Source organism: Taudactylus pleione, unplaced genomic scaffold, assembly GCF_031769625.1.
Source record: "Taudactylus pleione unplaced genomic scaffold, aTauple2 ptg000026l, whole genome shotgun sequence".
Lineage (NCBI taxonomy): Eukaryota > Metazoa > Chordata > Amphibia > Anura > Myobatrachidae > Taudactylus > Taudactylus pleione.
In genome coordinates, this window is record NW_028284428.1 from 24,117,208 (window position 1) to 24,261,386 (window position 144,179).

General features: G+C 45.9%; 1 protein-coding gene and 2 pseudogenes across 2 annotated transcripts; 2 read left to right on the forward strand and 1 right to left on the reverse strand.

Moving 5' to 3' along the window:
* Positions 1–9,443: 9,443 nt before the first annotated feature.
* Positions 9,444–77,175, reverse strand: LOC148539269 (arylsulfatase H-like). Of its 2 annotated transcripts, XM_088451530.1 has the most exons (10): positions 76,931–77,175; positions 72,381–72,530; positions 70,831–70,952; positions 68,966–69,088; positions 57,568–57,991; positions 30,320–30,456; positions 21,014–21,148; positions 15,891–16,053; positions 12,769–12,890; positions 9,444–9,966 (listed from the first exon to the last, which is right to left on the reverse strand). In XM_088451530.1, exons 2-10 carry the CDS (start codon positions 72,521–72,523, stop codon positions 9,596–9,598), a joined length of 1,740 nt encoding a protein of 579 aa, XP_088307656.1. In that variant the 5' UTR covers positions 72,524–72,530; positions 76,931–77,175; the 3' UTR covers positions 9,444–9,595. The 2 variants fall into 2 exon arrangements, with proteins under 2 accessions (XP_088307656.1, XP_088307657.1); XM_088451531.1 differs by lacking the exons at positions 70,831–70,952; positions 76,931–77,175 and having other exon boundaries at positions 72,381–72,468.
* Positions 77,176–110,277: 33,102 nt separating this feature from the next.
* LOC148539270 (5S ribosomal RNA) lies at positions 110,278–110,396 on the forward strand (annotated as a pseudogene).
* Positions 110,397–110,779: 383 nt separating this feature from the next.
* On the forward strand, positions 110,780–110,898 carry LOC148539271 (5S ribosomal RNA; annotated as a pseudogene).
* Positions 110,899–144,179: the final 33,281 nt, after the last annotated feature.

The window sequence follows — 144,179 nt, forward strand, 5'->3', positions numbered from 1 at the left end:
TTAAAAGATCCAATTAGGGCATGGCTCATAGGGCCGTAGCTAGGGTAGTGCGGCCGGTGCCATCGCACAGGGCACCACAGGGCAGGGGGCGCTGTTTGGGTCTGTCAAATTTCTGTTTATTATCATTCTTGCTTGTAGCTTCCTCTTATTTCATCCCCAGCATCTCCTGGCCTCTCCTATCTCTTCCCTGGCCCTTCCCCATGAAGCCATGGCCCTTTTTTGGGTGCATTATGTCCCTTTGAAAAATGAGGGGGCGCCAATGCTCTTTCTGGCACAGGACACCAAAAAGTCTAGTTACGGCTTTGATGGCTCATATGGCCTGATTCAGAGTTGTACATAAACCCCATGATTTGCATACAACTCCGATGTTTGATGTTTGATAATCTGTGCATGATCAGTACGTGCATGCACAGAACTCCTTCTGTGAGCTCGCTCACAGTGCCAGGATGCCGCAGCCTGATTGACAGACTGCGGCCTCTTTGGGGCATAGCAGAGGGCAGCCTCAGGCAGTGTCCCAGAAAATGGGGGCACTTTGGCAGCATTTTCTGGGCGTGCTAAAGCCAGTGGCTGCGTCCTTGCATGCGGCTTTATTGATTTCAGCTGAGTGAAGGTTACTCTGATTGATGACTGATGTTTACACAGAGTGATCCTGAGTCTTTGGACGCAGCTGTGGATCACAGAAGCTGGCAGGAGGCGACTATTTACACAAGACGCCCCATGCAACATTACCATATTTTAGCACAGTAGCTGCGTACAAATACGCAGCTATTGTAGGACTATGTCCATCTCTGAATCAAGCTCCTAGTTCTTATGGATAACGGCTATTTGGGTACATGCTAACAGTATGAGGATGGTGACAAGTGAGGTAGTTAGAAGGTAAATCTCATTTACCAATATATTGTTATAGATTTTTGTCTATTATTATTATTATTCCTTTATTTATATGGTGCCACAAGGGTTACGCAGAGCCTCACAAAGTACATTAACAAATGAGCAAACTCGTAAAACAACGACTTACATTACAAGACAATACAGAGTAAGAACATCATTTATAAACATTGCTGCAGAGATCATAACACTCAAAAAAGCAGCAGGGCGTCACTACCAAGTGTTAAGTGCCCTTGGGAGTTTTGAGTAGATGATCATATGAGTGAGAGAAGGGAAAGCACATAAGGGAAGAGGGCCCTGCTCCTGAGAGCTTACATTCTATAGGGGGGGGTCTATAGACTAACAATAAATTAAAATGTAGCTGTACTGATAAAAAAAAAAAATGTATTGGATCATATGACAATATTGTTTTCTGTAACATAAAATGCCCAATACATATTTAACATTTTTATATGGAGAAGATTTTCTTAAATGATGTTTCTTATTTAACAGCTACATTGTCCCCTTCTGATTGGCTATGGTTACCACTGCATCTAAACTCTCACTGACCAGGGAATACAGGAGGTGCACCCATCACCGGATGTGGAGGTAGCATTTTATGGCTAGAACAAATATACAGTACAATAGCACAGTCTATCCATTCACTAATAAACATCCCTGTGAGAGTGAACTGATGAGCAGCAGCATGCAGGGCCGGTTCTAGACATTGTGGAGCTCAGGGCAAAAGTTCCCAGTTGCGCCCCCCCCACAAAAAAAAAGAAATAACTTTTTTTAGATGGCGTTCCTCTGCGCGTGCTGCAAGTGCGAGTGCTTCCAGAAGGGGGCATGTCCTTGTGGAACACCCCCAATTCATCACGCTGTGGGGCGTGCCCAGCACTTACAAAGGTGCTGGGCTTCCCCCAAGCTAATAATTGCCATGTGCGGTAATGCGCCTTACACAGTATGTCTTACACAGTAATGCCCTGTATAACATATTATGCCACATGCAGTGCAGTAATGCCCTGTATAACACATTATGCCACATGCAGTGCAGTAATGCCCTGTATAACACATTATGCCACATGCAGTGCAGTAATGCCCTGTATAACACATTATGCCACATGCAGTAAGCCCTGTATAAGACATTATGCCACACGCAGTAATGCCCTGTATAAGACATTATGCCACACGCAGTAATGCCCTGTATAACACATTATGCCACACGCAGTAATGCCCTGTATAACACATTATGCCACATGCAGTAATGCCCTGTATAAGACATTATGCCACACGCAGTAATGCCCTGTATAACACATTATGCCACACGCAGTAATGCCCTGTATAACACATTATGCCACATGCAGTAATGCCCTGTATAACACATGCCACACGCAGTAATGCCCTGTATAACACATTATGCCACACGCAGTAATGCCCTGTATAACACATTATGCCACACCTAGTAATGCCCTGTATAATACATTGTGCCACACACAGTAATTCCCTTTATAATACATTATCCCCAATTAAAATTACGCCACACAGTAGTCCCTTATTCATGTAATGACACACAGTGGTGCCCCTTTTACACAATGTCCAAATTAGTGCCCCTTATACACAAGGCTCATAGTAGTAGTGCCCCTAATACAATGCCCACAGTAGTAGTGCCCCTAATACAATGCCCACAGCAGTAGTGCCCCTTATACAATGATCACAGCAGTGGTGCCCCTTACACAATGGCCCCGGTAGTAGTGGTGCTCCCCATGCAGTGCCCTCATTAGTAGTGCCCGCAGTGGTAATGCCCCCATTGGTAATGCCCACAGTGTTAATGCCCCCACTGGTAATGTCCCCTATAGTAGTGCCCCCATTGGTAATGCCCCCAATAGTAGTGCCCACAGTAGTAATGCCCCCTATAGTAGTGCCCACAGTTGCAATGCCCACATTAGTAGTGCCCCCAGTAGTAATGCCCCCTATAGTAGTGCCCACAGTAGAAATGCCCCCTTTTGTGTCCAAAGTAGTAATGGCCCCTAAAGTAGTGCCCACAGTTGTAATGCCCCCATTAGTAATGCCCCATATTGTAATGCCCCCAGTAGTAATGCCCACCTATAGTCGTGCCGCCAGTAGTAATGCCCCCTTATAGCCATGCCCCCAGTAGTAATGCCCCATATAGTAATCCCACCTATAGTCATGCCCCCAGTAGTAATGCCCCCTATATTAATCCCCCCTATAGCCATGCCCCCAGTGCTGGAGCTTCTGATACAATTAAAATACAAACACAATACTTACCTTAAGCCCCGCTCCTGCGTCCGCTGCCGTCTGGTCCGACCGCGGCTCCATCATGACGTCCCTCCCATAGTGCTCTCTGCGGGAGCCGGAGCTCAGGAGTGAGCTCCGGCTTTCAGCTGCTGCTGCAGGGAGGGAGCCGGGTGCCCACTGATAACAAATATCAGCGGGCAACTGGCAAATGGAGCCTCCCTGCGGTGGCTAGCGGGTGGGGTTCAGGGACCGGCGCTGTTTTGTTTTTTTTCTTGTTGGATTTTTTCTTTTTTTACCTTCTGGGGACTCAGTGGCGCCTTCTAGGGGCCGGCGCTCCGGGTGACTACCCTGTTAGCCCACCCCTAGAACCGCCACTGGCAGCATGATGAATATTGGTTCAGTCACATGATGTATGTCACTGTTCATTACTGACATGACACATTGTATAATTACATATAAGCTATTCTTTCTTGTAACATCAGTGAGTGTATGTGTAATACCTTTATATTAATCGCAGGCGCTGGGAAGATATTTACCAAGATGGGCAACAAACATAATCCCACGTGTTGATGTGAGAAATTCGATGCTTACATAATGCTTTAATAGGGTAATATTCCATACCCTGAAATACCTGTTTAAGGCCATCAAGGAGCCAAGGGGGAAAAATTATTTCTCTGTTTCATTGTCCTATGCTAAGGTAAATTTGTGAGAATATGTGACGTTTATATTTTGTGTCTTATTTAGTGTTGGATGGAACGCTTGAGGTTTTTTGCATAAGATATGTATTTACATGTGACACAAGCACTGACAGCAATGAGCATGCATACAGTAGGCCAGGTAAATTGCAACATAATTAGACAATGTATAGGTAGATTTTGGGATGTGTGTCTTGTGGATGCTGTAGAGCTGGTACAACCACACATAGTAATGATGAGAACTGTTAGCAGCACTATCCACTGATTGGCTGATTGTGTGTCCACCCCATCATCTGATATAGTAATAGATTCATTAGCATCAGGGCTGTTATATGGAGTTATGGCAATCTGTTTGCCTAAAGGCCCCCATATACCAGGCATCCAATCTCTCGATCTATCGATGTTCCGCGATACAGTTTATGTAAGCATTATGTAAGTAGTAGTGTCTTATACAGACACAAGGTTTATTTCCCGGCTGTGTGAGGAGCACTTCTCCTTGGGAAGTTTTTGGTCCGGATAAAGCAGCACCTTATTTCCCTTGATTCAGTGTTCTAGATACTCGTTAATTGTTCCGAGACAGTTTTACACTATTGTGTGTTTTCCCTATACTTTTTATCTTTTATATATGATATGAGAAATTATATACAAGAATATAGATCGGATGACTGTTGCTGATACTACTAATCCTTCCCTGTGGTGATCCAATTATATTTGTAACCAGAAAAGTATTATACGGGATCAGTGAAAGAAACCCTTATATGCATTTAAAGCTACATTTATATGTAAGCATCTAATTTCTTACATCAACACGTGGGTTATTTCCAGGCTTTGTGGGGAGAACATTTGCTTTGGAAATTCGTGGTCTGGATAAAGAAGCACATAATTCCTCCTTGATCCACAGTAAGGGCTGTTTGTCATCAATTAGATACAATACTAAACTATGGTGTTTTTTATATTTTTATTTTTTATGTAATCCTTGAAACGACTTATGAGAATACACATCAGAGAATTCCTTTCCAGAGAGTAATTATGGATTACACCCTTGTCATGCTTGTATTGCAGAGAGTGATTATTCTTTTATTACATTTGCAGGTCTACAACAAAACTATTCGAGATCTGCTAAGTCTTGCTCTGGATGTTTGACCCTCAGAGAGGATCCCTATGGCAATACAAATATAGAAGGAATTGCTGAAATCTTCCCTATAGTAGTAGTCATGAACAGGTAAATATCATTAGTCATTGCTACCCTTATGCAGTGACCATGCTTCACCACTAGTACTCACTGTCTTTTTAATTATTATTAGTGTTATTATATTTTATTTAAATCACAGCAAGGGTTCTGCAGCACTAAACAAGGAGGATACACATTACATTAACTTATATAAGTACATATAAGTTAAATAATGCAAACAAGTTTGCTGTCTACAAAGAACCCATTATTGTTTGAATTAATAAACAGAGCTCATGATTATATGATCACGGGTGTATATACATAAATTCAATTATGTGACATAAGACAAACAAATATAATACTTTTAGAGAATACTAAAGTATGAATAAAAATAAAAAATTTATAGAGTACTATCACTTTTCAGGCAACTTTCTTTATGTCAATGTATCTCTTTATATCATTATTCAAAAACAGAGCATAGTGAGAAGAGAGACTATAGGTGCACTCAGCATCACTTCTTTTTCCTACATATATTTTTTAGATTATTGTCATTGTGGGGTGGAGAGTCTGATTAGGATTAGGCTGGAGAGTGATCAAATAGTAAGCACGGTCAGATACTCCCAAGACCTTTGATGATGCACAGACTGTAGCATGCACACTCCAGTTATAAAGTAAAATTATGTTAGCGCTGGTGAGGTATTCAATATTTTTTTGTACAACATTTGTTGCGCCTTGTCGTTGGATGCCACAGGGCTGCTGCTTTGGATTGTGTGAATGATATGGCCCTGCCCTTGGTATCTGTTCTTCTTTTTGACCTGCCGAGTGAAGCATTTCATCCATCACCTACTGCTGTGCCAATTATGGAAAAATCAGGATTTTGGAAGAGATCAGTGTCCTAACGCATGGATAAAGAATGGTTGGACGGTGTGATCAGTAGGTACATTGGAATATTTAAGTTTAGGTTGCTAGATGCCTAGACTGATTGAGGATATGGTCTGCAAGTGGATTACAATGAGAGTGGGCTGTGTATTGAGGTCTGAGCAGCTATTTTGCCATTATGGCCAAAGTGCTCCTTGATGTCTTCCCTGGTTGTCTAGTGGCACCCTGTTCTGGCATGCTTGTGAATGGCATTTAGCACAGGAAGAATGCAGTGGAGAGAGTGGTGCTGCTGCTGAGCATTGTGGACTGAGGATGTTCGGCCACTATCCAATGCAAAACTTTTCTCCATTTTGAGAAATGGGGAAAAAATTAGCAAAATCCCTATTTTTGGATAAAAATGTGTGGATTTCTTACAGAACCCTTTGGACAGCCCCCTAATGATACTTTAGCAAAACATTTTTTCGGAAGTTGCGTACTTTGGAGGAAAACGACCGCTGAAATTTTGGCGCAGGCGTTTTTTTACCGGCTTTAAAAAAAGGCCTGCGCCAGCCAGGTTTTATGAAAAATACGGCCGTTGGGAGGCAGAGTGGGAGCGATCCCTGGCAGCTTTCCTGGAAAACGGGTGTGTGTCACCCCTGTTTTTCGGAAAGGATGAGGCCAGGGTCTGCATGGGCCAGTTTTTTGGCCCACGCAGTGATCGGACAGTTTTTTTTGGCAAAATCGGCCTCTGATGGCCGATTTCGCCAACGATCACTGCGAGCAGGCTGTCGGAGAGGTGCGCATGCGCAGTCCTCCAGACATCGGAGATGTGCGCTAACCATCGGGTTAGAGTACATCTCTGAATCAGGCCTTATGGTAGGAACTGCCAGTGCTTAGGATGCTGTTTGAGTTTTTGGCCTTCAAGCTGTAGGATAGTAAATATTGTGATTTAAATCTTAAAACCTAATCTAGTTTATAGTGGTTATCAAACCACACAATAAACTGCAGCTTAGTAAATGAACCCTTGGTCTACTAAATTGCCATTTGTGGTGTCTTGACCAGCTGGGAGGAGCCCTCATGTACGGGTGGAAAGCTATGTGAGATGTCATTGCTCTGTGCCTTATAACATCACCATGCAGATTGGGGTGCCTACAGGGGTGTAGCCAAAACATTGAGGGCCCCATAGCATAATTTTAAAGGGGTCCCCATCCCAACACTTCAAGAGACACCTCCCTCTACATCAGTTGTTCATTTTATGCTCCATAGTAGTGCTCTAGATCATTTTATGAACCAAATTAGTGCCCTGGTTCATTTTATGCTCTATAGTGCCCTTGATCATTTTATACACCAAAGTAATGCCCTGGTTCATTTTATGCATCATAGTAGTGCCCTAGTTAACTTTATTTTATGTCCCATAGTAGTGACTAATTAATGTTATTAGTAATAGTAGTGCCATAGTTAATTATATGCCCCATAGTAGTGCCCAAGTTCACATTACACCCAGTGCCAATTAATTTTATGCCATATAGTAGTGCTGCCACTTCACAATATGCCACGTTGCAGTGCTGCCAGTGTAAATATGTGTATATATACAGTACATAATATATGTACTGTATCTATAGAGTCCCCAAAAACTCCTTTCTTGCCTAGAGCCCTGTGGGGCCTTAATCTGACTCTGCCCCCCAGCTCAATCCACCCCAGCGTGTATATACTACTACATGTGTGTGTACCACTGTGAGTGTTGCCCTATACTGTACACATTCTGCATCATGTACACATTTATTTCTTATTTATTTTATACACTTGCTGTATGGTGCACTTTCTGGCTATGGAGCAATGGGGCAGAGGATATGAGGAGGCAACTGCAACTTCTGCCCAGTTTACCTTCAGCGTAATTATATTCTGATGTCATGCAGGGAGGATGAAGTCCATAGAAAAGTAAGTTGGGAGGCAGCAGTTTTAATAATAAAAAAAAATAATACCTCACACAAAATGGCTGGCAGCAGGCTTTGCACTATTAAAAAAATATAAGTTTTAAAAATAAGAGAAAAGCTTGTAAGATGGTAAACTATCTGTCACAGGCAGTCAGGGCATGTACATGTATGTGGGTACTAGCTGAGTAGGGGAGGGGTGGCATGTGTGCTACAAACTAATGAGGAGGAGGCATGTGGAGTGCAAGATGTTAGGGAAGTTACAGGATGGTACTAGGGCCCTGATTCAGAGCCGCTCGCATCAAGCGTACGCAAATTTTTCAAAGTGATGACATGGGAAGCGATCGCTTGCCAAGGCATAAGCACACCCACTTTGACTGTGCGAGCGAACGCTCTGTGCATGCAGACACCCATAAGCGTATGTTGAGACGCCCACTAGCGCACGTCATCTCCAGGAAGTGTATTAAAACATTGGTACATCGAGCAACATCGGTAGCGAACGCAGCGCTTGTGGTTGCCTTACCCTGCTGCAAGCACTTCAGTGTAAAAAACAGGCATGTGACGTGTACTAGGATGCTGCCTGTTAATTATGCACGTCTTAAAAACGGCGTTGAAACACCGAGGCACACCTGCGTTCGCACCTCCACACCCCCGTTATTAGTGTCCTGCCCCTGTTACCACCCGCAAACTGCCTCTCCTGTCACTCATTTCACTGGGCTGTCTTTGCTGGGCGAGCGAGCAGGCTGCGACCGCACAGAGTAGTTTGCGCACGTGCAGAACGAAGCGTGAGCATGTACATACACAAACCATCTGGCCGCTTGCAAGCGCACAGAGCTAGCAAGCAGGTCTGAATGAGGTCCTAGCTGTCTAGGGATGCAGTTTATATCCCAGCATGTGGGATACCGCAGCTGGAATCTCGACACAAGTCAGAATCTCGATACCGACATCCTGATGGCAAGTAGTGGGGCGAGGGTTATGGGCTAGGCACTAGAGGGGGTAGATTAGGTTTAGGGTGGTGGGAGGGAGGGTTACGGCTAAAATACTTGACAGATATCGGTATCTTAACCCTGGTGGGATGTCAGCATCGGGATTCTGACCACCGGGATCCAGAGCGCCTGCATTCCATACTCAACCAGTGTAGGAAGGGGTCAGAATCCCGAGAAAGTGTGTGTGTCTGTTTGTCCTTTATGCACGGCCAGAGCTTTGTACCTAGCTCAATCAAATCTGGCATGGTGGTGTAGTTTGACCATGATTAGGTTTTTGACGAAGTTTGAAGCTTGTCAGGGCCGTGGAGATCTACATGGTGCCCACCAAGTAGGGGGTGGAGTCTCCGATTTAAAATTTTGGTTTAAGCAAGTTTGTCTTCCAGTTCCTAAAATACCAATGGGGGTTAGGCAGAGCGCCAATGGTAGAGCAGTGAGTCGGAGGATCAACTGTCACACTGCACCTGCACTGACTAACTAATTTCCTCCAAGTGCATATGAATGGATAAAATACATCTTTTTTTCAGGACAAAAACCATGTTAGTAAACAGTGGGGTCCTTTTCAGGATCAATGGAATAAGGTTATAGGCGATGACAATGTAAACAAATAAAGGCTGCAGGTGTAGTTCGGGCAACGCCGGGTATCCCAGCTAGTGTTTAATGATTAAATTGTGTAGTGAAGCTCAAGTAAGAAACAAAATAATCAATGACAGAATGTAGTACACAAGAAAAATACAGTACAGTTTATTTTAATTGTGCTTACAGTGGTTCTCATCACAGATCTGTGCAATTCAAAAAAACACAACCTGCAGTATTTGACATTGTCACACCACATTAATGTTTATTTGTAAGTGAATAATTGGTCCTGTCTTTATTGCACCAACAGAGCGGAAAGGTTCCACAGCATGGTTGTAGCCTAGGATCCCACATATTGTTTAGGCCAAGCAACTGTTGAGGTACAGGATGCAGTGTTGAATTGTGGTGTGCTACGGCCTGCTCTATGGTCTGCAGTACTTCATTATATAGTGCCAAGTCACTGGGAAGTGGATTGTTCTCTGAAGGATCATTGGAGAGATTAAAAAGTAATGGTGGGACGTGGTAGATAACGTTATCACCAGAACATGGACATATCTTTGAACCATAACATGCGCCTGTTCCTGGACTAAACTTTGGAGAAAAGTAATGGACTTTCCATATGGTGTCACCTAATAACAAACAAAACAAAGCACACAGTCAGGGTAATTAGGTCTACTGTTTGTGAAAATACAGAAGTATTGTTCCTTTAAATTTAACATTTCATACAATTAATTTTAGCAAGATAGTTATGCCTTTAAAATATGAAATGCTAAAATCAAAACACCTAACATCCCAGTAATAATTATTAGGATATTATTGATAGAAAATAAAAAAAAACCTAAGTTTTACATTGAAATCAATATGCAGCTCTCAATGTTCCTTGCTGTAACTAGTTTGCAATTGTTGGGTGAGTTTGGAAAAAAAAAGTTTACAATGTTAATAAAATATATCTTGAACATAATCTTTTTGTGCTTTTCAGTAAATTATACATACATAAAAATAGATATACAGTATTGATCTAAGCTTTTGTTGGTCCTCATTTGGAATATGGGTATCCAGTCAGCTAGTTGACATTCACTTTGCTGTTTTAGCCTTGGCTGGAGTTAGCAGACTCCTAAGTGCAGAATCACAAGTGCAATATAGATTTTAGGGAAAATTTCAGCGTTAGACCAGCGTTAAACCGAAGGAAAACAGAAGGAGAGCATTTCATCAAACACAGCTAAACTGCTATCAATACTGCATATGGACACCTATGGAGCATAAAGTGTGAGTTCACTACCTGCTGCCTGCATAACCAGGACATGCAACACTGAACTCCTTGTTTGATCATTGCAAAGACATTATCGCACTTGCTACTATTTGTGCTGCCTCTTTTTTCACTAAACACTAAATTCTTATTTGTACCTATGCAAAGTAACCTATAAGCCTTGCATTTATGGTCTGATTTATCATTGCTTTTGCCTAGCTTCACAACTTTGAACTTTTTTTTTTATTACTCATTTTCAAAACACTTTAAATCACATATATTCCCCTCAATAAAAAAAAAAACCCTACTTTGTTCATCAAGCACACGCATTCACCAACAGTGTTCTTTCACCAGCATTTTTGAAAAACCTTCAACACTGTCGTTCTCACACAAACTATTCTTACCTCATCTACACCGTGACCATGTTTTCTTCACATTCTCACTTTACTCAGAGCCTACCTAATCATTTATTTTGCCCTCTGTTCCCACCTCTATGCTTCCCCCCCCTAGTCTCCTCCCTTTCTCTGTCTGTATTCCTCCCCTCTGCTTCCCTCCTTCTCCTCTCCTGTTACTCCTCTTTCATTCTTTTCTCCCCCACAATGGTCCTACTACCCAACCACTAAGATGAGCACCCACCCTCCTCTCCCTATCACTTCACCACACCTTCATGTAAATCAAACTAATCTCCCTCCCTTTCCTACAAATTCATCCCACCACTCTTGCCTATTGATCACTTCCTTCTACTCCTGCCTACAAGATCTCGCCAGTGCTGCTCCCTACCTCTGGTACTCTCTCCCCCTCCGACTCTCCACCTCTCTACAAATATTCAAACGGGCTCTCAAGACTCACTACTTCAAAGTCTTCCAGCTCTCATCCTAACTTACTGCTTACATGCTTCTTCCTCACTGTCTACCCTATCTATGTCACCCCTGTCTGTCTCCCTCCCCTATAGAATGTAAGCTCTTACGAGCAGGGCCCTCTTCCCTTATGTGCTTTTGCTTCCATCACTCATATGATAATCTACTCAAAACTCTCCACAAGGGAACTTAACACTTGGTAGCTGATGCCCTACTGCTTTTTTGAGTGTTATGATCGCTGTAGCAATGTTTATATACCATGTTCTTATTCTGTATTGTCTTGAACTGTAAGTTGCTGTTTTGCGAGTTTGCTCATTTGTTTGTACTTTGTGAGGCGCTGTAGAACCCTTGTGGCGCCATATAAATAATGGATAATAATAATAATAATAATAATAATTCAAACGGTTGATATTCAGTATGTCGACAGTGATGTTCGGTCGACAACCACTATAGCGACATAATCTTAGGTAGACATGGTTAAAATGTTGACACATTCAGAATGTCAACATTTAACCTGTCGACACCAAAAAAAAAATATGTTGTTGATTTTTAGGATTAGGGTGATTTGCATCTGAAGATGATGTAAACTACCGGGGCCAAACTCCGAAAAAAGCTTTGATTTTTGGACTTTGGTACATAGGGGTAAGATCGTAGTCCCCATTAATAATGGGGACTACAATCTACAGTGCTAATTAGCACTCGGCCGGAGATTTCACTGAAATCTCCAGCATTGTGCCATTAGTACATAGGAACAAAACATAAAAAAACTGCAGTTTCTACATAATTTTATGTAACAAACAGCTTGATACATAGGCCCCTATATCACTCATTCTGTGTTTGAAGTGACTAGATTTACCTCATGGTAAGGTAGCCCATAGTCTGCTAGTCACGAAAATGTGGCGTCCTATTGAGATCTGTCAGATTTAATTTTACTTTGCTCAAACAGTATGACATCTTACACCTGTATCTGCAAATCTGCGGATACAGAACATGTGCCTATATGTTTTACACAACATTTATAATCCGATACTTTGTACTTTAAAATATTATAAAGCTATAAAGTCAGTTATTACCCATTGTAAAAAGAGACGGGATGCATTTAACCTTTTAAATTAGCTAAATAATAGTTTTCAAGATGCCTGCCAAATTGTTTCTACAAACACAATAATATAATACACTGAATACAATTTATTATGTGCTGAAGATTTGGGCCGAATATACAGAACCAAATATATTACAATATGGCTCTAGTCTACATACAGAGCAGCATCCAGACTGAGAATATAGTTCTACTGTATACTACAGTAATTTTAGTTCTCTATACTTACTACTGGTTTGTTGCCATCGCACTGCATGTAAGGAGTCATGACAATAATGAAACATGAATTTGTGCTCAGAGTTAGATACAAGTCCTTGCATGAGAGGCATTAGGTCCTTGCCATCAATTATTCTACAAGAAGAGAGAACAGTCAGTCAGTCAGTCATAACTGTACTAGTGTCAAAGTGGATCTCACTCTACAAGTGGTTCCCAAACTTTTTGGAACCAAGGCGCCCTAGTGTATCAATTATTTTCATGACACCCCTAAGCCAAAAGTTTATGACTGAGAAATTCACAAAACAATGTAGTGAAGTAATACAGTGAAGTAAATTGTGCTGACCTGTCATCCTTAGGCTCAGTTATGTGGTGGTGAACACGTTTGTGATTCTGTTTGTCCACATATTTACATTACATTGATCATAAATAATGTGACTTGGTGCTGGACCACCAACCTGAGGTACAACTGCAAATGACCTGAGGCACCCCAGGGTGCCACGGTGCAGTTTGGGAACCACTGCTCTACAGTACTGCACACATATACTGTAGGGGCACAAAAAAATCAAGTGTACTTACAGTACATGCATGACCACACAAGAAAAACATTCACAATTTATTATTCCACTTATGTATAAATTGTAAAAAAAAAAAAAAAAAAGCCACATAAAATACCATGTACATTGACAATGGTATCAAATGAATCTATTAAGCTTTGTTTTTTGCATAAATATATATTTTTAAAGGGTTGGGTATGAAATACCCGCTGTTGGGATGCAGCTGGTCAGGATACCAACAGAGGCATCCTGACAGCCAGAGTCCCGACACCCATTCTAACAGCCAGATTCCCGTCACCCATAGGAAGTAACGGTAAGTATTTTTCTAACCCCCTACCCTAGCCCTAATCCACCCTCCCCGGTGCCTAACCCTAACCTCCCCCCTTAATGCTTAAGCCTAACCTCCCCGCACCTAAACCTAACACCCCCTCCCCGATGCCTAAACCTAACCAAAAATAGGGCTTTTGTACAACTTTTCACCTACTCAGAAATCCTATACAGTTTTTGCATATGCGAAAACTGCGGCAAATAGGATTTTGCGATAACCATTTTCCCAATAAGTTCTCAGAAATGAAAAATGATCAGGGAAAAAAGCTGTTATCGCGGTTAATTGGATATGGCCCATAGTGTTCGAGGTCTTCAAGGAAGAACTGGTGCAGATCCCAATAAAAATGTATAGGAGTGGGTGAGGAGTTTGGAGTGCAAGCTAGCACTTGCACAAGGCTAGCCATGCCCCCACAATAAGTTGGCCATACCCCCCGCAGAGGTGCAAACTATCATTACAATAAAGATGGGGGCACTTGTGTACATAATTGTCTAGTTTATAGCTCTGGACAGACATAACAAGTGTGTATATCCCACTATAACAGTGGTTCTCAAACTCGGCCCTCAGGACCCCACACAGGTCACGTTTTCCAGGTCACCCAGCAGGTGCACAAGTGTATTCATTACTCACTGACACATTTTAAAAGATCCACCAGTGGAGCAAATTATTTCACTTGTGTTTCTGTGAGGAGACCTGTAAAAGATGCACTGTTTGGGGTCCTAGGGTCGAGTTTGAGAACCTGTGCACTATAGGGTGGAGACGTGGCCTACTTTTTTAGAAATCCAATTGGAAGTTTCATTATTGCAGTAGCCTCGAGATAGCCTTGAAATTAGGTCTACGCAACTGTTAAGAGAGCAGTGCGCACCAGCACTGTCTCCTCTCTCTACTATACATGCTGGATACTAGCACCCAAAGCGTGACCTCTGAACTAATGATGTAATCGCTAGGCTACTTGCTCGTGGTGCACATGGCACCATTTTTACTGTGTATAGTTTCACAGTACTGAGTAGATGCACAATACTTCATTCCTGAGGTGAGACACCTAAATACCGCTGTTAACCCCTGCAATACCGTCGCCCAAAGCAACCGATCAGCTTCTGACGCTAACATTTCAAAGTCTGTGCTAGATAAATGACAGAAGCTGATTGGATGCTTTGAGCAACTTCTCCACAACTTGATATAGCTCTCCCAAGAGGATGTGCATCAAGCCATGAGAGAATGATAATGTGGGGAAAGCAACACATCAGCTTCTAACTCAATTATCTAGCACAGTGTTTCCCAAACTCATTCCTCAGGGAGCACTAACAGTAATTGGTTTGCATTTTTCCTAGTTGGTACACTGGTGTAGTCATTACTGACTGACACAGTTTAAAAAATCCACATGTGGAGCCAATTATTTAATTTGTGATTCTATGAGGAGACCTGGAAAACATGCGCTGTTAATGCTCCCTGAGGAATGAGTTTGAGAAACATTGATCTAGCACATACTTTGAAATGACTGTTAGATCCTGATTGGTTGCTTTGGGCAACCACTCTACTTTGTCTCTCCATGGCTTGATACATCTCCCCTGCAGTGACTGAAAGTGGAAGCTTAGCGGATTTGTGTGTCATACTTAACTTCTTCCTAAAGTTTGGTATTGTACAGTGCTATGACCAGAGGAACTGGGGAGGTGGCAGAATCGGAATAGAAGCCAGGAGGCCGAGTGACACTTGTCTTTTCGGCCATATGAATACTGTATGTGCCTAAAGGTGCGTACAGATTAGACGATATTTTGCAAGATTTGTACGATTTCGACGTATCGGAACAACAAATAGTGTAAAATATGCGCAAATCGCGAGTGTCCACTCAAAAATCACGATGCGTGTCCCCACGGGTCGTAAATATCGCATCTTCAGATCTTGCCTACAGCAGGGAAGATCTGCCAATAACGCTAACAATACTCAGGTCGTTGGTCAGATTGAACAGTTTATGCAAGATATCGTTTGTCTGGGAGTGCAGGGGAGTTCAAAGGAATTAGTTGACGACATCGCGTCTTTTGCGAATCGTCTGGTGTATACGCACCTTTAGTACGTTCTCATCACCCATTAGGAGGCACTCTTCTATTATAGTTTACTGAAGTTAATTGAATTATATGCTGAAGATGCAGTGTATCACCACTCTGTCAATTTATTAGATGCAAACTCACAGGAACAAAGGAATGCTGTGCAAAATATCTGATGCATATTAGTATATTTACCCATTGCAGAAGAACATACCTGTCCTGTGGTAGTAAGCCTCCTCCAAGCTTAGTTACTGTAGTAAATATATCCATGAGACTTGTTGGTTTATCAATAACTGTATTAGCAGGAATAACACCTGGCCAGCGCAGTATTCCTGGCACACGTATTCCACCTTCTAGTCCTCCCATGCCTTTACCACCTAGAGTGTTACCAACAAAGAATATAACTACAAGTACAGACAGTAAGGAAGGGAACGAGCCAGAGGTATAAGCAGTGAAAGTGCTTTTCATTATGTTATTTTTATCAAAGACAGACATCAAAATACTGTAGCTATGGCAAATATAGTATACACAATACATTTATAGGTAAAGGGTTGAATGTTTATAATGATTATGCTTAAAAATGTACTTATCCTTATGAAATAACAGGAACAATATTAGAGAGATTGTGGAGGCACATTGCTGGGGTTAATAAAAATAGCCCTGATATGCTGTACTATATACTATGTAGAACCTTACTTCAAAGGTTTGGACACACAAAGAACACTATCAGTTTGCAATATAGAACTCTCAGCTTTGTTACGATGCATTGCATTTTTGCACGGATTAATTTAAGTTTTTATCCAGTGATTTAGTTGCTTTTATTCCCTTTTATTAGTTTAATTATGTATTTTTAGCTATTTACCCGTTATATCTTTCTACCTATGACAGTTTTAGGTGTATTTTCTTTGTTGCAAGGACTTCTGTTCCCCTGGTCAAAGGGGACTGTTTTATATACCAATAAATTGCTGAATTATTTACATACTTTTGGTCTTCTATCTATATATTCCTTCCTCCATTGTTTGGAATATATAAGAGGTAGTGCCAAAAAAACACTTACCGATTATTTCTGGAGTTTATTTTGGTCCTTTAGGTGAAGGGACCTTAGTGGGTGTAGGCTGCTAGATATAGATATAGAGATAGAGATATATATATCTATCTATCTATCCATCTCTCTATCTCACCCCCAGGAGCGCCGTACCTCAAACCCTCCCAACGTTTAGTGTACGATAACTTAATGGTGACCACTAATAAGCAGAGTTATTTTGCCTTATTTTCAATGCTTTCAGTCCCATGACAGGCTAGGGATTTTGTAACTTAATTTGAAGTCACTCAGACTTGGTAGTGTGTAGAAAAAGATCAGTGATCTGTTAGTGCTTACAAATACATTTCCTTGTGGTATTTCAGCTGTTGTATGAAGTGTTGCCAATTTTATGATGTAATTATAGCATGGAAGTTATTGATGGAAATTATTCAAGGATACACGATCTTCATGGGATGTAGTCAGAATAATGTTGACACCAAAATGTCAACATTGTTATATGTCGACAGGCAACGTGTCAACATTCTCAGTATGTCGACAGGTGAAATGTTGACATTGTCAGAATGTCAATGTTAGGTTAAGGCTACAGGGGGAGGTTAGGGTTAGACACTAGGTTTAGGGATTAGGAGAGAAATACTCGCCCGAATGCCGAAGGATCAGAGGTCTGACCCGGAAGTCACATGACGTCAAAAACCAGAAGTCGCTGGAGCTGTTGTAGCTGTCAAGAGCAGGTAAGTCACTCCTGGGCCACCAGGGAAGATATGTAGATATTCGAGAATGTCAACATTTCATCACTGTCTACATGATGAATGTCAACATATCATACCCAACCTGATCTTCACTTAGTCATAACCAGAGCCGTAACTAGGGTGGTGCGACCTGTGCCATGGCACAGGGGGTGCTGTTTGGGCCTGTCAAGCTTCCTGTTTATCATCATCCTCACTTGTAGCTTCCTCTTCTTTTATCCCCAGCATCTCCTGGCCTCCCCTATCTCTTCCCTGGCCCTTCCTCATGAGGCCATGGCCCTTTTTCAGGTGTGCATCTTATGTCCCTATTTAACAAAGGGGGGGCGCCGATGCTCTCTCTGGCACAGGGCACTAACAGTCTAGTTACGAGCCCGGTCATAGCACCATATAGGAAATAGATATGATATTTTCACCTGTTTGTGTTGGGACAATTACAAACTGTACTGGCCAAAAATGTAAATTGTGGAATTGCTTGTTTTAATATGAATGACATGATATGCATATGGAATAGGGAGTCAGACAGCTGATGTGCCCATCCCTGCCAAACCTTAAATTGTGTAAGTGCTATTAGAAATGTGACCAATATTTAAATTTTAATACTATTTCCTGTCTTTATAAAGTTTACATTTTCTATAAATAAAGATTAGTAACTATCTAATAAGTTGATGTGTTCAATGAACAAGTCTGCCTTGTCTTTAAGCTAATTGTCAGTTATACTGGATACTGCTTGTTCTTTTCTGGCAATTTGTATGTATGTATGTATGTAACTTTGTTTGATACAACAAGTACCATCTTCTCTTCTCTGAGAGCAATCCTGCAACTTTGTTTTTAAGATGTGTTCTTTTCCAAATCCAGACTTGTTATGTCTGTGAATTTTCCAAGTAGTGGTGCCTATTGATCATGTCAGTATCACTGGTTACGCCTGTCTCATCTGTCTTCACTGTAATGAACTAATGGCCCATGTAACAAGTTCAATTCACAGGGGAAGGGGGGCAGTGGGGCGACGTTACAAAACTTGTGTTTAGTATTCTACTGTTAGATTAATCTAGCACTATCAAATTATGTACATTATGTCCTGAGATTGCACATATGATACATGTATATGTGTGTGCATTATCTTTGCCTACACCTTTTTTAGCTAAGCATTGCTGCATTCATCTGTGATTGGGTATAGAAAAGAAAGCAAAACAAAAACCAATTAGCTGCACCGCTATATGTATTGACTAGTAAGGAGGTTTCTGAGTCTAGCATTCCCGCTAGGCTGTTTTAGCGAGGTGCCGCACCCTGCCCAATTTTAAACTGTCAAAATGCGCCATGCTCTTTTGGTTGCACCCCGCCACCCCACTGACCTCCCGTTGACCCTCAGCATGCCCACGGCACTCCACTTCTAGAAAATTTGATTCCTCCCTGCTCCGCCTGTCAAATTGAGCTCAGTTTGCGACTGGATGCAGAGAGCTGGGCTTGCCCCCATTATTTTTTTTAATAAATATATTACCATGTATATTCTGATTCTGAGTTAGACGGATCTCTGTGCACGGATGCAAACAGTGAGTTTCTGCATACACCGCATGTACAGATGCAAATTTATGTCCGTCCTATTCTGGGTTGGAGTCTGTTTCTGAAGAATCTCTGGCACCTAGCATGGGGCTGGTGCAAGTGCCAATACTGATGATGATGATGGTTGCGGCAAGGAAAGGGTCATCTCCTTTCTTTTTTAAATACATAATAATGTGACCCCTCCATTATAAAATATTGACACCCTTTTTTAAAATTTTTTTTAACACAATTAAATATCATCCTGGGATTTAACCTCAGATATCTGCTGTGGTCCCTACATTTCCGACTGCAAAGCAGCCCCTATAGTTTTGTAGGTTTCCATGGGGCTGGTATGCAGTCAAATTTAACAAGCTCCAGAAAGCGATGCATTCTGAAGCTTGAGCCCAGCAGCTAACGCCATGTGAAGATGGTAGTTAGCCTATAGTAGCACAGACACCCATCTAGGAATGCATTGGTCTTCCATCTCTTCCACTGGCAAGAGATGGATACTAAATTTGCTAAAAAATGTACTTCTTCACTTTGCAAATTTAGGCGTAAAAAAATATATCACATCTGCATTAAAAATGCGGATTGTGATAAACATGCCCCTTAGAGTTAACATTTATTATATGGTCAAGACTGCATCATAGCCCCCCTCACTATTTATCAGAACAAGAAATATTACAGAGCTGGCGAGGGTGAGTTGTCCTGAAAAGCCAGGATCTCTATTACAGCTGCTAGTTTTGCTAGAAGAACTATATACCGATTGTTTGTGTAAAACTCAGATGTTTGAAGATCCGTACAGTACTGTACATGTGCATATCTCATTCTGTGAGCTCGCACGTAGTGCCCGGATGTCGCAGCCTGATAGGCTGCGGCCGTTTGGGTGTAGCGTGTGGGTGGTGTCAGGCAGCATCCTAGAAAACGGGGGCATGCCAACCCGGTTTTCTGGGCGTGCTGAAGCCAGTGGCTGCCTCCTTATATGTAGTTTCACTGGCTTCAGCTGTGTGAAAACACCAGCCATCCTGACTGTCACTCAAATGACTGATGTTCACGCAGATGATCCGATGTGGCGTCCTCAGACGCAGCAGCAGACCACAGCAGCAAATCACAGAAGCCGACAGGAGGAGTCTATTTATACAAGACACCTCCTGCAGCATTAGTATATTTTAGCATTGCTGCTACAACTGTGTCCACATACATCTATCCTCTGCGCTACAAGTCGCGCCACACAACGCGGGAGCTCTGTGTGACTTGGTAGCGCCGGGCGTCATTTCATGCAACTTTTTCCCTTATTCGCACAAGCAGCTTCTGCTGATTAAAATGATATGCAGCATGCCTATACTCTGTGTGTGACTGCGGCTGTATCTGCATGCTAAACACTACGTTACAGTGTTACAGACACTGACACGTAGCATTTCACATACAGATACACCCGCGGTCGCATACAGAACATAGGCATGCTGCATATCATTTTAATCAGCAGTAGTTGCTTGTGCTACCTATTCGCATTACTGTGCGAATAAAACGCATTTGAAGGGAAAAAATGCACAAAAGACGCCCAGCACTACAGAGTCACGCCACGGCATGGCGCGACTAGAAGGGCTGTTTAACGCGCAAGGAGGCTAGATGTATGTGGTCACATCTGTACATCGAAAGACACGGTTGCTGTGCTAATAGCATACAACTCTGAATCAGGCCCTCTATTGTAAATGTGTCTGCTCATGAATACAGTAATACAGAAATCTCATAGTGGTGTAGGAATAGAGAAAACTGATTTGTTGCATTCATGCACTATGCTTACATGAGTTTTCACTATTGCCCATATGTTTAGGTAGCCAAAGGGATCACTATAACTTAACTCAAGATTCAAAATTGGGAAATTATATAAATTTCTGACACAAGCCTAAATGCTCATGGCTTACCCAATGGTCTCTAAGTGACATCAGTAAAGTATAGCATACCATATTCAATAAATACTGTATATAGATAGACCACTGGTTGCCATATCCTCACCTCTGTAAATGCCATTGCTGCCTTTCAGGTGAGGACTACCCTCCATGCCTTCCAAATATCCACCATGGTCAGAAGCAAAGTAGGTAAAAGTGTTATTAACTAAACCTTCCTGATCGATGGTGTCCAGGATTTCCCCTGTAATAAAAAATAAAACTGCTTAGAGATCCGCATTTATAGGAGATACTATCAGTGAGTAGCAATTGTGTATTCAGCACCGATAGATATTAATTAGTTTCTTTGGTTAGATTGTCAGAGGTGAGGGCAATTTACACTCATAACTGCAATACATCGTGATCACAATATCACCCATTTACCCTGCATGTAAAAGTAGATGTATTTGCACCCCTTGCAGTGAAACATGATTTGTCCAGGTGCAAAATGAACCTTTAATTTTGCTTTTCTCTCAATTCAGAATCAGCCTCAGTATGTGCAATTTACTTCAAGTGGAATCCTGATGGAAAGAATTTATGCTGAAAAAAGCTATACAATTACACTTTGGACCTGATGCGAAGTTGAATGTATGCCTGTTTGTTTAGTATAACTTACACACACACACATTTACTATGCATGTCAGCAAAACAAGTAGAAAGGATTTGCACACGTGACCCTTGGAACTTGCTTGTGGAGAATAGAGAAAAGTGGGAGGAAGAGGAAGGCTTACACTGGTGGAGTACAGTGTTTATGTAATGGAGAACAGATGCAGACCTGCATGGAGATGCAGATAAACCTGTTAGTAGTGACATCTAATGTAGGTGTCTAAGAGCTGGTGCACATACAGTAACGGCTACTGGAGATAATGGTTGCCATCTATCAAAACAAATATTAATAAAAACTTTGTTTGAGCCTTGGACCTGGCTGTATATATGCATATGTGGGTGTATGTATGCCCAACGTAAACTTGGCAAATGCTACAGGTGCAGGACTGGACACATAGGGCCTGATTCAGAGCCGCTCGCTGCTGGCGAGCGCTCGCTCTGAATCTGGGCGGTTTTGGGGGATTTTTTTGTGCCCAGCCGCTCGCAAAAGTTGTGAGTGACCACCCACAGCTTGTGCGACCATCGGGCTTGCGACGAGACCCTGGAGTAGTGTCTTGGCTCCCGCTAGCCCGAGTGGACTTCCTGCTCTAATAGAGCAGGCAGTCCATTACTGACATCACTAGTGATGTCAGTAACCCCATCTACAAACGTCAGGCGTTCCTAAGGGAATGCCTGCGTTTGTCCGGCCACCCCCCCTACCCGCCCACAAAACGGGGCGAGCTGTCAATCAACATCTACAACCGTTCTGTCTTGTTGCGAGCCATGTAGCGACTGAACTTCAGTCGCTCAGCGGGGCTCGCGCACACCAGACGCGGCGCGTGTGCAGTGGGTAACCATCGAGCCGCTCTGAATCTGTCCCATATTGAGATATATGCACCTCAATCCATGGGTGGAAATACACATTTGTATATGCATTTTATTGAGCATAAATTACATCATATATGCGACCCACTCAGCATTATCCACTTTGGGGCTAATTCACAACTTGGCTGCAATGAACTTGTGCTGTGCGAATGGAACTAAATGCAGATATTTGCCTGTATTCCGATATGTATACATCTATGCAACCACACCTACCCATCCACCTGTACAAATAGCCGTCATCATTATCAGCATGACCTCGCAAATCAGACGGTGTGGGCTACACAGCCTACAACTCTGTATACACAAACTAATATTCCCATCACTAAATTTACCCCTATGTGTGAATGCTCTGTTACCACCCAGATTATAGCAGTCAGTTACAAGTGCGGCAATTCTGCATCAGCCCCTTTGTGCATAAAGAGCCCATTTACAGGAATGAGGCCTAATAATGCCAAATATTGATCGCTGGCCTGCCCACCTGAGGTGCAAAAAAAATAAACAGATTTTCAACAGCATACATGTTAAAGGGAACCTTCGCTTGAAGCATTGCATGCATTTATACCCCTCTACCCTTGTTAATTATGTATAGATTGAAATGTATCTGCAAAACACATGATCCAGCTGTGATTCACTTTGACAAAATATGAGATATGGTAAGAACTTACCTTTGTTATCTCTACGAAGTCCATAGGGTTCCACAGGATACCTTGGGGTATAGGTGTGACGTCAGTCATCGGGCACCATAGAGTTAAGCTTTCAGCCTCCCAGGATGCACTAGGGTCCCCCTCCTATACCCCGCCCCCGAGCCAAGACACCTCAGTTAGTTACCAAGCCATAGGCCGGAGGAGGAGAAGGAAGATCTGGATACACACAAGAACCACACTCTCACCAGAAGGAGACGGGAAAACCGGTGACCAGACCAAAGCCCATCTGCAGCACAGGTGCGACAGGGCGGGAGTCCTGTGGAACCCTATGGACTTCGTAGAAATAGAGATAACAAGGGTAAGTTCTTACCATATCTCATATTTTCTACTTCAGGGTCCATAGGGTATCCACAGGATACCTTGGGGATGTCCCAAAGCAGTATCCTTTAAGGGTGGGGACGCTCCTGTGCTGAAAGGAGAATCCGCCGCCCGAAGGAAGCATCCTGAGAGGCGAAGGTGTCAAACCTGTAATACCTCACGAAGGTATGGACAGAGGACCACGTAGCAGCCTTGCAGATCTGGACTGCAGAGGCACCACGTCGAGCTGCCCACGAAGGACCCACAGACCTAGTGGAATGAGCCTTCACAGAAGGAGGAACCGGCAGGCCTTCATGAAGATAAGCTTCAGAAATAGCCAAACGGATCCAGGCTGCCAAAGTTTGCTTTGAAGCAGGCCAACCCTTTTTACGGAAGCCATAGAGGACAAACAAGGCGTCCGACTTCCTAAACGAAGAAGTGCGGTCAACATAAGTCCTTAAGGCCCGCACAACATCCAAAGCGGCCTCACCCACTGAAAGACCAGGTGAGTTAAAGGCCGGAACAACTATTTCCTCGTTAACATGAAACTGGGAAACAACTTTGGGAAGAAATTCAGGCCGAGTGCGGAGCACTGCCCTGTTCCCATGAAAAATCAAGAAAGGGGGTGTACAAGAAAGAGCCCCTAAATCAGAAACACGTCTGGCCGAAGCTATGGCCAGAAGGAAAACAGTCTTAGCTGTTAGCCATTTAAGATCCACTGAGCCCAGTGGTTCAAACAGCGGTCCCTGGAGAGCCCTCAGGACCAAAGCCAAATCCCAAGGCGCCACAGGTGGAATAAAGGGCGGCTGAATGCGGAGAACACCTTGCATAAAGGTGCGCACATCCGGGATTGTAGCAATCCTACGGTGAAACCAGACAGACAGGGCCGAAACCTGTACTTTCAAAGAAGCAAGGCGAAGCCCATGATCTAGTCCCACTTGTAGGAAGGCGAGTATCCTAGACAGACGAAACTCCCGCGGTGCATAACCTCTCGGTCGACACCACTGGAAGAACGTATGCCACACGCGATGGTATATTCTCGCGGAAGACGGTTTCTGAGCTCGTAACATGGTACGCACAACAGAGCTGGAAAACCCCCTGGACCTCAACATCAAAGACAGCCGAGTCAGGTCCGGGTGAAGACAAGGACCCTGCGACAGAAGGTCCGGTCGTAGCGGCAACCGCAGAGGACTGTCCACGGACAGACCCTGAAGGTCTGAGAACCAGTGCCGTCTGGGCCATGCGGGAGCTATCAAGAGGAGCGTCCCTTCTTCCTGTTTGAATTTCCGGATTACCCGTAGAAGAAGGAAAACCGGAGGAAACAGGTATGCGAACCGGAACGTCCACCGGACGGACAGAGCATCCACCAGAGACGCCTCTTCGTCTCTTGTGCGAGACCCGTACACCGGCAACTTGTTGTTGTGCCGGGACGCCATGAGGTCGATCTCTGGAAGACCCCACCTGTCCACCAGCAGTTGAAAAACGTCCGGGTGCAGGGACCATTCCCCCGGATGAACGTCCTGGCGACTTAGAAAGTCCACCTCCCAATTTAGCACTCCCGGGATGAAAACCGCTGATATGGCCGGAAGATTGCGCTCCGCCCATACCAGGATCTGAGACACCTCTACGAGAGCCTCCCGACTTCGGGTTTCTCCTTGCCTGTTTATGTAGGCCACGGTGGTAGCGTTGTCCGACTGGACCTGCACCGGGCGACCCTGGAGAACCTGATGTGCCTGCTGGAGAGCATTGAAGTTCCAAGATATTTATTGGAAGCTCCGCTTCTGTCGGCGTCCACCTGCCCTGGAAAAAGTGTGGACCCGAAACTGCTCCCCAGCCCCGAAGACTGGCGTCCGTTGTCAACAGGACCCAATTCGGTACCCAGAACGGACGTCCCTTGCTGAGATGGGTCGTCTGCAACCACCAGGCAAGGGACAGGCGAACCTCCGGGGTGAGCACTATCGTCTGGGACTTTAGAGACTGAGGCAGCCCGTTCCACTTGGACAGGATCAGGTGCTGCAGAGGTCTGGAGTGAAACTGGGCATATTCCACCATGTCGAACACCGACACCATGGAGCCCAGTAACCTCATCGCCAAGTGTAGAGACACCCGGCGGCTGTGCAGACAACTGCGCACCCTCGACTGTAAAGCAGAGATCTTTTCCCCGTCACAAAGATCCTTTGCTGTCCCGAGTCCAATAAGGCTCCGAGGTGCAGAATCCGCCGAGACGGGATTAGAGTGGACTTCTGCCAGTTTATTAACCAGCCGTGCCGTTGCAGTAGCGCAATGGTCAGGTCCAAGTGGCATAGAAGGAGCTCTGGAGATCCTGCCACTAATAAAAGGTCGTCCAAGTACGGCAGCCGCAGAGAAGCCGCCATGACCGCCATCACCTTGGTGAACACACGCGGTGCTGTCGCCAGGCCAAAAGGTAACGCCCGAAACTGAAAGTGGTCTCTGCGGATTGCAAACCTGAGGAACTGTTGATTGCGCAAAAGAATAGGGACATGTAGGTAAGCGTCCTGTATGTCCAATGACACCATGTAGTTCCCAGGTTCCAGCGCCAGAATGATGGACCGTAGGGTCTCCATCCGAAACTTCGGCACCCGCAAAGACTTGTTGAGAGCTTTGAGGTTGAGAATCGGACGATACGACCCATTGGGTTTCTGCACCAAAAAAAGATTTGAATAGAAACCCTGGCCCCTCTGGGAGAATGGAACAGGCACTATAACTCCAGCCTGGAGCATAGTGTGCAAGACCTTCCGCAGCTCCGTGGCCTTGTTCCGGTCTGATGGTAGACCCGTGGTGAAGAATCGAGCCGGAAAGAGAGGGCGTACCCGTGGGAGACCACCTCGAGAACCCAAGTGTCTGTCGTGGTAACCGACCAACACCGGGCGAACTGCAGCAGGCGGCCTCCAACTTTGGGATCCCCCAAAGGGAGGCCCAGACCGTCAGGCCGCAGGCTTGTCATCTGGCTTAGGCATGGAGTACCAGACGTCCGGCCCCTGCTTCCGGGGCTAGGCCGATTTCTTGGGACCAGCCTGTCGAGGAAAAGACTGTGGTTTGGGCCTGCCCTGGGCCCTATTAGACCGAAAGGACGATGGTCCTGAACCAGAAGGAGCAGCGGCTGACGGGAGACATGCCGATTTGGCTGCCGCCAGCGTGGCCACAATCTTGTCCAGATCCGGACCGAAGAGAAATTCTCCGTTAAAGGGCAACGCCTCCAAACCCTTTTTGGAATCAGCGTCCGCCTTCCAGGATCGCAACCACAAGGTGCGACGAGCAGCCACCACTGCTGAAGAAATTCGAGACACCAGAGTACTAATGTCTAAGGCCGCCTCGTTGATATAAGTGGCCAAATCACGGAGATTACCAATCAACTCCGCCTGATCGGCCGGACAGTCGGAATCAAAAGACGCCTCTAATGAATCCGCCCAGCGCTCCATCGCTCTGGCAACCCAGCAAATGGCCATAGCCGGCCGCGCTGCCCCCCCCGCAAGGGAATAAGCGGACTTCAGGCAGATCTCCACCTTGCGGTCCGTAGCATCCTTAAGGGAGGACATGGATGGCATCTGCAATGTGGCACTACGGACAAGACGGGTCACGTGAGAATTCACCTGTGGAGGGGATTCCCACTTAGCAAAATAATTATCCGCGAACGGATAAGCCACTGCCAGGCGTCTCTGCGGCTGGTATCGCTTGCCAGGCTGTTTCCACGCCTCCTCTAAATGGTCCACTAACTGACCCGAAAGAGGAAAGACCGTGGCGTCACCCTTCACATCCTTAAAAAAGGCATACTTGGATTTAGCCACTGGGCGAACTTCGTCCTCAATCACCAAGGCTGTGCGGACTGCCCGAATAAGTCCAGGAATATACACCTTGGACCTAGCGTCAGCGTCCTTAGTATGGAGAGGTTCCTGATCGTAAGGATCCAGAATCTCCCCATCATCAGACGTCCCTTCGTCATCCTCATAAGGAGCCGACAGAGACGCCACCGGCCGTTTATGTGGCCGCATCACAGACTCCCCTTGCAACACATCCGACAAGTGCTGTACAGAACTCGTCAGGGAGTTAACCCACGCCGGCTCCTGAGAAACCGGGAGAGGGAAAATAGGGAGACTGCGGGGTACCACCAATTGTCTTGGGAAACCCTGCATGGGTGACGGCACCACTGACTGCTGGGACAAACCCATCTGCGTAAACGCTGGCTGCGGAGCTAACTGGCCCACTAAAGCTGTTAGCGCCTGAGCGAAACAAGCCCAGGGCGGCTCCTGTACCGGTGCTGTAACCGTAAGAGGCCGCGCCATGGACAAACACTGCCGGCAAAGGCCCTCCGCGCTACCCTCCCCCTCCGCTAAAGGTACTTTACACGTAGTACACTGTAGCCGGAGAGGAAAATCACTTTCAGACATGATGGTACCAAGTATGTGACCCCTCTCACCAATTGTATTTTAAAGAGGCGAGAGACCACCCTGCAGCACCGCAAGGGCTTAGCAGAAAGAACAGGGACAGTAATAAAGCTGACAGTCAGAATAGAAGATACAGGCAGCAGCGCTAGCACAGTCACATACAATGCATAAGAAAATCAATTCCTGCACTAACCAGCGCTGATCACTCAACTACGCAGACACAGAGTCTGGTAGGACACAGCGCTGCATACACAGACCTGACCACAGTGGAGGAGAGGTATGCGGGGGGACCCAGACCACGATGCCTCCGTCCAGGCTTCCAGCAGCATTCAGGAAGATGGCCGCCGAGGAGCAGAGAGGAGGCTGGCCTGGGGGAGGAGCGCTGCCACAGGGCCAGTCGGCAGTGTGCAGAGAGGGCTGTGTGCAGCGGGGGAGGCGCCGGCTGTGAGACAGGGAAGGCGCGCTCCCCTGGCATGCATTTAACCCCCGGGACACCACAGCGCTACCGCTCTGCTGCGGTCCGCTGTCCCAGGGGATAGTGGAAGCGCAGGTTACATACCTGGCTCCACGCTGCAGCCAGTCCCCAGGGAGCCCCCTGCCTGGGGACTCTGGACCATGTAACAGCGGGGACCCTACGCGGGACCCCACTGCTTACCTTGCTGTCCCCCTTGATTCCGGCCATGGTCCGGAACATCTGGGGTCACCGCTAGCTGTGACCCCAGATGCTCACCAGCATCCCCGGATCGGTACCGGCGTTCTGGTACCGGCGGGGGTGTAGGGAAGACAGCATGGACGTCAGGACTGACTGTCCATGCTGTACATCCAGATGTGCAGCCACAGCTGCATGCAGGAAAACTTCAGGGGCTCTTCTTAGCCCCCACTCCAACAGGTGCACCCAACTCCGGCTGGGCACCAAACTAAACTGAGGTGCCTTGGCTCGGGGGCGGGGTATAGGAGGGGGACCCTAGTGCATCCTGGGAGGCTGAAAGCTTAACTCTATGGTGCCCGATGACTGACGTCACACCTATACCCCAAGGTATCCTGTGGATACCCTATGGACCCTGAAGTAGAAAATGACAAGGTCCAGTCCCCACAGTACAGCTTGGATATCTCTTTGCCAGTTTAATATATTATGTTAGTGATGGCAAGATGTAATACAGCATAATGGGCTTGAATCACTACGGATCGCTATTGTGATTGCAGCTGCAATTATGCACGCAGGTCCACTGCGAAAATATGCTAATAGGTTTGCCGTTGCAGTACAACATAAGGACCCCCACTTCCCCTTACTCACATACGTAATACTTAGCAAAACAGCGAAACCATCGGTAACATCGAGTACCATCGTAGTCTCATGCAATATTGCACAAGGTCACCACCCCGTCACCACCCCCAAATGGCAAATGGTCACTTCCTGTCAATTACACTGCGATGGGTCTGCGTAGCGTGATCGCAGTGGAGTCTTCGCGCACTGCAATGAATATGCATGCACACTCATTTATTGTTAAAGGGTACTTAGGCCCTGATTCAGACCCACTCGCAGCCGCTGACCACTCGATAGGTCTGTGGGTGTTTTTTTTTTTGTCTCCAGCCGCTTGCAAAGCTGTGGGAGCCCACCCACAGCTTGTGTGAGCGGCCAGAACCATCAGCCTTGTGACGGGCCCATGCATCAGGGTCTACCTGCCGCAAGGCCAAGTGGACTTCTTGCTCTAATAGAGCAGGAAGTCCACTACTGACATCAGTAGTGATGTCAGTTAGCCCACACTACAAACACCAGGCTTTCCTAAGGGAACGCCTGCGATTCGACCAGCCACCCCCCCCTACCCCCCCACAAAACAGGGGTTGTTGCGAGCCCCGTATTGACTGAATTTCAGTCGCTCGGCGGGGCTCGCACATGTGTACACCGGACACGGCTCAATGCGCAGTTCCAAAGCATCGGGCCACTTGCGAGCGGCTCGGAATCGGGGCCTTAGTGTGACACCATTCCCTTGCACTTCCTCCTGCAGTCCCTGTATTACCAGTGCATACACTAACAATTTACAGTCATACCTCCTGATTTGTGTCACACTACACTCTATCAAGGACTATTTCAGGAGTAAATAATGTGGTCTCTGCCGACTCATCAATGATATTCTCACCTCAGGCTATAGGAGGAAGGGCCAGTCATGCAATCACATATACAGTAGGACATTATAGTAGCACACTGGTGGATGAGCAACATAGTGGAAGGATCTACAATATATCAAATGGTTTCTAAGCAGCTGGCAGCTTTAGAGAGCACAGATCATGCTGTAATCACAATCAACACTTGAACCTGCAAAGGGACCATTACTAATAAAAGTAAAATAAGATAGTTAAGTTTAGACAGTGAAAGCAATTGTGTCATTAGTTGCCACAGGAAATATCACAATTGTGCACATTGCACTATTCTATTAAATAAATCCATTTGTTTCCAATGATCTTTGAGGGAGTAGTAATAATATATTATAATATGGAATTTACCAATCATCCAGTCCACTTCCTCTACATTGTCTCCATACAAATCATGCTTGCTCCTTCCTCTAAACGTCTTGGTGGTGTAATGAGGAGTGTGTATATGCAGAAATGATACAAAGAGAAGAAAGGGTCCATCTTTGTTCCTGAAACACAAGTAGGATACAGAGGAATACATATTTGGCCTGATGCATAGCCATACACAATCCGTGGGAAAGGCCAATGTTCATGTAGCGGAGTGATCATTTGCAACTGCGCAAACACTTCTGAAGACCCCTACCCACAGAGTGTACGCGCAAAAGGTGCCGCTGCGATCGATTCAGATGGTATCAGAAAGGTGTTGTAAAAGTGATGGGCGTTCCTGGGCGGTGGCTAGAAATGTATGAAATAATGGGCCGTTCAGTGGGCATATTATGGGAGCGTCAAGGGCGTGTCAATGCAAGTGGCTGCGTTCACAGATGCACAGCTGCAACCATAGAGGCCGTGGTCAGATGGAGAAACTGGACCTGCCATAGGTCTGGTGCAATTTTCAATGGTGCCACCAATGGTGGCGTATAAGGGCGCACCGATTAGTATTACAGCGTGCACGTTGTTAAATGAAACTGGAATATATAATTCTTATTTTCAAGCATTATTCCCACTTTGTAATTTTATACTGACTGATTCATTACGGATCTCAACTGCAACAGCATACGCAGATTGGCCGATGGTGCGTACTGCGCATGCACTGCAGTGCGCATGCGTGAGTTGTCATTGAGATCGCACTGTGAGATACAAAGCCATCGCAGATCAAGGGACGGGATGTCAGCGTTTGGGGGGTGGGGGTGGTGATGGGGGAGTGGTCAGAGAAACGCAGACATGCCTGTCCGCTTGAACGCTGTTGCATGGGCGTGCATAAATTAGCCACTGCAACGGCATATGCAGCTTGAGTACTCATTGATGAGGTTAGCAATTTCTGAGTAAGGTCAGACCTGTTGTAATTGTGTGAGTGGCTGATGTTACTCCATGTTCTCGATGTATACGCAGGACTGAAAGGCATTAAGGATGTGAGATAGCGGTAGTACGACTAGTATTTTGACACAAGACTAACCATGTTGCCTGCTAAGCATTACTACTCTATTATATGTGATAAGTGTTCCATGTGTATTACCAAATGTATCTATACTGATTAAGCATCACTGTATAAGAAATAGATCCTGATTATAGGTTACTCTCCTGGAAAGCCAAACTGAACACATGCTTTATTTGCATACATTTGGTCCTATGTGGTTTAGCATTACCTAATAAGCACTATTTAGATAGCTATTCTTTGATATGCTTAAACCTGGGATATACTGAATACATACTCTATCTGCAATATCTAGTTTCCGGTGATTCTTTTATGATTCACATGATATAATATGGTAGGCTTAGACCTGGGATATACTGAATACATGCCTTATGATTTTCCAATGATTCACAATATAGTATTCTCAAACTTGAGATATACTGATTACATGCTCTATTTGCAACATATGGTTCTACAGTTGTACAAGTGTCACATATCAAATTAAACCGCACAGTCTCCTGGTGAGACAATGAAAAAGTTGCAAGGGACCAGGCGGTTCACTCACACCAGGCATATCGCGCTGCATGGAGTATTGAGGCTAGATGAGAAAGGACACATCTCTATGTGGTTTACCTGTACATTTATTGATGACCCCACACTGCTGATTAACTTCTTATGTATATTTATTGAACAACCTAAACCTTATGGACAATTAGACAGTGTTTAATGCAGATATTTTGGTTTTGATTGTGCTCATTTGATACCTAGCATCATTAATTTATTGCACAATCATTGACCTTGAGTGACCAATTTGCTCATTTTGATATATATTGTTCAGTTTGTGAGCAGGTGTCTTTTCTTTTAATCTGAGTGTCCTTAATCTTCTTATTTCGTTCACATATATTTTTGCTGTATTTCACGTACGTCATTGTCAGATTGCTCTGGCATTTAGAGAATATTTTTTATTATACCAATAGGGCAACCAGCCCAGGTTTATACTGTCAATATCTGAATTAATTGATTTTTCTTAGTGTGAGAACGACTAGGACTTTGCCCTTTCTTCTCTAAGCTTGTCTGTTATAAGTGTACTTTAGGTCAAAACAATTACTTAATAAATTGTGCTGACATAGACCTTGTCATATGCTGTGATGTCATGTGTGCCCTAATTAGAGACACTTGTCACCCCAATGTGTGCTTCTGTGTATCTACTTATCATAATACTGTCAAATACAACAAGGGTTAAACATATATGGAATAAAGTATATTAAGCATTTCATTTATAACAGACCCGAATTATAAAATGTATATTTAACCCATCATAATATTGTCAAATACATCAAGGGTTTAAACATATATTTAAAATATGTAAATCTATTAAGCAATTCATTAAGCACAGGGAGAATATAAAAACTCCACACTACGGCCCTGTGTGGAGTTTATATATTTTCCATGTGCCTGCGTGGGTTTCCTCCCACACTCCAAAAATATACTGGAAGGTTAATTGGCTCCCAACAATTAACCCTAGTGTGTATGTATGTGAGCATGTGCGGTAGGGAATATAGATTGTAAGCTCTCACTGGGTCAGGGACTGATGTGAATGGCAAAATATTCTCTGTAAAGCGCTGCGGAATATGTGTGCGCTATATTAGTAACTGCTTTATAATTTTAATTATTTATTACCAAATACAGCCGCAGTTGCACATAGAACATAGACATGCCGCATATCATTTTAATCAGTAGAAGCTTGTGCATTTTATTCACATCACTGTGCAAATAAGACGCAGGTAAAAAGTCGCACAAAAAGATGCTCGGCGCTACAGAGTTACTCCACGGCATGGCGTGACTAGAAGGGCTGTTTAACGCGCAAGGGGGCTAGATGTATGTGGACACATCTGTCATTTCACTTTAAATTGAACATTTTTTTGTAGCCCGAGAGGTAGAATCATTATTCATTTGTGAAACAGATTATTTATTTCATCATAGTGAGTGGGTGTCCTTTATTTTAAATTGAATGCCCTTTTGGCTTTTCTATTTAGTTATATTTTTTTCACTAATATTTTCTCTTTCTTTCACAAATCTCTTAAATGGTCAGACCACTCTGACATTCAAAGAATACTATTGGTTTTATCTTTTAAGGGTCCATGGTTATACGGAGATCCGTGTTCATACTTAAATTATTGAATTAACTCAGAGTGATAACCCAGCAGGACATTTTGGCCTTTGTATGTCATTAGTGTGATGTAGGTCTAAATGTTTGTAGATAAACTAATAAAAATGTAATGTAATAGACCTCTTAAATGTTTGATGTCTTGTGTGCCCCGCTTTAGAAGTACTTGGCAAACTTGTATGTTCATCTGTCTATTACTGTTTTAGTTCTGGGAGCAACCCGCATCCTTGTGTACTTTTATAACCTTTATAAGGTGGATAACAATTCAATTCATACCAATTGCTAGGGCCACATGCCCCAACTCTCTATAAATTAGATTACTAGTAACATAGCGGGAGCCGGACAGGCGCTGTACATATCTTAGGTGTTGTTATGTGCACCTATAGAGATAGATAGATCGATAGATCGATAGATAGATAGATATCCTATCTATCTAAGAAAAAGGTAACTATGGGGTTGATTCTGAGTTGGGGGCAAAGCAAAAAATTAGAGTTATGGTAAGAATTTACCTTTGTTAAATCTCTTTCTTCGAAGTCCATAGAGTCCACAGGGAGACCTTGGGGTGTAGGTGATGGGAACCAATCTGGGCACCACGCAGTTAAAACTTTCAGCTCCCAGGATGCCTTGGGTCCACTCTCCCTAAACCCCGCCCTCGAGCCAGAGGCACCTCAGTTGGTAATAAGCCAAAGGCCAGAGGAAGATAAGAGCGAAGGAAGGCTGGTACACTCAAGAAACACTCTCACAGAAAAGGAGACTGGAAACTGGTGACCACCAAAATCGCCCAGGTGAGTCAGGGCAGTTGCCCGGTGGACCCTATGGACTTCGAAGAAAGAGAGTTAACAAAGAGTTCTTACCATAACTCATTTTCTTCTTTAGGATCCATAGGCTCCACAGGGAGACCTTGGGGATGTCCCAAAGCAGACCTTTTAAGGGTGGGGATACTCCTGCGCTCTGAGGGGAATCCGGTGCTCAAAGGAAGCATCCTGAGAGGCGAAGGTATCAAATGCATAGAACTTTAGAAAGGTCTGGACAGAAGAAACCACATTTTAAACCCTTATAACTCAAAAACTACATGGGATTTATAAAAAAATGTTTATTGGAGACACACTTTTATAGTATTAAATGAGTGAGGAGTATAAAAGTAAATGTTATTTTAATTGTGCTCACTCCCAAGACTGCAGTGCTGACTACACGTCGCATGTCAAAGGTGCATTGTAGGTCTGCCGGTCATGCATTGCTCTGTAGACCTCTTAATAGAGATCTATTGTTCATATTTCCTTATTTGGAGGTCTGCTATAACTGTGTTCACTTTCCGTGCACACCACTGCACCACAGATGTATTACTGTCCCTCATTACTCATCCTTAAGACATGTTTGCAGGCAATTGTAGAGACAACTGAATACATTGCTCTGTGAACAATGTGGAGCTCACCCCCAAAACAATGATTTTATTGATCATTACTCAGTCTGCATTTCCTGAACTCTTTAATTTAGAATGAGAGAAAGAGAAAGAGAGAAAGAGAGATTATGTTCCCTGTCCACCTGTATCATTGCATGCCCAAGTTAGTGTACTGTTGAGTAGAATCGCTGGCGAGACTGAGCGAGTTTGCTGCTACAATTCCCCTCACATATTGTACTGCACACCTCGTTGTCTTGCGAGAGAGACACGATCTAAGATGGAATTCAATTGTTTTCGCCTGCAACTGGTGGTTCCGGGCGACTGACAGAAGTTTCAATATGTTGATGGACAGGACAGGGATGCTTCTACCGTTGTCCACTGGCCAAGAAAGAAGTGTGGACCGGTCACTGCGCCCCATCCCCACAGACTGGCATCCGTTGTTAGGAGTATCCAGTCCGGGATCCAAAAGGGGCGACCCTTGGTTAGATGAGATGTCTGTAGCCACCAAGAAAGGGACAGACGCACCTCCGGAGAGAGTACCATCGTCTGAGCTCTGATCTGGTGGGGTAATCCGTTCTACCTGGAGAGGATCAACCCTGCAGGGGCCTGGAATGAAACTGAGCACATTCCACCATGTCGAATGTGGACACCATGGATCCCAGAACCTACATCGCCGAGTGGACTGACACCCGGCGACTGCGGAGACATCTGCCTACTCCCAGCTGCACCGTGGAGATATTTTCTGGAGTTAGAAAGATTCTCTGCTGGTGAGAGTCCAGAAGGGCTCCCAAATGCACCATCCTCTGTGAGGGAAGTAGGGAGGACTTTTTCCAATTGATTAACCACCCATGTGCTTGTAGACTAGCAACTGTCAGTTACAGGTGGTAGTGAAGTACTTCTGGAGAACTTGCCAACAAGAGGAGGTCATCCAGGTATGGTAGGAACTGGATACCCTGACTCCGCAAAACTGGAAGCATCGATGCAGTATAGCAAACCGTAGATAACGCTGGTGAGAAAGCATTATGGGAACACATAGGTATGCATCATGAATGCATCCTGAATGTCAAGTGATACCATGTAATCCCCAGGTTTCATAGCCAGTATGATGGATCGTAAGGTTTCCATCCTGAACCTGAGCACCCTGAGGAACTTGTTCAGAGATTTGAGGTTGAGGATAGGCCAATGAGACCCATTCCGTTTCTGAACCAGAAAGATTGTAGAATCGTTGAGATGGCGGAACTGGTACAATTACACCTGCCTGCAGCAAGGACTGTATGGCTTTCTGGATCTGCAAGGCCTTGGTCTTGTCGAAAGGAGGGCCTGTGCAGAAAAATTGGTGGGGAGGCCTTCAAAGGAATGAGAGGGCGTACCCCTGAGAGACCACTTCTCTTACCCAAACATCCTTGGTGGTTTGCCACCAGCACTGGGCAAACTGAAAAAGTTGGCCTCCAACTATGGGGTCCCCCAGGGGGAGGGTCCACCCTGTCAGGCTGCGGGCTTATCCTTCAGTTTGGAGGCCGGGTATCTAGTGCTCCAGGCCTGTTTCTAAGGATTGGCAGTCTTCATGGCAGCGGACTGCCTATGGAAGGACTGTCCTTTTGCTTTTCCTTGGGTACGAAAGGTTTGCAAGAGCAGATGCTGAGGGCAGAAATGCAGATTTGGATTTGGTCAACGTGTCAACAATCTTGTCTAAGTCTGGTCCAAACAAAATCTCCACATTTTAGGGTAAGGCCTCCAGGCCTTACTTAGAATCGGCATCCGCGCTCCAATAACATAGCCACAGGGAACGGCGGAGCAGACACGGCCGCAGCCGAGACCATAGATGTCAGTAGACAAGCATCCAGAGCGGCCTCACCGATATATGCAGCCGCATACCTAATATGGTCGATCAGTGACACCTGAATCTCTGGAACTTCCAAGGAGTCCTCAAGTGTATCAGCCCAACTCTCTATAGCCTTAGCTACCCAGGAGATGGACAGCCGGGCAACAGCTTCTGAAAGAGTATATAGACTTTAGGCAAGTTCCGACCTTCCTATTCGTAGGATCCTTTAAGGAAGAAATGGAAGGCATCGATAACGTTGCACTTTTAATTAACCGTGTAACCTGTGAATCCACCGCAGGGGGTAATTCTTCTTACAATGAACCTCAGGAAATGGGTAACATGAGGTCAAACAATTCTGAGGTTGATACCTCTTACCAGGTGATTGCCAGGCCTTAGCCATGTCATCCACCAGCTGATCTGATAGAGGAAATACTGCCGAAGACCCCTTTATCTGTTTAAACATAGGGTGTTTGGATTTAGGGGCTGGTTCGTCATCTTCTATAACCAATGCGGATCTGACCGCACGCACCAAACAGGAATATTAATCCTTGATTTAGGCTCCGCCTCTTGCTAAGGGGAGTCGGGGTTAGAGGCATTAGCCACCTCTCAGTCATCAGATAACATCTCAGATTCGGACTGCTGTGTGGAATGAGATGACAACACAGGACGCTTATTGGTCTAACAGGCTTCTCACTCTGCAACATTGTCTAAAGAGCAGTAGAGGTTGCTGCCAGACTCTGTACTGAGCTAGGGAAAACATCCACCCATGGCGGAGGTCCACCCTGTGGTAATACCATAGAAGGAATAACCGCCTGCTGTGGTACAGGAGGGGTCTGCATAACCAGTGGCAGTCCCTGTGAGGGAGGGACGAGCTGCTGTGGTACCCCCATGGGGGGAAAAACCAGCCGGGGCCGCCAGGCGGTTCACAATAGAGTGGTGTGTCGACATTACGGCCATGTGGTAGGATGTGTTTGTTGCAGTGGTGAACTTGCAAAAGTCAATAGGGGCGCAGGTCGGACTGTGGAATATAGTGCTGCTTGTTGCAGGAAGTCACTGGACCTGTAGTGGTAAGCGACCGGTGTGCGGTGCTCGGGGGAGTATTTTGGGTGCTGGTTCCCCTGGGCCTTGTGGTGGCTAATGTGCAGTCCGCTGGGCCGACAGAGTGGGAGGGATGAACCGATGGGAGTGCACACACCACAGTGCAGGACCCGGTACTCCCGCACTAAGGTGCAGCACTCCATACACCCATAACACACCCACACCCCCCACCTATATACCTACCTTAGAACCCAACATCAGCCTACCTACAATTCACCCAACATCCCCTTCACACACCCCCCCTATCCACACATCACACTTGAAAACACCACCCGCCAACACGCATGAGTGCAGTTCAACCCCCCTTTCGAATCTCACTATCATTAAGTACCCAGAACTGCAGTACTAGCGACCTTGAGCAGGCATCACACACAACTCATTACCCCCACGACACATAATTACGAGTCCCGAACAACAACACATAAAGGTGAACACACACACACCCATACATGGGTATCTTTAAAATCAGGGACACACGTTTAGATTGGTCTAATTCCTGTAGAAGGTGTTTGGCCCTGAGAGTGGAACTACAGAAAAACAGCAGCACATTCGGTCACACATATCTCCAACTGGAGAAACTGATCACCAGGGAATCCAAAGTCTGGTGGGACACACAAATACTCCAGTGTTACTTTAACAACAATCTCGAGGGGTTTAACAATTCTGGAAACACACACACAGCAAGGACAACCCTAGTTTCATGAGCCAATGGAACAGCATTTTGCAACTCATCAACCTCATCATCACACACCACAACTAGACAACAAAATCCACACACTAGACAACGATCTGGACCCCTATAAAAGCAAGGAGGAATTTAGGAACCTCGTGACACTGACACAAAATAAACTCAACAAATCAGAAGAAGCAATCATTGAAAAAAAGAAAGCCAGAATCATACGGAACAAAACCAGACACCACCAAAGCTCTCAGGAAACAAACAAACAGACACCTACCACAACAACACCACCTCCACCCTCACTACCAAGAACACACAGACCATAAATAACCCACCACATCGCCACCAGGACATACCTGATAACAACTCCCCAGGAACACCCATATACAAAAAACTCTAATTAACCTACCAACAGTACATGTCCAAGATCCACAAAATAAAAAAACCCATCAAACACAAACACCACAACAAAGACAACTACACGGACAACCAGGAACACGACTCAGACGTAAACACATCCTTTAGCATACATGAAATAGAGGACCCATCAGACACTGAACACTACGAAAATTTACCCAGAGAATCACTCAATCAAGGGTGGGTCAACACAGGAACACCTGAACAGACATCCACGCAAAAAGACACCACTCAAAATAAGCCCAACCACCACCCCCACCGTTATGTACACCCATGAACACAGAAGAGCAATGGGCACACCATTTTTTAGACCTGGAGGCAGGCAACTGGGCCTGCCTACAACCACTCGCTACGAACACCCCAAACAGGACAAAAATAAAATTAGACCAATGCAACGAGGATGTAGAGGTGGACAAACCAAAACACAGACTGTGACCAATCCCACATCACCCAATTCTACAGGTATTTTCAACCTCAGCAGCCGCACATTCACACCTCAACAAAGGCCTTAAATTCGCACCACACAACCACCTGAACAAATTTGAAGCATATCTAGATGTAAAACAGATTCATTCGGAAATTGACCCTCAAGAAATATTTTATGTCCAACCCCATCACTAAGGAACTCACCCAAAACCAATAGAAACACACAACACTAAGACCCCCCTCTACCTTCTTCCCTAGTCACCTGAAAGGACATCTCGACATACCTTTGAGCATCTAGTAACAGAAGACACTAACAAACTCAACACCCCGAAAAAACAACACAACCCTAACCTCACCTCAAAAGAAAAAAGTGCACTGAACAACCTCAAATCAGACAAAAACCTCATTAAACCGGCGGACAAAGGCAGGGTATAGTTCTATTAGACAAAACCAACTACATTTCAGAATCACTATGCATCCTTCAGGACAAAGACACATGTGTCGGGTCAGATCTCAGTATCTCATATAAGTTCAGCCAAGCACTCAAACAAATCTTACTAACCGGATTAGATAAAGGGATCCACACTAAACAGGAGTACAACTTCATACACAATCCAAATCCCGTCGTACCAGTCTTTTACTACCTCCCGAATGTACACAAAAACACGACAAACCCACCAGACAGACCCATCATTTTTGGCATCAACTCCATCTCATCAAATTTATCACAATACATCGACCATTACCTCTAACCTTTCATAAAACGACGACGATCACACCTACAAGACACCACACACATACTGAAAATTCTTGAGGACACCACCTGGGGTGATGACCACTAGCTAGTTACCAGCGACATCACATCACTCTACACGATCATTAATCACGAACAGGGACTTGACAGCATCAGACACCATCTAAATCAGGACGACACACTAGACCCAGAATAAACCACATTCATCCTTTAAGGCATAGAATATATACTCACTCACAACTATTTCTGGTTTGACTGGGACTTCCACCTGCAGAGGACCGACCCGCTATGGGGACCAAGTTCGTGCCCGGTTATGACAATCTGTTCATGAGCACATGGGAGGACTCCCACATCTGGACAGGTCATGGCTGGAATGCGAACTTGGTCCTGTGGACTAGGTACATTGATGACGTCCTCTGCATCTGGAGGGGTCCCCAAAACACACTCCGCGACTTCATCCAATACATCAACAATAATGACAAGAACCTCAAGTTCACAACACACTACAGTCAAACATCAGTTAACTTTCTCGATCTGGAAACATACAATCGACAACCATCAGATACACACAAAAACCTTCCAAAAACCCGTAGACGTAAACAGCAGTGGTCATCACCCCACTTGGCTTGACAACATCCCCACAGGACAGTTCAAACGCATCAGACGCAATTGCACAAAACTCACGGATCAGAAACAAGCCAACGCCCTCAAACAACAATTCATAGATAAGGCCTACAAACCAGACACCCTTGAAGCTACAATCAGAGATAGGAAAAGACAGGAAACCACTTTTAGAGTACAAACAACGGACACAAACCACACAGAACCACGTCCAATTCATCACACAATTCAATACCCACGCGGCACATATAAAAACAATAATCAACAAACACTGGCACTTACTACGGGAAGACGAACAACTCACAGACATCCTACCCACCAAACCCAAAGTCATCTATCGCAAAGCCCCAACATCCACAACAAACTTGTTTTCAATCACATCCCACCCCCAAGCCTGACACAAAGCACCTTAGACAACTCCAAACCAACAGGAGGTTTCTTCCACTGTGGCACATATACGAACTGCATAACCCTGAAACACAGAAGCACCACACCATTCTCATCCACTTCCATACCCGCCAGCCCGCCACCTTCCCTCACACACCCAGATTTCTACACACACCCTCAGTTACATAAAATACAACACCACATCGACAGCCACAGACTTTATTAGGCTACGCTGCCTACCCACACAACCCTCCCCGCCCCCTCCGGGGGCAACCTAGGGATACCGCACTTTACATTACCACAAGAGCCAACCCATCACCAGCCTCCCCTTGTCTTCACATGCCCCCGAGCAGACCCCCTCACGCCCATCACACAGCACCCATAACAGAAGCAGCACCTTTACGAGGTACAAAGAACAACAATTGCCCGCACCTCCCTAGCCACCAGCATCACACATCGACATCCTGCCCCCATCACACACCCCTGACCCCCCCACAACCTTTTAACTCACACCATGCATCGTTACACACACTGCACCACACACCCCACTATTATAGATATTCCAGCACACTACAACAAGTGTATTGCACTCCTCCACCCACACACATACAATCAGTCCACACATATTCCCCACATGCCACAGACCACCATCCCCCCTCCACGACACGACCCCAGCCCCATTCCGCCAGACAAAATCCACATTATCAGTCACCACCCACCACGTAGATAACATCAACACTACCAGTCACCACCCACCACGCTCCCGCCCGTCGGTCCTACACCCGGCACCCCACAGACATTTGTTTGGAGCCCTTACTACACCTACACACCCCCACCATATGATGCTTCTACTCACCGTCACCATCCCCTTCCCCCCCACGCCTATCCCGTAGCGCCATCACATGTTTACCCACAACAGAGAATTCCTGATCTGCCCTCACACTATTCGCCACCTTAGCATGCCACGCAACCATGCAAACCAGGCAATCCCCACTCGCCCCCGCATCAGCTTTCGTACGGCACATGACCAGCTGCAGGAACACACGCCCATTTGTGTCCATACCCACCACGCCCCCCATCCCCATTGGCTGCACTCTGTCCCACACACGCACCATAGGTGATCCGTCATGACTCACAACACCACAGATCGTCACCCACCATCTCTCACATGATTGGCCGCACGTCACCTAACAACGAACCCACCCCCGGAAGTTCAGTACATAACACATAACACCTGCACAAACATGGTCTTCCCATAACCTCCTTGAAGAAGGCATACCTTGCCGAAACGCGATCCCCACTCCCCACAACAACCGGCCTGCATCCACCGATGCACCCTCTCTCCACTAGGGACCGCCGTTGTTCACGGCCGCCCCCACCCAGCAGCAGGGCGTACTCTGGCCGACTGCCGTTTACATCCTCCAGTGACCAACCCCACCAGCCTCCCCACGATTGCGTCTCTGCCACGATTGTCCCAGGCAGACCACCCTCCGTTAGGGTGGGCCCTTCGACATTGCAGCTCAGGAGTCGCACTCCCAGCAGTTCCCATCTCCCGCTCTGTCGGCCCAGCGGACTTCACATTAGCCACAAGGCCCAGGGGAACCAGCACCCAGCATACTTCGACGAGCACCGCACACCGGTCGCTTACCACTACAGGTCTGATGACCTCCTGCAACAAGCAGCACTGTATTCCACAGTCCGACCTGCGCTCCTATTGACTTTTGCAAGTTCACCACTGCAACAACCAGCATCCTACCACATGGCCGTAACGTCGACACACCGCTCACTCCAAATCCTACTGGTAGGTAAGTACTCCGAGACATTCTCATCACCACACAGGACGCCGCCTCGGTGCTCCAACCGCACCCATGAACTCTACCACCCACCTCCTGAGACTCCATAGACTGTAGACCATAGGTCCAGCAGGGGATATTGCCAGTCACTGAACCGCACGTCAAGGAGCCCCCTGAAAGGGTCCACCAACCTCCCCACCCAGAGTCTCATCCTTATCCACACCCCCCACATTGCCCGGGAACTCATTGGAGCAGCACTGTGACTTCTCCAATAAAAGATTTCACCCCCACATTCTGCCTGGTTTTTTCATTTTTTTAATTTCATCTCATATTCCGCTCTCCATTTCCCTCCTCCCTGTACTCACAAACCCCACACTGCACTCAGCAACCATACCATAACAGTCAGCACCATAACACCAAGGAAGAGCGCTCCTTACCCCCCCTTTTCCGAATTCGACAACAGTGCAGGATCCGGTACTCCCGCACTAAGGTGCAGCACTCCATACACCCATAACACACCCCCATACCTATATACTTACCTTAGAACCCTACATCAGCCTACCTACTATTCACCCAACATCCCCCCTTCACACACGCCCCCTATCCACACTCCCACACACTACCACCACAGCACACTTGAACACGCCACCCGCCAACACACATGAGCGCAGTTCAACCTCCCTTTTGGTCAACAATAAAGGGAAACATATGCGAAAAAGTCACCCAAGGTGGCTCCTGCATTGATGTCGGGGAGTTCGAGGAAACTGGTGCATTACAACACCTCACAAATCCCGAACCACATCCTCCTCACTGAAAACTGCAGTACATAATCTAAAAGACTGCGGTATGGGTACAGGTATGTGTTCATTGCCTGCGTCAGACATGGCTGCAGGGTAAAATGATGCACGAACTAGTCTGAGCGATCGGGAAGCTCTCGCTCGACCAGCATAGTCAGCCCAGTCGAATGAGTGACAGGAAAGGCCGTGGGTGGTAACAGCGGCAGGCCACTGGAAACGGGGGAGTGGAGGTGCGAACGCAGGCGTGTCTGAGAATCTTAACACTGTGTCAGAGACGTGCATAATTTAAAGGCAGCATCATAGTACACGTCACCTGGTTGTATTTCACACTGAAGTGCTCTCAGTGCTTGTGGCAAGGTATAGTCAACCTCAAGCGCTGCGAGCACATCCAAATGTGCTCGATGTACCAATGTTTTCATGCTCTTCCTGGAGATGACGTGCGCAAGTGGGCATCTTGTGAATGGCTGGTGGGTGTCTGCATACACAAAGTGAACGCACTGCAAGACAGTGGGCATGCTAATGCCTTGCCGTGCGATCACCTGCCTTGCTGGGCGTGCGCTGGATTTGCATACGCTGGGAGCGAGCGGCCGCATCTAGCGAGCGGCTCTGAATCAGGGCCGGAGTACAAAGCAGCCACGAGTATAAATACTAACAGGGAGCAATATACTGTCTTATGCTAAGGTAAGCTGCAGGAACCTGTTGCCTAAATATGGCACAGTGCAGTACACAACAGTATGTGACAGATCTCACAAATATTGCACATACAAAATAAATATATTCAGATATGAACCACCCTAACAACACCTGTATTAGGGCAGAATGAGAGAAAGGGTATAGCCAAAAGCTGACAGAAAGAAAAAAAAAAAAAAAGATACAGATAGATAGCGCTAGCACAAGTCACACATACAATGTAGGAAGACTATGCAAAGCGGCACTAAACTCAACTACACAGACACAGTGTCTGGTAGGAAATAGCGATAATATGAGATATGGTAAGAACTTACCCTTGTTATCTCTATTTCTACGAAGTCCATAGGGTTCCACAGGATACCTTGGGGTATAGGTGTGACGTCAGTCATCGGGCACCATAGAGTTAAGCTTTCAGCCTCCCAGGATGCACTAGGTCCCCCTCCTATACCCCGCCCCCGAGCCAAGGCACCTCAGTTAGTTACCAAGCCATAGGCCGGAGGAGGAGAAGGAAGAGAGAGAACAAAGATATGGACACATACAAGAATCACATTCTCACCAGAGGGAGACGGAAAACCGGTGACCAGAGCAAAGCCCATCTGCAGCACAGGTGCGACAGGGCGGGAGTCCTGTGGAACCCTATGGACTTCGTAGAAATAGAGATAACAAGGGTAAGTTCTTACCATATCTCATATTTTCTACTTCAGGGTCCATAGGGTATCCACAGGATACCTTGGGGATGTCCCAAAGCAGTATCCTTTAAGGGTGGGGACGCTCCTGTGCAGAAAGGAGAATCCGCCGCCCGAAGGAAGCATCCTGAGAGGCGAAGGTGTCAAACCTGTAATACCTCACGAAGGTATGGACAGAGGACCACGTAGCAGCCTTGCAGATCTGGACTGCAGAGGCACCACATCGAGCTGCCCACGAAGGACCCACAGACCTAGTGGAATGAGCCTTCACAGAAGGAGGAACCGGTAGGCCTTCATGAAGATAAGCTTCAAAAATAGCCATACGGATCCAGGCTGCCAAAGTTTGCTTTGAAGCAGGCCAACCCTTTTTACGGAAGCCATAGAGGACAAACAAAGCGTCCGACTTCCTAAACGAAGAAGTGCGGTCAACATAAGTCCTTAAAGCCCGCACAACATCCAAAGAGGCCTCACCCACGGAAAGACCCGGTGAGTTAAAGGCCGGAACAACGATCTCCTCGTTAACATGAAACTGGGAAACAACTTTGGGAAGAAACTCGGGCCGAGTGCGGAGTACTGCCCTGTTCCCATGAAAAACCAAGAAAGGGGGTCTACAAGAAAGAGCCCCTAACTCAGAAACACGTCTGGCCGAAGCAATAGCCAGAAGGAAAACAGTCTTAGCTGTTAGCCATTTAAGATCCACTGATCCCAGTGGTTCAAACGGCGGTCCTTGGAGAGCCCTCAGGACCACAGCCAAATCCCAAGGCGCCACAGGTGGAACAAAGGGCGGCTGAATGCGGACAACACCTTGCATAAAGGTGCGCACATCCGGGATTGTAGCAATCCTACGGTGAAACCAGACAGACAGGGCCGAAACCTGTACCTTCAAAGAAGCAAGGCGAAGCCCATGATCTAGTCCCGCTTGCAGGAAGGCGAGAATCCGAGACAGACGAAACTCCCGCGGTGCATAACCTCTCGGTCGACACCACTGGAAGAACGTATGCCACACGAGATGGTATATCCTCGCGGAAGACGGTTTCCAAGCTCGCAACATGGTACGCACCACAGAGCTGGAAAACCCCCGGGACCTCAGCATGGCCGTCTCAACAGCCACGCCGTCAAAGACAGCCGAGTCAGGTCCGGGTGACGACAAGGACCCTGAGACAGGAGGTCCGGCCATAGCGGCAACCACAGAGGACTGTCCACGGACAGACCCTGAAGGTCTGAGAACCAGTGCCGTCTGGGCCACGCGGGAGCTATCAACAGGAGCGTCCCTCCTTCCTGTTTGAATTTCCGGATTACCCGTGGAAGAAGGGAGACCGGAGGGAACAGGTATGCGAACCGGAACGTCCACCGGACGGACAGAGCATCCACCAGAGACGCCCCTTCGTCTCTTGTGCGAGACCCGAACACCGGCAACTTGTTGTTGTGCCGGGACGCCTTGAGGTCGATCTCTGGAAGACCCCATCTGTCCACCAGTAGTTGAAAGACGTCCGGGTGCAGGGACCATTCCCCCGGATGAACGTCCTGGCGACTTAGAAAGTCCGCCTCCCAATTGAGCACTCCCGGGATGAAGACCGCTGATATGGCCGGAAGTTTGCGCTCCGCCCAAACCAGGATCCGAGACACCTCTACGAGAGCCGCCCGACTTCGGGTTCCTCCTTGCCTGTTTATGTAGGCCACGGTGGTAGCGTTGTCCGACTGGACCTGTACCGGGTGACCCTGGAGAAACCGATGTGCCTGCTGGAGAGCATTGAAGACCGCATGGAGTTACAAGATATTTATTGGAAGCTCCGCTTCTGTCGGCGTCCACCTGCCCTGGAACAGATGTGGACCCGAAACTGCTCCCCAGCCCCGAAGACTGGCATCCGTTGTCAACAGGACCCAATTTGGAACCCAGAACGGACGTCCCTCGCTGAGGTGGGTCGTCTGTAACCACCAAGCAAGGGACAGGCGAACCTCCGGGGTGAACACAATCGTCTGGGACTTCAGAGACTGAGGCAGCCCGTTCCACTTTGACAGGATCAGGTGCTGCAGAGGTCTGGAGTGAAACTGGGCATATTCCACCATGTCGAACACAGACACCATGGAGCCCAGTAACCTCATCGCCGAGTGTAGAGACACCCGGCGGCTGTGCAGACAACTGCGCACCCTTGACTGTAAAGCAGAGATCTTGTCCTCCGTCACGAAGATCTTTTGCTGTCCTGAGTCCAATAAGGCTCCAAGATGCAGAATCCCCCGAGACGGGATTAGAGTGGACTTCTGCCAGTTGATTAGCCAGCCATGCCGTTGCAGCATGGCAATGGTCAGGTCCAAGTGGCGTAACAGGAGCTCTGGAGATCCCGCCACCAATAACAGGTCGTCCAAATACGGCAACATGCGGACTCCCTGCAGCCGCAGAGAAGCCGCCATGACCGCCATCACCTTGGTGAAAACACGTGGTGCTGTCGCCAGGCCAAAAGGTAACGCCCGAAACTGGAAGTGGTCGCTGCGGATTGCAAACCTGAGGAACTGTTGATGGCGCAAAAGAATAGGGACATGCAGGTAAGTGTCCTGTATGTCCAATGACACCATGTAGTCCCCAGGTTCCAGTGCCAGAATGATGGACCATAGGGTCTCCATCCGAAACTTCAGTACCCGCAAAGACTTGTTGAGTGCTTTGAGGTTGAGAATCGGATGATACGACCCATTGGGTTTCTGTACCAAAAAAAGATTTGAATAGAAACCCTGGCCCCTCTGGGAGAATGGAACAGGCACTATAACTCCAGCCTGGAGCATAGTGTGCAATACCTTCCGCAGCTCCGTAGCCTTGTTCCGATTTGATGGTAGACCCGTGGTGAAGAAGCGAGCCGGGGGTCTGTGCCGGAAGGAGAGGGCGTACCCGTGGGAGACCACCTCCAGAACCCAAGTGTCTGTCGTAGTGACCGACCAACACTGGGCGAACTGCAGCAGGCGGCCTCCCACCCTGGGATCCCCCAAAGGGAGGCCCGGACCGTCAGGCCGCAGGCTTGTCATCTGGCTTGGGGGCCGGACGTCTGGTACTCCATGCCTGCTTCCGGGGCTTGACCGATTTCCTAGGGCCAGCCTGACGAGGAAACGACTGTGGTTTGGGCCTGCCCTGGGCCCTAGATGACCGAAAGGACGATGGTCCAGAACTAGAAGGAGCAGCGGCCGAAGGGAGACAAGCCGATTTGGCTGCCGCCAGCGTGGCCACAATCTTATCCAGATCCGGACCGAAGAGAACTTCTCCGGTAAACGGCAACGCTTCCAGACCCTTCTTGGAATCTGCGTCCGCCTTCCAGGATCGCAGCCACAAGGTGCGACGAGCAGCTACCGCTGCTGAAGAAATTCTAGACACCAGAGTACTAATGTCTAGAGCCGCCTCGTTGATGTAGGTGGCCGAATCACGGAGATTGCCAATCAACTCCGCCTGTTCAGCCGGACAGTCGGAATCAAAAGAAGCCTCTAATGAATCCGCCCAGCGCTCCATCGCTCTGGCAACCCAGCAAATGGCCATAGCCGGCCGTGCTGCCCCCCTGCAAGGGAATAAGCGGACTTCAGGCAGATTTCCACCTTGCGGTCCGTAGCATCCTTAAGGGAGGACATGGATGGCATCGGCAATGTGGCACTACGGACAAGACGGGTCACGTGAGAATCCACCTGTGGAGGGGATTCCCACTTAGCAAAATAATTATCCACGAACGGATAAGCCACCGCCAGGCGTCGCTGCGGCTGGTATCTTTTGCCAGGCTGTTTCCACCCCTCCTCTAAATGGTCCACCAACTGACCCGAAAGAGGAAAGACTGTGGCATCGCCCTTCACGTCTTTGAAAAAGGCATACTTAGACTTAGCCGCTGGGGGAACTTCGTCCTCAATCACCAAGGCTGTGCGGACCGCCCGAATAAGTCTAGGAATATATACTTTGGACTTAGCATCAGCGTCCTTAGTATGGAGAGGTTCCTGATCGTAAGGATCCAGAATCTCACCATCATCAGACGTCCCTTCGTCATCCTCATAAGGAGCGGACAGAGACGCCACCGGCCGTTTATGAGGCCGCATCACAGACTCCCCTTGCAACACATCCGACAAGTGCTGTACAGAACTCATCAGGGAGTTAACCCACGCTGGCTCCTGAGAAACCGGGAAAATAGGGAGACTGTGGGGTACCACCAATTGTCGTGGGAGAACTGCATGGGTGACGACACCACAGACTGCTGGGACAAACCCATCGGAGTAAACGCGGGCTGCGGAGCTAACTGGCCCACTAAAGCTGTTAGCGCCTGAGCGAAACAAGCCCAGGGCGGCTCCTGTACCGGTGCTGTAACCGTAAGAGGCCGCGCCATGGACAAACACTGCCGGCAAAGGCCCTCCGCGCTACCCTCCCCCTCCGCTAACGGTACTTTACACGTGGTACACTGTAGCCGGAGGGGAAAATCACTTTCAGACATGATGGCACCACGTATGTGACCCCTCTCACCAATTATATATTAAATAGGCAAGAGACCACCCTGCAGCACCGCACCGCAAGGGCTTAGCAGAAAGAACAGGGACAGTAATAAAGCTGACAGTCTTGAGAAGAAAAGTTACAGGCAGCAGCGCTAGCACAGTCACATACAATGCAAAGAAAATCAATTCCTGCACTAACAGCGCTGATCACTCAACTACACAGACACAGGGCCTGGTAGGACACAGCGCTGCATACACAGACCTGACCACAGCGGAGGAGAGGTATGCGGGGGGACCCAGACCACGATGCTTCCAATGCAGGCTTCCAGCAGCGTTCACCATGCTTCTGAGAAGATGGCCGCCGAGGAGCAGAGAGAAGGCTGGCCTGGGGGAGGAGCGCTGACACAGGGCCAGTCAGCACAGTGCAGAGAGGGCTGTGTGCAGCGGGGGAGGCGCCGGGTGTAAGACAGGGAAGGCGCGCTCCCCTGGCATGCATTTAACCCCTGGGACGCCGCAGCGCTACCGCTCTGCTGCGGTCCGCTGTCCCAGGGGGTAGTGGAAGCGCAGGTTGGTCGCCTGGCTCCACGCTGCAGCCAGTCCCCAGGGAGACCCCTGCCTGGGGACTTAGGACCATGTGATCAGCGGGTACCCACCGCGGGACCCCGCTGCTTACCTCTGTCCCCCTTGAATCCGGCCATGGTCCGGAACATCTGGGGTCACCGCTAGCTGTGACCCCAGATACCCACCAGCATCCCCGGATCAGTACCGGCGTTCTGGTACCGGCGGGGTGTAGGGAAGACAGCATGGACGTCAGGACTGACTGTCCATGCTGTTCATCCAGATGTGCAGCCACAGCTGCATGAAGAAAAAGCTTCAGGGGCTCTTCTAGCCCCCACTCCAACAGGTGCACCCGACTCCGGCTGGGCACCAAACTAAACTGAGGTGCCTTGGCTCGGGGGCGGGGTATAGGAGGGGGACCTAGTGCATCCTGGGAGGCTGAAAGCTTAACTCTTTGGTGCCCTGCGACTGACGTCACACCTATAACCCAAGGTATCCTGTGGATACCCTATGGACCCTGAAGTAGAAACATACTTTATCCAACTAGCACTGGGAGAGGATAACTGTTACCGCGCGTGCTGCTGGGTGTTGTAGTTTGGCGTAGGTTTAGGAGCATATCGCTACAGAGTACTGTACCTCGCTCTAGGACTACAGAGACCATCATGCAATGCGGGTTCACCTTGAGAATGGCTCGCACGGCCCTACTTGCACCTAATAGGACCAAGCCCAGTGTATGCACCCTGCTATTCCCTGTACTATACACATATCAAACACGCAAACTTTTCTCCAGCTGGCTTCCCTATATAAAGACACAAACACACACATATATGGACTACATAAGACTCCACTCAAATACAGACACTCCCTCCAATCCAGCAATTATGCAGTACACATTGCATTCATGCCATACATGAGAATTATCAGACACCACTACACACAATATGCGAGGCTGGTTAAACCCAGAGGAGGAGACATGCTCAGACTTAACAGTTTTGTTGTCTGTCATTATAAGGTACTTACTAAAAAAAACAACACACAGATTCCAGTAGACTATAACTAGCTGCACATTTAAGTTGGTTATGTTTTGTACTAATCAGTGGAGTAACTAGGGTATTTGGAGCCCAGGGCAAGTTAAAAAAAACGGAGCCAACAATAAGTAGGTGTTGGCTCCGCTTAGCCGACAAAGTGGGAGTGGTCACATGCCATAAGGAGCGTGGCCACTGGAAAATGGGGGCGTGGCAACATGACACCACCATTTCTCGTCACTCTGGGAACATTCCTTTCCATTCCATATGCACCTTAATGCCCTAAATAGTACTGCCCCTCTTGCAATGCCCACTGTAGTAGTGCCCCTTATGCAATGTCCCCAGTAGCAGTGTCCCCCAGCAACAATGCCCCTACACAGTGCCTCCAGTAGTGGTCTCCCCTATGCAGTGCCCCAGTAATGGTCCCCCCTATTCAGTGCCCCTTATACAGTGCCCCCAGTAGTCCCCCTATGCAGTGCCCCCAGTAGGGGTCCCCCCTATGCAGTGCCCCCAGTAGGGGTCCCCCCTATGCAGTGCCCCCAGTAGGGGTCCCCCCTATGCAGTGCCCCCAGTAGGGGTCCCCCCTATGCAGTGCCCCCAGTAGGGGTCCCCCCTATGCAGTGCCCCCAGTAGGGGTCCCCCCCATGCAGTCCCCCTTATACAGTGCCCCAGTAGTAGTTCCCCATGTGCAGTGCCCCTTATACAGTGTCCCCAGTAGTGGTCCTCCCTATGCAGTGCCCCCAGTAATGCCTCATATTGTACCCCAGTAGTAAGCCCCTATATAGTGCCCCAAGTAGTAGTCCCCCCTATGCAGTGCCCCTTATGTAGTGCCCACAGTGGTAGTCTCCCCCCCCCCCCCAGCAGTGCTAAAGACACACCCGTAAAATAAAACAACCACTTACCTCAGGGGTTCCCAACCACGGTCATCAAGGCACACTAACAGTCCAGGTTTTAAGGATAGCCATGGTTGAGCACAGGTGACTTAATTAGCACCTTAGGTATTTTGATTTACCCATCTGTGCTTAAGCATGGATATCACTAAAACTAGGACTGTTAGTGTGCCTTGAGGACCGAGGTTGGGAATCACTGACTTACCTGAATCCCCGCTCCTGCACCCACAGCCGTCCGCTCCTCTGTCCTTGTACGTTTTACCATGACTCTTTTCTTCTTCAGGGTCCATAGGGCTCCACAGGGAGACAATGGGGATGTCCCAAAACAGTTGTTGAAGGGCGGCCACGCTCCTGAGCTGAGAGGAGAACCCGGCGCATCCTGAGAGGCAAATGTATCAAAAGGCATAAAACCTAAGAAAAGGTGTGGACAGAAGACCACGTGGCCACTTTGCATAGATGTTTGGCAGACGCGACACGGCAGGCTGCCCACGAGGGCGAATAGAATGAGCAGATATTGTAGCCGGCACAGGAAGGCCAGTCTGCGTGTAAGCCTGTTAGATAGTCATGCAAAGCCATCTGCCCAAAGTCTTTTTGTTAGTTGGCTATCCCTTCTTGTGGAATCCATACAGGATGAAGAGGGAGTCAGATTTCCTGATGGAACTAGTACGGTCCACATAGATCTTCAGAGCATAGACCACATCCAAAGAGGCCTCACTTGCCGAGAGATCTGGGGATTGAAAGGCCGGAACCACAATTTCCTCATTGAGGTGGAACGAGAGACCACCTAGGGAAGGAAGCCAGGGCGTGTTTGAAGAACAGCCCTGTCCGGATGAAAGATTAGAATTGGGGAGCGACAGAAAAGTGCCGCTAAATCCAATACCCTACGGGCAGATGCTATAGCCAGAAGGAACAGTCTTCGCAGTGAGCCATTTGACATCTACTGAATCCAGGGGTTCGAATGGAGGTTCCTGAAGTGCGTGGAGAACCACTGACAAATCCCACGGAGCCACAGGAGGGACAAAGGGAGATTGTATAGGTAGAACACCTTGCAGGAAGGTGTGGACATCCGGTAGAGGAGCAATTTTGCGCTGGAACCAGATGGACAGAGCACTTTCAGAGAGGCTAGGCGGTATCAGAGATCCAATCCAGCTTGAAGAAAGGCATGAATTCTAGAAAACCTAAAATCCTGAGGGTCATAGTTTCTAGTAGTACACCACTGGACATATGTATGCCACACTTTGTGATAAATCCTGGCAGAGGCCGGTTTACACACTCTGAGCATGGTCTGGACCACAGAACTGGAAAATCTTTTAGACGTTAGGAGGGATGTCTCAAGAGCCAGACAGACAGGGTACAGATGTACCCAGCTAGTTTGTTGCTCATAGTGCTCCATTCAGGCCTCCTGTGTCGTGCCATGGAACATTACGTGATGGCTGTGCTGTACCGTGGTATTCTACAACGAAAGATAAGCCATGGCATGTAATACATCGCTTAACTTCTACGTGGCAAGTGCTCCACTGATAAAAGTTGTACTACAGTGGGATGTTGAGAAAAATGCTTTCAGTTCAGTAGAGTTCTTTAAAATAACTGAACTTCAGATGCTCTGTCATTATGTAATGCTTAGTGTGCATCTTCTGGTCAATGCTAGCTACTGCACGGCTGCTTTATTGGGACTCAGTACAGTAATATGCATCTACTGTAGGGTCACTTTTGGGGGCAGGTACTTTGCAGCACAGTAATAGAGATGTGTCCACATATATCTATCCTCCGTGCGCTACAAGTTGCTCCACACAAGGCAAGAGTGCTGTGTAACTCGGTAGCACCGAGCATCTTTTTTGCATCTTTTATGCGCCTTTTTACCCTAAAATGCATCTCATTAGCACAAGCAGCTTCTGCTGATTAAAATGATATGCAGCATGCCTATGCTCTATGAGCCAGTATGGGTGTATCTTCAAGCAAATCACTACGTTAAAGTGTTATAATCGCTATTAGTGTAACGTAATGTTTTGCATGCAGGTACACCCGAACTAGCTCACAGAATATAGGCATGCTGCATATCATTTTAATCAGCAGAAGCTGCTTGTGCTATCAATTTGATTCACTGTATGATTCAGATGCATTTGAAAGTAAAAAGTTGCATAAGAGAGACACTCGCGTTACCGAGTCACGCCATGCCATAACAGAATTCACACACCACCACCAAGTGATTTATTTTTAATCTAGTGATGAAGATTCAAAAGAAGAAAAAAAAATAAAAAATACTCCCCTTCCATGATTCGAACCTCGGACCCCAAGGTGCAAGGCACAGAGGACCTTACCCACTAGCCTACACACTCTAGCCATGTTGAGAACTGCACCTGTCGTGTATGTGATGTGAATTGTGCAAATTAAAGCAGGCAATGTGTACAATGTCAATAGTGAGCTCAGCTTGCGGCAGCATTGAATAGAAGCGAATGATGGAGTGGGTCGTGGTGAGCCATACAATGAGCTCAATGGAGTTGAATAGTAATTGTGTGAGGTGGTGAAGGAACTTGGGTGTCCATACACAGAGAGGAAGGGAGAAGGAAAGTGCAAAGTAGTGTATTTTGAAGTATTGAACCTGACATGATCTGTCTTTATGAAAAACCTGCCCCCTGTTATGTGTACAATACAATGACTACTGTATAGCAGAAATGCCAAGCGGTGGGATGTTGAGAGAAATGTTTTGAGTCTAAGGTCACAGGAGTGCTGTGTGACTCGGTAGCGCTGAGCGTCTTTTATGCGTCTTTTTACCCTAAAATGTCTTATTAGCACAAGCAGCTTCTGTTGATTAAAATGATATGCAGCATGCCTATGTTCTGTGAGCCAGTACGGGTGTATCTGCAAGCAAATCACTACATTTAAGTGTTACAGTTGTTTCCCGTGCAGATACACCCAAACTGACTCACAGAATATAGGCATGCTGCATATCATTTTAAATCGGCAGAAGCAGTTTGCGCTATCAAATTGATTCGCTGTATGATTCAGATGCATTTAAAGGTAAATAGTCGCATAAAAAGACGCTCGCGCTAAAGAGTCATCATGTCTTAGTAAAAGCTGTGTATGCCTTTGACCCCTGTCTGAGCCCTGTATATATATATATTTTTTTTCACAGTACAGGACTCACACACATACGATTATTATTTAATACTTTATTACACATTCTTCTACTGACCTGATTCCATTACCAAAAAGCTATACTATAGTGTACCCAATCACAGCTTCTGTCAGTCAATCATCGGGCGGTGATACAGAAAATGCATTGGAACACTGATGCATGTGCTGTGTAGTTTAGGAAAAGTGGACAAAAGTTGTATTACACGACTTGAATTTTTTCCAGTGCTATGCTACGTTCCGTTAAGAAACATTCTGTGTGGCGCGAGATGCATGGCGCGCTACATGGCTGTATGGAGCAACAAACTAGCTGGGCACATCTGTAGGTCCAGATGCAAACAGGGACCCTGAGACAACAGGTCTGGTCATAGAGGAAGTAGGAGAGGAACGTCTATGGAGAGACTTTGCATATCGGAGTACCAATGGCGTCTGGGCCAAGCTGGAGCTACCAACAGGACCATGCCCCCTTTCTGCTTAAACTGCCGAAGAATTCGAGGCAGAAGGGAGACTGGAGGAAAGAGGTATGCCAAATGAAAGGTCCCCTTCACGGATAATTCATCCATGAAGGCTGCATCGGGGTCCCTGTCCTGGCTCCGTACACTGAAGGCTTGTGGTTGTGTCGTGAGGCCATGAGATCCACGTCCGGTAGACCCAATTTGTCCACCAAGAGTTAAAAGACTTCTGGATTGAGAGACCACTCCCCTGCATGCACATCGTGACGGCTGAGGAAATCCGCCTCCCAATTGAGAATCCCCGAGATGAACACTGCGGAGATGGCGTTTGGCCCATGCGAGACACTTCTGCCATTGCTGACCGACTTAGAGTGCCTCCTTGGTGATCGAGATAGGCCACTGCCTTGGTGTTCTCAGACTGTACTTGTACAAGCTTGCCCTGAAGAATATCCCGACAGAGTGAGGGCTTTGTAAATGGCTGGGAGTTCCAGGACGTTGATTGGTAAGACAGATTCGGCTGGAGTACTGAATGGCCTTCAGGAAGAGCAGGGCTTTGCTTGGGTGTGATGGAGGTCCTGTGCAAAAGAACTGCTAGGGGGCAGTCTAAGGAATGAGAGGGCTTATCCGTGGGAGACCACTTCTCTTACCCAGGCGTCTGAGGTGGTCTGATGCCAGAACTGGGTGAACTGAAGAAGTCGGCCTCCCACCCTGGGTGCCCCCAGGGAGAGGCCCGCCCAGTCAGGCTGAAGGCTTGTCCTTAGATGTGGACGTCTAGTAGCCCAGGCCTGTTTGGTCCTAGGCTTTGAGGCCTTAGTGGATGCCGACTGCAATGGAAAGGACTGACCTTTAGCTTTTCCTTGGAGATTAAAACTTTTTTCAAATTCTGGGCCAAACAGGATCTCCTCAGAATAAGGCAGAGAACTCCAAAGCCTTTTTATAGAGTCAAAATCTGCTTTCCATGAGCGAAGCCAAACCATACGGAGGGCTACCACGGAAGTAGCAGGTGCTTTGGAAGCTAGGAAGCAAGTATTCAAAGTCGCCTCCCTTAAATATAAGGCTGCATCTCTAATGTTAGATAAGTAGGACAGCTGTTCCTTGGAAGCATCAGAGGGAAAACTCTCAATGGCTTTTGCCACCCAGGCCGTAGCCCTGGTAGAAAGAGTAATTGCTCCTGTAAGAGAGTATATAGACTTCAGGCAAGCTTCCATCCTTCTATCCGTAGTCTTCTTTAAAAGGAGGTTGCAGTGTGGATAGGTAAGGTAGCATTCTTAATCAGGTGTGTCACGTAGGAATCCACTGCAGGGGCAACTTCCCATTTAGTGCAATCAGTAAATGGAAGAGGGTAAAAGGAAACAACATTTAGGCAGCTGAAACATTTTACTAGGCATATTCCATGCTTCACACATATGATCAGATAGCTGATTCGAGTGAGGAAAGTAGGTCCCCCCCAAAGCCCCGCCGAGAGTACCTAGCCTAGGGCTGGTGTCGCAGAGGGGTGATGGAGCAGCGGTGTAGACGTCTAGAGGACTGTCTAGCGCTGCTGCACTGTAGTAGCAATGAAAATAAAAGTAAATCATAAAAATAAAGCTTGGGCTGCTTAATAGCAGCCCCACTGTTCTAACGGTGATCCAGCTCCTTCCGGACACCAACGAAACGGAGTTGCCCTCAGGCTGTGGGCGGGGTATAGGTGGAAGGACCCGAGCATCCGGGGACAGGAAAAAGATTTGCTGTTGGTGTCCGGCCCACCAAGTACCACCGACACCCCATTCCTTCCCTGTGGATCCCTAAGAACCCTGAAGAAGAAATATTTTATGAACTAGGATATCATTTATTAAATAAGGATCTGGTGGTAACATTTTTGTATTAAATTTTTCAGCCCTTGTGACTTCTTACGCATTTCATACATAGCTAAATGTTCTACCTGCAATGATCTATTATCCACTAATACTGTGAAACAAAAGTGCATAAATTACCTGTTAATGAATCCTTTTGTCTCTTTAATTATTTGATCAGATTTTGTTTCCAAATCCATTGGTTGCTCAACAATTTCCAAGTTCTTCATCCATATGCAGTCCCAATACATTTTGAATCCAAAGGCTGCATGCCAATACATAAAGAAAACTGTGCCAAATAGGGTGAACACATAAATAATTTTCCAGGGAACGTTGATAAAATGCCATAAGTTGCCAGCTACAAGTGTGAGCAGCGTAATAGCAAAAATCTGTGCATAAAACCATAATGTATTTTTAAATGCCACTTTGAATTCACTTGATCTTGAGAGTTCACAGTCATTTAAAAGTGTGTAAGGGGTGCCATAAAAATAATCAAACCCATGATTTAATGGATGGTGGCAAAAGTCATTGTGCGATTCACAGTTTACGCCAAGGTGCCATTTTCCTATAAAGAAAAAAATATATGCAAAATAAGAGAAAAACATAATAAAAATGATTGTAGTTTATTAAAACATAAATTGCTGCTAAGTATACTGAGGCTATATAAAAAAAATTATGGGATAAAAATGTAACATCTTTTAAAAACTGCACCAAACCTGAACCCACACTGGTTTTCTATGTGGGCATAATTGTCCACCAATGACATTACATGAAGCATATCCACTTTCTGATTGTAGGATATACCTCCGTAAAATGGGGGTAATACTTAAAGCTGCAGGTTTGTGGATATTCTAAAAGTACTCATGGCAAAGACTGTAAAAAGCATCACTACGAAGTCCAACCTACTTTACATTTTAGGGACACCCCATTTATTAGTTGCCATTTTTTCTCTGAAAATACTGTAATAAGTATTTTAAGTATATAATTCAGGGAAATCTTTTTTTGTGTGACATTGTGAAAAAAAGTGATGTACATACTTATGCTAAATATTTTTTACTGTCCCCATTGAAAGACTATGGTTTACGTTAGGGTATAGTGGATGCTGTATGTGTGCAGCCAAAAATTCTCTCTAATTGATAAAAACGACATTTAATGTAAATATATAAATCTAGTTTCTTATGGTGCATACACACGGTACGACTTTCATGAATGATAACGTTCACTTTTTTTTTAGTCACCAACCTGACAATGACCAACGATGCGCGTCCCCGCATGGACTATAAAGATATCTTTCATCGTCCATGCATGCAAGTCAACTTGGACGATATTAGCAACTTTGCCTGTTCAGAGATGTGGCAGGATGACTTCACTGAAATATATCTTTGAAAGAGATCTTTCAAGTCGTTGGTGGTACAGATCGTACCGTGTGTATGCACCAATAGTCCTCCTATTGCTTATTTAGAGGATATCGCAAAACTGTCTCTTAGGGAGGGTATAGTAAGTGAAAGTGGTGCAAGACTGGCATCAACATGGAACTTGTAGAACATAGTGAATATATATATATATATATATATATATAAAAACAGATGACACTATATATCTGTTGTAAAGATATATATATCTTTACAACAGATGCCACTCTGCCAAGGAGCACCAACTGAACAGGCAGAATGTGCACGGAGACTCTTGAAATGGCTGCACAGACTGAGGATACATCGGACTAGTGATGGAACTAATTCACCTAGCAATAGACTACATCAAAGGAATATTGAGATTTCTCTTCATCTGCAGACCTATCATGGACCAATATAAATGTGGGAAATCAATAGTGAAGGGCTTCCTTCAATCACAAATGTGAGACTAACATACTTGTGAAGACAGGCATGATTACTTAGTTGGACAAACAATGAGGATACTAACTCCACTTCCATGGGAGTTCAACCTGGAACTACCTTGAGTAAAAACTGCACATATTGGACTGCCATGAAAACTGAAGCCATCTTCCTTAAAACCATCATGGAAAAATAATCAGACATTCATCTGTAAGTCAGAAAAGATGCCACCAAAATCTTGCCCTCTGGCAGAAATACCAGCTGTGTGTTGAACTGAAGTCTCAGTGATGTCATACACTGAGTAAGAATCAATATTGGCCCCTTGTAACTGACAATCCAACCATGGGATTTCAGCATCTATCTGCACTGTGTCCAGAATATAAGTCTGGGGCGAAGAAGGGGTACTGACCTTTATTAAAATATGAGATTTGGTAAGAACTTACCCTTGTTATCTCTATTTCTACGAAGTCCATAGGGTTCCACAGGATACCTTGGGGTATAGGTGTGACGTCAGTCGCAGGGCACCATAGAGTTAAGCTTTCAGCCTCCCAGGATGCACTAGGTCCCCCTCCTATACCCCGCCCCCGGGCCAAGGCACCTCAGTTAGTTACCAAGCCATAGGCCGGAGGAGGAGAAGGAAGAGAGAGAACAAAGATCTGGACACATACAAGAATCACATTCTCACCAGAGGGAGACGGAAAACCGGTGACCAGAGCAAAGCCCATCTGCAGCACAGGTGCGACAGGGCGGGAGTCCTGTGGAACCCTATGGACTTCGTAGAAATAGAGATAACAAGGGTAAGTTCTTACCATATCTCATATTTTCTACTTCAGGGTCCATAGGGTATCCACAGGATACCTTGGGGATGTCCCAAAGCAGTATCCTTTAAGGGTGGGGACGCTCCTGTGCAGAAAGGAGAATCCGCCGCCCGAAGGAAGCATCCTGAGAGGCGAAGGTGTCAAACCTGTAATACCTCACGAAGGTATGAACAGAAGACCACGTAGCAGCCTTGCAGATCTGAACTGCCGAGGCACCACGTTGAGCTGCCCACGAAGGACCCACAGACCTAGTGGAATGAGCCTTCAGAGAAGGAGGGACCGGTAGGCCTTCATGAAGATAAGCTTCAGAAATAGCCATACGGATCCAGGCTGCCAAAGTTTGCTTTGAAGCAGGCCAACCCTTTTTACGGAAGCCATAGAGGACAAACAAAGCGTCAGACTTCCTAAACGAAGAAGTGCGGTCAACATAAGTCCTTAAGGCCCGCACAACATCCAAAGAGGCCTCACCCACGGAAAGACCCGGTGAGTTAAAGGCCGGAACAACTATTTCCTCGTTAACATGAAACTGGGAAACAACTTTGGGAAGAAACTCGGGCCGAGTGCGGAGCACTGCCCTGTTCCCATAAAAAACCAAGAAAGGGGGTCTACAAGAAAGAGCCCCTAACTCAGAAACACGTCTGGCCGAAGCAATGGCCAGAAGGAAAACAGTCTTAGCTGTTAGCCATTTAAGATCCACTGAGCCCAGTGGTTCAAACGGCGGTCCTTGGAGAGCCCTCAGGACCACAGCCAAATCCCAAGGCGCCACAGGTGGAACAAAGGGCGGCTGAATGCGGAGAACACCCTGCATAAAGGTGCGCACATCCGGGATTGTAGCAATCCTACGGTGAAACCAGACAGATAGGGCCGAAACCTGTACCTTCAAAGAAGCAAGGCGAAGCCCATGATCTAGTCCCGCTTGCAGGAAGGCGAGAATCCGAGACAGACGAAACTCCCGCGGTGCATAACCTCTCGGTCGACACCACTGGAAGAACGTATGCCACACGCGATGGTATATCCTCGCGGAAGACGGTTTCCGAGCTCGTAACATGGTACGCACCACAGAGCTGGAAAACCCCTGGGACCTCAGCATGGCCGTCTCAACAGCCACGCCGTCAAAGACAGCCGAGTCAGGTCCGGGTGAAGGCAAGGACCCTGAGACAGAAGGTCCGGTCGTAGCGGCAACCGCAGAGGAATGTCCACGGACAGACCCTGAAGGTCTGAGAACCAGTGCCGTCTGGGCCACGCGGGAGCTATCAACAGGAGCGTCCCTCCTTCCTGTTTGAATTTCCGGATTACCCGTGGAAGAAGGGAGACCGGAGGGAACAGGTATGCGAACCGGAACGTCCACCGGACGGACAGAGCATCCACCAGAGACGCCCCTTCGTCTCTTGTGCGAGACCCGTACACCGGCAACTTGTTGTTGTGCCGGGACGCCATGAGGTCGATTTCTGGAAGACCCCACCTGTCCACCAGTAGTTGAAAAACGTCCGGGTGCAGGGACCATTCCCCCGGATGAACGTCCTGGCGACTTAGAAAGTCCGCCTCCCAATTTAGCACTCCCGGGATGAAGACTGCTGATATGGCCGGAAGATTGCGCTCCGCCCAAACCAGGATCCGAGAGACCTCTACGAGAGCCGCCCGACTGCGAGTTCCTCCTTGCCTGTTTATGTAGGCCACGGTGGTAGCGTTGTCCGACTGGACCTGCACCGGGCGACCCTGGAGAAACCGCTGTGCCTGCTGGAGAGCATTGAAGACCGCACGGAGTTCCAAGATATTTATTGGAAGCTCCGCTTCTGTCGGCGTCCACCTGCCCTGGAACAAGTGTGGACCCGAAACTGCTCCCCAGCCCCGAAGACTGGCGTCCGTTGTCAACAGGACCCAATTTGGAACCCAGAACGGACGTCCCTTGTTGAGGTGGGTCGTCTGTAACCACCACGCAAGGGACAGGCGAACCTCCTGGGTGAGCACAATCGTCTGGGACTTCAAAGACTGAGTCAGCCCGTTCCACTTGGACAGGATCAGGTGTTGCAGAGGTCTGGAGTGAAACTGGGCGTATTCCACCATGTCGAACACCGACACCATGGAGCCCAGTAACCTCATCGCCGAGTGTAAGGACACCCGGCGGCTGTGCAGGCAACTGCGCACCCTTGACTGTAAAGCAGAGATCTTGTCCTCCGTCACGAAGATCCTTTGCTGTCCCGAGTCCAATAAGGCTCCAAGATGCAGAATCCTCCGAGACGGGATTAGAGTGGACTTCTGCCAGTTGATTAGCCAGCCGTGCCGTTGCAGCAGTGCAATGGTCAGGTCCAAGTGGCGTAACAGGAGCTCTGGAGATCCTGCCACCAATAACAGGTCGTCCAAATACGGCAACATGCGGACTCCCTGCAGCCGCAGAGAAGCCGCCATGACCGCCATCACCTTGGTGAAAACACGTGGTGCTGTTGCCAGGCCAAAAGGTAACGCCCGAAACTGGAAGTGGTCGCTGCGGATTGCAAACCTGAGGAACTGTTGATGGCGCCAAAGAATAGGGACATGCAGGTAAGCGTCCTGTATGTCCAATGACACCAAGTAGTCCCCAGGTTCCAGCGCCAGAATGATGGACCGTAGGGTCTCCATCCGAAACTTCGGGACCCGCAAAGACTTGTTGAGTGCTTTGAGGTTGAGAATCGGACGATATGACCCATTGGGTTTCTGTACCAAAAATAGATTTGAATAGAAACCCTGGCCCCTCTGGGAGAATGGAACCGCCACTATAACTCCAGCCTGGAGCATAGTGTGCAATACCTTCCGCAGCTCCGTAGCCTTGTTCCGGTCTGATGGGAGACCCGTGGTGAAGAAGCGAGCCGGGGGTCTGTGCCGGAAGGAGAGGGCGTATCCGTGGGAAACCACCTCCAGAACCCAAGTGTCTGTCGTAGTGGTCGACCAACACTGGGCGAACTGTAGCAGGCGGCCTCCCACCCTGGGATCCCCCAAAGGGAGGCCCGGACCGTCAGGCCGCAGGCTTGTCATCTGGCTTGGGGGCCGGACGTCTGGTACTCCATGCCTGCTTCCGGGGCTTGACCGATTTCTTAGGGCCAGCCTGTCGAGGAAACGACTGTGGTTTGGGCCTGCCCTGGGCCCTAGATGACCGAAAGGACGATGGTCCCGAACCAGAAGGAGCAGCGGCCGACGGGAGACAAGCAGATTTGGCTGCCGCCAGCGTGGCCACAATCTTATCCAGATCCGGACCGAAGAGAACTTCTCCGGTAAACGGCAACGCTTCCAGACCTTTCTTGGAATCTGCGTCCGCCTTCCAGGATCGCAGCCACAAGGTGCGACGAGCAGCTACCGCTGCTGAAGAAATTCTAGACACCAGAGTACTAATGTCTAGAGCCGCCTCGTTGATGTAGGTGGCCGAATCACGGAGATTGCCAATCAACTCCGCCTGTTCGGCCGGACAGTCGGATTCAAAAGAAGCCTCTAATGAATCCGCCCAGCGCTCCATCGCTCTGGCAACCCAGCAAATGGCCATAGCCGGCCGTGCTGCCCCCCCTGCAAGGGAATAAGCGGACTTCAGGCAGATTTCTACCTTGCGGTCCGTAGCATCCTTAAGGGAGGACATGGATGGCATCGGCAATGTGGCACTACGGACAAGACGGGTCACGTGAGAATCCACCTGTGGAGGGGATTCCCACTTAGCAAAATAATTATCCGCGAACGGATAAGCCACCGCCAGGCGTCTCTGCGGCTGGTATCTTTTGCCAGGTTGTTTCCACGCCTCCTCTAAATGGTCCACCAACTGACCCGAAAGAGGAAAGACTGTGGCATCGCCCTTCACATCTTTGAAAAAGGCATACTTAGATTTAGCCGCTGGGGGAACTTCGTCCTCAATCACCAAGGCTGTGCGGACCGCCCGAATAAGTCTAGGAATATATACTTTGGACTTAGCATCAGCGTCCTTAGTATGGAGAGGTTCCCGATCGTAAGGATCAAGAATCTCCCCATCATCAGACGTCCCTTCGTCATCCTCATAAGGAGCGGACAGAGACGCCACCGGCCTTTTATGAGGCCGCATCACAGACTCCCCTTGCAACACATCCGACAAGTGCTGTACAGAACTCGTCAGGGAGTTAACCCACGCTGGCTCCTGAGAACCCGGGAGCGGGGAAATAGGGAGACTGTGGGGTACCACCAATTGTCGTGGGAACCCCTGCATGGGTGACGACACCACAGACTGCTGGGACAAACCCCTCGGAGTAAACGCGGGCTGCGGAGCTAACTGGCCCACTAAAGCTGTTAACGCCTGAGCGAAACAAGCCCAGGGCGGCTCCTGTACCGGTGCTGTAACCGTAATAGGCCGCGCCATGGACAAACACTGCCGGCAAAGGCCCTCCGCGCTACCCTCCCCCTCCGCTAACGGTACTTTGCACGTGGTACACTGTAGCCGGAGGGGAAAATCACTTTCAGACATGATGGCACCACGTATGTGACCTCTCTCACCAATTAAGTATTAAATAGGCGAGAGACCACCCTGCAGCACCGCACCGCAAGGGCTTTAGCAGAAGAACAGGGACAGTAATAAAGCTGACAGTTTAGAGAAGAAAAGTTACAGGCAGCAGCGCTAGCACAGTCACATACAATGCAGAGAAATAACAATTCCTGCACTAACAGCGCTGATCACTCAACTACACAGACACAGGGCCTGGTAGGACACAGCGCTGCATACACAGACCTGACCACAGCGGAGGAGAGGTATGCGGGGGGACCCAGACCACGATGCTTCCGTCCAGCGCTTCCAGCAGCGTTCACCATGCGTTCTGGAGAAGATGGCCGCCGAGGAGCAGAGAGGAGGCTGGCCTGGGGGAGGAGCGCTGCCACAGGACCAGTCGGCAGCATGCAGAGAGGGCTGTGTGCAGCGGGGGAGGCGCCGGCTGTGAGACAGGGAAGGCGCGCTCCCCTGGCATGCATTTAACCCCTGGGACGCCGCAGCGCTACCGCTCTGCTGCGGTCCGCTGTCCCAGGGGGTAGTGGAAGCGCAAGTTGGTCGCCTGGCTCCACGCTGCAGCCAGTCCCCAGGGAGCCCCCTGCCTGGGGACTTAGGACCATGTGATCAGCGGGGACCCACCGCGGGACCCCGCTGCTTACCTCTGTCCCCCTTGAATCCGGCCATGGTCCGGAGCATCTGGGGTCACCGCTAGCTGTGACCCCAGACGCCCACCAGCATCCCCGGATCAGTACCGGCGTTCTGGTACCGGCGGGGTGTAGGGAAGACAGCATGGACGTCAGGACTGACTGTCCATGCTGTTCATCCAGATGTGCAGCCACAGCTGCATGAAGAATAAGCTTCAGGGGCTCTTCTAGCCCCCACTCCAACAGGTGCACCCGACTCCGGCCGGGCACCAAACTAAACTGAGGTGCCTTGGCCCGGGGGCGGGGTATAGGAGGGGGACCTAGTGCATCCTGGGAGGCTGAAAGCTTAACTCTTTGGTGCCCTGCGACTGACGTCACACCTATACCCCAAGGTATCCTGTGGATACCCTATGGACCCTGAAGTAGAAAAAAAAAATTGTCCAGTAGAGCCATAATGTTCATGATCTTTGTGAATACTTGTGGAACTGTTGCCAATTCTAAAAGGAAGTATCTTGAACTAGCAATGCTGGTTCTGAACCACAAACTAAAGAAAACTCTGATGTCCCTCCCATATAGGCACAAGCAAATACCGAATCGACACGGATTTGTGAGTGTAAATCATAGTCACTTTATATAAGTTGCAGTTTGTAAACAAATACTCACCTTCTATGGCCGTTACATCGACGATTTATTTATTATTTGGGATGAGGACGAAATACAAGCACTTAAATCACGATTCTCACTATTTAAAATTTACTCACCAATTTCACAGAACCTCCATTTCCTTCATGGACCTCAATCTCCATATAGACAGCAATGTGATAGTTTCATCTACTTTTCACAAAAACTTGATACAAATACAATTCTCCATTACAAAAGTGCACACTATAAACCATGGAGAGACAACATTCCGAAAAGGTCAACTTACGAAACAGAATTATAGTTTGGACACAACAGTCACAACAAATCTAGAGAAATGATAAATACATTTCTCAGAAAGGGGGTACCCCATGGCTCTATTAGAGAAAGCTTTGTTGAAGGTTAAACAAATGTATAGGATGGATCTTTTGAAACACGCACCAACTAATAAAATGGATAAGTTCTCAAAATTTACAGTAGATAAAAGGACAAAATGGTGGAAAATATACCTTATATATGTAAATTCAATAAGTCAGCTTACTTGATCAAAAATCTAATTAAAAAAAAAACTACCCTTTATTAAAGAGAGATCCTAACCAATACTTGAAAAATCTATTGGTCATGAGTTTTTTGAAACCCATGGTTAAATCAGAGAGAAATTACCAAGACTTGGCTTCCTACTAGGAATATATAAATTGAAAGAATTTATCAATTGCAACACCCAATATGTTATTTATTTACTATGCTGTAGCTGCAATTTAATATATATTGGCAGAACAATTAGGAAACTCAGTATAAGGTTTGGGGAACATTAATAAATAGTCATGACACATAGCGTATCCCGGCATTTTGCCCAATACCATAGTGGAAATCCAGATAGTTTAACTATAATAGGGGTTGAACACATTAAAACAACAGAGGAGGGGATCGATATAAATATCTGTGTAAAAGAGAGGTATAGTGGGTACATGAGTTTAATTCTCCCTTTCCAAACGGCCTTAACGAGACCATAGATCTCAATGAGATTTTATAGAAATTCTCTTCCTGACCAAACCATTCGGCAGGTAACTTTAAAACTAATAAGTCCTTCACTACCAATAAACCTTGTGGGCCTTTTGAATGCATACCTCCACAGATCCTGTCGTGTTGCCCCTTGCTTTGTAGATGCTTTATAATAATAAATCTTAAAATTAGTACATCTTTGACTGGTAAATTGACTAGACTACATCATATATCACCAGATCACGGATTGTTGATCTTGATGCAGTCATTTCCTTTCGTTGTGTGAAATTGAATCTGTTCCTTTTAATTTCTTTTAATTCTCTCATGGTTTTTTGATGTGCACAGTTCTTTCATCTGTTGATGCTTAACTTACTGAGGTTCTGATATAAGGATGTATGTCAACACACCTTCCAATTTTCTACATTAGGTTCCTGGTGATGTTGAGACTCACATCCAGTATGGGAACACTAGAACAGTATAGTTTGATCGCAGAATGGATATAATTGGTTACTTTTGTGGTTTTGAAATACATGAGGAATAAATACATACACACATGTGGATGCATGTAGATAATATACATTTCCCTTATTATTATTATAATTTATTTATATGGCGAAACAAGTGTTCCGCAGTGCCTTACAAAGTACATAAACAAATTGTAGACAAGCAACTTACAGAACAATACAAGACAGGACCAGGACATGGATAATATATATATATTGCTACATTAGCGACCATAACACCCAGATAAGCAACCAAGTGTTAGGTGCCCTGGTGGTGAGTAAGAAGTAGATGAAACTAAAGTAGGGAGAAGCACAAGAGGGTAGAAACATTCATTCAAACATTCTTTGAAAAAAAATATTTTTAAAAAACTTTTTGAAACTATTCACTAAATCTTGTTACACATTTTATAGTATGGACTTATTTAAATAAATATTTCATTATTGAAAAAATACTGAACATAAAGTAAAGTGAAAGATAAGAGTAAAGCTGCATACACACACAACGATTTTTTTAATGATTATCGTTAAACGATGTCATTTAATGATAATCGTTTGCAAAAATCGTTCACTTTCTGAGTCAAACAATGAACGATTATCGTTCATGCGCGTTCACGTTTGTAGTTTGTCGTTTGTAGTTCAGTCAGACTTGTCAACTCAACGATTTTCATTAAGGGAATATGCAAAAATCGTTGTAGTTCATAAAAATCGTTCATGACATTTAGTAAATGAACAACTTTAGTAAACGATTTTAGTTAATTTTTTCAAGGGAAAAAATAGTTTACTCAAATCGTTCATTAAAAAAAAATCGTTGTGTGTGTATACAGCTTTACTGTGAATTCTCCCACCTCTCATTTGATATACTGTATCTCTTCTTCATAAGGTGCCTATCCACTAGACGATTAAAATGAGCTTCATTATTATATAATTTTATAATGTATGACACAGAATATTAAACTATTTTGGATACAGGCCTTAGCGCAGTTATCTCTTGGTTTCTTTTAGATATATTTTGGCTAGCAACCATAATAACCGCAGTTGAAAAGGGTATCCTGTATTTATAGTTTTGTTATATATTATAGTTGTCCCTATATTTGTTGTTCTGTTTAAGCGCCTTGGGCTATATGCTCTTCTAATATACCTTCTTGACATCCATAGGGGTGAAATCAATTCAGTGCACTGTTGATAGTGCAGGGAGGGAGCACCTGGAACAATTAGTTCAGCGCTTTGTTTAGTCCGACAGAAGAGAAGTTGGACAATTCCAGTTCTCGCGACTTAACCAGGGAATTTAGTCACAAGAACCGGCATTGTTTGACTAAAGTGCCAGCCGCAAGGCTGTTAGCGCCACACTAAGCTGGAAAACAGCCATTCGCCCGGCACAAATCAAGTACACATGTTTCTGCTCTCAGGTAACTGGCCCCCTCAGGCAGTGGAGCCCACCAGTGGTCCTACCCTGTATGTCAGCCTGAGCCTTTGATTTAGCTGTCACTCTTGACACCAGCAAAATATCAGAACATGGACACCAGCAAAGGAAAAAAGATCCAGTGTTGAGAGCAGACAAGGATATAAATTTTACGATATGTTTATTGAAGTGAAAATGTATGTTTACTAATCATTTAATTAAATAATTAATATTTACCAATGATTGCTGTAGAATAGCCTTGTTTCTTCAATATTTTGGCAAATGTGGTCTCATTTGCAGGAAGCCCACCAGACACAGCATTCCACATTAAAACGCTTGCACCTGTATGACCAGTCATGCCTAAGAAGAGTCAAAATACAACGAGAAAAAAAACAACAGGTGTCATGGCTAACATAACAATAAATGTAATGAATTAGCAGTAGATTTTGCATGTTAAGAGTCATGTACATGTGTAGTGGACATGAGCGCACACAATAAACAATGAATAACAACATTTATCCTGAAATGGAATCCGTAGAATCTAAGTAGGCTTCATTATTGGGAAGCATAAACTCTGTGGGGGAAATTCAATTGTCTTTTGCATGCCCGTTAGTAATGGGCGCCCGATAGGGCAATTCTATTGTTGCGAAGAGCGGGGGCCCAGCCGTTTGCCTGCACCCTCCAGAGATGACGAGCAAGAATCCAAACTGTATATTTGGCAGCACGCCTAATAGGTTAGAATAGGTGCATTTGGGCGCAACATGAGCAAAAAAGCAATGGGCACCCAAAACAATTTAATATCACCCCCCCCCCATCTCCCATAACTTTAGACGGGAGATTGGGCACAAAAAAACAATTAAATTCTACCCTGTGAGTTTTATTCAGAGTGAAGCAAGTGTAATTGCAAGATTAGCATTTTGCAAAATGCCCCAGTCTAACAACAAACTCCTACTACTTTATATAGCGGACACATTACGTAGCGCTTTACAGAGAATATTTGGCTAGTCACGTCCGTCCCTGCCCTATTGGAGCTTACAATCTATATCCCCAACCATATGCGCACACACATACACACTAGAGGTAATTTTGTTGGCAGCCAATTAACCTACCAGTATATTTTTGGAGTGTGGGAGGAAACCGGAGCACCCGGAGGAAACCCACGCAAGCACAGGGAGAATATACAAACTCCACAAAGTTAGGGCCGTAGTGGGTATCGAACCCACGACCTCAGTGCTGTGAGGCAGTAATGCTAACCATTACACTATCTGTGCTGCCTGTAGCAAATACAGCTCCCTCCACTTGGAAGCGACAGGCACAGATATGCCAAAAATACAATAGGTGGTGTAGCTTGACAGAGTGCAAAATATGATACAAATTGCTGTTCATAATGCATAAACCTTACAGTAAATGACCATAGAGTGCAGATAAGTACACAATCCGGTTGTTGCATGTGTGCTGCTAATAGAACAAGACAATTATAATTTTTGGGGTTTCTATTCCAGAAAACACAAATTAATATTTGGGCAGCTTTTCCCTTCCCAATCAGACAAGTACTGAGAGTGTACAATGTAATCTCCCTTGTAAATCACAGTTGCAGCACTCTAGCTTCATTTGCAATAATGGATATGACATGCATTCGAAAAATCAGGCGCAACCTGAACCCATTATCATTACATGGCAATTGCACCAGTGTTTCAGTACCCACAAGGATTTTCCCTCCAAATAGATGCATAAGCAACTTTCCACCGGCCGTTTTGGTTGCAATTCCTGTCTACGCACACTTATTGCATATTGACCATGCTTACACTAAACCTCTTACCCTCAACCTGGTCGCCTTGTTGTAGAAATCCACAAGTGCAAGTTGCATAGCAAAAGACATGCACCGTGGAAAGATGTGCATGCACACTAAAAGAAAGAGCAAGTTATAGCCAAAGAAAATGGCAAGTATGTCTTGTCCTTTGCAGCCTCAAGCTAGAGTGAAGGAAGAGACTGGTCTTCAGCAATTGTAACATAAAAAAAATGATAATTAAGGAAACATTTTTTTTTATTTTTTTTTTTAGAAAATTCTAAGTTTAGAATCATCTTTTAAAGCACTGCATTACCTGTTCTAATGGGGTATCGGCCAGTCAAAAAAGCTGCTCTACTTGGGGAACATAAAGAAGCTGCAGCAATGTGTTGTTTAAGCGTTACACCTTCCCTTGATAATCTATCAATGTTTGGAGTTCTGAAAAGACAAATGGCTTTCATTATGGCACTAGAAAGCAGCATATTCATTTGCTAGAAGCCAGTGACGCCACTACGTTTTACATTAGGTTACAGTGTTCTAGCAGAGTTGCCTGTATCTGAAGATTTACCTCTTTAGGGAGTAGAATCACATGTAGTGCTCATCATACACCTGACATCCACGAAAGGGGATAGACTTCAGATAGAGGTAGTATCAGGGCCCTAATACCACCTGGTCTTTCCCTTATTAACTAGTCCTGTTTTATTACAGTTTTTCCCAATTGTAAAGCACAGCGTAATATGCTAGCGTTACATAAGTACATATTACCCCAAGAGAAAGAAGGTACAGAAAAATAAATTTACATAATATACATTTTTACTTTATTTCACTTAAAAAAAATAAAAATAAAAAATCATCAAGGTCACAATATGGCTGCCTTCCTGGTACACCAACAGGTGCTCTTTAAGGAAGCCCGAATCCTTTTTCCTCTGCACTGTACTTGAACATGGAAGCACCCGCTTTTTAAGGTGTGGCCAGTGCTTGCATGAACAGGCAAGCAAAGGAAACACATGTTCAAAGAGTTTTAAAACTTGTTGATAAATGGGCTCCTAAGTATAATGGATTCTTCCACTATAGACTAGTGTTATCGCTAGGCTGTTTTAGCGGGGTGCCGTACCCTGCCTGATTTTAAAAGGGCAAAAAGCACCCCGTTCTTTTAGCGGCACCCCACTAACACAGCCTGCCCTGTGCCTTGCCCACCCACAGGCCACAGTGTCACATGGGTGGGAAAAGTTGCAGTGACCGATCACTGAGGAGAGCTTGGGGGAAGCCCAGTACCTCCGTAAGTGCTGGGCACACCCCCATGTGTGTGTCACAATCTTACGCCTCCTCCCCGATTGGCCCTGGCAGCCCCATTAGCGCCCTGCCCGCAGTCTAGCGGGAACACTAATAGACTCTTTCATATCTACTACTAGGTTTAAGAGGCATGAAGACATGGAAACATTTGCTGCTGTAGTTCCCATAATGATTGAAAACATATCAGTACGTTTGAAGTAAAACAAGGGAACATTCATGTAAGTGGTTTATTAAATGATTACTGCTGGACAATTTATATCATACTGTAATATGCCTAGAACAATATGCAGATTCCACCTAAACACAAGCTGCAGAATAATAAGGTATTTCTCTTTAGATCCTTTGGCATTATGTACTGGTAATTAATGTAAAGGATTACTATTTTCTGATATACAGTATAATTCTGTTATTATAGTCCATTGTAACAGAGGGTAAAAACTTTATCGGCCTTTACACATGCAATTAGTAAAGTAGCAAATTAAATGACTATTTTTAAAGTTTGTATCTCTATACTACAAGTATTAGAGCAGCACAGTGTCTAATAGAAGCCAAATTTACATAACAAATTGTAACCTTATTGTATTATTCCCATAACATCCAACATCACCGATTCCAAGATCATCAACCAGGAGCAGCAATATATTCGGCTTGTGAGCATTTGCTTCATTTATTGGATATAAACAAAAGAGCAGAAGTAGAAATCGTAAAATAGCCATGAGATTACTGCAATAAAAAAAACACAGAATTATTACTTTGATTAGTTAGAGATCAACTATAGAACATTTTTAAAACATTGTGAATAATTATTACCGGTAGTAATTATTTAAAAAGGTGTGGTTTGATAGTAATAGTAGTAAATGCTGATTTGCACTACAATGTTTGGACACAATATAATAATGTAATTTACTATTAGCTCCATATACACGAGAGAAGTGTTTAATAAACCCAATGGAAGTCTTTTTCTCTGCAAAAGTCCAGATAAAAATGGCAAGTAAGTAATGCCAACAGACGACCATGACTTGCTATAACAGGGCTCGACACAGTTTTCTAAAATCTAGGAGCCAGATCACTGTCCTCCCAAAAAAAATTACAGGAGTGATTGAGGAGCACAGCTCTGTGTGTTATGCAACTGTTATACACACTATACTAGTCCACAAAATGGTCGCAGTTGAATGGATATAGTAACATCGCCCACCCTCCAGTAATAACGGACATTTCACACAAAACATGGTGACAAAAAGTACAACAGAACCCCCTTCCCCTCGTGGTCACACCACTATCCCTCTGAAGCTGCTCCGCAATCCCTGGCTATGCATAGACCCTATTACCGGGGAGCTCTATGCAGCCAGAGATAGGAGACAGTGGACAGCCGAGACAACCAGGAGGATCAGCGTAGACTGAGACAGGCAGCAGGGAATACTATAGGCACGAATCTCCGCGGGAGCTGAGGAGGATCTGCTTCCTCCCTCACTGCAAAATCTGGTAGCCAGGCAGCAAAATCTGGTAGCCATGGCGACCTGGCCACTGGGATTTGTCAAGCCCTGTGCTATAACATAGCTGCAATACTAATAAATTAAGGGCCTGATTTAGATTTGTATGCTATGCCGATGTTTTCACAGGTGAGCGATAATCTGCAATCTGCCCATGCGTCCAAGTCACACGGTGCATGGTACATTACCGCAGTTACTCGCAGTGTGACAGTCAGGGAGTGTTTGGGGGGAGGTAACGGGGTGCAGCAGTAAAGAACGCAGGTATGTCGTGACCACTTCGGGGGCATGTCACAACCTGCGTCCGTGAACCCATATTCAATAAATACGGCTTCTGCGTCTCAATTTCGTCGGCTATTCTGCGGGACCACAGACTTACTGCAATCGAATGATCTGCGTCTAATGCTGCATCATTGTACGCAGATGCTGCAACATTTTACACAGATGCTTGGATTTGCAAAGCCGCAGGAGGGTGTCTCATACATTTCCCGGCGGCTGTAACGTGCATATTTTCACAAAGGATCTGCGTACAAATTTGCAGTTGCGACAGCATTAGCTTACAACTCTGAATCAGGTCCTAAGTACTATGAGCTGGAGAGATCATTAAGGAAACAGGAAATCATAAGTGGCAGTATGAAGTCATCAAGTCGACACTCACAATGCGAACACCAGAATGTCGGCAGTTATGATGTGGAGATGGTTAAAATGTCATCATAAATGTCGACACATGGAAAATGTAGACAGGAACAGAATGCTGACAAATTAAATGTCGACATTAGTATTAGGGTTAAGCCGACGGTTAGAGTTACCACACAAGTAGTCGACATTTCATCAGTATCAAGTTGCTGAATGTCGACACGTTCTGTTGACATAACTACTATCAACATGGTGAATGTCAACATAATGTACTGAACCCCAAGATTTCTTCACCCGCGGGTCGCAGTGTCCCGCGGGTGGAGAAATGTGCAGTGACCCGGTCACCGCCGGAGAATAGATGCCGGGCACGTGCGCCCGGCATCTATTCTCACTGTCTGCAGCGCTTGGGACTGCCCGGTGCGTCCGTATGTGCCGGGCACGCCCCCAAGTATGACGAAAAGGGGACGCGTCTTGTAGGACACGCCCCTTATGACCACGCCCCCTTTTCGGGCGCGCGCACAAAGTTGCCCTCTCTAGCTCCGGCGCCCTGCCTGCCGCCGGAGCTAGAGTGAACACTAGGTAGATAACAGCTGGGGCAGTACTACAGGCAAGGAGGTGGTTAGGGACAGGCAGTGCTGGTTGTAGGAAGGGGGCAAGGGGAGATAACAACTAGGGCAGTACTGGGGGGGCAAGGAGGGTGTTAGGGGCAGTGCTGGGGTTAAGATAGCAGCTGGGGCCAGTGTAGATAGTAGCTGGGCTATGGGAGGCAGGGAGGAGGCAAGGGTTGATGATAGCAGCTAGGGCAGTACTGGGGGCAAGAAAGGAGGTTAGGGGCAGGTAGTACTTGGGACAAAGAAGAGGGGTGGGCAATAAGCGGCCCCCCCGATGTTACAGTACTAAACATGCCCTGCAACAGTTTTACTCTGGCCATGATAAAACTGTTGCAAGGCATGCTGGGATTTGTAGTTCAACAGCTGGATGGCTGCTTATTGCCCAACCCTGGTAGGTGCAGGCAGTACTGGGGGTAGGGAGGGGGTATAGGTACAGTAGATAGTAATTATGGCAGTACTGGGCGTCAAGGAGGGGCTAGGGACAGGCAATACTGGGGGCAGTCCTGGGGGTAGGGAAGGGGTGAGGACAGCTGCTGGGGCAGTACTGAGGGTAGGGAGGAGGTAAGATTAGACAGCACTTGGGGAAGTGGTTACCTCCTTGCTTTTGCTGGGAGCCCAGGTCACCGTTGCAGCTCCCGTGCAGTGTCCACCTCCCCACCTAACCCTACTACGCTCCCTAAACCTAACCCTCCCCCACCAACTGCTAACGGTAAGGGCGTCCTTCGGCGTTCCGGCATCGGGATTAAGATAGGCGTCGGTATTTCGGGTTTCAGTGTAGGTATTGAGAGCGGCATTGCGGCCGCCAGTCTCATAACTACATCCCTACCATTGACAGACTGAAAATCCCCAGTAGCCAGAGAGCACAACACAGCCATGAACATCTGCATGACCTCACCATCGACCAATGTGTTCAGGTTCAAAGGCCCTTTGAAAAAACAAGGCCTGCACAGCCTCCGCAGAACTTGTAAAACCTGCCCAGCTTGCTCAGTTTCTTGCTCCTGGGTCCTTTCAGCCTGGTGGTAGAGTCTCAGAAATTAATTAAGCCATGATTTAATCAGAGGAAGGTATGCAGCTGCGTTGTCGCCTTAAGGAACGCCTCCGTTTTGGAAACCTCCCCCTCGGCCCGCCTACAAAAAGGGGCGAGCTGTTGATCAACATCAACAGCCACCCCTTTTGTAGCGAGATCCGGAGCGTCAGAGTTTCTCTCTCGCTCCGGGGCTTGCGCGTGCGCAGGGCTACCCATCGACCCAGTTGCGAGCACATCGGTGCTTGCGACCGGGTCTGATTGACCCCATAGAGCACCTGACAAAAGCTGTATCGATGTCATGTGGCTGACAGCCCGCTAGTAGGCACTCCGATTGGTATAAAGTTAAGCTTTAGCTTTTATACATAATCCGTTTTAAATAGCAGCATGGAACAATACAATAATTACATCTTTACACACATTACTCCTGTCCTCATTATTCTGAAAAAAATATTATATAGACAAAATCCCTATTTAATCAGATGAACTCATACTTGTCTAATTCTATTGTATATGGTTGTCACAGTTATCAAAATTAAACAAAGTATGTGAGTGAGCACATAAACAGGTCAGCGAGCGAGCACTTAAACAGGTCAGCGAGCGAGCACATAAACAGGTCAGCGAGCACATAAACAGGTCAGCGAGCGAGCACATAAGCAGGCCAGCGAGCGAGCACAAACAGGTCAGCGAGCACATAAGCAGGTCAGGGAGCAAGCACATAAGCAGGTCAGGGAGCAAGCACATAAACAGGTCAGGGAGCGAGCACATAAGCAGGTCAGGGAGCGAGCACATAAGCAGGTCAGGGAGCGAGCACATAAGCAGGTCAGCGAGCGAGCACATAAGCAGGTCAGCGAGCAAGCACATAAACAGGTCAGCGAGCGAGCACATAAACAGGTCAGCGAGCGAGCACATAAGCAGGTCAGCGAGCGAGCACATAAACAGGTCAGCGAGCACATAAACAGGTCAGCGAGCGAGCACATAAGCAGGCCAGCGAGCGAGCACAAACAGGTCAGCGAGCACATAAGCAGGTCAGGGAGCAAGCACATAAACAGGTCAGCGAGCGAGCACATAAGCAGGTCAGCGAGCGAGCACATAAACAGGTCAGCGAGCACATAAACAGGTCACAGTGGATAATTCATAGATTTAAAATACAGATATTGGACTGTATTGTGTAAACACAAACAAAGCCCACAATAATTACCATTAGAAAGTTAAAAAAAAAAAAGAAGGGGGGGGAAGGGTAGTCACTTGCTTATTCCCATTACTTAAAATACTATATAGTTTAATGCATAAGAAATTAGACATTTCCAAGGCTCAATACTATAAATAAGATAAAGGGGTCCCTTCTGTATGACATAAACTTACTTTACAGTGTGAACAGTGAAATAGATGAGCCAGCCCTGAGTCACAGTCACTTCTGCTATGTCCTGGACTCCCAGCCCTGCGTGGTGCTCTTACAGATCAGAGACAGCCTCCAGTCACTGGTACAGAAGATGCAGCATGCCTTCTCTGCCTCACACACACTGTGACAGACTGACCTCACTGTGTGTCACTGTCTCTCTCTATGTGTGTACTGTAGTCTGTTTTCCCCGCTCAGAAAAACCCTTCTTCCTTCGGGGAGAACACTTTCCCATTGGTCCAAACTCCTTTCCTGCTAATCTCCATGTTTAGCAGTTGCTGGGTCCTAGCTCCTGCACTGAGTATTTAGTGGCCATGTGGGTGGTTCGGTGTGTGGGCATATTATGTTACATATATTATATTATATTATATATTCCACAATAAATGTAAAGCACAGGTAACTCAGATGAAGGCATTTCACTGTGCAGACCGTCAATACTAAAAAAAGGGGACATTTCCAAAATCAAAATTTGTAAACGTAAATCATTAGAAACGTAGGGCCTTATTCAGCTTAGGACGGAATTGCAAAGCTGCACGCAGGCTATAGATATGATGTATGCACGCAAGCAGCTTTGCAATTCCATCCTTGCAGTTTTGGTAATGCAGCAGGAGGCATCACACCTCACGCAAGCCAGCCACCGCAGATGAAAGGAAGAGGCCGACAGGGACAGGGATCCTGGCCTCTTCCCTCCCCACCAGCGACGGCGATACACCTCTGTTTTAGGAAACGGAGGCCGATCGCCAGCCCCTCCATGCCCACAAATGGCAACAGACTGTCAATCAATGACAGACTGTTGCCATTCTGTGTGTACTACTGAATCAGGCCCTTAGTTTTATCCCTCCAAATAAGGAAGCTGTCTCTGAAGGTTGTAATTTGCTGCATGAAGCTGTAATTTCATGATACTATAGTTCCTATTTAACTGAGGTGCACACAGCTACTCATACTGAGAGATTTGTTGTTATTTATTACAATTAAAAGTTGATTTAATATCGCACAATAAACAAACAACTTATGTTCAGCACAGAGCACGAGATGCTTTGGTGGCAGAACCGGCCACCGCGGCAATCTCTATATCCTGGGCGCTCACAGCAATGTACGTTACTAGCGATCAGCCAGTCTCTTTCTCTGCGGTCTGTACTACGGAGCTACGCCTGCCGAGTGCCAGCTTTCGCACTGTGTATAGGTAGAAACATCATGACATCCGGTGGCAAATGCAGAATTTCTAGAGGGGGTTTCCAAATGTTTGATTTTAGAGTGAGTGTGGCAAATCCATGAAGAGGGCATATTTAGCAGTTATCCAGCTTTAATATGCGTCATACATACTAAGTGTATTGTGTGTATAGCATATACAGGACCAGCGACCACAGTAAGCCATTAGATGCAGCAGTAGGGCCATCTTGCCTGAGGTAAATTTTTATATTTCAGATGTGGGCACCATTCCAGTGCTTGGGTGCAAGTCCGGGAGTCTGGGGAAGCAACAGAAGAACATAGGCCCTCATTCAGAGCCGTACGCTCTGAGCAGAGCGCACGCTCTGAATGAGGGCCGGGCTCCATGAAAATGGAGCGTCCTCCTGGACGCTCGTATAGCTGTGGGTCACCACCCACAGGCTATACGAGCGTGCATTTTGATGGCCGCGATGGTCGTGACCATCGCGACCATCGAAATTGCGAGCCGGAGCCTGCGGTTGAGGTTTTCAACCGCAAGCTCCGGAGTGATTTTGGCTCTATCGGAGCCAAAATCACTCCCACTGACATCACTAGTGATGTCAGTGGGCCGGCTTTTGACGGGAGGCGTTCCCGTGGGAACGCCCCCGTCAGGGAGGCACGCCCCCGGAACGCCTACCAAAGGGGGCGTGCTGTCAATCAACATTGACAGCACGCCCCCTTTGATCGGACACAACGAGCGAAGGACTTTCCTTCGCTCGTCGCGTCTGGCGCATGCGCACGACGGAGCTCGCTCCGTCGTGCGCATGCTCAGTCCATAACATCGACCCACTTGCGAGCGGACAGCCGCTCGCGAGTGGGTCTGAATCAGGTCCATAGTTCTGCCCTCAACATGTACATATTGGTCTCCTTATGCACTGGATAGTGTATTTTTATACAGTATTAATAATTAACCCTATAGATGGTCTATATCAGTGCACCCCTAACAGTGCATATTTTCCAGATCTCCTAGTTGGTGCACAGGTGTATTTATTACTGGCTGACACATTTTAAAAGAGCCACAGGTGATACTGAGAAGAACATGCAGCACTAGTAAAATTCTAGTAATAATTAAAATTCTATTCATTCTTCAGACACCATGCTGGGCTGAGTGTCAGAAAACAGATGAAGAAGCCAGGGCTGCACTGCAAAAATACCTGCACAGCTGGGATGATTGATCGAAGAGACTGATATAGAAGAAGGTGGGGTTAAAATGGTTGATCACCTTCTTAAAATATAAATGATAAAAAAGTGGTGTTGGCACAGGGCTGTAGCAAAGGGTGTGTGACCAGTGCAGCTGCACAGCCCTTGCTTCAGGCAGAAGGGTATGGCAGCCAACATTGCTTGTTCTATGGGTCCTGTAGATACTACAGACGTGCACACTGCAGTGTGTGCAGCTGACCAGGCGTCCTCAGGACGTCTGGTCAGCGATGCGCTTAACGGTGCTGCCGTCCTCACCCATTTTGGGCGATGCCGTGACATAATGGGCACAACAACATGACGTTGAACGTTTAGGGGACGAGGTATTTGAGCACTGTTGTAGCTTTTTGTCCACAAAAACTACTAGGTTTTTATATGTGAATGTTTTATACTTCAATAGTAGTATTTTGAAGTGTTAATCCAGTACAGCCTTTTCTTAATTCTCCAGTATAAACTGGAGAATTCAGTTGGGCTCTCACCAAAGTTCAACAAGGTGTATTTATTAGATAGACTCGCATAAAATACAGTCAACAGTTTTAGTTCATACTTATGTTATTGGCAAGACGTTTCAAATCAAAGCAACAGAGTACAGCGGTAAACAAAAGAAACCAAGATATATCAACTTGAAATGTATGTGTATCTAATAATACACCTTGTGGTGTGGGGGTTCAGGGTTTTTAGGCCGAGGGGAATGGTGTCGGGTAGAGGAGGTCTCATGGGGGGGCCCCCAGAGACATCAGTGTACCGGGCCCCAAGATTTCTGTTGCTGGCCCTACGTTCTGCACATGTGCAGAATGAGCAGGGGCGGATTGGGCATTACTTTTTGCGTGAAAAATCCTGGTGGGCCGATTGGTTGTGGGGCCGCTTGTTATTTGAGGTCCCGCCCCCCCAATTTGCGTCACCCGGCTGGCTCCTGTGTGTACACAAGCAGCCCAGCTTCCTGTCAGTGCTGCCTGGCCGAGCCAGTGGCCTATTAAGCCCCACCCAGTGTACAGATGGTGTCACACACTGCGGCACCATCGAGGATTGAGGAGGTGAAGTGTCGCGGGACCGCGGGTGACAGCGGCGGTTGGCGTGGCCACGGTGGGGGTAACTTGCGGCGGGGCTGGTTGGCCAGTCAGAGCAGTCTGTCAGCCTGATTGTCTGCTCTCCACTCCCCCCTCCCCAGGCTGTTAAGTGTCAAGTTTAAGTTTAATTTCACAGCCTGTGGAGGAGGCAGAATGGAGAGGAGACAATCGGGGCTGGCTGCAGTCCAGGGGGAGATGGTCTGTCTGTGGGGGAGGGGGGTCTGCTATACTAGGGGAGGGGGAGATGATCTGTCTGTGGGGAGGGGGGCTCTGCTATACTAGGGGTGGGGGAGATGATGATCTGTCTGTGGAGATGATGATCTGTCTGTGGGGAGGAGGAGTCTGTTATACTAAGGGCGGGGGAGATGATGATCTGTCTGCTGTGGGGACAGGGGGTCTGCTATACTAGTGGCGGGGGAGATGATCATCTGTCTGTGGGGAGGGGGGTATTCTGTGCTAAGGGGAGATGATCTGTGTGTGAGAAAGAATGGCTATTCTGTGATAGGGCAGGAGGACGCCACTGATGAGATGCAGAATGATGACGCTGGGGAGGCGCAGCATGATGGCGCTCGGGAGACGCAGGAGGATGGCACTGTGGGGAGACACAGGTGGATGGTGCTGGAGAGAATTGGGGGTGGCACTGGAGTGGCGCAGGGGGATAGCGCTGAACAAACACATGAGAGGAGATAGGCTGGAGACACACCAAGGCGGTGGTGCTGGAGACACAGATATAGGACGGTAGGAATGTTGGTACTATTAGAAGAAAACACTGGGGCACAGTAATCTTCAGTAAGATAACAATTCTAATGAAACCATATTCTGATGCAAATGGTACCAAATGAGCAAATATATTTTATTAATATAAAATTGTTTGATATAGGAAACTCCCATTTTGTCCTGTCCCAACATTTCTGTTACTATGTATTATCTAGTTGAACCTCTGTTGCATGTTGATGGCATTGGCTTTATTGCTACACAAACAGGCGGCTTCCAAACCATGCGATCTCCTGCATGAATAGTCAATACTGACTCAAGAAACTGCCTGTCCAAGAAGGATCAATTTCTTTAGAGGTTCCCCGTTGCAGAGAAATCATATAGGTAAGAAAATACATTTATTCACTGGAGAGAGGCATTGGGGCATGGCTATGATCTCCTGGATCGGTGGGCATGCCCCCAGCATGAAAAAATGGGTGGAGTGGCTTGCTGGTAAGGCATTTCACATTAGGCCACATCCCTTGCAATTATGCCACACCCACTTTCCCGGGCACGCTCCTGAGGCGCACGTACATAGGGCCTCTACCACATTTTTTTCCAGGGCCACTTTAAATTCCCAATCCGCCCCTGAGAATGGGTATATGATCCCGCTCGAAGACTGTCAGTGATTGACAGTCTGCTGCCGTTAGTGGGCGGCCGTGGCTTCCTTTTCCTGAAACGGAGGCATGTCGCAGCCATTGGGGGGGAAGGAAGAGGCCAGGATCTCTGTTGGCTGATGGAGATTTCATAGCCTCTTCCTCTCAACTCCGGCAGCCGGCTGCGTGATCCCGTGGGTCACCTTAGCCAGCCGATGTTATGCAGATTATCCGATGCAGCTTTGGACAACGCAGTTCGGATAAGTAATGCACAGGAGGCGTGATGGCCGCGGCCGCCAGCCAATGAGAAGCTGCAGCTTCTCATTGGCTCGCACAACTGCACCAGCAACGTGAGACCCGGTGCTCCTGAGTCCTTGCAGCTCCGTTCCAGCAGCGCACTGAGCTCAGGACAGAGGTAAGTAGTGAGAGGGAATAGAGAGAGGGGAGGATGTGAGAGGGAATAGAGAGAGGGGCAGACAGAGGGAGGCAGGCAGTTAGTATTGTAGGGGGTGACAGAGAGGGAATTAGTGAGAAGAGCAGGGTGTGAGAGAGGGGGGGAGGGGGGGTGAGACGTACAATGGGGTGATATGGAAGCAGGGGCCCAAGGGGAGGGGGGGGAAGAGATTCATTCGCCATACCCCCACCTCTAAATTCCCACTTCGAGCACTGGTGCATACATCATATCTATAGCCTGCGTGCAGCTTTGCAATTGCGATCCTTGCTGATTCAGGCCAGCAGTTTGCTTTTTTAGTTCAAAGTTTCTTTCCCATTTCCCACAAACCTTTTCTATTTCTGGAACCTTGCACATCACCAATAGCCATGGTCGGCCCTACCTTTACCCCGGTTTACGCGGTTGAATTAGGTGCCACACTGAGGAGGGCACCAGGCCGTTTCTCTCTAACAGGCTGGAACTACAAACAATGCAGCAGGTGAGGACTTGAGGAGAAGAAAGGGGTGGCCACCACAGTGCCTGCCTGTTTCTTGTCACTGACTGCAAAGAGGGCCTGATCCAGTAGTGAACGCAAATGCGATCACAGCTGCGATTTTGTATGGAATGCAGCAGCGAAAATATGTTAATGCCTGCCTCAGCTCAGCCAACATAAAGACTCCAACTGCTGCTTTCTCATATCTGTTCAATATCGCTGCTCTGCATAAACATCGGTACCATCAATGCATATCGGGTAGTCATTTACATCAGGTGTGACCAGCCGCAGACACTGCATGTCTACTTGTGCGCAGATAGCTCTCATGCTGTGTATGCAATTGCAGTGTCTAATTTATGTACGCCCATGATACGGTGTTCAAGCGTACAGACACGCCTGCATTTTTCTGACCACCCCCCGTCACCTCCCCTAAACGCTGACAACCTGTCACTCACTTTGTGATGTATTGCTTTGCGTCCATAATTGCAGTGCGATTGCTGCACACACGCAGTGCGGCTTATACGCATGCATGATGGTAAACAGTCCCTTAATGTGCATCCGTAATCGCATTTGCGTTCACTACTGAATCAGGCCCAGAGTGCAGTATGGTGTTGGGGGGAGGGAGGAGGTCTGGAGGCTTATTAGAAGAACTTTTCTGCCTGTCGGTATTTGCATTCAGTGACATGAAACATGCAGGCAGTGTGGTAACCTTCCCTCTCCTACTAATTTCCAGTCCCAGTCTGTCAATCACATATGAAGCTCCAGCCCTCCAGACATCACAAACGAGGAGCTGCTACCGAATTACTTCTTGATTTAATAGGGGTTTAATTGAATCATGGATTCTTATGGGGAATGGGTGCTGGGTGGTGGGAAAGTTACTAAATGGGTTAACAGGTTGATGAATGGGGTAAATTATGGTGGAGATAAATGGGCATTTTGGGTGCTCTGAGTATACAACAGTGTTTAATGGATTTACAGATAGGATCTGTGAGGTGTAGGTTCATGTTCCCTGGCTGTTTTGCAGATGGAAAAATGCACCCTGATCCTTTTTGGATCAATACGCTGAGCTGTGGACAAGAGTTGATTGAATTAGAGGAGGGTTGTGCATGAGAAACTTGGAGTAGAGCGTGGATGCCTAGCTTCCCATGGAGATCTTAGGGTCGCGATTATCGCGGCCATCGGGCTTGCAACAAGACCCTCATGGTAGGGTCTCGGTTCCCGCAAGCCCGAGTGAACTTCCTGCTCTAATAGAGCAGGAAGTTCACTACTGACATCACGAATGATGTCAGTAGGGCCGCCCACAAAAGGCAAGCGTTTCTTCGGGAACGCCTCCATTTGTCCAGCCACATCCCCTCCCCGCCTACAAAATGGGGTGAGCTGTCGATCAACATCGACAGCCACCCCGTTTTGTAGCGAGCCCTGGAGCGAATTAAGTTCTCACTCGCTCAGAGGCTCTCGCGTGCGCACTGGCCGACCATCGACCTGCTTGCGAGCTCTATGCGCTCATGAGCGGATCTGAATCAGGCCCTTAGTTTTCTATTGTGTGGCATAATTATATATTGGAGCACTGATATGAGCCATATTGTGTATTGTGGCAAAAATATATGTTGGGGCACTGATGCATGGCAAAATTATGTGTTGTGGTGCTGATGTGTGGAAAATCCACCTTGATAAATAGGCCCCATAGTCCTTTAACTTTCTATGTGTATAATTTAGTTCATTCCACTAAAGGGCACACAAATCTATATTCTTGGTGTGGCCCTGCCAATAGCAGTATCATATCTAAGCAGTGAAGTTATATTTTATACTTGTAAATGTCCAACATGCTTTCTTTTAAGCACCTTAATGGCTGCTAACCTGATATTTTGAAAACTGCTAGTTGTAGATGGAAAAATGTCTTAGGAAAATACACTTTATTTCAAGAGAGTGTATTAGTTTATTGGTTTGTATGTAAAGGCATAATTCTGCAAAGTGTCTGTAATTTCCAATGTGATATCTAAGCCATAATCCGAAATATGACAGTCATAATATACTTACAAGATGTGTAAAGATATCCCTGCTACATACAGCTGCTGGTTTGGCCTTGCAGGAGTTTCAGACTAGCTGTACTGACCTGATTCCAAGATTTACGATATTTATGCAAATTTCCAATGTTTAATGATCCGCGAATGTGCAAGAGCTGAACTGCATGACTGACACTCTGGTGGAGTTTAGGGGTGGTGATGGGCAGCGTTCCAGTCAGAGGTGTAGTCAGAGCCTTCATGCCCGAAGCATGCCTATGCTACGGCGCCCCCCCCACCCCCATTCCAAATTTTGCTAAAGTAGGCATGGCCAGCATCTGAGGCAAATTTAAAAAAAATAATCATAAATGGTCTACACAGACCAAGGGTGTAACTAGACCTAGGGGGGTCCCATAGCAACATTTTCATGGGCCCCCCTAGATCCATATACTATAAAATAAAAGTATAGGAGACTATTTATTAATGCTTTTACTCCAAACAATAATGCAGAAACTATCCTGCTCTTTATAGATCGGATATTACCAGGGCTGCCAAGAGCCAAGGCAGGCCCTGGTAATAGGGGGCGTGGCCTAATCTCGGGAGGCATGGCCATGCCCCCTCAGCCCAGCTCAAAGCCAGGGGGGGCGCGATCAGTGTGATCGCTCCCCCACACAGGCATAGGAGACTGCTGTGTCTGCTACTCAGCAGCCACAAGCAGTCTCCAACTGCAGCTCAGCACACGCTGTGTGCTGGGCTGCTGTGAGGGAGGGGGGGCGGCGTCGGATCCGGGCCCCCGCCGGGCACCTCAGGAAGCCCGGGCCCAGGTAATCTGTACCCGCTCCCCCCCCCTCTCGGCACCCCTGGATATTACCACCTAACCTACAGAGTATGTGTGTGTGAGGGAGCTGGGGGAAGGACTATGGCAGTATGAGGAGGAAGATTCTGTAAGTATGAGGGGGGACTGGCAGTAAGGGGGAGAAGTATGGCAGTATGGGGAGGGAGTCTGGAAGCATGGAGGGTGCAGTATGGGTAGCAGCAAGAAAGGGGGTGTCTGGTAATAGGGAGAAATAAAGTCAGGTAGCTGGGAGAGATGTACTGTCTGTGGTACTTGCTACAGGAGGTTGAGGTGGGGTGTTCTGAAAGTAGGGAGAGAAAAGGGAGTGTCTGCAGGCAGGGTGGGGAGCTAGTGGCTGAAGGCTGGATGTCTGGAAGCAGGGTAGAGGTAGGTGAGTAGAATGGTGTATAAAGGTAGGGAGGGTGTGTGTGTGGGGGGGTTCTGTTTAGGGGCAGGGGGGTGAGGAGGTGTCAATACACCATTCCTCACAGTAAGGTCTAGGACAGACTGTATTACTGACCTCATCTGTATCTATCATGCTGAGGAGTCCCCTTTGTTTGCTGCCTGGAAAAATGGGAGTGAAGTGAGGTATCCATAAGCAGGGTGAGGGGCACTACCTCAGACCTGCACTTTGCTCAGGGGGATGTCAACTGCGGCCCTAGACCAGCAATGAGGGCGGCTCCTTCCTGCTGCTCTGCTTCTATCAGCGTCATTGTGTGGCTTCAGCAGGACACGGGTGGGCGGCTTCGGGGCCATGTGCTGGGGAATCAGGTAAGTAGAAGGGTGGGCAGAGGGGCCATAGTAGACTGCGTCTCTGCACCTCCTAGTCCTGGAGCCTGGAGAGAACTAAGAGTGACTTGTGAGATGATGATGTCATCTCAGGAGACCAGTAGCTCCGCAGTAGCGCGGTGGCTGAGTACCCAGGGAACATGCAAGTCATTCAAAAGTCGTACAGCACGCGCTGCGGTGATACCAGCGGGCATCATCAGAGTCTGCCTGACATGAAACACCCGCCGTGATCACTGCAGTGCGAGCTGCGCGACTTTTGTGTGACACACAGTGTGTGGTCAAATTGGACAGTCCCAATGGCGCCTTCCATTCCTAACGGCGCCTGGAGCATGAGCTCCACTGGCTCCGCCCTCGCTGCGCCCCTGGTTCCAGTACACAGGAGCATGTCGGCCCTGTTTTCTGGGCCTGTTAAGTCCAGTGGTTGCGTCCTTAGACACAGCTTTACTGACCCCGGCAGCGTGATGTTGCCAGACATCCTGAGTAACCTGAATGTTACTCAGATGTCCAATGTTCACGCAGAAGATTCAATGCTGCGTCTTTGGACGCAGTCATCATATTACAGAAGCCTGCAGTGGGCGTCTTTTGCATATTTTTGCAGCGACTAATGCCAATAATGTGAATCTCTGATTTAGGCCCTGTATGGGTTTATGCTTCTCCTAAGAAGAAACATATGTTATATCAAACAGAACTGTAATAATACATTTAGAAGCAATCCATGAGGTCAAAGGTAAGTTCTCCTGGTATGTTATTTATTTAGATTAACTATTATACAGAAAGACTGCATTTGCAATGAAATGGCTTACCATTTAAAACACAAATCGCTTATCTGTAAAACGATACATTTAAAACATGAAACGATGTATTCAGTCAAATATTGAATGTAATGATCCCCTAGTGAGTTTAGTAAGATAATGTCTGCACAATGTTTCATGATTTTATATGCCTGTGACTGTGAATGTATCAAAAGTTACTCAGGAGAATGTGGTCTAGAAGAGCGATGTTTAATAGGAGGAAACTGCCAACAGAACAACAATAAAAACATCCGAACATACAGTAGGTCCTGCTTCAGAGGTGGATGCAGTGCTGATGTTTTTGCAGTTGAGCAATGTTTTAATACTGCGCGTGCGTGAAAAGGAAGAAAAGCGCATACTATGCTCACGCAAACCTAACTGTACAATAGCAGTCGCAGTTGAATATAGGATCAGTATTATTAGAAAAGGCAGATGCAGATCATGGGCGGTGTTGGGAGGAGAATGGGAGGTCACCTGAAGTGAATGCAAAAAGAAGCAGTCTTGTGGGAGTGTCATGGGCGTGCAAATGGGTTATAGTCAGGATCCTGATGGTCATAATACGATGGGTAGTATTAGGATTAGGGTTAGGCACTACAGGGAGGGTTAGGGATAATCTGCTGGAGGGGACGGTTAGGGTTAGCCTGTGGGAGGGGAGGGTTATGCTTAGGCTGCTGCCTGCTGGAAGGAATGGTGAGGGCTAGGCGACGACAGTGGCTTAACTACAGCCCCCGCAGACCCCATAGTGGCTTGGGAGCACGGAGGCTTGTGGGGCACGGTGGCGGGGGGGGGCTGCAGATTACATGTGGACTAGCCGTCAACATGAAATCTGCTGAAAACGGCCCTCCAAAAATGGCCGCCGCCTAGGAGGAGACATATGCTAGAGGTCCTACTGGACATCTAGCATCTGTTAGTCACCCAGGCAGGGCAGTAGTGTGGACTGCACATAAGTGCAGTCCGCACTACACTACTAGTATAACAAACACACAGCCGCCGGCGCCGGCAGCTGTGTGTTTGTTTTAGCAGCCGATGAGAGTCAGATAGACTCTCATCGGCTGCTTGCCTTGCACCCATTGCCAGAGCCGGGATCTTCCAGCTTCCGCAGTGGGTGATGTGAGAGACATCATGACGTCTCTCCCATCATGCAGAGCGGGCCAGCCCGGGAGGACGCCGGACAGAGGAGCAGATGCCAGAACGTGGATCTAGGTAAGTGGAGGTTTTTTTTGTGTGTCTGCCTGGCGGGGAGGGGGTTGGGGTTACTACTACTATGGAGACTACAAAGAGGGGGATTCCTACTGCGGGCACTGCTGGGGTGGGTGTTTACTACTACTACTACTACGGGGACTGCATAGAGGGGGTACTGCTACTGGGGGCATTGCTGGGGGGGCTACTATGGGGGCATTGCTGGGGGGACTACTACTGAGGGCACTGCTACTGGAGGCACTGCACTGGTGGGACCACTGCTGAGGGCACTGCATAGGTGGGGATTACTGCTGGGGGCACTGCATAGGTGGAGATTACTGCTGAGGGCACTGCATAGGTGGGGGACTACTGGGGGCATTGCTGGGGGAGGACTACTACTGGAGGCAGAGCTGGGAGGACTACTACTGGGGGTACTGCTGGGGGGTTAGTACTGGGGTCACTATATAAGGGGGACTACTACTGGGGGCATTATATAAGGGGCACTGCATAGGGGGACCACTATCTGGGGCACTATATAAGGAGCACTGCATATGGGGACTACTACTGGAGGCATTGCTGGGGGGGACTACCACTGGGGGCATTGCTGGGGGGCTACTACTGGGGGCATTGCTGGGGTGGATTACCACTATCTGGGGCACTATGTAAGGGGCACTGCATAGGGTTAGCAGTGGGGGCATTGTTGGGGGGGACTACTACTAGGGGCACTGCTGGGTGGTTAGTACTGCTGGACAGTTAGTACTGGGGTCACTATATAAGGGGGACTACTAATGGGGGCATTATATAAGGGGCACTGCATAGGGGGACCACTGCCTGGGTTACTATATAAGGGGCACTGCATAGGGGGACCACTACTGGGGGCACTGTATAAGGGGCACTGCATAAGGGCTTGTGTAGCTATCTGAGGGGGGGGGAGGGTGAAAGGTTGAAAAAATGCCTAGGGTGCCAAGAAACCTTGCACCGGCCCTGCACCCAGGGGCTCCCGAGCGCGATGTACTGTGCCAAGGAGATCAAGGAGTACAGTTGCTTCCTGCTGTCTGACAGGTACTCATACTGGCACTCTCACTCTCCACTTCCTCGGGGCTGTCAGACACCAGTGGGAGGAGTCGATGGGACTGCAGTGGCCACAACCTGACGCACCCCACACCAAGGCCACTCAGGATGCTGGATGTGTACCAGATGTTGCTGTGTGCAGGCTGCAATGCTCTGTCTCTGTGTACTAGAGCAATGCTCTGCTCTTGTGCTCTGTCTGTGTACGGGAGGGATGACCTGTGCAGGATGCTCGTTATGGTGATGATGATTGGTGCTCTGTGATACATGGTGTACTGTACATATAAATGCAGTGCGAGGGATGCTAGCGGTATAGGATGCTTTATACGACTGGGAGGGATGCCCTGTGACTAGCAGGGATGTGCTGTGAATTAGAAGGGATGCCCTGTGACTAGGAGCGGTGCCCTGTGACTAGCAGGGATGCTCTGTGAATTCAAAGAAGCACCGGCGCCCCCATTTACATACACTCCCAAATATATATATATATTATACCCCTGGCAATTAGCATAAAACCCCTGGCAATGAGCATGGAGCCCCTGGCAATGGGTATGGAACACCTGACAACAAGCATGAAACCCAGAGACCCCGGGCATCTAGCATGAAACCCCTGGTAATGAGCATAAAACCCTTGACAACGAGCATGAGACCCCTAACAACGAGCAGGTAAATTAAAAGTAATTAGAAGCCTTACTGTGGGGCATAAAATGGTGTCAGGGGGCAAATATGTAAGTGGCACTTTGATAATAGGCATTACAGTGTGTGGCATAATGTGTAATGGGCATTATGGTGTGTGGCATAATGTGTAAGGGGCATTACGGTGTGTGGCATAATGTGTAAGGGGCATTACTACAAGGAGGAAAAATACTGTAAACTGTCTAGGGGGGTGGGAGCACATTTTTAACTTTTGCACTGGGAGCCAAATTGCATATAAATGGCCCTGAAATTATTTTACCAAAATGCTGTGGCAGGGGGGAGCAAAATTTATAGTTACGCCACTGGGCTACAGAAGGGGTGGGCTAGGGTTAGGGTAATGGTTAGAATATTCACCAAGGTGTCGGGATTTAGACTGTCAGGATTTCAGACCCAGCATTGTGATTGTTGGGATTCTGACCGCCAGGATCCAGTACTCAGAGCCGTAACTAGACTTTTTGGTGCCCTGGGCCAGAAAGTGCATTGACGCGCCCACCAATTTTTAAATAGGGACATAAAACATGCACTGTTTGGGGTCCTGAGGACAGAGGGCCTGATTCAGAGCCGGACACTATTTGCGCTCACTCGTTCAGAAAAAGGGGCCGGCTATTTAAATTGAGCGAAACATGCGCTCGCTATTTTGTAAAGACGCCCCCTGGCCACTCGCATCCTACGTCATCTCCGCTATTTATTTGATTAATCGAGTACATCGAAAGGCATCTGAACTGCTCGCAGTGCTTGTGGTAGGATTTTCCTACCGCAATCATGCGAACAGTTCAGGCTAAGAAACAACCAAGTGACGCTGTCGATGATGCTGCTTTGTTAATTATGCACACCTTTAAAATGCCCGTTTTGACCTTTTGGCACGCCTGCGTTCGGATCACCACTCCCCGTTTTCAAGCACCTTCCCCTGTTACCACCCACAAACGCCCCATCCTGTCACTCAAATTAGCATAAAATTTGACTCGCTCGCTATTTTGCGAGCGCTCGATTTCCGACCGCAATGACTGGTTGGCGCATGCGCATTACGACCAATATGCATGCGCAGATGTGTGAACATCGCTCGGAGCGAACGAGCGGCCGCTTACGAGCGGCTCTGAATCAGGCCCAGAGTTTGAGAACCTGTGCTTTACTATGGCTTGCATTAGTTTGTGGCAGTCTTAGATAATTTGCTTTAATACAGCAGCTTTTGCACTGTGATATGTCTCAGTTGGAAGTCATGATCTTGTTTAGCTGTTCTTTTACGTGTGCCTGCACTTCATTCTGACCAGTGGATTAAATAGCTTTTTTGGCAACATTGTCTGTTTGAGTTAATACAGGAGACAACGCACTGTTCCTGTCTAGTATTTATGAACATTGCTGAATTGTGCATAGTTTACCTATTAACGTTACCCTGTATATCTGGAACATAGGCCCTGATTCAGAGCCGCTCATAAGCGGCCGCTCTTTCGTTATGAGTGATGGTCGCTCATCTGCGCATGCGTACGGATTGTAATACGCATGCGCGAACCAGTCAGTGCGGCCGAAAATCGTTTGTTCGCTAAATAGCGAATGCCTGCTATTTTGAATGACAGGAGGAGGCGTATGTGGATGGTAACAGGGGAAGGTGCTTGAAAACGGGGAGTGGAATTCAGAACGCAGGCGTGCTTAAAGGTCAAAACGGGCGTTTTAAGGGTGTGCATAATTAATACAGCAGCGTCATTGACCACGTCACTTGGTTGTTTTATAGTCAGAACTGCTCGCAAGATAGCGGTAGGAAAAACCAACCACAAGAATAGCGAGCAGTTCATACGCTTTTCGATGTACTCGATTAATCTAATAAATAGTGGACATGACGTATGGTGCGAGCGGCCAGGGGGGTATTTTTCAAAATTACGACCGCAAGTTTTGTTCGCTCGTTCAGACATAGAGGCGTCAACAGACCGCAAAGAGCGAACGGTTCATTTGAATAGCCACCCCTTTTTTCTGAACGAACGACCGCAAATAGCGTCTGGCTCTGGAGAAAATAAGTAGTTCTGTCAAATTTGGGGTACTTAAAAATGGGTACTAGCATATTTTAATGTCTCTAATGTGAAGTTTTAAAAAACATGAAAAACACACCTGTTGCAAGCACCTGCAATCATAAAAACAGATCCTTGCAGACCCCCAAAAACTCTATTTCACTCGTTTTATGCTTGTCCCCCCACTTTTTACTTTTTCGCCCCCAAATTGAAAGTACTTTTTTGTGGTGTTCTTAAGTTTTTTGCCGGGATTTTTTGACACAGTTGTCCTTGCTGTCCCAAGGGTTCTGAGTGATTTCCCTACCTTTGCATCCCAAAATAAAAATTTAGCACTTCTTTCACCTGCTATTCAGAGGCGAATATTTTTCGTCCTAGTACATTGCATTGAGGCCCTGATTCAGAGTCTGACGCTCTGACAGAGCGCTCGCTCTGAATCAGGGCGTCTTTTTTATTTTTATGGAGCGGCCTCCCGGCCGCTCGCATTGCTGTGGGTTACCGCCCACAGCTAATACGAGCAGCCAGGATGATGGTCGCGATGGTCAAGACCATCGCGACCATCGGGCTTGCGATGAGACCCATGTGGTAGGGTCTCATGGCCGCAAGCCCCAGAGAGCTTTCGGCTCATACAGAGCCGAAAGCTCTCCCACTGACATCACTTGTGATGTCAGTGGGGCTGCCCCAGACGGTAGGCGTTCTCATGGGAACGCCTCTGTCTGGGCAGCCACCCCCCCTGCCCGCCCACCATAGGGGGCGTGCTGTCACTCAACATCGACAGCACACCCCCTTTGGTGGGAGACCCGGAGCGACGGATTGCCCATCGCTATCCGGGTCTCGCGCATGCACACGACAGAGCCGGCTCCGTCATGCGCATGCGCTCTGGGCCACCATCGACCTGGTTTCGAGCGCTCAGCGCTTGCGACCGGGTCTGAATCAGGCCCTGAGTTTCCACGTATGCGGAAACGACCTGGAATTGAATACGGTGATACTTTGAAACCAGGTGAAAAGTCCAAATCTGTGAAAACTTTTCGCCAAACGGCACTTTTCGCATCTAATTGAATACGAGCCTGTGATTTCAAGTATTGTCATACAGTATGTACAAATGTACCAGTGTGGAATCTCCATTTTGACCCTAACATTGTGTAAGAGTTATCATGCCCCTGAGTGTAAACAGAATTAGGTCCGGATTCAATTAGCCGCGATAAGCCGCGTTTATGTTAAAAGTTTGCAGAAACAGAAACTTTTCGCACAAATGCAGCTTATCGTGCATCTAATGAAAACTTATTGGCCACGGCTTTTCAGAGGTGTGAAATCTCCATAGGCAAAAGCAGGAAAAAAGTTTTCACCGTCTCAGAGCAGGTGATAAGTTGTGCAAAATCCCTATTTTTGACGTAAAAATGTCGGGCTTCATTCAGAACCCCTTGGATACCCCCCAATGACTAATTAGGTAAAAATTATTTTTTAGTTAGCTTAATTTGGCCGATAATGACATGTCATTTTAAGAGTTAAAATGTAAAAAGTGTTAGAAATTGAGTTTAAAGTAGGGGTGAGCGGGTTCGGATTTCTGAAATCCGAACCCCCCCGAGCCCCCCCGATCCGAGGCAGATCCGAGTCAGGCTCGACTTTTCCCGCCTGACTCGGATCTGAAATCGAGGCAAAACGTCATCATCCCGCCTTCCGAGTCTCGCGGGTTTTGGAACCTGTATAAGGTATCCGCGTCGGCGCCATTTTCTCACTCGGCTGTGGACAGTGAAGAGGGAGGGTGGGAGTTAGGGCTGGCTGGGCTGTGTAGTGTAGTGTAGTGTAGTGCAGAGTAGTGCTGTGCTGTGCTGTGCTGCGCTGTGCTGCTGTTGTCCACTACTTCAAAGTCCATAGGGGCTGGCTGTGTTGTGCTGTGCTGCTGTTGTTAATAGGGGCTGTGTCCACTACTTCAAAGTCCATAGGGGCTGGCTGGACTGTGTTGTGCAGTCAGTTCTCCATAGGGGCTGTGTCCACTCCAAAGTCCTGTGCAGTGTCCCAGTCCTAAAGGGGTGCTGTAGTGCTGTCCAGGGGGTGCTCTGTCCATCAGGGGTGCTCCCCCCAAGTGCTAAAAAAATAATATTTTTTGTGTGTTTGTGAATTGTGTGCGCAGTAGCCGCACGTGCATCAACAAAGTAGTGCCAAGCGTGCGCCTGTGTCATAAGTAAAGGGCCGGCTGGCTTGACCGTTAAAGGGTGCTGTAACCCCCAAAGTACACTCCAGTCCAAACCAAAAAAAAAATTATTTTCTGTGTTTGTGAATTGTGTGCGCAGTAGCCGCACGTGCATCAACAAAGTAGTGCCAAGCGTGCGCCTGTGTCATAAGTAAAGGGCCAGCTGGCTTGACCGTTAAAGGGTGCTGTAACCCCCAAAGTACACTCCAGTCCAAACCAAAAAAATATATATTTTCTGTGTTTGTGAATTGTGTGCGCAGTAGCCGCACGTGCATCAACAAAGTAGTGCCAAGCATGCGCCTGTGTCATAAGTAAAGGGCCAGCTGGCTTGACCGTTAAAGGGTGCTGTAACCCCCAAAGTACACTCCAGTCCAAACCAAAAAAAAAATTATTTTCTGTGTTTGTGAATTGTGTGCGCAGTAGCCGCACGTGCATCAACAAAGTAGTGCCAAGCGTGCGCCTGTGTCATAAGTAAAGGGCCGGCTGGCTTGACCGTTAAAGGGTGCTGTAACCCCCAAAGTACACTCCAGTCCAAACCAAAAAAAAATTTATTTTCTGTGTGTTTGTGAATTGTGTGCGCAGTAGCCGCACGTGCATCAACAAAGTAGTGCCAAGCATGCGCCTGTGTCATAAGTAAAGGGCCGGCTGGCTTGACCGTTAAAGGGTGCTGTAACCCCCAAAGTACACTCCAGTCCAAACCAAAAAAAAATATATTTTCTGTGTTTGTGAATTGTGTGCGCAGTAGCCGCACGTGCATCAACAAACTAGTGCCAAGCGTGCGCCTGTGTCATAAGTAAAGGGCCGGCTGGCTTGACCGTTAAAGGGTGCTGTAACCCCCAAAGTACACTCCAGTCCAAACCAAAAAAAAAATTATTTTCTGTGTTTGTGAATTGTGTGCGCAGTAGCCGCACATGCATCAACAAAGTAGTGCCAAGCGTGCGCCTGTGTCATAAGTAAAGGGCCGGCTGGCTTGACCGTTAAAGGGTGCTGTAACCCGCAAAGTACACTCCAGTCCAAACCAAAAAAAATATTATTTTCTGTGTTTGTGAATTGTGTGCGCAGTAGCCGCACGTGCATCAACAAAGTAGTGCCAAGGGTGCGCCTGTGTCCCATAAGTAAAGGGCCGGCTGGCTCATTTCTTAAAGGCTGGTGTAACCCACAAAGTGCACTACTCTCCAGCAAAAATAAAAAAATATTTTCTGTGTTTAGCCGCACGTATATATCAAATCGATATAACATAAATGGAGGACAAAACTTTCTCCGATAAAAATAAAATAGAGAAAGATCAAGAACCACTTCCTCCTAGTGCTGAAGCTGCTGCCACTAGTCATGACATAGACGATAACATGCCATCAACGTCGTCTGCCAAGGCCGATGCCCAATGTCATAATAGAGGGCACATACAATCCCAAATGACAAAGTTCAGGAAAATGACCTTGAAAAAAGCATTTAAATCAGCTGAAGAGAAACGTAAACTTGCCAATATGCCATTTACGAGACGGAGTGGCAAGGAACGGCTAAGGTCGATCCCTAGTATGTTCATGACTAGTGGTTCAGCTTCACATGACGATGGAAGCCCTCCTCCCACTAAAAAAATCAAAAGAGTTAAGCTGGCAAAAGCACAGCGAAGAACTGTGCTTTCTAAGAAGATATCACAAATCCCCAAGGAGAGTCCAAGTGTGGTGGTGGTTGCAATGCCTGACCTTCCCAGCACTGGACGGGAAGAGGTGGCTCTTTCCACCATTTGCACGCCCCCTGCAAGTGCTGAAAGGAGCACCCACAGTCCACTTGCTGATATGCAAATTGAAGATGTCACTGTTGAAGTACAACAGGATGAGGATACTGGTGTAGCTGGTGCTGAGGAGGAAGTTGGCGAGGAGGATTCTGATGGTGATGTGGTTTGTTTAAATCAGGCTCCGGGGGAGACAGTTGTTGTCCGTGGGATGAAAAAGCCCATCACGGTCATGCCTGGGCAGAAGACCAAACATTCCACCTCTTTGGTCTGGCAATATTTCTATCCAAATCCGGACAACAACTGTCTTGCCATATGTACCTTATGTAAAGGTGGAATAAGTAGGGGTAGGGACGTTAACCACCTAGGAACATCCTCCCTTATACGGCACCTGCAGCGCGTTCATAATAAGCTACTGTCAAGTTCAGAAACTTTGGCTAAGACCGTAAGCAGTCCAGGGACACCTAAATCCCGTTGTCCTGTTGTATCCAAGCGCCTGCAAACCACACCGTCAACTCCCTCCTCGTCAATTTCCTCCTTAGTCAGGATCAGAAGTAGTCCTGCAGGCCATGTCACTGGCATGACTGACTCTCCTATCCGGGATTCCTCCGGAGGATCCTGCATTGCTACGCCTCCTGCTGCCGCTGCTGCTGTTGCTGCTGCTGGGAGTCGTTCATCATCCCAGAGAGGAAGTAGGAACACCACTACTTTTACTAAACAATTGACCCTCCAACAGTCCTTAGCGAGGAGGATGAAGTACGACAGCAGTCATCCTGAAGCAAAACGTATAACTGAGGCCTTGACTGCTATGTTGGTGCTAGACGTGCGTCCGGTATCCGCCATTAGTGCAGTGGGATTTAGACAATTGCTGGAGGTAGTGTGTCCCCGGTTCCAAATCCCGTCTAGATTCCACTTCACTAGGCAGGCGATAACGAGACTGTACAGAAACGTCAGAAAAAGTGTCCTCAGTGTCCTGAAAAATGCCGTTGTACCCAATGTCCACTTAACCACGGACATGTGGACAAGTGGAACAGGGCAGACTAAGGACTATATGACTGTGACAGCCCACTGGGTAGATGTATCACCTTACGCAGCAACAGCAGCAGCGACAGCCAGTCGCAGCATCTCAGAAACGCCAGCTCGTTCCAAGGCAGGCTACGCTGTGTATCACCGGTTTCAGTAAGAGGCACACCGCCGACAACCTCTTAGAGAAACTGAGGGAAATCATCGCTCAGTGGCTTACCCCACTTAGACTCTCCTGGGGATTTGTGATATCTGACAACGCCACCAATATTGTGCGGGCATTACATCTGGGCAAATTCCAGCACGTCCCATGTTTTGCTCACACAATAAACTTGGTGGTGCAGAATTTTCTGAAAAGCGACAGGGGCGTGCAGGAGACGCTTTGGGTGGCCCGAAAAATTTCAGGCCACTTTCGCCATTCAGCGACTGCGTGCCGAAGACTGGAGCACCAGCAAACACTCTTGAACCTGCCCCGCCATCACCTGAAGCAAGAGGTTGTGACGCGGTGGAACTCAACCCTCTATATGCTTCAGAGGATGGAGGAGCAGCAAAAGGCCATTCAAGCCTATACATCCACCTATGACATAGGCAAAGGAGGGGGTATGCACCTGACTCAAGCGCAGTGGAGAATGATTTCCGTGTTGTGCAAGGTTCTCCAGCCCTTCGAACTTGCTACACGTGAAGTCAGTTCAGACACTGCCAGCTTGAGTCAGGTCATTCCCCTCATCAGGCTTTTGCAGAAGCAGCTGGAGAAAGTGAAGGAGGAGCTAAGACGGAGCGATTCCGCTCGGCATGTGGGACTTGTGGATGAAGCCCTTCATTCGCTTTGCCAGGATTCCAGGGTGGTCAATCTGTTGAAATCAGACCACTACATTTTGGCCACTGTGCTCGATCCTAGGTTTAAAGCCTATGTGGTGTCTCTCTTTCCGGCCGACACAAGACTGCAGAGGTGCAAAGACCTGCTGGTGAACACACTGTCAGCTGAAGCGGAACGTGACATGTCAACAGCTCCTTCTTCATTTTCTCCCGCAACTGGGGCTGCCAGGAAAAAACTTAGGTATCCTAAGCAACCCGCTGGCGGTGATGCAGGGCAGGCAGGACCAAGTTTGGACATCTGGTCCGGACTGAAGGACCTGGCAACAATTTCTGACATGTCTACTGTCACTGCATATGATACTGTCACCATTGACAGAATGGTGGAGGATTACATCGGTGACAGCATCCAAGTAGGCATGTCAGACAGTCCATACCTGTACTGGCAGGAAAAAGAGGCAATTTGGAGGCCCCTGTACAAACTGGCTCTTTTTTACCTGAGTTGCCCCCCCTCCAGTGTGTACTCCGAAAGAGTGTTTAGTGCAGCCGGGAACCTTGTCAGCGAAAGGCGTAGGAGGTTGCTTCCACAGAATGTGGAGAAGATGATGTTCATCAAAATGAATTATCAGCTCTTCCAGGGAGACCAGCCTCCAGAAGGTACAGAGGGACCTGTGGTGGTGGATTCAAGTGGGGACGAGTTAATACTTTGTGAGGATGAGGATGTACACACTGAAGAGGGTGAGGAATCGGTGGATGAGGAGGATGAGTATGACATCTTGCCTCCGTAGAGCCAGTTTCTGCAGGGACACATTAATTGCCAGCTTGTTTTGTGGGGGCCCAAACGAACCAATCATTTCAGCCACAGTTGTGTGGCAGACCCTGGCGCTGAAATGATTGGTTTGTTAAAGTGTGCATGTCCTGTTTATACAACATAAGGGTGGGTGGGAGGGCCCAAGGACAATTCCATCTTGCACCTCTTTTTTTTCTTTGCATTATTTACAGTTTGGGGCCTAGTTTTTCAAACTGCCATCCTGTCTGCCACTGCAGTATCATGCTTAGATGGGTCACGTGTTTGTGCCGCCCACTCGTGTCGCTTAGCATAGTCATCCAGCTACCTCGGTGCAACCTTTTGGACATAAAAACACTATTGTGAGGTGTGAGGTGATCAGAATAGACTGGAAATGAGTGGAAATTAAGGTTATTGAGGTTAATAATAGCATAGGAGCAGAAAAACCTACAAATTCTGTGATTTTAGCTGTTTTTATGCTTTTTTTCAAAAAAATACAGATCCAAAACACAAAACCCAGAACCCAAAACACGGAAGGGTGGTTTTGGCAAAACCAATCCAGATCCAAAACACGAAGAAAGATCCAGATCCAAAACCAAAACACGAAAAGTGGCCGGTGCACACCCCTAGTTTAAAGTAGTAGCTTAGGTTTATATTGGGGGGCTGTATGATTGGAACAGGTGTTTTTTAGGATTACAGATGGAAGTGACAGGGATATTTTTTACATTTGCCTAAAATGCACTTTTATGATACAAAAACATATTTACACCCATTTGAATGTACCACCAATTTAACAACAGCATTTATTTTTCCCCAAAATATTGCTTCCTACCATTTTTTCACTGTTAAAGAAAAATGAATATAATAGCCATTTGACACTGTAAATTAAAAACCTCAAACCCTTTGATTCTGGTCACTAAACACTTCTACACTATTACCTTATATTAAGGTGCCCATACACGGTGCGATTTGTATACGATTTCCCTTGAAAACTCTTCCCTTGAAATTCTTTACGATTTGTGCCAACAAATGGTACGATTATACAAACGAGCATACGATTAGACCTGTCATAAAACTATTGCAAATCGTTTATGATATATCGTATGCAGCAAACAACCTCACGATGCATCTGTTGGAATCTCAATAGGGGAGGGCTTATCTAGGGGGTATAAAAGGCAGCATCCAGTTTAGATCTTGGCACACTCTGCTCTGTGACTAGTGAGGCTTGGTTTTATATCCTGCTGAATGCTGTACAGCCATGGCCAAAAGTTTTGAGAATGACACAGGTATTGGTTTTCACAAAGTTTGCTGCTTCAGTGTTTTTAGACCTTTTTGTCAGATGTTATATGGTATACTGAAGTAAAATTACAAGCATTTCATAAGTGTCAAAGGCTTTTATTGACAATTACATTAAGTTTATGCAAAGTCAATATTTGAGGTTGATCTTTCTTTTTCAAGACCTCTGCAATTCGCCCTGGCATGCTGTCATTCAGCTTCTGGGCCACATACTGACTGATGGCCGCCCATTCTTACCTAATCAATGCTTGGAGTTTGTCAGAATTTGTGGGTTTTTGTTTGCCAACCCGCCTCTTGAGGATTGACCACAATTCTCAATGGGATTAAGGTCTGGGGAGTTTCCTGGCCATGGACCCAAAATTTAGATTTTTTTTTCCCCAAACCACTTAGTTATCACTTTTGCTTTATGGCAAGGTGCCCCATCATGCTGGAAAAGTCATTATTCGACACCAAACTGTTCTTGGATGGTTGGGAGAAGTTGCTTTTGGAGTATGTTTTGGTACCATTCCTTATTCATGGCTGTGTTCTTAGGCAAAATTGTGAGTGAACCCACTCCCTTGGCTGAGAAGCAACCCCACACATGAATGGTCTCAGGATGCTTTACTGTTGGCATTACACAGGATTGATGGTAGCGTTCACCTTTCCTTCTCCGGACAAGCGTTTCTCCAGATGCCCCAAACAATTTGAAAGGGGATTCATCAGAGAAAATAACTTTACCCCTGTCCTCAGCAATCCAATCCCTGTACCTTTTGCAGAATATCAGTCTGTCCCTGATGTTTTTCCTAGAGAGAAGTGGCTTCTTTGCTGCCCTTCTTAACACCAGGCCATCCTCCAAAAGTCTTCGCCTCACTGTGCGTGAAGATGCACTCACACTTGCCTGTTGCCATTCCTGAGAAAGCTCTGCACTGGTAGTGCCCCGATCCCGCAGCTGATCAACTTTAGGAGATGGTCCTCGCGCTTGCTGGATGTTTTTGGGTGCCCTGAAGCCTTCTTCATAACAATTTAACCTCTCTCCTTGAAGTTCTTGATTATCCGATAAATAGTTGATTTAGGTGAAATCTTACTAGCAGCAATATCTTTGCCTGTGAAGCCCTTTTTGTGCAATGATGACTGCACGTGTTTCCTTGCAGGTAACCATGATTTCAAGCTCCACCCACCTTTTAAAGCTTTCAGTCTGTTATTCTAACTCATTCAGTATGTCAGAGTGATCTCCAGGCTTGTCCTCGCCAACACTCTCACCCGTGTTTTAACGAGAGAATCACTGACATGATGTCAGCAGGTCTTTTTGTGGCAGGGCTGAAATGCAGTGGAAATGTTGTTTTTGGGATTAACGGCTTGATTCAGCAAGGAACGCACGGTAGCAGATGCATGCACCCAGCCACTGCAAAAATATGCTAATCAATGCATACGCACGGAGACCGCAGCAGAAGAAGCAGACACCTAGCAAAACATAAAGCCGCCCACCTCTGCCGTGATTGACAGCGTAAACATCAGGAACATTGAGTGCCATCGAAGCTGCATGAAATTAAGGGTAGACCTGACCCTGCCGCAGGACTTGAGAGATTCCTGCACGCAGAGAGGTGCCCGGCAGCGTGCGCTGCTGCTGAGATTAATTTATGCACGTCTCTGTAACGCACACAAGCACGCCTGCGTTCGGCCAACAACCCCCTTGTCACCACCTACAAATGGCATTTCTTGCCAATCAACATCGGAGGTATCTGCGGGCTCCCGGCGTACTCTGAGAGAACCCTTAGCATACTCTGAAAACTGTTCGCGCACGTGCAATGTGATGCATACACATGCACAAACTGCAAACATCGGCTTGCACTGTACATTCTCCTACTTGCATTCATTACTGAATCAGGCCCTAAGTTCATTGTCATGGCAAAGAGGGACTTTGCAATTAATTGCAATTCATGACTCTTCATGACATTCTGGAGTATATGCAAATTGCCATCATAAAAACTGAAGCAGCAGACTTTGTGAAAATCAGTACTCAAAACTTTTGGCCATGGCAGTACATTTTACATTTATACCCAGGTATACCTACAGTACGTATGAGCTCCAACTGATCGTCATTTAATTCAATTTATTCTACGTCACAATTATGCGTAGATATGTGTAATTATAGGAAACAGTCAGGTGATGTGCTGCAGAGAAGAGCAACAGCATATTTTTATTAGGTCACGATTAGGAGGTGCTCGCCATTTGCACAAGTTCTAGTGAGCGATTGGAATTTGGACCACCCATTACCAAATGTCTAGTTTCGCCAATGCTTATAAACCTTGTTATCTAGTGTGATTGCTTATGAATACTTCTACAATGTACAAGGGGACCCTTACAGTACATCACTAGCCCTGCCATTATTACAAATAAAGGAACTTTTTATTTTATATTTGCAATGTTGTTTTTTTTCTTAACAAAGCTCTCTCTCTCTCTCATTTGTATTTACCCACACACATATAATATATATAAATATGTATATTTGTATGCGTGTGCATCTGTGTATGTACAGCATTATAAGGGCACAGTCGTGCCCTTATATTAAGGCTGCATCTAAAAAAATTGATTTCTCCATAGAGAATTCCGGATGGGGGGGCAGGGTGTTCCAGGGGCTACACCTCAAAAGCTATTAGAGACATGGATCAGAAATTTGGTATGGCCAGGTAGAACTGTCACTGGGTGCTGCATGCCAAATTCCAGGGCATAAACATAAAAAAATAATATTTGGGAGTAATCTAAAGCTCCAACTGTCACTTTTTTCTGACATTCTTAATTAGGAACACTTTTCTGCTGTAGTCTATGGAGTTTTTTTGGGAAAGCAAAACTCAGGGTATGGGTGGAATTTAGACTTGGGGTTTGTTTTATTAGGTAGCTATTGTGCCAGGGTACATCCTTTTGGGGTTTAGGTAAATTAGAAAGTTACAGTTTTTAAACTATTACCTCAAGAATGCGCCATTGTAGAGATAGGACTTTTCAACTTGTAGGAGCCTCCAGCAGGTGTAATAACTGTGGCTTCACTTGGGTGCACAAAGATGGCCGTTGTTTGCGGGCTTTAGCGGTGGCGGGCTCGGGGTAAAGAAGCTGGCGTTAGCTGCAGCGGGAGCCGGCGGAAAGGCGCGGGGGTAGCGGGCATTAGCTGTGGCCAGAACCTGGGGACAGTAGCGGGCTTTAGCAGCGGCGGTGCGGGCTGCTGTGCGGATGGCGGTGGGGAGGTAGCAACACACAGAATGCAGGCTCGGATCTGGTAGATCCATAATACCTGCTTCTGTGTTTAATTTAATAAAAATGGCATGGCCCCGCCCCCTAGAAAACAACCAGCACCGGCCTTTGGAGCCCCAGTACTGGTTGTGCTAAATATGAGACACCCCCAGTCTATATAGTGCAGAGTGTATAATAGTTAGCTAATGTTATTACATAAGAGTTCTGACCTCAATTTGTCCTGAAACCTTCCACTAGGTTATAATTTAGGGATAACCAAAGGTGTACAATAGAAACATAGTATTCGAACCCTTGTGGTTCCGGTAAACAAGAACTCATATCATTAGCAATACAATTTCAATAAATACAAATACAATTGGTTACATGCATTAGAGTCAGAAAATTGCACCAGGATCCTCAAAGTTTTATTGTAACTGGAACTCTGGAACACCTTGGACCCCCTTTTCGAAGAAAAGTTAAATGCAAACAGGTGCAAAATAAAACATGAACATACAGTTACTCCAATACAGAGATATATACTAGAACTATTTGATTTACCTCTGAAATAATAGTTCAGTTCCCTTTTTGCATGCAAAAGATTGTCTAACAAAAATTTGCAAGCGTTGCCCGGGATACTTGTGTTATCACTGATGATAGTAGGCTAGCACTACCGTAGTTAGGGAAAATACAATTTGGATTGAAGAGAAAAGAGGTAGTTCCTCTTGTACTAGAGCTATCCTTTCCTTTATGACTACAATTGGTAGCAAGTGTTCTGACTGCTTGACCTTGAGATATGTGAATTTCACTAAACAGGTAAGTCTCTGTTATACTCTTCTTTTAGCTTTAATAAATATGCCCTTCTCTAGCTCAGTATGAAATGCCGGAAGGCACTGGTGACTTGAAGGGCGAAGTTAGCTTCAAAACTAGCTGGGTCTACGGTAGCTATATCCAATTTTATTGGTTAAACTTAGAACTATTCTGTACTCAGGTAAGTATGCTGCAAAAGGACACTTTTAAGCTGAGCTGACTCTTTGAATGAAACTGACGGGACCAGGCAGATCATGAGTTATTAACTTTAATTAAGAAGGCTGTAACTGGTACACCGCAGCTGTTTAATCCTGTCAGTCCCCAGGCACTGTAGGGGTAAGGTGTATGATTTGCAAATATACTGTCTGTTGTACTCACAAATATGCCTCCGGCTCAACCCCCGACTGAGGTAGCCGCACCTCCAGCCTTCTCTCCTCTCCAGAATGCAGAGAATAGCAGTCACTCACTGCAGTAGCTCTGCCCAGTTCCACATCCCAGTCAACGCCCCGGGAAAGTCTCTGGTTACACAGATGATGATACTGGTGCACACCGCACCTTGCCGCTGTCACTCCGGAGCTCTGGTCCCATCAGCTGGTCACTCCTATCCGGCTGACCAGTTCACCTCCTAACCTGAGGTAAGTAACCCACAGCGCAGGGCTCCCCCTTAGTCAGATCACCTCAGGCGCACTACACACAATCGTCAGTGTCCAGCCTTTTTATAACCTCCTCCTGCCTTTGCCTCCCGCCAGACTCATGCGCCAGTCACTGTCCCCTTCTGTACCTATTCTCAAGTCTCTTAAGCCAGCTGGGTTCCCCCCCCCCTCAACTGTCAGTCATAGAGTCCCGACCTCGGGGACTCCCGGTGGCTCAATATAAGCTGAAGGGGTTGGAGGAGACCATTAGCTCCCTTGGGAGGGAGGTTAATTAGGGAGACATGGCAGCACTGGGCAATTAATGAGAATGCCTAACAATAAACATTCACTACATGGATTACCATTTTTAATTTATATGTGAAATGACCAGCAAGCACTTTAGGGGTATTGCAAATACAGGGGACAAACGACGTGGGGGTCTCCCGTATTAAGCACAACCAGCACCAGGCTTTTCAGAACCAGTCCTGGTTGCCAAAATATGGGGGACAAATGACGTAGGGGTTCCCTGTATTTAGCGCAACCAGCACAAGGCTCTGTGCCGATCCTGGTTCTGGAAATACATGGGAAAAAAATGCATAGTGTCCCCCTGTATTTACCAGAACCACCACCGGACTCCTTTTAGCAGGGGGGGTGATGCTACAGCCAGGGGAGCCCTTTCACTGCCCCCCCAAGCTGCAGCATCACCCCTGACCGCTAGTCAGCTCAGGTCGGGAATCCCTGGGGCATTGGGGACCCCCCAATAAAGGGTTCCCCCTCTACAGGGCACCCCAGGCCCAGGCTGATAGCCCACCATAGAAAAGTACAATTTTATTGAAACATACATGCACACAGACATGTACTCACACATGCACACACTATCTCACATACTCACCTAGTATCCCTGAAGCCAATCTGTCCTCTTGTCCAGTACGTAATCCAATGGTGAGTACCTGTAATAAAAATTCCATACTCACCTCCTCCTATGTGTGGATCAGGTCCTCTTCACACAATCCAGGGTCTTGCCAGAAAAAAAAAATTAGATACCTGGACCCTCGCACATTAGTAGTGTTCTCTAAGAACACTTCTACCCGAATGACAGCTCCACCCGAGATTTCAGTACAGAAATCCCGGTGCGGAGCGCTCATTGGCTGAGAGAGGTGAGCCTTCCGCCTCTCAGCCAATGAGCTGTTCTCACCATTGACTTCATTGTTGAGAACTGAGTGTGCCCTTTTCAAAAATGGCGCCTCAGCAGATCTTCTGAATAATCCATATTGATTGTACTGTGGATAGATCTTCCAAATAGTACAAATAAACAAACTTCACCAAACTTCACTAAGCTGCATAGTACAGGTATCCAAGTAAACACCAGGACTGACAGGATCAGACTGATTACAACCCACAAAGGAGTGTCAGAGGGATAGCCCTAAAATGGCTAAACAGGCAATCATCACAGGTCCAGAAACCAACAAAGTTCTGAACTCAGCAGCAGTAATCAGGATTCAGAACACAGCCCAGCACGATAACTCTTGGTCTGCACACCTGACTGTTTGCTAGGAGACTGATTAAAGTATTTAGAGCTAACCTCACCAGGAGCTGCTGAACTGTGTTTCTTCTGGATTCTAACAGAGTGGTATAAAGAATATTGTATCAATCAGGAAAAATACTGTGAAGGTGTGGCCAAGAAAACTTTGATAGCATCTAAGCTTAGAAGTATAGCCAAAAAGGAATTAACAGAAGAAGGCAGAGAGGCAGATAAGATTGATGTGGTTGCCAAGCACACACCAGTGACAGACATGAAGCCCAGGTAATGAGAAGAGAGGGGAGTATGGACTGGATTCTATTCACAAAGATTTTTGCCATTATTTTATAGTATAGGTTAAGAAGGGTGATGGGTCGATATGAGGAGACCGATTCAGGGCATTTATTTGGTTTCAGGAGATAAAAATAGTATGGATCTCATTGAATGTAGGGCAAAAGGGGAATTCTATATGTAAGCAATGATAAAGGGAGCAGAAAAGTAGTTATGTGAGGGCTCAACGATTTAAAAAATATGGCATTGAAGCCATCTGAGCTATGTTACTTATTGTTATGAAAAGAAGAAATGGCTCAGCGATTTCAGCATTTAAAAGTTGCACCTGGGCAGATGTAAGTTTGAGGCTACTCATGTCATTGAACAGTTTAAAGTGCAATGAAAGGGAATCAGGTGGGGCAGTATAAAGCATTTCAGGAAAATACAGCAGCAATATTAGCAATGATTGTGTCTGTAGAACTGTGCCTGAGTGACAGAATCATTCTCCGTTTGCAATGGAATTTGGCCATAGTTGCCTTATTGCCCTATCGGTAAAACCTATTTTTTGAATAATCTAACCTTTTCTGTGCAGTGGAGAGTAGGAAGTGCTCAAGGAGCTGTCTAGTTGATGTGTAAATTTTAAGGTTGGTCACAGAGGGGACAGAGACATACATTAAGTGGTAAAGGTGGAGGACATAGCACTGCATAGAAAAGAATATATTTCAAAATTACCCCACAACCTCCCAAAGATTATCACAATGGGCCAGGTTATCAGGGCCAGTTCTAGACATTGTGGCGCTCAGGGCAAAAGTTTCCTTTTGCACCATGAGCTCAGGGGGTGGGGCCTGATTGGGGGGCATGGTCATGGGCACAAACAAAGACAAATAAAATACTAATTGTGCTTACAAGGGGGGGTGTCTTTTGCCTTAATCTTACCTTGTGAAGGCAGACAGGTCCTTCCTCCTTGCTTCCGCTGCTCTGAGTCCATCCTCTCACCACGGCCACTCAAGGAATGCCTTGCGCGATGACATCACGTGGTGTGACATTGTCATGCCTGCAGTGGGCACCTGCATTCTGGGAGACAGTGGGAGGGAATAACTGCACATTATGGAACTGCTGCAATTTATTACTGTCTTTAATAGTGGTGCTGTGGTGAGCAAGAGCGGGCGGGCGCCATCAGGGTGACTGTGGCCACGCCCTTGGGCTGCAATGCCCCGGGCAATAGCCCTGCATGCCCACCCATAGAACCACCACTGCAGGTTATCATCCATAAATTCAAGCAAGTGGGACTGTAGGAAATCACAAAAATGGTCTGAGTGGTAGTGATATGATGGGAATCTCCAGTATAGGGGATCTATACTGGGCATACTGTATTCATGCTAAACGTGACAGAGACGGGTGTGTGGTCATAAATAAGGATGTTGTGGAGAGCCGATGTCTGAATCCTAGGGAATAAGCCGCAAATATGTAATCAATGCTGCAGAATGTGTTGTGTACAGGCAAGTGAAAGAGATGCCATGGGTCAGGTAGTTTGTGTCTGTTCATCAGAAAGTGAATACTTAGCAATTAATTTTGATACAACAATAAGATATTAGGTTTATAAATTGTGAAACCTTTTTGACAAGATAACCTGGAATTAAGTCTTACATTTTGGATTTGCTAAACAGCACAAAAATACATACAATTATTATCAGATTGGTAGCTGTGGATGACAGCACAATTCACCACATTAAACTATTATTGAAATAAGCCACATTTTATAAATTACAGTATAATTTTGCTTTGCAGTGATCTGCTATTTTTATATAGTGGAGGAAACCATCACTAGATGTCATTGTTTACCAATGGAAATGTTCAGCTGTTACTTCAAATGCACAACATGTTTTATAATTTTCTTTTACATGTAGTTACGGTGTACATCAGGGGTTCCCAACCACAGTCCTCAAGGCACACTAACAGTCCAGGTTTTAAGGATAGCCATAGTTGAGCACAGGTGACTTAATTAGTACCTTATTTTAATTTAACCATCTGTGCTTAAGCATGGATATCACTAAAATCAGGACTGTTAGTGTGCCTTGAGAACCGAGGTTGGGAATCACTGGTGTATATAGTATGGTAATATAGGTTTTAACATGTTTCCACCTGAAAAATAAATGCAGCATATACAGTACATTACTGAAATTAGGCGAAATATAAACCTGGACAGAAAACATTATTGTAGACCTCTGATATCACTATGACCTTGGAGACAGCTGATTGTCAGTGTATAGAATATGTAGCCTAATCACCCCTGGATTTACATTTTGCGCCAATAAAGATACTTTTTTGTTCCGGCCCTCCTACTGTAGCTCACTAGACTATTATTATTATTATTATTATTATTAAATGTATCCCCTCCAGCTGCAGCAGGCAGAGGGAACAGGAAGACTTATCTGAGGAAGCAGACAGAAAAATGCGCTCTATCTGTTGAATTAAGGAGAAGTATTTTCTTTTTTCCTCATCCTCCACAATTCTCTGTTTAAAAAACAGTATTTTTTCATTTTGTCATTTTCATTTTTTTTTATTTTTTTTTTTAAATAGAATTTGATCACACTATAAAAGTTTTAATGAACACTATGCCTCTATGTTTTCAATTATTTGCATAAGGAGTTTAGATTATAGACCATACAATATTTTTCATACAAAATTAACGTACAAGTACCATATTGGAGATGACACTTTGAAGTACACCTGCACATTCCATTAATCACTACGGGATAATGGTGAAATGAGTTGATATTCCCATTACTTTTGGCCCCTTAAAAAGTGGGAGGCACATATAGAAACCGATGTATTTCCTACACCGTTCACCTGATTTGGATGTAATTACCCTCATATTAAATCTGAAAATCTGCAGTTAAAGCACATCTTGTTTGTTTCATTTCAATGGCATTGTGGTGGTGAATAGAGGCCAAAATATGAAAATTCTGTCAATGTCCCAATATTTATGCACCTGACTGTATTTAGAGGACTTGCTTAGTCAGTGATAGTGAAATACATATAGCTAAGTTTTAAAATCTACACATAATTGTGTTCATTCTGTACTTAGATGGATTCTTACCAATCCAAAATCCTATTCACTCTGCAGCCATTAATCTCAAGACTACTGTCTCTATTTTAACTGGTATATAAAGATGATGACAGGCTAATTTCAACAGAAAAAAACCCTTTAAATATATAATTAGTGGCCTCAGACCACAATATACTACCAATGTTTTTCAGAGATTGGATGCAACAGTGAAATGCATAAGATTAAATGGCATACATCTGGTGTTTAAGTTTTAGCACACTATAATCATAACATCAACATATTACCAAGTGCTGTGTACATAATCATCCCAGAGCATAATGCCATTCAGTAAGGATTTAATTGGGAACTGAACCAAAGATGTCAGAATAAAGAAATGTATAATCAATCACCACCAAAACAGGATGCATGTTCCTAAATAGGACATTTTATGCTCATAGCAAAACATTACAGCATCATAACTGAACAGATACAGCGATCTATCAGCGGGTGTGATTGTATATAATTGAGCAGATACAGCGATCTGTCAGCAGGTATGATTATACATACTATACCAGGGTTACATTGGTGGTGGTCCAGTCCGTGCACTGACCGGACCTCCGGGATACAGGATGCGCGTTTCGCCTAGCGTGGTGGCTTATTCACTTGTTAGAATTTGTATAAATATCTGATTTAATATATATGTTAAATATGAGTCTGATGTTCATGGACTGATTTATACTTGTGGTGTTGTATAATTGGAGCAATTAAAGTACACTTATGCACTACTTTTTTTGAACTGTGCTTTATCTAACAAAGTGGACTTCTCTGATGATACAGTCCTACATTCATTACCACTCTGTATGTGTACCTGGGCAATATTTATTCCCCTAATGAACAGAACAACCTACAGCCATACCATACTGGATACGCCAAATCCTGTCTGATCTTGGAAGCTATGCAGCATTGGGCCTGATTAGTACTTGGATGGGAGACCACCGGGGAATATTAGGTATTGGGGGTGAAGACACGCAGGAGAATTCCTTTGGGACAGAGTGGTACACAACACAGAGTATAAGTTGTTTTCATGTGATGAATGATTAAAGAGAATTAGCGTAATATTGTATCATTTATACTATCCTTTTAGTGTTTCACACTTTAGAACATGGTTACATGCTAGAACATCTTTGTTGTGCCATACAATGTTCAATATGAGTCAGATGTTCATGGATTGACAATATTTGTGATGACCTGCTAGTGGGACAATTAAAGTACACTTATGCATCACCTTAATTGGACTGCGTTTTATTTAACAAAATGGACTTCTCATCAGAAATAGTCCCATACTCATCTATTTTTGCTGTGTCTGTGTACATCGGCATTCTCTATTCCCGTAATCAATACCACACCTACAGCCATACCATTCTGGACATGCCCAATCCCGTCTGATCTTGGAAGCTATACAATAGTGGGCCTGGTTAGTACTCGGATAGGAGACCACCGGGGAATACCTGGTACTGTAGGTTAAAAAACGCAGGAGAATCCATGGGATAGAGTGGTACACAGCACAGCAATTGGATGATGTGTTTCTATGCAGTCAATGAATATAGAATATTAGCGTTATACTTGTAGATGAACCATACCAGGTACTAATATCTTCGCCATACTCCTTATAGGTGTTGAATGTCAACACCTGATTCATTGAGTTTAATTTAATTTTATAATGTCTAACGTTTCAGTGTATTGTGGGAAACCTCCAATTTTTAAGGAAACATAATGCAAGTAATATTTTGTAGATGTATGTAAATCTTTGTCAAAGAGTGCCCCAACAACGAGTCCTTCTTTTTCTCTTCTTTCTTGTGTCTTATTGCAAAAAGTGTTGTAGGATTCCACCTTGGCTCCAGGAGCTGACAGATATCCATCTGAAATCAGGTGAATCTCTGCATACGCTCAACTCTGCATAACTTGCACTTTCATCTACACATTCATGACATGTCCTAGAAACACTTACTGCAAGCATGCCCCATAGCCGCCCAGTTACACCCTATCAGCCGCAGTGGTGATGCAACTGCTACACATGCACAATGTGAAAAATCACAAGTTCCAACTGCAAAATGAACTTGTGAGCCAAATCATCAGCATTACACAAGCACATGATATGCCACTCCAACATCTGTACCTTATATATATATATATATATTCAGCAAATATGTATACATACAAACACACATAAGATAAATTGCTACTAACTACATTATTAGCATTTGATATGGGTTAGTGCAAGGGGTTAATAGTCTCTAACACCTTGGCAAATAGTGAAAGCCATAAAACTAGAGCAGCTTCTGAATAAATAACCATGGTCACCACTGGTGTGCCAAGCTGCAGAAAACGCTGCCTCTTTAAAAACAAACAGTGATTAGTCATTCTGGAAGCCATTAATCATTGTGGCTTATTATACACAAGCAGAAGCTGAGGAAACTTTATTTTCCCATTTACTAGGACTGCGAGCTGTCGGGCCAGGTGTCTCCCACTGAAAGTTTCCTTATGATGTCGGTCTGCTACCTTTCTATTGGTCTTTACAAGACAAAGTTGTTTGTATAGTTATTAAAGACTATTATTATGTGGCATGTGTGTGTACAATTTCAAACAGAATTAAACCACTATGTAATAACTACCATAAAAAGAAAAAGTTACTAGTCCGGAAATCGTGGACCATTGGCAATCTATAGGCAATCCGTGATTAAACGTCTGTCTATAGATTGTACTGACAACAGTTCTGTTTATGTAAGTGTAAAAGAAATAATAGATGAATACAAAAGAAAATGTATAAACTTCAGATATGAAGAAGAGATGAACAAACACCCAAGTCTTTGCTAGCATCTGATCACATTATACCTCCATAGAAAAGATGTGTTTTATCATGACTATTCAATCTGTGTACTTTCCCTTTGAGGTTCTGTGCACAATAGATAATGTATCAGTTGAGAATAATGTCTTTCTCAATGTGTTTAGGATTTCATAATATAGCGCTTTTATGTCATTTCTAATAATAGATGTTCATTTTGCAACAGTGCATAATACATATCCTGTAAATAAAGCCAGCAAACAATACTTTAACTTTATTTTGAACTTGAAATGTAAACAATACTGAACATATTTAAAAAATAATATGCTTTGTAATGCTCTTCTACCGACATTAAGGATACTTTAGTAGTTTGAAGACAAGCAACAGTGCTTTTGTAATGATAATAATTTTACCACATGGTGGCTACTGTACTTTAGATTGCCTATTCACCAACAGATTTATAAAGACAGGGGTGTATCTTTAATGGGTGCACACCCTGAACCCATATTTATTAATACTTACCCCTCCGTTTGCGCTAGCGCAGTAGGGAAACCGCCAGGATAATACTCCGCTGTATAGAGAGATGACTGTGTAAACAATATGCAAGTCGAAATCAGTGTTAAAGTTCAGGATATTTATATGTTGAGCATAGGCAAGAACATTTATGCATTGATATAATTATTATTATCTTTTATTTAAATGGCACCATTATTCTATGAGGTGCTGTACAACATATGTATAATATTATAAGAACATTCTGTCTGTTTGTTCCAAATTGGTGCAAAAACTACTGAACAAATTTCTATGAAAATCATTTTGTAGTGGAAACTCCTAGAAATAACCAGCAATTTATTTCATCTCAATCCGTCACGTTAAAGGTGTGCAATAACAGAATCAATGCAAGAGATAGGTATAGCACCATGTGCGCGGCCGGTAAAGGGTGGGAGGAGAGGTGCTTTGGGTCCGTGTTTACTTGGATAGGATAGGCTACATAGCACAGAACACACAGTGACATTGATGTGAGTGGTGGATGAAGGCGCTGCTGCCACCAGTCTGTATAGCGCTGCTGGCCATGTGGCACACTTCCACCACAGGGCCCTTATTCAAAGCAATACAACTAGAACACCTCAAAAATGTTGGCAGAAGCGATTTCATCATAAGCCAAGCCACGGGCAACAACTAGTATTTAAAATAAATATATTTATATACAGAAGTATATATATATATATAGTGACAGGGCCGGGAAATCGGTACCATCTCCTGGGGTAGATGGCAATGCGCAGCAGCTGAGAGATCACATAAAGTCCACTGGTTTGGTGCAACTGACCTCAGCCAGTTTTATCATAATGCAAAAACAAAATAACAAAAATAAACACCTTGCTGTCCAGCACTAACTAAACACAGAATGGGCCTAGCTCACTAATAAAATACAAGCAACTTTACCAGGCATAGCATGTTTTCTCTCCTAGAGACACCATAGACTCTCATTTCCCCAGGTAGTGTGTCTCCCCAATGATCAGCCTAAAGCTGGCCACACATCTAAAGATTATCTGTCCAACCAGGCAACTAGTTGATTGGTTGGAATGAAAATCTGGTAATGTATGGGAGTAAATGATGATCAGCAATTTGCTCCTAAATGCCAGAAAACAAATGAAAATGGTCATCAGACAAGATTGTTAAATGTCTGATCTAAACGATTTGTTCAAACAATAGTTTTTGTCCATTTTCCAGTGTTCGGGAGCAAATTGCTGATCATCAGTTACTCCCATACGTTACCAGATTTTCCTCCAACCAATCAAGTAGTTGGCTGGTTGGACAGAAAATCTTTAGATGTGTGGCCATCTTAACAGTCTTTAAACACACATACACAGCTGAAAGCCCTAATTAGCCTCCTGTGAGGCCAAAAGCCCAAAATCCTTAACTGGGCCTAATGAATGGAGCCCGCCCTCTCTCTCCATTCATAAATCCCAGGAACCCTTTTCCAGCTTTCTAAAAAAGCCCACAAAGCTGTTACCAACACAGATATTTCCCTGGGGTTTTTAGAACACATAGGTTAGGAATCTAGGAGAAATATAGCGACCTTCCAGCATTATACCAGTGGCCTTGTCATAATATATATAGTGTCCATATACAGCCCACACTCACTACAGCATGTTCATCCTGCCGGGGTGCATCCTCAGTGTAACCACAGAATTGATGAGATTCACATATACAAAAAAAAAATGTTTTGAACTTGGGGGGCACTCACCATATAACAACAGTATAAAAACCTTTATTAGTTACATACCACCAGTGTCATTGTGCAATATCTGACGTTTTGGTCTGATGTCAGACCTTTGTCAAGGCAAACAGATGTGGCTGAGGCTTCTCTTGACATCTATTTGCCGTGTGAAAGGTCTGATATCAGACCGAAACGTCGGATTTTGTACAATGACACTGGTGGTATAGTATGCAACTAATAAAAGTTTTTCTACTGTTGCCCTCCAAGTAAAATTTTTTTTTGTATATTGTGCTAGTGAACACATAAGCAATGAACATAAATGATAAAAAGTATGAGCGCCTGAATGTATCTGTAAATTGATAATGTTGTGGGATATATATGTATATATACACATGTGTTAATGATAAAAATGACAACTTACCTGGTATTATTGTCTTCGGTCATGGTATATGAAATTAAAAAAATAACAGAAAATGCAACATTTTTTTCCACTACATGCTTAACACATATTTTGCGAATACCCTTTTTATGGACATAATGTTTCCACATAAAATCCACAAGCACGGTTAATTAGGGTAAAAATAAGCAAATTTAATCCAACAGCTATATAAATGGCTAAAAACACAAGTACAAGATAAAAAACATAAAAGAGCTTCTCTGTCCATAAATGGGGGTACAGGTACAGTAATCCAAATGCAGTTCGTCCTTCGATGTTCAGACTTCATCAAAGAAAAAAGTATAAAGAAAACGGGGCGCACAATATTGAAGTGCTTAGCAGTTTTTATTCCTCTCACCCCAGATTAAAAATCACGTACAAGATAAACATCTTGATAAAGTGCATGATTTGCACGCATGTATACTTAGACACCAGCACTATCCTGCTTCCACAGTGTCCACGCTTCTAGGTCTCCCGATCTCCCAATAGTTCTGGCATCGGGGAACTATGTGTGTGTCACCAGTTTAGCCGCGTCCAACTGGTTTCATCATCTTGGACTTCGTCAGGGGGGACACTGTGGAAGCAGGATAGCGCTGGTGTCTAAGTATAGATGCATACAAATTGTGCACTTTATCAAGATGTTTATCTTGTATGTGATTTTTAACCTGGTGTGAGAGGCATAAAAGCTGCTAAGCACTTTCACTTTTGTGCACCCCATTTTTATACTTTTCAGATTTAACCTCAGGAGAAAAACTGAGATTAAGGGAGCAGAACCAATTAAGAATTTTAAAAGACTTGTTGCTCTACTGCGTAATGTAAAATATATCAGACCTACAATACAGGAGGATATAGCCAACATCCCAGCGTTCCGGATGCCGACGCTCTAAATACCGGCGCACCAGTATCCCAATGCCCAGTATCCCGAAGGTAAGTATCGGGGGTTAGTTTTAGGATTAGGGGCCTCTTTCCCTCCATTTTCATCCGCAAATGCAGCCCCCACAGATTTCTGTGTTACCAGATTTACCATCTCTGGAATGTGAAGCATAGGTCCCAGTAGGTAATGCCCTCTGCGCCAGGCCCCGGTAATGCATGCGATGGGCGCTTATGCGCAGGGTACACCAAAAACTCTAACCAGGAAGCAGTGTGATGCTATCACACTACTTTCAGCTCCTTGCCGAGACAGACTATTATCGGAGCCCGTCTCCTGGCAAGAGACAAAGGGGTAAATTTACTAAGATGGGAGTTCTATTAAGAAGTGATGTTGCCCATAGCAACCAATCAGATTCCAGGTATTATCTTCTAGAAGGTGCTAGATAATCGAGAAGTAGAATCTGATTGGTTGCTATGGGCAACATCACTTCTTAAATAGAACTCCCATTTTAGCAAATTTACCCCAAATAGTACATTTGTGTGGAAATATTCATTTTCACGTTGCGAATTTACGCAAAAAATATTTATTATTTATTACATCCGCATTAAAAATTGTGGATTCTGATAAATATGCTCCATAGAGGGTTAAACAATCCCTGTTTAGGAACAAAATGACATTGATTAAGACGGATTATAATGTGTTAGTGGCAGTGCTTGAAGTGACATTTGTATTTTGCAGACTTGTACAAGCATGAGTTCAAACATTTGTAAAATATTATGCAAAGTGTCCGGATCAAGCAAAATTGAAATAGTATAATGTAGACAGGCTGTAATATATGTGCAATGTGGAGGGGGAAAAAAGCATTCACACAAGACAGAATGTGCTATACAATAGCATTTTTTCCTAAAATGTTTCTGAAACCCCCCTGGTTAAGTGTAAGTCAAAAGGTTTCCGATTCATTTGTTGTTGTCAGGAATGTTTTCAATGATTAATAAATGGAATGTATTATTGGTGTCTGTTCTGGATAAAAATGTGTCAGTCTGGGTAATGGTTAGATAAGGTCAGACTGTATGAGAGTATCTAAGCATGTAATACACTAGGGCTGATATAGAGTTGTCACCATAAAAAAATGTGCAGTAAAATAGTGTAATTCTGTCTATATGTAAAGCCGTACATCTCGATATGTGTGCACCTCTGTATCGGTAGCATACAGTCAGGTCCATAAATATTGGGACATTGACAGAATTTTCATATTTTGTCTTCTATTCACCACCACAATGGCTTTGAAATGAAACAAACAAGATGTGATTTAACTGCAGACTTTCAGATTTAATTTGAGGGTAATTACATCCAAATCAGGTGAACGGTGTAGGAATTACAACGGTTTCTATATGTGCCTCTCACTTTTTAAGGGGCACATTAAAAAATCACTCAAAAGTTTTATAAATTGATTTAAAATAAATTTAGTTTAACAACAAATATTAGAAAATTACAGCAACACCGATACATATATAAAATTTGTTTTTGTTGTTGTCATACATTAGTTTATGATGTTTGTATATACCACCATAAACAAATGTATGTCAACAACATAAACAAATACATTGCAACAACAAAAATAAAACATATTAAAATACATATAAAAACAGAACATCCCTGTAAAAAAACACATTAAAATACATATAAAAACAAAGAACATTCCTGTAAAAAAAACATATAAAAAAACATAAAAACACATAACATTCCTGGAAAAAAAACTGATTACAATACATATAAAAAAAACAGAACATTCCTGGGGGAAAAACAACAGATTAAAATACATAAAAAACACAGAACATTCCTGCAAAAAAAACTGATTACAATACATATAAAAAAAACCAGAACATTCCTGGGGAAAAAAACAGATTAAAATACATATAAAAACACAGAACATTCCTGGACAAATATAAAATAAGAAAACAAAAAAACATCAAATATACAAAAATTTTGAACAAGGTAAAAATATACATGAAAAATGTACAAAACAATTCACATTTGTAGAATATTAAAATGTCCTTATTTTTCCTCCTAGCAATGTCTGTGGATAGTAAACTGGGGAATTTGTTACCGGTTTCCTAGAGATCCTCCAGGAAAAGGAGTGTCTTTGGAGAATATCCTGTCGACAGTACCACCACAAGTCGGCAAAATTGGCAGCTTTAAATGTCCTTTTGGAATATACAAAACGGTTCATTGCAGATGCTGACCTTAAAGCAGTAGGCAGAAAATACAGAATCTGCGTACCGTCTATATCAAAGAAAAGTGAAAAGTTGATGAGTCCAAAAGTTCCAGGACTGGCAGTGACGACGTGTACCACCAAACACTCTGGTACTATGACCTTATAAGTTTTATAAGTGAACAAGAGCCACAACGCCAGTCAGTGGTCCTGATGGCCGAGCAAGAGGGAGACCAGGAGGCTGCAGAAGTGATTGCACCATCTCAAAATTTGTTGGTTAGTAGAGACATAGTTCATAAGTTTTTTGTTGCTCAATCGCAGTTGTCCACTGTAGTCATTTTTCTCACTGATTGCCCTCCTGCCATGGCACAGCACCTGGTCCGTTGAAATAGGCCATATACTCCTCCCTCACTTCTTTGGCATGTGCTGCTGATGATGGTGCAGACACTGAAGTAAACTGGGCAATCTCCTCTGGAGGTCCTACATCTTCTGGTCTAGCTGGGACTGGTCCTCGTTGTGTAGTTTTCCTTCGCAGAAAGTTATGTAGCACACAGCACGCCAACACGATGCAATCTATCTTCTCCACATGTAGGTTAATGGTAGTGTGGAAAATGCAGAACCGGTTACTGAGTATTCCAAATGCATTTTCCACAATGCGCAGTGCCTGGGATAGACGATAGTTGTAGATCCTCTTCTCTCTGGTCAGGCCCCTCTGTGCAAATGGCTTAATCACATGTTCATGTAATGCAAAGCCTCGTCTGCGACGAAAACATAATTTAGGCTGTGCTTTGTCTCGTCCAGTGATGGCAAGTGGAGGGTTTTGTTGGTGAGTTTCTAGTAGTAAGCAGTCTGTTTGAAGGGCCCACCATCCGAAGCACGGCCATTCTTGCCGACATCTGCAAACAAAGATTCATATTTGGCATTCACCACTGCCATGAGAACGATGCTGAAGAAGGCTTTATAGTTGTAGTAATATGATCCGGTGTTGGCAGGTGGGTTAATGTGGATGTGTTTTCCATCGATGGCTCCTCCGCAATTAGGGAAATTCCAACGTTGTTCAAATTCTTCAGCGATGCTCTTCCACTCTTCCACAGTGTTAAGAAACTGCAAAAATAGAAAAATAATTTTTTAGATAAACATAACTTTAATCATTTTTTTTATTTTTTCCTATATAGACTCCCACCCAAGATCCTGATTTGTCCATGACGCGGGACCTAACTTTGATCGGGGACAGCGAGGTGGAAAAATTCACCACAATGGCCACATCCATTGAAGCAAGAGCATCATCCTCCTCGATACCACCCCAAAAAAAAAAAAAGCAAAAACACACAGAACAGGAGGAGGAGTTGTTCTTACAAAAAGCAGAAAGCATCCTTCAAAAAGCCCCTGATGCTATTGATGCCTTTACTGCTCACATAAATAGCCAGATGAGAAAAATGGATGCACTAACTTCCAAAAATTTCCATAGGCTCGTCTATGAGCTTCTCATTCGATCCTTCAGCAGTAATTTGTACGACTCCACCTATATTACTGACCCTATGCTTTATTCCCCTGCTCCAAATTAATATGTCAGGCACCCCCCAGCCCAGTTGGAGATGACTCCCCCACCCAGTAACCCAACCGCGAGAAGCACCATTTACAATGCTATGCTGGAGTCAGAGGAGGATCTGCCGCGTTACTCTTAATGCTTTTTTGTTTCTTCTTCTTCTGTACTAACACCAAATTTCATCACTCCCAATAGGTGCATGCTGTATGCTATATAGTGTTGATGACACCAATTGGACAAGGTCACTACACACATGGCACAAGTACACATTGCTGGAAGCCGGGGCCACAAAGAGTACTTGTGCCATGTGTGTATTGGCCTGTTCAATCTGGTGTCTGACCTGCCATATAGCATATATCAGGCTACCTATTGGGATTGATAACATTTGGTGATAATGCTGTTTTGCACTGTTTATAGTATACACGTTTATGTAATATATTTACAATCACATAGTGTTGTGTTCTTGCTGCACAAATATTAATGACTGCTATGCAGCACAGTTTTGTTAAGCAGCCTTATTGGCTTTAACAGTTATATAAAGAGTTAAATTGAACAAAAAAAATACTTTTTTTCTTTCACAAGAAACAAATGTGTGGTGTGTTTTTTTTTCTTACCTTGCAATACTGGAACTGCAGCACTTTAACGGTTGCCTTGCAGGTCTCCGGAATGATGACGCCCAACGACTGAGGTGAGATGAGTGTCCCAAACTTCAAGTCTTCAAATGACCTTCCTGTAGCCAGGTACCTCAGGGTAGCCACCAGTCTCTCTTCAGCAGGGATTGCCCTCCGCCACCTTGTATCTTGCCTCTGAATGTGGGGGGTCACCAGATGCAGCAACTCCTGGAAGGTGGCATCATCCATGCGCAGGTAGTTGCGGAAGTCGTCCGGGTTATTGTCCTTGATCTCCATCAGCAGGTACATGTGAGAGCAGGTATCCCTTTGCTGAAGCCACTCTTTCGTCCAGCATGTTCTTCTCCTTCACTGGGCTCTCTCCTGGATCAACTGGACCCCAGCTTGGGCGACCAACACTTTATACTGATAGGGATCATTTTATTATTTATTTTTATTATCCTTTATTTATATAGCGCCACAAAGGTTCTGCAGCGCCTTACACAGTACATAAATGAGCACACAAGAAAAAACAGTAATAGTACAGGTTGAGTCTCCCAAATCCAAATATTTCGAAATACGGAATATTCTGAAATACGGAACATTTTTAGCATGACTGAGAAAGTGAAACCTTTGCTTTCTGATGGTTCAATGTACACAAACTTTGTTTAAAGTACAAATTTTTAAAAATATAGTATAAAATAACCTTCAGGCTGTGTGTATAAGGTACAGTCAGGTCCATAAATATTGGGACATTGACAGAATTTTCATATTTTGGCCTCTATTCACTACCACAATGGCTTTGAAATGAAACAAACAAGATGTGCTTTAACTGCAGACTTTCAGATTTAATTTGAAGGTAATTACATCAAAATCAGGTGAACGGTGTAGGAATTACAATGGTTTCTATATGTGCCTCCAACTTTTTAAGGGGCCAAAAGTAATGGGACAAACCAAACAATCCTAAATCAAACTTTCACTTTTTAATACTTTGTTGCAAATCCTTTGAAGGCAATTACAGCCTGAAGTCTGGAACGCATAGACATCACCAGACGCTGGGTTTCATCCCTGGTGATGCTCTGCCAGGCCTCTACAGCAAATATCTTCAGTTCCTGCTTGTTCTTGGGGCATTTTCCCTTGAGTTTTGTCTTCATCAAGTGAAATGCATGCTCAATCAGATTCAGGTCATGGGATTGACTTGGCCATTGCATAACATTCCACTTTTTAGCCTAAAAAAACTCTTTAGTTGCTTTTGCAGTATGCTTCAGGTCATTGGCCCTCATTCAGAGCCGTACGCTCTGAGCAGAGTGCACGCTCTGAATGAGGGCCGCCCTCCATAATTATGGAGCGTCCTCCTGGACGCTCGTATAGCTGTGGGTCACCACCCACAGCCTATACGAGCGTGCAGTTTGATGGCCGCGATGGTCATGACCATCGCGACCATCGCCACTGCGAGCCGGAGCCTGCGGTTGAGGTTTTCAACCGCAAGGCCCGGAGTGATTTTGGCTCTATCAGAGCCAAAATCACTCCCACTGACATCACTAGTGATGTCAGTGGGACGGCTTCTGACGGTAGGCGTTCCCTTGGGAACGCCCCCATCAGGGAGGCACGCCCCTGGCACGCCCACCAAAGGGGGCGTGCTGTCAATCAACATCGACAGCACTCCCCCTCTGATCAGACACAACGAGCGTAGGAAAGTCCTTCGCTCGTCGCGTCTGGCGCATGCGCATGACGGAGCTCCCGCCGTCGTGCGCATGCGCAGTGCACAACATCGACCCACTTGCGAGCGGACAGCCGCTCGCGAGTGGGTCTGAATCAGGCCCATTGTCCATCTGCACTATGAAGCGCCGTCCAATGAGTTCTGAAGCATTTGACTGAATATGAGCATATAATATTGCCCGAAACACTTCAGAATTCATTCTGCTGCTTTTGTCAGCAGTCACATCATCAATAAATACAAGGGAACCAGTTACATTGGCAGCCATACATGCCCATGCCATGACACTACCACCACCATGCTTCACTGATGAGGTGGTATGTTTTGGATCATGAGCAGTTCCTTTCCTTCTCCATACTCTTCTCTTCTCATTACTCTGGTACAAGTTGATCTTTGTCTCATCTGTCCATAGGATGTTGTTCCAGAACTGTAATGGCTTTTTTAGATGTTTTCCTGTTTTTGTGGCTCACCAATGGTTTACATCTTGTGGTGAACCCTCTATATTCACTCTTGTGAAGTCTTCTCTTGATTGTTGACTTTGACACATATACATCTACTTCCTGGAGAGTGTTCTTGATTTGGCCAACTGTTGTGAAGGGGTTTTTCTTCACCAGGGAAATAATTCTTCTGTCATCCACCACAGTTGTTTTCTGTGGTCTTCCGGGTCTTTTGGTGTTGCTGAGCTCTCCGATGCATTCTTTCTTTTTAAGAATGTTCCAAACAGTTCATTTGGCCACACCTAATGTTTTTGCTATCTCTCTGATGGGTTTGTTTTGATTTTTCAGCCTAATGATGGCTCGCTTCACTGATAGTGACAGCTCTTTGGATCTCATATTGAGAGTCGACAGCAACTGATTCCAAATGCAAATGTCACACCTAGAATCAACTCCAGATCTTTTACCTGCTTAATTGATAATGAAATAATGAGGGAATAGCCCACACTTGTCCATGAAATAGCTTTTGAGTTGATAGTCCCATTACTTTTGGCCCCTTAAAAAGTGGGAGGCACATATAGAAACCGTTGTAATTCCTACACCGTTCACCTGATTTGGATGTAATTACCCTCAAATTAAATCTGAAAGTCTGCAGTTAAAGCACATCTTGTTTGTTTCATCTCAAAGCCATTGTGGTGGTGAATAGAGGCCAAAATATGAAAATTTTGTCAATGTCCCAATATTTATGCACCTGACTGTATATATGAAACATAAATGAATTTCATGTCTGTACACAAACTTTTTTTGATGCACAAAATTATTAAAAATATAGTATAAAATGACCTTCAGGTTATGTGTATAAGGTGTATATAACACATAAATGCATTCTGTGTTTAGATTTGGGTCCCATTCCCAAGATATTTCATTATTTTATGCAAATATTCCAAAATACAGAATATTCCGATATCCAAAATACCCCTGGTCCCAAGCATTTTGGATATGGGAGACTCAACCTGTAGTACAAAACAATGCAGGACAAGGACATGGTTTATAAACATTGCTGCATACCACAAGCAGCAGGGCCTCAGCAACCAAGTGTTAGGTGCCAATTGGGGAGTTAGGAGTACATGATAGTATAAGTAAGGGAGGAAAAGCACATGAGGGATGAGGGCCCTGCTTGTGAGAGCTTACATTCTAAAGGGGGTGGGGGCAGACAGACAGAGGCAACACAGATGGGGTAGATAGTGAGGAAGGTGCATGGAGCAGTGAGTTAGGATATATGCCGCGGAATGTGTATAAGATGACCTTGTGTTATGTCAAAATGAAGTCCTTCATTCCTCTATCTCTATGACAAAAATAGATTTTATTTATGTGTTATTTGCATGAGAAATGTACAAAATAAAGTAGTTGCCCTTTAATTTTGTCTGTTACATTTTAGCATCTTAATACATCCAGCTAAAATGTGGCTATTATGGGACTGCCCCGCCATCCTAATAGTGAGTACTATAGTACTGGCTGCTGGTTTCTATGCCATGCTCTGTGAGTGGGTGCTTCTTACATGCTAGGCCCACCCACAGAGAGGTGCAGCCATCCCCAACATGCAGTGGCCATGCCCCCTCCAGGGGGGCACCCCCGGGATGTTGCTATACTCTGGTCCAGGATTTCTCACGGCAGCCCTAGAGGGGACAGACAGAAACAGTAGAGAATAGGGCTTAGTGGTGGGGTAGCAAGTCCATGGAGGGAGGGAGGTGGTTAAGAGTGGAGGAACAGGAAGGGTGGTTGAGAGCAGTAGAGGGTTGTAAGGGAGACTGGTGAGAGATAAAAGGTGGAACAGCAAGTGGAGGAGACTAGAGGGGGAGGATAGAGGTGGAAGAAGTAGGTAAAGCAGAGCATTATGTAGACACTGAATAAGGGGGGTGATTGAAGTAAAGGTGTTCATGCTGTGGTAATAAGTAGGGATGTGCGCCGGACCATTTTTGCCGGATTTGGATTTGGTTCTAATTCGTCGTCCGGCTTTGGATTTGGATTTGGATTTGCCAAACTGCGGTGACTGGCTTTGGATTTGGATTTTTTTACAAAAATTGACAAAAAAAACTAAAATCACATAAATTGGTCTTTTTTTTCTTCCTAGAGTATTATTAACCTCAATAACATTAATTTCCAGTCAATTTAGACCATATCACAGCTTAGAATATTGTTTTCAACATTATTGGCCAAAGGTTGCAGTGAGCTGACTGGTTACTAAGCGACAAAGCAGCGGCACAGACACCACAATATAAAGCACATCTATGACACATTGCCACACAGCAGTGGCAGAAATGAAAAGTAGTGCACCCACCCAGTGGGGTATGGCCAGCAGAATCACAGTACTTGTTTACAAAGTGGGCTACGGCCCTAGGAGTCACAGTGCACAATCTTAATCACATTACACCGCACATAGGGCCTGATTCACATTACACCATAAAGCAGTGTCTCTTATTTATGTTATGACACACAGTAGTGCCCCTTTTACACAATGCCCACAGTAGCGGTGTCCCTTACACAATGCCCCCAGCAGTGGTGCCCCCTATGCAGTCCCCTTAGTAGTAGGGTCCACTATGCAGTGCCCCCAGTAGAATGCCCCCCAGTAGTATGCCCCCCATTAGCAGGCCCCCCCAGTAGTATGCCCCCCATTAGCATGCCACCGAGTAGTATGCCCCCATTAGCAGGCCACCCCAGTAGTATGCCCCCCATTAGCAGGCCCCCCCAGTAGTATGCCCCCCATTAGCATGCCACCCAGTAGTATGCCCCCCCAGTAGTATGGCCCCCCCAGTAGTAGGCTGCCCCAGTAGCAGGCCCCCCCAGTAGTAGCCCCCCCTGTAGTATGGTCCCCCCTGTAGTATACCCCCCCTGAAGTAGGCTGCCCCAGTAGCAGGCCCCCCCAGTAGTAGTAAGCCCCCCAGTAGTATGCCCCCCCACTAGTATGGCCCCCCAGTAGCAGGACCCTCAGTAGTATGGCCCCCCCAGTAGCAGACCCCCCCAGTAGTAGACCCCCCCAGTAGTATAGCCCCCCCAGTAGCAGGCCCCTCAGTAGTATGGCCCCCCAGTAGCAGACCCTCCCAGTAGTATAGCCCCCCCAGTAGCAGACCCCCCCAGTAGTTTAGCCCCCCCAGTAGCAGACCCCTCCCAGTAGTATAGCCCCCCCCCAGTAGCAGGCCCCCCCAGTAGTATGGCCCCCCCACACCCCCAGTAGCAGACCCCCCCAGTAGCGCCAAAAAAAAAAAAAAAAACTTACCTGTATCCCCGCTCCCGTGTCATCCGCTCTGCTGTCACACGCTGAGGAGGGAGCCGGAAGACGGAGCTCATGTGTGAGCTCCAGCCGGCTCCCTCCGTGCAGCAGCCAATGAGAGTCTGTGTGACTCTCATTGGCTGCTGTAACAAACACACAGCTGCCGCTGGCGGCTGTGTGTTTGTGTCTGTGTAGGGCAGGGCGCTATCACAGCGCTCTGCCCTACACAATAGGAGCCCTGATGTCGGATTCTCTAGTGAGAATCTGACATCAGGCGGCCGCCGTTCGGCCCCGAACGGGGATCCGAGTCAGGCGGTGAACACCCGAACAGGGTTCGGGTGGACTCGGATCCCCAATGTTCGGAGCGGTTCGGATTCCACAGAATCCGAACCGCTCATCTCTAGTAATAAGTGAGGTGAAAACTGGAGTGGAGGCTGTGTGATGCTGTGTGATGTAGGGACAGTGTGGATAAATGTGGTTAGATGTTCAAAATACAGGTAAAAGAACAGTGCTGCTAATGTATGAGCGCAGCTCCAAAAGTGAAATATAAAGAGAAGTAGGTGAATAATGGGTGCAGGAATTAGTTACTAAAATAAAGACTGTTAAAGTAGATAGTAGTGAAGCAGTGGAAAGAGGCAATACAGTACAAACAGGATTTTCAGTAGTATGAAGGCAAAAATTACAATGTACAGAGCCAATCTAGTCAAAGGTGTTTTGAACAAGAGCAATCAGTGAAGGCAGCACTTGAAATGTTTTAGCAGGGAGTGCAGTAAAGAGTTTCCTGGATATACATACAGCAGCTGTTAGTGATGGTGAATTGGCTTATTCCCACAAGTATGTTTGATGTCCTTCAGAAAGTGTTCTGGCTTTCAGGATGTTCTCTTTCAGTTTTCCTCCAGTTTAAGGGATTCATCAGCACAGAATTCAGGAAAAGGATATAATTAGGGATGTGCAGGCTCGGTTTTACTCGGATTTACTCGGTTCTTATCGCCACTTTACCGCAAATTCGGATTTATTCTATTGGCTATCCAAAACACATGATAGGCGATAGCCAATAAAAAGATCAGAGTAAATCCGAGTAAAACCGAACCCGCTCACCCCTAGATATAATGCACACACTTGCAGGTAGATAACACACTTTGTAAAAGGTAAAAGCCAAATACAAAGCAGAGCACAGTAGCAATGTACAGGTTTCAGCTGGTATACACCTAGCCTCACTAGTATCAGAGCAGAATGTGCACAGGGTTAAAATGGTGGCTGCTTTTTATACACCCTGGCTAGCCCCTCCCTTTGTTATTATTATTTAAATTTCCCACCAGTCATGAAGAGCCTCTTCTCTTGTTTTGGGATAGTGAAAGATGAAACTCACGATTCGTACAATCCGATGGATCGTGAGATTGGAAGTCAAATTGGCAGGCTTTTGGACCAAATCGTGCTCACGACTGCCGGGGAGCTCCCGTGGAGAGTTCACGCCAAATCGTACACGATGTCGGATCGTGAGCACATTGCTATGTCTGTGGCCAGCTTAACACTGTGGTACTGTATATTAATCAAAGTTCGATTTTGTTAGATTCTGTATTTCTGGTGATTTTGCATTTGATGTGCATTCGATTTCGATCATCAGAGATTTACTAAAGCCAAAATCGAATGTGAAATTGAATATAAAACTGAATCCTCTTCAAAATCGAATATCGTCTAAACATCGGTACTTTTACATACCAACATAGGATCCCCTGATTTACTAATATTTAAATTGAAATTGGACACCAAATCGAACACAAAATCGAACACAACCCCAAAATAATAGACTTGCTTCATGCTGGCGATTTTAGCATGAGCAAGGGCCAGTTACACAGAAGCATACAGAGATCAGTGAGATCCATGAGTGTGCAAGTTAGCACACTGAAACAAGCTGCATCAATCTCTCATTTCCTGTCTGAAACAATCTGTAATATATCAGTAATATGCAATAATACAGGAACTACGGGCTACATCATAGTAGTAACTCTTTGATGATTAAAGCAATGCAGTGAGCAGTCAACATCTACTTTTGTGACCCCTGTAACGTCCATTTTTAATGACTCACACTAGTTTTGCAGGGCAGACACGGGTGCAGTGTTAAAGGCGAAGACCTGGGAATAACCTGGGTCCAACGTGCAATGTGAAAGGGGAATGGACAGATGTCACACAGCTTGAAACCAGTAGCGGCTCTTACTCACCTTGAAGAGGGGGGCTGTCTGGAGTGCTATTTTCCAGTCCTGACTTCCTGAATGCGCAGAGAAATGGGCAGGAGCCGGGACAGCGCACAAACACCGGTAGACTGGCACATGCTCGCAAGCCCGGCTTCTAGGGGCTGCATCAGCTGCAGCCACTATGATCTGGTTAAGGCTGATGGGAAGGCAGGAGAGTGACTTTCCACTGCTAATTGTGCCCCAGTGTGGCAGTCGCAGGGGGAGAAGACACCTCCCCTGGGACTGCTTGTCTTGTGTGTGATTGGCAGGTAGTGCTTCCTGTGGTGTATATAGTTCCCATTGCTGTGTATGTATTTTGGTGGAAGGTTATGGATCTTATTTTTGTGTTTATTAGCCTATCTTCAAACATGACCTGTTCCATTAGGTACAAAATACTCTGCTTCTGGACTTCCCAACTAATTATTGATTGGAGCCACTTGTGTTGAGCTAGGTAATTGATGAGACAGATGTTTCAACACAGGTGACTTCAATCATAAATTAAGAAGGAAGTCCAGGAGCATAGCATTTTGTACCTAATGGAATGGGTCATGTTGGAGGGTCTGTATTAGTTGGCGTATGAATCTCTATTCTGTGTCTTTGGTAGTTTCCTGCAGTTTTCCAGTAAAGAAGCATGCAACACTCACTGGGGCAGATGTATGAAGCTCTGGAAAGTGATAAAATGCAGAGTGATAAACGACCAACCAATCAGCTCCCAACTGTCATGTTATAGGCTTGAAAAATTACAGTTAGGCACTGAGTGGTTGGTCGTTTATCACTCTCCACTTTATCACTTTCCAGACCTTCATACATCTGCCCCACGGTGTCCTAGTTACTATGAAAACATTTATTGAAATATATGTCACAGACTTAACACTGAAGACGAGGATTAAACTCTTCTTCGGCATTCCTCCAGCGATCAGTGGAGCACCAGTGGACTGACACATCACAATTGTGGGGTGCAAAAGGAGCAGCACATTCAGACTTCCAGCATCACCTAGCCTGAATAAAGAGGTATGTGAGTTATATCATTCTTTCTCTAAGGATGGTCATTAAGGCAAAATGTCAGGAATATTGGTACAATAGCTGCTTTTGATAGTACAGTGTACTATAGAGGACTGGGCTACATACAGTATATTGAGATATGATACAATTATAACTATGGTAATTACAATAAACATAGTGGGCCTGCACATACAAAATAAAACAGAGAAATGTCGCATTTATTTTAGTACATTCATAACAAAACAATAAAGCAAAAAAATTATTGTTTTAGGTATTATTAGTATTAAATCTAGCACAGCAAGTGTTTCAGATATTGACTTATTTTTGTCCACTGGTTTTCACTTCACTGCAAGGGTATGTAAAAAAGATAGATGATAAAACACACAAGGCAGAGCTTTGATGTAAAGGCAAACATTGTGTCTTTTGTATAGCAGTTCTGTCACTGTTTTAAAATAAATAGTTTGCTCAAAGTTTTATGAACATCCTCCCTCTATGTTTGTATTCCTTTAAAAAATATTTACTTTGATGTACCATATATATTAAGCATGTTTAAAACTGTGAGTGTACATACATATGTGAGATTACATATGTATTGTTTATCTTTCCATTATTTTTTATTTTGATTTTGCGTAATATTTTTTTTGTTGTTTGTGTACCATGAATATGTAATATTTGATAGTCTATCACATGTCAACCAACTAATGGTTCTACATCTGTCCCTATCTACTACAATGATCGACAGTATATACTGTACATCCGCACATTTCTTGCCTATAAATCTTGGCACTGAAGTTGCTTTTCAACAAGATTTATGTAAAGCCGTTTTCTATGTAAAAGTAATACATTTAAAGAACTGGTCAATTTCAAAACATTGGCTTGAACTTGTCTACTTATTGGTCATGGAGAATATCATTAGGAGGTTTTGGATTTGTACACAAGAGAAATATATACAAAAGCAATATATAGTATATAAATTTCCAGTGGATGTTCAGTGGAAATTCATTAACATAAATCAAACAATTGACAACATACTGTAGCAAGTGCACAGTATTATATATACATATATATATATATATATATATATATATATATATATATATCGGCCATAATGTTAAAACCACCTGCTAATATATTGTAGGTCCTCCTTGTGCCAAAATAGCTCTGACCTGTCGGGGCATGAACTCCACAAGACCTCTGAAGGTGTCCCATGACCAGGACCAAAACGTTAGCAGCAGATCCTTCAAGTCCTGTAAGTCGTGAGCTGGCGCCTCCATGGGATGTGCTGTTTTTCCAGCGCATCCCACAGATGCTCTATCATATTGAGATCCATGGAATTTGGAAAAGGTCAAGTCAACACCTTGAACTCTTTGTCATGGTCCTCAAACCATTCCTGAACAATTTTTGCAGTGTGGCAGGTGCATTATTCTACTGAAAGAGGCCACTGCCATCAGGAAATACCATTGCTAAGAAGGGGTGTACTTGGTCTGCAACAATGTATGGGTAGGTGGAACATGTCAAAGTAACATCAACATGTATGCCAGGGCCCAAGGTTTCCCAGGAGAACATTGCCTAGAGCATCATCTGCCTCTGCCGTCTTGCCTTCTTCCCATAATGCATCCTAGTGCCATCTCTTCCCCAGGTAAACAATGCACACACATTGGTCTTCTTTTTGAAAATAGAGTGCTCCTTTATTAGTCTATTTTCATATATGCTCCAGAACCCAGTCTTTGAAGAGGCTATTAGATCGCTATGGTTACGCTATAACTATTACTTATTGGTAGAAGCAGGGGGAGACCAACATACTGAGTGGTAGCCTGCACAATTGTTATATAGTGTAGATGACCTGTGGCCACTTTGTGTGTTTTTCATGAGTGGGGGCAGTAGAGAGGTGAGGTGTATGGTATAATGGGCAGAGTGATAAATATTCAATGGGTGTATTATATTCGTCTGTACCCTCACTACATCAGGATGTGGAGACCGTGCAATCACAGTCCTGACACTAGTGTAGTACCAATCAGAGTGATACAGTCACAGGTGGGTCAATAGCTGTTGTGCAGGGGTTTTTTCCCCTCTAACTTCCCCATTCCTCCCATCTACACTACTTCTTCCTCATATCCCTCCCATCTCCACCTATTCTTCCCACTATCAGTATCTCTCTCTCTCTCTCTCTCTCTCTCTTTGTCTCCATCCTCTCTTAAATTCTCTAATCTTTTAAAACAGTATATAATAAATAATGACAGACAACTGTGTGGCATTTATATTGGTCACATTTTATTTTGACAATACATAAAAGAATGGTAATAAATTAAATGTATGGTGGCAGAATAAAGAATGAGCAGAAAACAAGACAAACTAATGCATACCAAAAACCCACTCGGTTGGCAGATGGTATCATCACTCTCAGCAAGGCATTGTCAAACTTCATCAACAGCAAACAAATGCTGTTATTTATCACCACTCTCCTATAAGACTTGCAATGGACTGGTAGTCTGACTCAGCAAGTATCACAGTTGCTAATACGCGCGCAATCGTCCAATTGTTGCATCCTGTGCATGCGTATGCAAAAGAAACGGCCGCTGCGATCGAGACTGCGATCGAAGTGTCCACGAAGACCCATCGCACAGTGATTGACAGGAAGTGCCGTTTGTAGGTGTTGACGGGTGGTGGTCAGCAAAACCCAGGCGTGCCAGAGCATTTCGACGCTGTTGCAGGGGCGTGCATAAATTATCCACTGCAATGCCATACGCAGCCAGAGGTCTCATAACGTATGAGGAAGTTAGCAATTTCTGAGTAAGGTCTGACCTTGTGCGTGAGGCTGCGATGGTACTCGAATGTACCGATGGTTTTGCAAACTTGATAAACATTGCAGATGTGTGTAAGGTAAAGTGGGCATCCTTGTGTAGTGCTGTGAGGGCATAGTGATGCAATTGATTAGCATACTATTGCAGTTGAACTGCGTGCGTAATCGCTATTGCATTCACAGTTGCGATCCATAATGAATCAGGCCCTAAGATAGCAGAGGTAGTTGGACAGGCTTAATAGTGATGACTGGGCTGAGACAGGTAATGTGGACCGGTCTAGAACCAATAATGCAGAATGGGCTGGGACCAATAATTTGGACTGGGTTGGGACCGGTATTGTGCACTGGGCTGGGACCGTTAATGCGAACTGGATTGCTGAACTGGACTGGAACGGGTAGCCTGGACCAGACTGGAACCGGACTGGAACCAGTACCAGTCCCAGCCTAGTGCACAATACCGGTCCCAACCCACTCCAAATTATTGGTCCCAGCCAATTGAGAGTGGGTATGAGGGTATGCAACTGGGATCTATTACCACTAGGGGGGTTGGGGTAATAATTCTGGGGATCTATTGCCACTGGGGGTGGGGATTCTTCCACTGGGAGATGGGAGGTGATTTTACAGTGGGGGACTATGGACACTGGGTAACTAGGGACTACGAGACACCCCCTAGGTATATTTTTCTAAGATATTATTTAAATATATCTAAAAAAAATACATTCTAACCTTAATTACATGGCAATTTCTGAACAGTTGCCAGTTAAGAGGTTAATAGATTTAATTGAAGTCACTTTTTTTAAAGTGAATGTATTTTTCAAAGTACTGTACAGGAAGCTCTATTTCATATCATACATTTTTATATCACATTTATGATATAAAATAACAAATTAGTGTATAAATTCTATATATACCAATCTTCATAAATGCCCTTTAACATGCCTAAATAATTTGCTCAATGTCTGGGCTTCTCATTAACATCTGTATGTTTCCAGCTCACATAAGTGCACATGTGCATATATAACAGTAACTAACTCAATATGTATGTATCAGCAAGTCAGTATTAAAGATATAAATCACCACTGATGACATCTATTTGTAGTCAATGAAGCATGGAATAATAATGAAACAAGCTAGAGAAAAGTTAACACCACACGACTCATAAAAGCACTGACTATATATGCCCTGTAACTAATAGAAGAAATGTGAAATACCTTTTAGGAAACAAATCTGTGCTTTTGATTAGCATGAAAGCATGCATGCAGAGAGCTTGGTATAGACAGCACAGTACTGGAACAATTACATGTACAATAAACATTACCTTGCCTGTATTCGCACTGTGCATGTCCGTATATTACAGATGTGTCCTGCTACATCTCTGCTGCCGCTGTGATTTTCCACGCCATGCATGCCGCGAGTCTTTTTCACTAGCTCGATCCATAGGATTGCATGGTGCGAACACTACTGCATCTTGGCGTACTATAGTACCCGAGCATATCAAATCGCAAGGCGCGATGCGTGCGCAAATTTGCTGCATCGGTGGCAAAGATTTAGCAGGACACATCTGTAGCATGTGTAAATATGGGTGATTGAGTTGCGCGCAACCAAGTTACACATCCTTTTACAGCTGAAGGGAAGTAATTAGAAGGTAACAGAATCTCCGCATGTAGGCAAAGACCGATCTTTTACACCAAATGCAGGACTTGTGCAAGTGATAATGATGATGGCTATGCAACCGAGTGTTCGAACAGTGGCGATAAAGCCGCACAGATGTGTACAGTGAGTGTCTGCATTTAGTTCTGTGCGATGTGAGTGGAATTACCACTGATTTGCATTCAACTATGTTGTGTCATGGATGCATCTATCTGTCTAGCTTAATAGTACATAGCTAAATTAATTTAAACCACACAATATTAAAAAAAAATGCAGTGAGTAAAAAACATGAGAAGACATTTATGAAAGCTGGTACCAAGGAAAAGTTATACTTCGTATAAGAAACTGTGGGCCTGATTCAGCAAGGCCCGCAATTGCAAAGCTGCACGCAGGCTATAGATATGTGATGTTTGCACGCAGGCTATAGATATGTGATGTATGCACGCAGGCTATAGATATGTGATGTATGCACGCAGGCTATAGATATGTGATGTATGCACTCCTTCAGCTTCGCAATTGCGATCCTTGCAATTATGGTAATGCAGCAGGAAGCATCACGCCTCCTGCTGCATTATGTATCCAAGCTACGTTGTCCAACGCAGCATTGGATAGTCTGCAGACCATCGGCCGACTGCGTGACCCATGGGGAAGTAAGAGGCCAGGAAATCTCTGTCAGCCAACGGAGATCCTGATCTCTTCCCTCCCCCCCAACAGCGGCGACACGCCATCACTGCCCCCTCCCCGCCCACAAATGCCAGCAGACTGTCAATCACTGACAGTCTGCTGGCATTCTGCGTGAAGGTTCGCAGACTCGTTCTGCACATGCGCAGATTCCCGATCATCCGGACTCTGCGATCAGCAGTGCACCTGTGTGCAATGCTGAATTAGGCCCAGTGTTCAAAGCAAACAATTGGATCCTGGCTGTAATTTTTCTATCACAGCTTAGATAATCAAAACAAATATCTATTTGATTGCCAGGACTTGCAGCATATATTCTTCAGTTACTGTAGCTGTGCACCAGCATTCCTAACTATATCCTTCCATGTCTTGTCATCTTATTTTCACCTTATAATACTTAGGGGTCTATTTACTAAGCAGTGTTAGGAGACAGAGTGAAAAGTGATAAGAAAGTGATAAGGTGCCAGCCAATCAGCTCCCAACTGTCATCTCACAGGCTGTGTTTGAAAAATGACAGTTGGGAGCTGATTGGCTGGCACCTTATCACTTTCTTATTACTTTTCACTCTGTCTCCTAACACTGCTTAGTAATTAGACCCCTTAACATCTACTGTACATGTGAAACTCATGGTTATGAACTTTATAGTTTTCTATCTAGGTTCAGATTCAGGGGCCTATTCATCATAACTAAAAAAATCAATGGAGCTAATTAGGTTTAGAGCTCGCATGGAGTTCTACCTACTTACCAGAGAAATTCATCATTCCTCCTCTCCATAACTATCTATTCCGAAAAAGCTGTCATTTTTGCGATGACAGCTTTTCAGGAAATAGATACTTTTACCTATCTGATCTAACTTACCGCAGCTGTAACCACTCCTGTGCATACGCCGTTACGTTCACAAAATTGCCGCATGTGCAGCACTTCCTACGGCTGCGGTAATTCTGTGTCCCCCCGCCAACCCCCTCTCCTCCTTTCTGCTCACCTCCCTGTCCCCCACCTATATCGCAGCTGCAGCCACGGACCTCGACCTCCCTTCTGAAGATGAGAAAACAGTAAAGTTAAAAAAGTAAATAAAAATGTATTTATTTATTTTTTTTAAACTTTTCTGTGTTCTGCTGGGATAACACAGTCGGAGAAGCAGCCGGAGCTGGAGAAGAGATGAGGGAGCGATGGAGCGCGCTGGAGGAGGACCTTCCCAGTTAAAAGCAGGTAAGTGTAACCCGCTATATACCACCTGAGAGTGAAGCATAGGAACACCATCAAATTCTGAAAATACATAATTTTAGGAATTTGATTAATAGCCTAATTTCTACATCCCCATACTAATGTATGGGAAGTGTGGAAATTAACACAGGCGGATTTAACCAGGAGATATCAGTGATATATCCTGTGTTAATGAATACTAAAGTAACGGTAATTAAGGAAAATTTCCTTAAAACCGTTATGTTAGTGTTGATGAATAGGCCCCTCAGTTCCTTCTCAACTATAATGCAATAACCACTCACCCTCGCAGATCCACACCACAACCCTGGCATTCCAAATGCACCAGATACCTACAAAAGTGTTCAAGAATTGCGGAGCGTCAGTGGAGAAAGTCACGCTCTAAGGCTGACTTCCTCCATTTCAAAGTTATTCTCTCCTCCTACAGTGCTTCCCTGTCTCTCTCCAAACAAACATATTTCAAGAACCTCATCTCCTCCCAGTCCTCAAACCCCCGGCGTCTCTTTGCCACTTTCAACTCCCTACTCTGCCCTTCCCCTCCTCGCCTTCCCTCCTCGCTCTCTGCCCTCGACTTTGCCACCTACTTTACATCTAAAATTGACTCCATACGTGAGGACATCATATCCCATCAGACCCTTAGCACTCCTCTCCCTCCTTGCCCTTACCACCCCTCCCCTTCTGTCTCACCAACTCTGACATCCTTCTCCCCTGCTTCTGGAGAGGAAGTCTTGGCCCTCATCCGGTCCTCCCCTCCTTCCACCTCCCCTCTTGACCCTATCCCTTCCCGTCTCCTCTCCCACTTGTCTCCTTCTGCCTGTTCCCATCTGGCTCACCTCCTTAATCTTTCCCTATCATCTGGCACTGTCCCTTCTGCATTCAAACATGCTCTTGTCTCCCCCATTCTTAAAAAACCTACCCTTGATCCTAACATACTTTCAAACTATCGACCCATCTCTCTTCTCCCTTTTGCTTCCAAACTCCTTGAGCGTATTGTCTACAACCGCCTTACCACCTTTCTTTCCTCCCACTCCCTCCTTGACTCATTTCAATCTGGCTTCCGATCTCTCCACTCCACGGAAACTGCCCTCACGAAAGTCAGCAACGACCTCCTTGCTGCCAAATCCAAGGGTCACTACTCTCTGCTCATTCTCCTTGACCTCTCTGCTGCATTTGACACTGTAGACCACCCTCTCCTCCTGCAAATCCTTTACTCTCTTGGTTTACGTGAAACTGCCCTCTCCTGGCTTTCCTCCTACCTCTCTGATCGTTCCTTCGCTGTGTCCTCTCATGACTCCTCTTCCCCTCCACTTCCACTAAAGGTAGGAGTTCCCCAAGGTTCTGTTCTTGGACCTCTCCTTTTCTCCCTATATACATCCTCTTTAGGTGAACTCATTAACTCCTTTGACCTCCAATATCATCTCTATGCAGAAATTTACCTTTCCACCCCTGAGCTCACCCCTGAGCTCCTTACCCGTATCTCCAACTGTCTCTCTGCTGTCTCTTCGTGGATGTCCCAGCGCTTTCTTAAACTTAACATGTCTAAGACTGAGCTGATCATCTTCCCACCCTCTTCCACTACATCACTTTCCACAATTTCGTTATCTATTGATGGCACAACTATCTCCTCTAGCCCCAAAGTGCGCTGTCTTGGAGTTATCCTAGACTCCTCCCTCTCCTTTAAACCGCACATTCAGCACATCTCGCAGTCCTGCCGTTTTCACCTAAAAAATATCTCCAGGATTAGACCCTTCCTCACCCAGGATGCCACTAAAACCCTCATCCACTCACTGGTCATATCCAGATTGGACTACTGTAACCTTCTCCTAGCTGGCCTCCCAGTCTCTCACCTCTCTCCACTACAATCTGTTCTCAATGCTGCTGCTCGACTCATCTTCCTCTCCAGACGTTCTATATCTGCTTCCCCTCTCCTTCAAGCCCTACACTGGCTCCCCTTCCCCTTCAGATGCCAATTCAAGGTTCTTACATTCACCTACAAAGCCCTCACCAAATCCTCTCCCGCATACATTTCTGACCTTCTCTCCCTTCACACTCCCACCCGCCCACTTCGCTCAACTAATGCATGCTGCCTCTCTTGCCAACTGATTACTTCCTCCCACTCCCGCATCCGAGATTTTGCCCGTGCTGCTCCCTACCTTTGGAATGCTCTCCCTCTCCCTATCAGACTCTCCACCTCTCTACAAATCTTCAAACGGGCTCTCAAGACCCACTACTTCATCAAGGCCTTCCAGCACTCCTCCTAACCCACCTCATGCTCTTTCCTTCCTATCTTCCCCTTCTGTGTCACGCCTGTCTGTCTGCCCCTCCCCTTAGAATGTAAGCTCTCATGAGCAGGGACCTCTTCCCTCATGTGCTTCTCTTTACATTTTCTTCTACTCTCTACTCCCCATTAGGGCACCTAACACGGGACCGCCAACTCCCGGCAGCTTATTGTGAGTGCTTTAATCACTATTTCAGCAATGTATATAAGTTGTGTCCCTGTCCTGCACTGTAATGTACTGTAAGTTACTTGTTTCTTGTTCACTTATTAGTTCTATGTACTATGTAAGGCGCTGCGGAACACTTGTGGCGCCATATAAATAAAGGATAATAATAATAATAATAACTAAGCATAGTAATAAAGAGGTGCACAGACCCCTGCATTTTAGTTTTGGTTCTAAATCAATGTCATGTTTTGGTTTTGGCAAAACCACCCTCAAGTATTCTGGTTCGGCTTTGGGTTTGGATTTCTTTAAAAATTTATGAAAACAGCTAAAAACTTGGACCTGTTTTTGTTCCTATGGTATTATTAACATCAAAAACATTCATTTCCACTTGTTTCCAGTCAATTTTGAAATTTAATTTTAGACTCAGTTCTACTAGGAGCCCCAAAGTTATCCAAGCTGAGACTTGGTTGGACTCAGGCCCTGATTCAGAGCCGGACGCTCTGACAGAGCACTCGCTCTGAGTCAGGGCCGTCCCTCTGAATTTAAGAGCGGCCTACTGGCCGCTCGCATAGCTGTGGGTTACCACCCACAGCTATAGCGAACGGCCAAAATGATGGTCGCGATGGTCATCACTAATGATGTCAGAGGGGCCAGCCCCAGACGGTAGGCGCTCCCAAGGGAACGCCTCCGCCTGGGCAGCCATGCCCCCGGCACACCCACCAAAGGGGGCGTGCTGTCAATCACCATTGACAGCACGCCCCCTTTGGTGCGAGTCTCATGACGACGGCTTGGCCGTCGTTAATTGGGTCTCGCGCATGCGCACGATGGAGCCGCCTCCGTCGTGCGCACGCGCACTTGGCCAACATCGACCCGCTTGCGAGCGCTCAGCGCTCGCGAGCGGGTCTGAATCAGGCCCTCAGTCTAAATTAGAAATGAGCGGTTCAAATTCTGTGGAATCCGGACCGCTCCACACACCGGGGATCCGAGTCCACCCAAGCCGCAGCCTGGGTGTTCCCGCAGGCCGAACGTCATCCTCCCAACGTCGGATTCTCGCGAGAGTTGGTTTCTATATAAGGCGCCGCAACCAGGACTCGGTGCCATTTCACTCGCACACTGCTGAATGCTGTGCACTGCTCTGCTGTATTGGTTGTGCAGTTGCTGTGTTCAGACTCACAACAAGTGGCTGGCTGTGCTGTTAAGTGACTATATATGGGGCACGCTGCTGTATGCTGCGCTATACTGCTGTGCTGTATTGGCTGGCTGTGCTGTGCAGAGAGTCACAAGTGGCTGGCTGTGCTGGTAAAATGATTGTGTATCGCTCTGAATCAGGGCCCTCCTACATGAAAATGGAGCGGCCTTATGGACGCTCGCATAGCTGTGGGTTACCACCCACAGCTTATGCAAGCGTCCATGATGATGGTCGCGATGGTCAAGACCATCGCGACCATCGGGCTTGTGACGGAGACCCTGCGGTAGCGTCTCACTGCCGTAAGCCCTGGAGTGATTTTGGCTCTATCAGAGCCAAAATCACTCCCACTGAGATCACTAGTGATGTCAGTGGGGCCGGCTTCAGACGGTAGGCGTTCCCATGGGAATGCCTCCGTCCGACAGCCACGCCCCCGGCACGCCCACCAAAGGGGGTGTGCTGTCAATCAACATCGACAGCACGCCCCCTTTGGTGCGAGACCCGGAGCGACGGAGAGCCCGTCGCTATCTGGGTCTCGCGCATGCGCACGATGGAGTTCCCTCCGTCGTGCGCATGTGCAGTGGGGCAACATCGACCCGCTTGCGAGCGTCCTGCGCTCGCGAGCGGGTCTGAATGACCCCCACAGTGTGCTGCACACTGAACGCTGATGTTTGCGGCACTATATTCTGCTGATTAAAGTGGCTGTGTCCAGACTCATAAGTGGCTGTGTGTTCAAGGATGCTGATGTATGCTGCGCTGTACTCATGCCCATCTGCTCCAGTATAAAAAAAAGTAAAATAATATTTTTTAAAAAGTTTAAAAAAAATGTAAAAAAGTAAAAAAAAAATTTCAAGAAAGTTAAAAGTTTAAAAAGTAAAAAAAAACTTTTGTTTTTGGTGCTGTACCTCACTGTGTATACAAGCACCGTGACTCCTTGGGCCATTGGGCCTGATTCAGACCCGCTCGCGAGCGCTATGTGCTCGCAAGCGGGTCAATGGTGGCCCAGTGCGCATGCGCATGACAGTGCCGGCTCCGTCGTGCGCATGCGCGAGACCCGGATAGCTATGGGCAAACCGTTGCTCCGGGTCTCGTACCAAAGGGGACATGCTGTCGATGTTGAGTGACAGCACGCCCCCTTTGGTGGGCAGGCCAGGGGCGTGGCTGCCCAGACGGAGGCGTTCCAATGGGAATGCCTACCATCTGGGGCCGGCCCCACTGACTTCACAAGTGATGTCATTTGGAGTGCTTTTGGCTCTGTTAGAGCCGAAAGCACTCTTGGGCTTGCGGCAACTAGACCTTACCACAAGGGTCTCGTCGCAAGCCCGATGGCAATCATCATGGCCGCTCGCTATAGCTGTGGGCGGTCACCCACAGCTATACTAACGGCCAGGAGGTCGTTCTGGAAAACCAGAGGGCCGGCCCTGATTCAGAGCGAGCGCTCTGTCAGAGCGTCTGGCTCTGAATCAGGCCCATAGCCCACTGTGTATACAATTACTGTGACTTTGTTGGCCGTACCCCACTGTGTATACAAGCACTGTGACTCCTTGGGCCGTACCTCACTGTGTATACAAGCACTGTAACTCCTTGGGCCGTACCCCACTGGGTGAGTGGGAGGGCCCAAGGACAATTCCATCTTGCGCTACCTTTCATTTCTGCCACTGCTGTGTGGCAATGTTTCATAGATGTGTTTTAAACTGCAGTGTCTGTACCACTGCTCTGTTTGCGTAGTAACCAGGGCCGGTTCTCCCGTTACACATGGTACGCAGCTGCGTAAGGCGCCACATAGTGAAGGGCGCCTCAGCTGCGTACCATGCGGGCCGCGGTGCAGACTGTGTCTATGTGACACAGCTGCACCGCATGTGTAGCGCTGACCGGATGGAGTTCGGTCAGCGCTACACAGCACAAACACACAGTCGCCGTCGCCGTCAGCTGTGTGTTTGCTTTAGCAGCTGATGAGAGTCAGACAGACTCTCATCGGCTGCTGCTGCTCCACTGCCAGAGCCGGACATCTTCCGGCTCCCGCAGTGGGTAATGGGAGTGACGTCATGATGTGACGTCACTCCCATAATGCAAAGCAGCGGACGGAGGAGCTGGTATCGGCGGCGGGACCAGGAGCAGGAGCGGGTTTCAGGTAAGTGGGTTTTTTTTTATTTTCATTACGTCTCTACTGCGGGGGGCGGGGGAAGGTGGAATACTACTGGGGGCACTACAAGGGGGGATTACTAAGTGGGGAATACTACTGGGGACACTACAGGGGGTAATACTACTGGGGGGCACTACAAGGGGGGATTACTGGGGGGGAATACTACTGGGGACACTACAGAGGGTAATACTACTGGGGGCACTACAAGGGTGGGATTACTAGGGGGGATTACTACTGGGGACACTACAGGGGGTAATACTACTGGGGCACTACAGAGGGTAATACTACTGTGGACACTACAGGGGGTAATACTACTGGGGGCACTACAGGGGGTAATACTACTGGGGACACTACAGGGGGTAATACTACTGGGGGCACTACAGGGAGGGAATACTACTGGGGCACTACAAGGGGGGATTACTACTGGGGGCAATACAAGGGGGGGACTACTAATGAGGGCACTCCAAGGGGGGCTACTACTGGGAGCACTACAGGGCGGAATACTACTGGGGGCACTACAAGGGTGGATGAATACTACTGGGGGCACTACAAGGGGGGGATTACTACTAGGGGCACTACAAGGGGGGACCACTACTGGGGGCACTATATAAAGGGCACTGCATAGTGGGCACCACTACTGGGGGCACTGCATAGGGTGGGGGAGTACTACCGGGGCACTATATAAGGGGCATACTACTGGGGGCACAAGGGGCACTGCACAGGGGGGACCACTACCGGGGGCACTGTAAAAGGGGCACTGCATAGGGGGTACCATTACTGGGGGCACTGCATAGGGGGACTACTACTGGGGGCACTATATAAGGGGAATACTACTGGGGGCACAAGGGGCACTGCACAGGGGGGACCACTACCGGTGGCACTGTAAAAGAGGCACTGCATAGGGGGGCGCCACAAACTATACTTGCTTATCAAAAAATTTGGGCTAGGGCCGGCCCTGGTAGTAACCAACCAGCTCACTGCAGCCTTTGGCCAATAATGGTGAAAACTATTTTGTGAGCTGTGAGGTGATTGACTGTAAATGACTGGAAATTAATTTTATTGAGGTTAATAATACACTAGGAACAAAAAAAGCCCAATCTATGTAATTTTAGTTTTTTTGGAAATTATTGTAAAAAATCCAAATCCAAACCAAATCGACAACTTACAGTATGACTGTTAGTTTTCAACTCTCTCAACCTATTTTTACCACAGTTTCCTAACAGAAATGAAATAGCAAAAACAATTAGAGATGGATCTACAGGCAATTATTTCCAGATGTTCCCAACTATTATTATTGTTATTACATATATTTTTTTCACATTAAGACTGCATTCTTTATGTATTTTGTTTAGCTATCTTTGTCTGGGAATTTAGGTTGAATTACCATTTGGGAAGAGCCTCACCAACTGTGTATGAATGTGTCAACATATTACCATTTGTGGCCATGTCATTTTTACATTATGTTAGATAAATATATAAAATCCTTGGTTCTCTGTGTAAGCTAAGAAACAATACATTGAGCGTGACATTTGGTTAGTTATAACATTCAATTATAACATATACTGTATATATAGGAGCACAGCGCTTTAAAATTCTTTCACATTTTTAGCCAACCACATATCTAAACATAGATTTTCTGGCAGAATAAAGTAAAATCTCAAGGTTTACCTCATGTGACATAAATATATATAGTTTATAACATAAATGTCCATCAATCCCTTTCTATTACATGCAAATCAATAAAAGCAGTAACTGATGAGGTACAGAGGTGACAGGTCCTCTATCAACCTTAATGAGAAATTTCCATAAGTTCTCAATAGAATCTAGGATGGGATGTAGTTAGTTTCCTGGCGGTCAGGATCCCGGACGTTGATATACCGGTGCCCTAATCCCGCCGCCCGCCCTAATGCTGACGCCAATATCCCGAATTACATCAGGATACCAGCGTCGGCATCCCGTCCCCCGCCATCTTGATCGTCCACAGCCAGGTAAGTATATAGTTTGCCCGGGGATGGGGGGGTTAGGCTTAGGCACCCCCGTGGGGGGGGGTAATTAGGGTTAGTCACCCCCTGGGAGGGTTAGGCTACAGGGAGGGGGGGGTTAGGGTTAGGCATCCCTGGGGGGGAGGTTAGGGTTAGGCACCCCACCGGGAGTGTAAGGTTTAGGGTGCTGGAAGGTGGGTTAGGGTTAGGCACCACCGGGTATAAGTTAGGGTTAGGCACCCCTAAAGGGAGGGTTAGCATACTTACCAGCCCCAGTCAGGATTGTAGATCATCGGGCTTCCGGTGTTGGTATGAGAACCATACCGATTCCTCTAGGACACATACAGTATGGAAATGATGACCAGGACCTTCATAATGCCTACAAATGTTTCTATAAATTCTGGTACCGCTGTGCTGCATGCTGACCTGAATTAAAGATGGACACAATGCCGATGTTTACACAGTTGAGCGATTATCGGTGGTCTGCACATACATCTGAGTGCATGCACCAAGTGTCATTACCGATGTCACTCGCAGTGAGGATTTATTTGCAAATTGATTTACCGGCAAGGTCAGTGTGTGGGCAGTAATGGGGGAAGTGGTGAATCGAATGCAAACGTGTCGCAACCATTTTCAGGGTGTATCTCCACCTGTAACTGTGATCTTGTACGCTGCAAAAATGGCTCCTGTGTCTCAGTTACGGGGCCATTTTGCGAGACCACAGGGTTACGCAGAGGTCTGATCTGCAGCAAAGCTGCGTCTTTGTACGCAGTCATTTGGATTTGTGAAGCCGCTTGCGAGTGTCTCAACAGAAATCCCAGAGGCTGCAACATTTTCATATTTACACACAGCCGCTGCATAGAAATTCACAGGTACATTAGCGTAATCATAGCCACAGCATGGGAAGCATGGACGGTGTAATGGTTAGCATTACTGCCTCACAGCACTGGGTAGTTGGTTTGACCACTGTCCTATTTGTGTGTAGTTTGTATATTCTCCCTGTGCTTGCGTAGGTTTCCTCTGGGAACTCCAGTTTCCTCCCACAATCCAAAATATACTGGCAGGTTAATTACCTGCTGACAAAAAATTAACCCTAGCGTGTATGTGTGTACAATACATGTGGTAGGAATTATAGACTGTAAGCTCCACTGAGGCAGGGACTGATGTGATTGGCCAAATATTCTCTGTAAGGTGCTGTGGAATATGTGTGCACTTTATAAGTAACTGGTAATAATATAATAAATAAATGGCCACATATGGGCTGAGGGGCTGATTCAGACAAGCTTGCAAGCAGGTCGATGGTCTTCCTCTG

What these genes read in the sequence shown, in the direction of transcription:
- LOC148539269 (XM_088451530.1), bottom strand. Translation starts at nt 72,523, where the DNA reads ATGGCTATTTTACGATTTCTACTTCTGCTCTTTTGTTTATATCCAATA. An exon ending in CTATTCTACAGCAATCATTG is followed by an intron (nt 57,992 to 68,965) that starts GTAAATATTAAT and finishes TTTTCTTTATAG; the next exon opens with GAAAATGGCACCTTGGCGTA. An exon ending in GCGATGGCAACAAACCAGTA is followed by an intron (nt 9,967 to 12,768) that starts GTAAGTATAGAG and finishes GTTTGTTATTAG; the next exon opens with GTGACACCATATGGAAAGTC.